The 144,179-nt window shown below is 33.2% G+C and overlaps 1 protein-coding gene across 1 annotated transcript; it reads right to left on the reverse strand.

Annotated features, from left to right (window-relative positions):
- Window positions 1-7,250: 7,250 nt before the first annotated feature.
- LOC118185658 (uncharacterized) lies at window positions 7,251-59,328 on the reverse strand. The gene is made up of 2 exons (XM_035355546.2): window positions 58,981-59,328; window positions 7,251-11,403 (listed from the first exon to the last, which is right to left on the reverse strand). Exons 1-2 carry the CDS (start codon window positions 59,005-59,007, stop codon window positions 9,985-9,987), a joined length of 1,446 nt encoding a protein of 481 aa, XP_035211437.1. The 5' UTR covers window positions 59,008-59,328; the 3' UTR covers window positions 7,251-9,984.
- Window positions 59,329-144,179: the final 84,851 nt, after the last annotated feature.

Raw genomic sequence — 144,179 nt, forward strand, 5'->3', positions numbered from 1 at the left:
GTTACTTTACGTGAATACTTCCACTTAAAGGTTATAACATAAGGCAATGGTCTACAACCGAGGCCCAAGAATATACTTAAGTTATGCATTTGTATAAATACGGTGCTTATAGTTTTAGAGATATAAAGATACGAGCTGAACTTATGCACTCGACTGCTATTCAAGGAAAAAAGAACTGAATAGACTGGCGTTTTACCTGTGTCACTGTACGTTTTCTATGCCAAGTGACGTGACTAGGCTAAGTTGAGAGGATTTTTCACATTGTACAATGAACAACTTTTTTCTGCCAAGACAACAGTTCGTGACGTTTCAGTATTCTGAAATTTTAGATTTTCCGGTTACAAGTCAATTCTTTAATGATTAATTCAACATATTCAAATTACCAGGAATTAATGTCAGTCGAAAATTCCATATTTAGCAATCAATGCGTTTGAATTTCAAAATATGACAAACAGAACTTTCTTGCAGGAGCTTTCAGATACAAAATAAATACGGGGGTTGTAAATTAAATAGTGGCAACTTAACCTTGAAACTCGCAGAAGGGCGGGCATGTGCAAACAGGATATGGGAGCGGTGAGGTGGCGCTGTTGTCGATGTGTAGAGTGTAAAAAACAGTCGATCTGCTTAGAAGGGTAGTTGTTGTGCGGCGTTAAATTGATGAGTTTCGTTTCCATGGCTCTAAAGCATGTATTCAAAAGGTGATCAGCGGTCTTGGCTTAAAATCGAGGTTGCCGTGGAAAAAATGCAACAGAGTGCTATCGAGGATTAGTGGAAGCCTGTGGCACAAATGCTTTACCGTATATGACAGTAGCACGATGGGTTCAAGTATTTCGTTCGGGTCGGAATGAGACTGCGGATTTGCAACGCAAAGGTCGGCCCTCCATTCTTCAAGAGCAGATTGACATCCTGAGCGGTCTCCTTACTATAGACTGCTGATGGACTGTCCGAGAATTATCCTTAGAGGTTGGTCTGAGTCATGAAACGATGTGGCGCATAATGAAGAAATCTCTCAACATGAGGAAAATTGTTTCCCGCTGGGTTCCACATCGACTAACCGAAATGGCACCGGTACGCACTGGCTGGCACCCACTTGAAGAGATACCGCAATGAAGGAGACGCATTTCTGCAGCTTATTGTCGCCATTGATGAGACATGGGCACGAGCCTATGAGCCTGAATTAAAGCGTCAATCAAATGAATGGCGTCACCAAGGTTCGCCACGTCCACAGAAATTTCGACAGGAACCTAGTCGGGTGAAGGTTATGCTGATTATGGCATACGACTGGCACGGTGTGATTCTTACACTGCTGTACCTGAAGGACAAACTGTCAACGCAAATTACTATTGCCGATTCCTACAGCACCATCTGCGTTCGGCTATGCGGCGCAAACGTCCACGTTCATTGCACAACAGTCTCCCTATCGTATTGCATGATAATACTTGTTGCCATGTCGCAAACAATGTCACTCTCCTTTTGCGACGGTGGCAGTGGGGAATCCTGGAACACCCTCCCTACTCACCCGACATGAGTTCTTGTGACTTCGATCTGTTTCCGAAGTTGAAGGAACCCCTCCGAGTTCATCGATTTCATGACGTTTCATCTGTACTCCACGCAGTAGGGCGCTCGGTCGCTCAACATCAACAATCAACACCTTGCCACTGGTCTACAACAGCTTCCCGACATTTGGCAAAAGGTTATAAGCTTTGCTGGTGATAACATAGAAGGAATGTAATGCAGTTGTACTTGTAAGTTCATTAAAAATTGATTTATACCCATGTTGCCATTACTTAATTTACAGCCCTCGTATAAATTTGAATTTCTTTTTCTTTTTATTATTATTATTGTTTATGTATGTTTTGTTGAATGTTCAATAAATGAAATTCAGAGTTAAGTTTACAATTTTTTGCTTTGTTAAAAAATGCTTTTAAATTTTATTTATTCTTTTTATGGCGGGCACTAGCCATTTTTAGACTTTTACCACTACTAAGCCAGAAGTGGTGGTCATTTTATCATGGAGGATTTAATAGGCGCCAACCGTTACCTCATATGAGGGGACAGACAATTTGCCTCCATGCCTTCTCCGGGTTCATATCCAGTCTCTTCAGTGTCGCAATCGGCTATACCCTAGCCACTATATTGTCTGGATGGCTTTTTAAACTCCATTACAAGTGTTTTGTCTCGTCAGCTCTATTTAGATCATGTTTCCGGCTCGTATGCAATCTGAGTTTGAGACTGGCATAAGGTATTACATTTTCATCACAAATCCCGATCTAGCCAGCCATAATATTTTATTTATTATTTGAAATCACATCTTATCGTTATCTTGTCTCTGTTTACCACGTAAGTAAGTTATAACCACCTGCACAGGCATAGAAAACGATGGACAGATTGACAGTTTCAAATCGTAAGCACAAAGCATTCCTTCACACGGCAGCAAAATGGAGACTTTGTTCTACTCAGTTGTTCGGAAAGCGCATGACAAATCCTTTACAAAAGCCATGACAAGAAAGAAAGAAAGAAAAAAAAAAAAAAAAAATAATTTTTATTGCCAAAAAAAAAAAAATTCTCCGTGCAAGGCTTGAGAGGATGTAAACCAATCGGGCAGTCGGTAGAAACCTCAAAAGGGCCCTGCTAAAATAAAATACTTTCATCGCCTGTGACGCGTCGCAGGGCGTTAATGGGAGAAGGGAGGGTGAAGCCAGACATATGTCGATGTCACTCAAGCGTCAGGGCTGCTGTTGACAGAGGCACGCTCTTCCAGTCCCGTTCGGGAGAAGTCCGTCTTCAGCAGCAGTGTGGGATCGATCAAAAAAACATTTGTTAAGTTTTTTTGAGAGTTGGAGGATAAATATTCTTCTCTCTCGATCTTTCCCTTTTGCTTCGTCTACCTGTTAAGAGGAACGAAAATACAGCATTTTGGAAAACTTCCTCAGATCATTTCGAGAACTGCTGCATAGCACTTGATGCTGTATAGCAAAGTCAAATATAGAACTGTAGCCTGAATATCGCTGGGACGAATACGGTTTTTGTGCTATGCGTATATCAGCATATACATTGGTAGAGATCGCCATCATTCTTACAAGCATTTATTTTGCATGTATGTACAACATAATTATACACCAAATATTTCTTTAAAGTTAATAAAAAAGCGCACATTAATATAATGATTATAAAAGGATATATATAATAGTTATAGACTGGTAAAAAATAAAGGTGCCTTCATCATGCTAAGACCTCCAATCACATAGCACAGTCAACAGTAGAACTAAAATGAAAATATCTAAGGTAACAAAAATAAACGTCATTGCTAATAAATTTCCAGATACCTCCTCCTCTCGAATTCTTATATTTTTGGAAAAGCCATATAAGATGGTTAAGAGTTTGAGGCTTGAAAAATAACTGACATTTCTTATCTGTCTTGATCAGACACTTTTAATTTATTACGTAACTTTACCTTCAAAAGTTTACTTGTATATATATTAAACAATATAAACATGATCTTTATCAATAAAATATTTACCATGAACAGTGATATATTATTTATAGTTTGTCAATTACGAAACATTCTGAATTTAGTTCTAAGAAATTACTCTGCGCACTTTTCTTTCTAGTTGGTTATTTTATCAAAACAATGTAACTAATAATAGCTTTTCTAAAACGTTTTCGATATCGTCATTTTATGAAAAAATACGACTAATAACTGGCTTTGTTAAAATTTTGTGAAAGCATCATTGGTTTCGTGAACATTCACGTTTCTAGTTATTTTATCAAAATAAGGTAACTAATAATTGCTTTTGTAAAAACTTTTGCGAAACCATCATTATTTTCGTGAACATTCATATTTCTAATTACTTTATGAAAGTAATATGATTTTTAATTGCTTTTGTAAAAATTCTGTAAAAGCATCATTTATTCCCCGAACACTTAAAATAAATTTTTTTATAATTAAGAAAGCTGACTTTAGTTATGAAGCCAGCTCTTCAAAAGCTAAGAATTTCCATACTTTGACGGAAACAAAGACATTGTTCATCAGTGTTTTTTGTCAATGAAATCTGTTCTTCGTAATTATAAAGTTAACTACTTAAAATACAAGAATTTCTAAACTTTAATTGTGAAGTCAGAATTTCTCCATCGAATTTCTCTATTTTGGAACCGAATGTTACATTTTATTCTATTGTTCCCTGTCAAAATGCAATTTAGCCGTCATTCTGAACTCCAGCATGCACTGCTGCAACAATCTGGTTCAATTATTGGGTTGTTCAATACTGATTTCGGCTAAAACGAGTAAAGTGACAATACATTCTTTAATTGTAAGAATACAAGCATGTCTATCCAGATGGATGTAGCGTTCTTAGTTTAACAGGAAGCTTTTGGGAGGCTGCAGCAAAACATTCTTTAGTACAGTAGATCTATTCATGAACAGCACATCGCAGTTCCTTGTTGCTGGTGAATGACAACCATGCAAGTTCTTTATTTTAAGGATTATCGGAAAGTACATACGATGCAACAATTCCAGGCATGTTATCACACGTCGTTTGTACTCCCTGAAGTCAGTATGCCTCTGGGGCATCCATTGAACAGAAATTTTACACATTTTCAAATCTTCATGTACAGCCGTGTGTATCGTTCCCCTGCCAGTACCTATTTTGCGATGTAGCTCATTGAAGATGCGCTTCAATTTGTCACTATTAAGTTGTATACCTGCTGTGCTGCAGCTCGTGTACGCCTCACTACTGATCTACTATTGCTCATTCGTTTCACTACACTTTCATTCGTCATTCTCGACTTCCTAATATAATTAAACAAAGCTTCGCACAGAAGCTTTTTCACCACTCACAGACACTAGCTGCTCGTAAACTTAAACTGCAGATTGTTTCTCAATAAATAAATAAAATAAAACTAAAATCAAAATTAAAATTACCTAAAAACAAACAAAACAAATAGTTTTGTTATTTTATGCAATTAAAAAAACACACTTGGTTAATGTGAGAATGGAAATTTCTGACACCACGCAGTTCATCAGCATAGACACTATCGTAACATTAATCGCAATCGCAGAACTACACGTGCATATAAATACCCGCCAAACAGGTTTTCTCTCTCTTTGCTGACTACGTCTCGAAAGAGTATGAGGGGCTGCGGCCCTTGCATATCACACACTCATGGAATGATGCCTTTCTTTTTGATGATGAAGAAGGAGCGAAGCAGCATGAGAATTGCACAAATTATCCTGAAAGATTATGTTGAAATTTAATCTAGCTATGAAATAATTATGCTAAAATTTAACCCGTCTTTAAATAACTTGTTAATGTGCGTTTCGCATTAGTAGCATCAAGAAATTGCTACTATTGTCATCGGCTCGTCGCCTCGTGGTCATTACTTGACCTTGTGCTGACCAGAAGAATGTGTGTAAAAAAAGGAATGATCTAAGCGAAGCAACATCTGCAATGTATGTAGATAACGTTGAAATAATTTCAGTACGAAAAGTGAAATAAGATATAAATTTTGCTTTCGACGCTTTTTTTACTAGATGGCGTGGTTCTTGTGTTTTTTGTGTGCTATGTTATCAATTTGATATATTTAATCCAGATGTTTAAGTAATTTAATAAAGTGAGATTGAGAAAAGAAATGTGTCTCCGCAAGTCTCATGCATATGTGTTTGAGGGTAAATGAAGTAATTTTATGATTCTCTATTTTAGGGTTACAACGCACTGTACGACATATCTTTTTACAAGCCAGTAAATATTGGGCACATATAACTTTGGTTTGATACTTGATAGTATTTAGTTAAATAGGGATTTACACACAACACCACAGTTAGTATTTTATTTACATTTTTATAAACTGATGAGAAAATTAATATACCTAAATACATTAAGATGCTAAATTTTAAATTCCTCATTGTGTATGAATTTAAATAAATTTATATTTTTAGTTCCATTAAAAACTTAAAGAAACTTGATTTAAACATTATACCTAGTATTAAAAATATACATTAAAATCATTTATCATTCTTTCCGTTTGTACTCAAAAAATAGTTAATTTAGTTTCATTTCTAGTCGTGATATCCCGCTATCTTCGTAGAATAGTTCGGCTCATTTAAATCAGTCTTGTTTCAAAAGCGAAACGCATTTTCCTTCCTCATTTTGTTAAATATTATTTCAAAAATGCAAAGTCATTTTATATATGAAGCTGTTCTATATTCATTAAATACACATGCCTATCTCATGGTAAATAATTACTTTTTTGTTTCCTTATGTCTAGTTAATTTTATTTATAAATAAAGCATATTCTTTTTTTGGAATGGATTGAAATTCCTTTGCAAGAAGTATTCCTAATCCTAACCAGATTTGTTAATAAGGAGAAAAATACGCATTTCCTCATTGCTATAAATATCAGATTAGAACTGAATATAGTTCTTAATTTTTGTTAGTTACTAGAAATAACTTATTATACAATACATTAAACACTTCACATTATTATTTCATTCGAAATAACTAAGCAGCAAATTTGATTATTAGCCACTTAAATTAATATTTATTTTTAATACAAGAATCTTTGTTCATAATGTTTGCATTTTTAGTTCTGTATATTGTGAAATTATCTTGAATATTATTTGCATACTTATTAACATTCGCATACCCATAACAGTATGACATTTATCTAAATTAAAATTAATTTTACATACCGCAATTTCTCGCATATTTTCTCCCTCTAGCCTTTCAGCGTTTGGATCTGAAAATTCTAAAATATTCGCGCAATTTTCTGCTAGTTTACTTCAAGAAACAACCCACCACAGTGAAGCAAGCAAACACGAACTGACATTCAGGCTACGATTTCGCTTAATCATTTGCCTTCTCTGAGTATTTACGGATGTAGCCTAAGGAAAAGCAGATACAACTATAAGAATAGGCGATATTCATTTTACAAGAAAGCAGAAGTAAAGATATCTGAACATACTTTAATGTTAATGTAACTGTGTATTCTTATTGGAATGCAGGATTCTTTTGAAGAAATAAAGTACTAGGTATCGATAGTTTACCCATGATTACTTTTACATTTGTTATGCCCTCACTCACGATGAGAGGATAAAACTAGTTTTTAAAAAAAATACGTATGCAAATACGGTATTAATCTGCACCAGAATTTCACGCTTTTTGTTCCAACACATTATACACGATTTTCCTATTCATGTGAATATGGTAACGCATTTATAATGTGCTTTAAATAAAATATAAATTGACAAAAAGTTTTTACAAATAAAAGAATTTTTTTATTATTTCTAGAAAAAAAAATATTTACACATAAACTGCAATGCTGCTTACAACGTGACCAGAAAAATTCAATGAAGAGCAATAATTTTCATATTTGTATGTATAATATGTGCAATAAGATTTATATTTACAATTACACACTTCTATGCTATGTTAACAGTGTTCAGGTTATACATCTATAGCAAAATGAACATAACAATGCACGAAGACTGCAATTAACTGATTGAATCATTGAATATACTACCTATCAATAAATAAACAGAAATATCTTTAAACTATTAATGAATGCAAAACAGATGAACGTTCATTTAAAACTGTAAAAAATTTCATAACAGTTCAACAATTCATTATCTTACTGATGAAAAATAAGCCTACCAGCACATGATAATGAAAGTAAAATAAATGATCAAGAGTTGGAAGAATGTAATAATTAGTTAAATTTTTTATCTTTGAAATGCTTTTAAATAAATAAAATGCACATAATTTTATAAAAGTGTTTTCATACATGAGGTAATAAAAATATTCTCATTAAAAACTCATTTCATCTAGTTCCCTTTCTTGGAAAGGAGGGATATAAACAATTTCGTAATTTGACGATTAAATTGATATATTTAGCAGAACTGATTTTTTAGCTAATAAATACATTTTTATTCGGAATTTCACAAAGTGACTAACAAAAACAAAATGTCTTTATACATTTTGCGAATGGTGAAATAAACAAAAACAAAATGTCTTTATACATTTTGCGAATGGTGAAATAAACAATATTATTCTTATAACTAATTTCTTCATACTGCTCTGTAACAGAGAGAAAATTAATTTAAAAAAGAACAGACAGAGAAAGTGAGAGATTATAAGAGGAAGACATGACATTTTTTCCTCGGTTTAGAAAATTTGTATTTAACGGGGCCTCTCAAAATAGAGAGAAAAAAGAAGAAATTATGTTAAGATTCATAATTTAAAAATTATAGAAAAGCCTACTGAAATTTAAAATAATTTACCTGAAATAACTGTAAGCAATTACAAATGGAACAAAAATTTTCAAAACCTGAAAACTTTGAAGCATTTCCTTTGGTGTGTGATAGAAGGGAGAATCATTTGAGTTCAGAGTAGTAATTTTTTCATTGAAAATTATGCTTGAAGTCATGTTCTAACACCATATAACTATTATAGCATGGTTTAAGAACCTTAAAATTTAATATTTATACTCTAATTTCACAAGATTATTCCATAATTTAGATAAAAGTATTGAAAAGAAAAATAGGATGTACATTGATACATACGAGTACTTTTTTGTTCAGTTGAAATGTTTACAGTTTGACTAATGAAATTTTGTTTGAAACAAAAAGGAAATGGTATAAATGTGTGTGCATATTTAGCTGATGATAGTCATATTACTACACCAAGAATTTAGCAAAAGCTCCAATAAATAAAAATTAAAAAATATTTTTCGAAAGAAAATTGCTATACAAATTCTCTTCAAATAAATTAATCTACTAATTATTTAAAATTTAGTCATAGACATTTAACAATACAATAATTTTACGTAGAATACTTAAAATTAATTTTAACAGGAACAACCACATATTTTTTTTTTTTTTTTCTTTCAAATTTTACTTAAAATATTGTAAGCACTAACTGAAACAACAAACATAGACTAACCATGGCATTGCCCTAAACAGGTTAAATTAATAACAAATAAATGTTCTGGCAACAAGATGAAATGAATGACATGAAGAGAAAGAATAATGAAATACATAATATTGTATGTGCAACTATTTCTGATGATTTAACACAAAAAAAAATATGAGTTCTACATGGCACATAAATAAAAGTTAAACAGCAAAGTTATTATCCAGCTGTAAAACAAATGTAATCTCTGTCACACACATTGCTTTAGATTTTTGTAAAGAAGTGTAAAGGAGATATGCAAATGCAATTCTGTACATATTGCTATAGGATACATTTCCTGATCCATGGTTAAATTAGATTCATTTAAGTCTAAATCTAATTTAAGCCTACGTAGAAGGTACTGGATATTTTAATAAGAATTTATAATAACGGCAAAATATTCTTATCCAAGAATTAATCATGTAACTGTTTCAAGTTATAATATCTAATAAAAATATAAAAAATACAATTATTCATTGCTAATCAATATACCAATCCATACCTTTTTGAGCATGGATTATATTAATTTTTTTAATCTGTTCAGTTAGTTAATGAAATTAGTATTGCGATAAGTATCATAAGGCTTTTATTACGTCAAACTCAATGCTCTGTTCCTTTATTATAACTATTAAAAGTAAATGGAGAATTTTTGTGTTTGTAACAATATAATTCTTTCTGCACAACTTGTATCAAAACGACATGTACAAAGAAGCATCATTAGCATAAACAACTAACAGAATGAAGATTAAAAAAAGTAATTTTAGACTGGTCACATTTAACTTTTAAAAATGATAAATAGTTTGAGGCACAACCCTCCATATTATGACATTTGTTAAAAAACAAATACGATGGGTTATTAATAATACTGCTTTTGCATATCTCCAGTCAATAGTTATCACTACATTTTAATTAAACTATTTTTCTATTTATAAACCAACAAAAAAGAATTATATAAGTCTAACCTATAATTTATTACAATTTGATATATTTATATTTATATATAGCATTATATACAAATTTCGGAAAGATGTCTTCTCTATTATCCTTTTCCATACACTCCACTGTATGGGTTATAGAAACCTAATCCTGGATGTCCTAAGGGAGGTAAAGGAGCTGAAGACAAAGGGGATAGTCCAGGAGGTTTATAGGGATGATATCTCCCAGCTGCAGATAATGAGCTGACAGGACTCAGACTGGTTGGGTAGGTCCTTCTAAGGCCAGCCGGAGTTGTGAGAGAAGGGGTGGTGTACAAGCCACAAGCATCCATGGCAAGAGCCGAAGGAAGGCTGACCCCAGAAGAGTAAAGAGGCAAAGCCCCAGTTGTTCCAGAAAGACTGGTGTGAGTCCTCAAATGTTGAAGAAGTTCTTCAGATGATGCAAATCGTTTACCACAGTAAGTGTCACCAACCATCCAACTACAAACGTTAGGCCTCGGGAGAACAGATGATGCAAAAGCAGAAGAAGCAGGGCTAGCAAACCCGGGTACCGGATATCCGGGTAAACCACCAGGGTACAGTCCGGACATGTGAGCAGCTAACCGATCTTGCGCATATGGTAACTGAGCAGCAAGTTGGCAGTTGGTACAATAGGGATCACGGCAAACGGGTACGAACGTCGCGGCGCCCCCAGCCGCGGCACTCTTCATCCGGGCATAGTTCATGTAAGGCGTGAGGGCGGACCCGAAAGAATAGCCGGCGCCCTTTAAAGCTCCGGCAAGTGGATAGGTAGCAGCAGCATCAAGAGGGATGTGACCAGCAACAGGGCTACAACCGGAACAGTTAGCCAGAGCAAGAGGATTCAATCCATTCAAACCAGCTTTATAATTGCCAAGTCCACCAAGAGAACTCGTGGAGCTTCCTTCCTTGCTGCTTAGTAAGCCCCCACTGCTATCCCTCGAAAAGTCAAGTCCAAGCGAGGAGGAACTATAAACAGGGTCACTGGATGAGCCACTTCCAGGAGGTCCAGAAGACGATAACGTCGTCGACTGGTGAGAATCGTGACTAGAAGAGGTTGCTGTGCCTGCTGCTGAGGACGTTGGCGTTTTTTCACCTCCAGATTTCGGTCTGTGGTGCAACCCACTGTCTGGTGAATGCACGCTAGCAGGAGTTGTCCTTCGTTCTACAGAGGACCGTCCCATTAACGGAGATGATCTGCATTCTGAAGGAGTGTTCCTTTTAGAACTGCTTCCAAAAGCGGAGGTCTCTTCGCCTCTAGATGTTCTATTAGAACTAGTCAGAGAGGATGCAGAATGAACACTTGTTGCTGGACTGCAGGACAGCACATCCTTCTCCTTAGTTACTCGGATTTCGTCACTGCTGCTGCTACTGCTACTGTTGCTGTTATTGCTGCCAGCATTACTGTTCTTGTCAGAAGAGGAGGATTTAGTAGTCGGCTTTTCAGCGCCGATGTTACTGCAGATCTGCACCAAAAGAGCCAAAGGACTGGTTTTGCAGTCAGACTGAAAAAAAAAAAAAAAAAAAAAAAAAAAAAATAGTATTTAGAAACCAGAATGCATAGATATTTTTAACAAATTTATTTTTACAAAAAATAATCTATCATTTCATTATCAGCCTCTTTTCAACTTCAAATAGTAAATACTAAATAAACACGGAATTTAAGAACTTAAATAAATGCAGATTTAGGATTACATAACCTATTGCACAGAGGAGTAAACTTTGAAATAATAAACAAAAGGTGACGCTTCCAAGATCCATTTCAGAATTCTACAATTTCGTGATTTGAGAACACCCAAATTTTTGTACCATGTTTTCTGATGCCATTTAATCTGATTAGATATAGAAAGAAAAAAATAAACGACTAGTTTTATTGTGTGATTAAGGTACGTTGCGAATGAAACATAAAAAAAGCATATCAAAAGGCAATAAAAAATTATGATCAGATTTCTTTTATTTTGAAGGTTCATAATTGTCTGTTCCTTTTCTCACTTTTCCTGAGAAAATCGCTTGCATCTTATAACACAGCTAATACTGCTGCAATACAATTTATTATTAATATCCGTTAAAGATTTCAGATTCAGATTTACGCAATGCGTATATAGACGTATAGAATTTACTATCTTTATTCCCTTTCTGCCACCTTCTTAAACCAAACAAATCTTTCATAAAAGTAAACATAACTCCTACTTTTGTTTAGTTAATGTAAAACGAAAGAGAATAAAACTGAGTGTCACTAATTAGAAATTTATGTACCTCGATCTATATAGAAACATTAGTAAACGTATATACACACCCCTAACAGCTTTCCTACAACAATGGAAGGAACTTGCAGCAGCTGTGGCTATTGACAGGCCACAGTAAATCGAACGCAGGGATTTGACTAGCTGCATACTACCATCTCTCGTAATTTCAGAACAGCAAGTCTCCATCCAATACAGCAGAGGATTACAAAAGTAATATTTTATTATAACTACACATAAGCACAAATTCCGCTCTTTTATTTATTTATTTATTATTTTTTTCTTTTGAAAAAGCGTAATCGATAAGAAGTGACCAAAATTATGGCGGATAAGCGTTTTGCTATGAACTCGATTTCTCAACGCTGTCAAATATGTCGAGGGTGTTTCCTTTTTCTTTCTGGTATTGACTTGGGTTTTTTTAGGAGGGAAGGGGGGCAAATAAAGCTACAAAGTTATGGTCTAACAAGAGAGTTATTGGATTTATCTGACAACGATAACAACGGCAGAACGTTTTCCGATGCAGAATCAGCGTAATTTCTGTATGTCGGCCCACAACGGACAGCGTGGTAAATTTTTTAGTTCCAGAAATATCCCACTCCCCTTCGTTTATAAAGCTATGAGTGTCTCAATATTGACTAATACGTGACGGGAATTGAATTCTGGGTGAGTGAGAAACTACGCTGAACTTCTTTTACCATTCTCCAAGAGCAATTTTTTGGTTTTAAACGAGAGTTCAGTTTTGTTGAATGAAACAGTGTGGCAAAATGACTTCTCCAAACTTCAAGTATTAAAATATGATGCAACTTTAAAAGGGGGAGTATATAAGGTATTTCTCCGGGTTTCTTAGCAGGCCTTTGTGGTGTAGTGGTCAGCACACTCGGTGCGTATTCGAGAGGTCCGTGGTTCGAGTCCAGGCGAGAGCATTGCTCATTTTTTACGTCTCTTGCTTCGAACTAACCTAATGTCTCTACAAACATGCGTGCTTCTATAATTAAATTCGATTATATATGCACAATATGTACACACACAAACTATGTTCACGAAATTCGTTGCTGAAGATAGTTCGTCTTAATAAAAATTCATGAACCGAAACAATTTCCTCCACAGGAAATGTAAAAAGAGTTAATACGCTGCCGAATCTTAAATGATTGCTTAGAAAAGAGTATTCTCTACGTAATATCGCAGGAAATCCTTAGTAAAAATATCAAGCAGCTGCTGAATTTCTGAGTTTTTTTTTTTTTTTTCTTTCCTCTTAACACCGTTTCTCTCTACTTGAGAATCGCTTAATGCTTGTCCCATTAAAAATTTGTACACTGCGATTTGTTTCTGTCTTATGTTTTAAAACGTTCCTAACGTAAGGCTACAAATATTGCACCAATTTTGCAGATGTTCCTCGGATCAAATAATTAGGAACATTCTAACTAACATTTTCATTTCCATCTCCTTTTTCTGAAGACATTTCCTCCACTGCATTACCTGCATTCCGGAATATCATTTATTGCCGCCTTACTTGTTCGTATATCGCGTTCTTCATTCAAGGCATTTTTCGATCTGAAATTTTGTTCGTGGATTTGTTCTATTTGTAGTCACACAATTTTAATACAATTTAATAAAGCATTTAAAGTAGGTAGCTATGAAAATTAAATATAGTTACGATATGTAGTTAAAGAATACATTTTTTTATCCATAACAATAAAAACCACATTAAATGGAAGTGCTTAGTGTCTTCAATAATAAATCATTTATATAAAAACAAACTTATCTACCAATAAAATTCCTTCCGTTTATTGATCATAATTATATATTTCCTTTAATTATAATTAGTCAATAATAATTATTTATTATTACTTGTTAAATTATTTAACAAGAAAAATCATACTTTTCATAGGCCATAGAGAAAAAACACTCAATATGCCTTGTAAAGTTTAGAACAAGAAAGAAAAAAGTAACGCCTGAATTGTGACAACTGGCATGACATCGTAACATATAAATAACCATGGAAACAATGTACTAAAGAACACAACCGTTGCTGACAAAATAATATAGCATCGGAAAGCAGACATTTCGCAGTGAACTGACAACCTGCGTAAAAAATGCTTTGATATAAAGCTTTTGCAATCCTTTAAAATAAACTTACATGTCTTTCACTGTGCCAATAGTTTAACAGCCTTTTTTTTAGTAATAATAATAAAACTCTGAAGAAAAACCATTTGATACGAAAATTTTTAGAGATATAAAATAAAATAATAAGAAAAACATATTCAAGGGTTCTGAATTAAAGATTAAGAAATAGAAGAAAGTAAATAAATAAATAAAAAGGAAATACAAAATGATAAAATGATGGACTGCTCTTCTCCGCCTCCCTTCAAGAGGGAATAACATAAACGTTAAATAAAAGTTTTTAATCTTACACAAATTTCTCATACCCAATTAAAAGCAAACACTGAACTGCCTTCGCATCATGAAACACAAAATGAGTTTTTTGATCCAAAAATTCTCGCTTCTAGGTATTTTGCAACAAAAATTTCGTTGCGTAAATTATATTCGAAAATCAACAAAATTTCAAATGAATATTAATTTTTTGTTTGCACTATACTGTTGGTTAAAAAATCAGTTTTATGTTAAAGTGGTATAACAACCATAATTAAATGTACCCAAAATGTTAAAACACACAGCGATACAGATAAAGAATCAGATAATAGAGATAGGCAATGTCATTACTCTGGTACAATGAAGACATCAGAATTGCTGGCATGGTAGCAGCTGGTTTGTACCTCATGGTTATAACAAGCAGGAGGGAATTGTGTCCACAGTGTAAAATCTTTCACTCTGACTTATGATAACAAGAAAGTAAGTCGTATTTATGTTATGATTAGATGACACTCCCTTTGGATTTCATGCAATTTCTATCTTTAAGTTGTATCTCGTACTAGGCATGACATAGCTACATAGCAAGTGTCAAGACTGAGCCCCACCTATACTTTTGTTTCGGCTATTGAGATATATGCCACTAATCAACATGTGTTAATAAGGCATTGTCTAGCACGAGCAGAGATATCAATGTCTCAACCTATACAAGTTGATTAGTTTAACAGGTTACATAGAACAGGGAGATAAAAAAGACACACCCACACACTTTTTCAGCTCTTAACGACTGAAATATGCCATGCAGTAATAATGCATATGCATGATAAGACACTGATTGAAGCAGGAGTGACTACATTACATTACCAAGAACCACTTATAATATCAATGACGGAATAAAGCACTGAGCATCAAACAAATTGTCTAATATTTAATACGCGTTCATTAATTTTGGAAGCTAATATGCTTGGGACTACATACAACTCGGGTGGCAAAAGGATGCTATGATACAAATACTTCAACTGTGATTTAAAACAAATTATTAAGTAATGAATAATAAAGAATAATTCTTTTTAAATGACGGGCACTAGCCGTTTTTAGGCTTTCACCACTAAGAAGGCGAGAAGTGGTGGTCATTTTATTATGGAGGCACCTAAGAGGCGGCCACCTTTACCTCCTACGACAACTCATATCCATGCCCTCTCCGAGATTCGAACAAAAAAAAAACAAAAAAAAAAAAAAAAACCCTTTGGTTTCGCAGTCAAGCTCCCCTAACCACTATAACGTCTGCGAGGCTGTAAATAATGAATAAGAACAACTAATCTTTTAACTAATTTGATGACAACTTTCAAGTTTCAGTAGCGGAGATAATATTTTCGGCGAAAATCATCTGTTTATTTTTCATAATATTATGGTGTTTTCTTTATTCCACTCTGTGGCACCACGAAATTTGGAACTAAGCGTAAATATTCATTTCGCATTTTATCAAATCTGATGCTGAATTTGTTCTACTATTATGTTAATCATGAACAAAATGTAAGCTATTATTTTAGTAGTACAATAGCTCATGCTTAGTGTTAAGATATTTTAACACATATGAAAACAATATTTTGTATGCTGCAGGAAGTTCTATAGTAACTACGCGAAGTGCAAGCTAGATATCAATTAACCATTACCATGCCTTCGAAGAAAACCCACATTTATTCCGTCTTAACGCCCTTGATATTCTGAGTCAAAGATAGCACAAGACGCACAGCAACCAGTTGCGAGCTGTTTGTCATCGTGATAGGATGATGGGTGGCTTGTTGAAAGGACACCAATATGGTAACATCCAATTTCTCTAACACAGTCAGCATAAAAATTCAAGGCACCCCTTGTCAACTTTCTATTTTCAGCTCAAGAAATAGTACATTTTATTTTGGGGACATGGGTAGAGGATGAATTAATTTATGAATACATGAAAAAGTGGATAAGGTGATAAATGGACCAGCACCTGTTCTTCATGCCGTCGCTTTAGGTTGACAGCTGCAATCCTCCCGATTTAAATTATCTGTTTGTGGTTTTGCTTTGCGGCACTCCGGGGGGGGAGGAAAAGATTTACACAAAGCGGCGAAGTTACAGCGTGGTAACCACATAAATATTATGTGCTAACAACTTGACATTTCTTTGGCTTTAAGAAAAGTAACGGAGTTTAAGCAGTGACACCAGCTATCTCTGGATCAACGTGAGGCAATATCTTCTTTAAAGAAGGAAATGGTGCAAAATGTAACTGATGCATCACTTAAGACTCCGAGCCGAGATATTTATTTGTCAACAAAGGAAAGAGCATAGGGAACAGAACCTTACGGTCATGCGTTTACTGGGGTACAAAATGAAGAAAGGGAACAATAAAGCTTTTATTCTCTCAGCAATAACTCAACACATCATCTTTTCCCTCCCCCCAAAAGGGAACTGAAAGATGAAATTCCGCAGAACAGAATTTAGTTAACGTTCTTTACTTGTGCATAACAAACCCACTGACGTCTTATGGACCTATGAATTAACAGAACAACCAAATTCGTTCCACTATATGTACAGGATGTAACTTGAATGCTAAAGATACTAAGTTATATGCATCATCATATCGTACACCTACAATTACTGAATGGATAATAATTAAATAATAACAACATAAAAATAGAAGAAATCCGTTGTTTTAATGTGTTTAGCGTTTCTTAATCTCTTTTGATAAGTGGAACCCTTTCTAATGTTCACTTTTATTGTGGAACCCATGAGTTGCTTATAGTTTGGTTTGAACGCAATATTTTGTTAACAGATTGTTTGCAACAAAATGACAATTATTTCAAATAACATTTAGTAGTTAACGCAGTAACCTGAGCAGTAAATATATTTGTTAGTTTGCCCAAAAGTGCTAATTTAAGTTCACTGATATTATTAAAACTTACTATTAAAGGTGCCAAATTCTATCAAATAATTAAATTTCAATTCGAAATTGTGTTAAAAAAAGCAAGTATTTCGTAGCTTAGCTAAAAAATACAGGTTAGTACCTTACCTCGGAGATAACCGCCTGACTTCATTATTTAAAAGACATATATGTAGACTTCCCATGTCCTCACATAGTATTTTAAATAAACGATTATTTAGTGGCAGAGCTTCTATGAAGTTAATGACTTTGACGACCTCATCATTTTGATCATATATTATTGTTTTTTTTTAATTTACTTATAATCAATGAAGTATAGAATTTAGTATAGAATGAAGTATAGAATTTAGTATAGAATGAAGTATAGAATTTAGTATAGAATATTATGACGTTTGAATGTTATGATAAAAAGGTATGTCAGTTTCGCGGAACCCTTGAGTGATCTCAGCGGAAGGCAAGGGTTAAGTAAAAAGCAATTTAAGAAACGCTGCTATATGCGATTTCGTTGATCTAAACCTCTTCTACCCCCCTCTCCCCCCGAAAAAAAGGAGGAAATATGTTTTGTTATTGTTCCTGAAGGAACTATTTTGTATTACTCTATTTACTTACGTTCGATTATCATTAAGATACGTATACAATAATGTTATCATTTCCAAAAACTTAAAATTCTCATATCTTATACGACTTCTACTGCAATTTATTGTCATCATTGTATTTGTAAAATACTACAACAAACTACTTTTTGCATGTCATTCATTATGAATACTATGCTTTTGTTTTGCCGTTATCGTTCAATGCATTTCAAGAGATAAAAAGACAATTTTTTTCCAGTAATTTTGCGCAACTACTTTAAAATAATATTAAAGCAGATATATAACTGAATAAGATTTAAACTCTTACACCTTACTTTAGTATAGAAGCGACGAACGTTGTAGAGACATTAGGATTTTGAGAAGCAGGCAAGATGAAAAATTAAGCAATCGCCTTCGCGGGAATCGAACAACGGACCTCTGGAATACCGCCCCAGCGTGCAGAACCACTACACCACGAAGGCTCGCTAGGAAAGCGAGAGAATAATCTTATAACGTCACTAAAAAGACAGACTTTTTATGTCAGTCTGGAGATAATGACAAAACTAGCGTCACTGATCAGTAAAATACAAGTACCTAACATTTTTATTAAAATTATGTACTACAAGCTTAATAAAAAATTCAAATAATAAAATTATCAAATAGAAGCATTCAGAATTCAAACCCGAAATAATCGTATTAAATGACCTTTTTCAGACTAGATGCACATGGTGCTTGTCGGAAAATACTGTACGGTCTAATGAATATTAAAAAAAAACTGAATTAATAAGCATTTTTATTATTTTATATACGTTATATTTTAACTAAAATAACTACTTATGCTTATATTAATATAATTCTTGCTTGCGATTGCTCTGCATCCAGAACACTGAAAGCTTTCAGATCATGTTCTTCGCACTTAACCATGAAATTCAATTCAACAGCAATATCACAAAATATTTAAAAGAGCATATCTTTAGAATTTCCGATACACAATTTCGCTCGCTGCAGATAAAAATGTTTCCCTCCCCCCCGTACAATGTTGCCATTGCTCGCTTAAAATCACTGAGTTTCTTAATCAAAAACTCATAAACGCTTTACAAAATATCAAATAGATAATAAAACGAATTCCAAATCTGGGCTTCCAGATACCCATATTCGTAGTTAAAAATTTGATGGCTCTAGGTGCTGTTGTTTTATCACAAGGTGACATGCATATATGCAGATTCTTCTTTATTTAAGTTCTTTAAATATAATACAGGGTTCTAATATTTGGTGGCAACAATATTAAAAGTGATTCGCCGTTTACAGTGAATCAACACAAAATGCCAAAACGAAATTTATAGCCCTTCCGGGCAAATTGCCCTTTTTGAGCCAAAAAAAGAAAAAGACATTTTCCTTCCGCATAACAGAAGTAAATTTTACTAGAAAGAAATCACATTTACACCAATAAATAAAGCTTCACATTCCGATAAAGGCACAGTAATATGAAAAACAGAGCCAGCAGTTAGTTATTACTCTATATTATGATACTATGCCATTTACCATCCAGACAACTTGACAAATGTTGCTATTGAAAAGACAAATTTTTAACTTAACTTCCACCTGTCATTCCAAGCAGCTGGTTTCCGGGTGTAGCCATTTGACGAGACATATGATCTTTAAGACTGTTCCACACTACAATTGCGCTTCTTGACAAATTGAGAGAGTTCAACGCAATAAATCTTCATTTTTTTACAACTTTCCTAATCAATACAATTTACAATGTAGTTAATTTACAAAGATAAATATTTCCTGCATCACAGTAATTAATAAAAGATATTACTAACAACCTATATAATGCGTACTTCGATACATAATCATTTGAGGCAAGAAATGAAAAGAAAGAGTTATCACACAATTTATACTGAAATTGACATTCATATGAATAGACCGACATTTGTAACTCATACAAATTTACTAAGTATGAAATTTATAGGATCTCCATCAGATCCAACTTTTTTACCACTATTAGGTTTTCGGATCTTGTCTAAAATAAATATATATATATATTAATCCCTAACCCATACGTCTTTGGTGCTTGAGTTTTGGACAGGAACTTCCAGAATAACCCACATCAAGATCTTCTATTTCTGACATTCATTACTTTCTATATACAACTTGGCAGTTTTAGTTTAGGTATTTCTCCAACTTTCTCATTTGTGATGATAATGTATCTGCCTATATGTGATGACAGTATGAACGACGATTAGGTTTTAGTATTGGAAAAAATGTATTAAAAAACTATATAACAGTAAGCGATATATGCCACTTACAAAAGGAGGCAAAATGCAACAACACTAGCGTTGACTTCAAACGAAAAGCTAAATAAATACCTTTCAAAACACACGAGGCTAAATCCAACCTTAGTTTGGCGTTGACTTCAAACAAAAATTTCAAAAGACACGAAGCAAAATCCACTAAGACAAAAGCAAAGAAGACACGAAGCAAAATCCAACCTTAATTTGTCGTTGTCTTCAAATCCAAGTGCCTTTGAGAAGATAGGAAGTAAAATTCAATATAGTTTGGTGTTGGCTTCAAACGATAAGTGCCTTTCGAAAGACAGGAGGCAAAATCCAAATTTAATTTGGCGTTAACAAACGAAGAAGTAAGCGCCTTTCACTAGAGAGAAGGTAGTATTCAAGCTCAATTTAGCGTTGACTTGCAGCCTTCAACGCTTTACGAAATATAAGAGACAAAATTAAATCTTAATTTGTCACTAACTTCAATCGAAAAGCTCAGCGCCTCTCAAAAGACAGGAGATAAGATTCAACCCTTAGTTGAGAGCTGATTCTGAACGAAAAGCCCAGTACTTTTCGAAAGACACTTTCGAACGGAACTTTATTCACCAGGAATAATTTGCTTCCATTATAGAAGATTTGTTGATTGGTTGGTCTGGCATATTATTTATTTCATTTGCTTACGCAAAACACGCTAGACTATCTGTCTACGGAAAAAGAGCCTTCGTAATGAATTTGATAAAGGAAAATAGCCCGTATCCACACTACATAGTGGAAAAGCCGCGAAAACGCCCACGAAACTAACCCGTTCACCTGGAATCAAACGCAGGCCGAATTATCAGTGTTCAGCAACTTTTATGAATATCTATTGTGGCTGACGGGGTTCTCTTTATGGCGCTGATCGCTGAGTTGCTTGCTGATGGGCGAAGATTTGTTGCAGACTGCCTTTTGAGATGCACATAATAAACTTTGCTTACTTTTGACAGAAAATATGTAAAAACGTTCTTCCCAGTGTAAGAGAAAATATACTTTTTTGTTGCATATATTCTCATTCTTCTTGTAAATATTCTTGTTCTTCATACGTCGTTGTATATTTGATTTATGATTTTAATACCGCATTTAACAAACTTCCTGCAGTTTGTTCTAGTGGTTTGCTCACTAATTACTATTACTATTCTTAGTTGAATAAAGTTACTGAACACCCAATCCCCCAAAGCGTCACCGAGTCTGCAATGAAATAACAAATCACCAAAAATAAAATCTTAATTTTCAGTTAAATCTACACAATTTTCATGTAAATGTTATAACAGTTTTATCTTCAACCGTTTTAATTTGCTCATCTACAGAGGCAAGAAGTGAAAGAAAATGCTTACAAACAACACCTCAAAAACAATACGTTTGCTGTAAAACTTTTTCTGGTTGTGATGTAAGCCCATCATGTAACATGACAACTCAATAAAAATGATTTAGCATGTGACACAGAAGCTGCAATAAAACAGATCTTTTATCACTGTAAGAAATGAATTAGCGAATTTTAAAATCTGCCAGTATTTACTAATAAAGGTTCTTCCCAGGGCGACGATCTAATGAACAGAACTACTAGTCGTCGTAAGTGCGAGACCTTTTCCCCTGACAACTTGTCATTTGGCGGGGGGTGTGGGAGGGAGGATATGTTCTGCACGAGCGCTTTTTGTCGCAATCGAGTTCTGTCATTCCGATCACGAAGAATGTTTTGTCATATCTGGAATAATTTTTTCTTTTTTTTTTTCCCAGGAGACATATATTCAACCGTATCGCACAGTTATATTTATGTGCAAGGATGTTTGGATTTATTGTCAAGAGCTTTTTATATAATGTGGATTTAGTTGACACCAGAAACGACTCTTTTTTTATGATATTATTAACTTTTTTCCCTTCAGGACATGACCCACAGATTGTGGAAAGATACACTTTGTTATTCTAGTTCCGGAAAAAAGAAGCTATTCCACAGATTTCACCATGGAACAATAAATTTCTGTTATGAATAATAGTGGTGCCACCGGCGTAACAATAAAAACGGATAAATAAACTATACTTACTTTTCACCGGTATGATTATCAGATAATAGTGGAGCTGCTACTCGCATAATGATAAAAACTGCCACATAAACTCTACTTAAATATCACTAGTATGATTTTTAGATATCTGGAAACATCATTCTCTTATGATTTAAGTACAACGTAAAATTTCAGAATTCTAGAAATGGGCATAAATTTAATTCATTTGATGATACTTATTTTTTTGACATTTTGCGACATTTTTGACTTTTTTTTTGTAAACTAGGTACTTTTTTAAACTAGATATCATCAAACATTACCTAAAAATAATTTTAGCATAATATTGAATGCAAATCTACGTTTCGAAATAACGATAAGTATTGCTGTTCCGAAAATATTATTTAAAGTTAAATTAATATATTTCTTAAAATTTTTTTATTGACCACATTGGTTATATTACCTATATTTAGAATTTTGTGCATCGAATGACCTGAACTATGTTTAGCATATCATACGAATATATCTGCACATCGTACATCGCCTGCGGTAATTGTTTATCACTGAAACATATTTGCAAAAATAATTACAAAATCTTTATAAAAAATTAAAGCTTAAATGTTAGTAATAATCATTATCACATATATAACACGACTATATCAAAAATGCAAAAAGAGTGAATTTGCACTTAAAAAAAAAAAAAAAAAAAAAAAAAAAAAAAAAAAAAAAAAAAGACTTCATATACCTTTCTTAAGTGTCAGCTGAATATAGCAAGTGCTCTTATGTGCCTTAAATGTATCTTATAAATATAAATATTGCACGGATTGACACGTTATAGATCACGGTAAATTTTACTTAAGAAGAAACGTAATGAGTAAATTCAAAACAAGCGGGGGGGGGGACCTACTTCCAAAATTTATTTAAATCGACAAAGCATACTTGTGGACGTTTTCATCGTTTTAATTTTATAGGATTAATTATAATGTTGTTCCTTATAATGCAGATGCAAATTTACAAGATACACAGGGGCAAAATGCATTAAAAATCAAGTCTGGTGTATATATGCTATACCTCTTAAGCATCTTTAGAATTACAAATAATATAATTTAGAATTACTAATATATATAATTTAGAATTACTAATATACATAATTTAGAATTACTAATATATATATAATTTATAATTATTAATAATATATAAATAATACATCTTTAGAATTACTAATAGAAAAATGATTAGAGATTTATATTTTTTCCAAAGAAAAAGACACAGTGAAAATTCTCAAGAAAATTTCAACTCGGAGAATCTTGAAGCCGACCTAATATGTGTATGCAGTTTCACAATTAACAATTGTAATAACAAATATAAATCGGTTAATAAGAAAGCATCACCTGTAACTGTTAATTAACCAATTATTATGCTTTGAACCTTTAATGCAACTTTTTCTTTCCGTAATCCTCACCAGAATGCAAATTAGTAGGGTAAGTATTTAATTCGCGGGTTTTCAATGTTTTAGTTGGAGAGCTTTTGGCAGATGCGCTTACAATTACTACTGCCATCTGCTTGAATCTATTCCGGCTTTAGTCACTTATCTAACCGTCGTTAAAAGCGCGCCGTTAAATATTTGAGCCAGATTAAGTAGACCATCTTTTGCAGTCATTCAACAACAGTACTTAAATATGTATGTAGGTGTCTGTAAATATGTATTTTAAATACCCGCAAGTTTTGTTGTAAGCACTAGTATTGCCTTCTATTACATTTAAAGAGTTAATAATATATTTTAACATTCGTAGGATTTTATATCTGAATTCAGACTGGAGCGGTAATTCACTTGTCAGTCTAGTAGGGTTTAAAGGACATTTATTTAAACTTATATACAGTTAAGAGGCCTGCATAACAATGAAACAAACAATGGACCTCAAAATTTAAGGCCAGAACTGCGATAAGTGAATTTATACCATTTACTTATTTATTAATTGCACAAACTAACAATTTACCAATAGTTACAGAGACATACATTATTACTGGTAACCATCAATACGATATAAATTTCTAAGTTCGCACATGACATTGCAATTCCAAAGAAAAACAAGTTAATCTGACATTGCAAATTTAAATTCTGACATTGCAAATTTAAATAAGAAACAAAATTCCTCTACGGCATAAAATAAAATTCAACTGAAATCTGAAACAGAAGGCAAGCGTCATAGATACACTAAACATAACATAATTTGCTACTTGGGAAGATTTTTATACGCTGCAAATTTTTATATATGATATAGTAGTTAATTTTAGTCTTTAACAGAATATATGCGAATTCAGAAACAAGTTTGAAATTTAAAAAATAATAATAATAACACTTAAGATTTTTATTTAAACGACGTCATCCTTTTAACGGTTGAAGACATGAAAAATCAGGTAATTTTTTTTTGGAAACATTACCACATCCAAATTCCATATTTTTTCTTCCACTTTGAAGTTTCAAACGGCGATGACATACAAAGATAAAACATGAGATAGAATATTTTTCTCTTCCTTTGACGTCCAATTTATGCCAAGAGATAAGAGTTGTGAAAAATAGTTCTCCGCAAAATGAAGCAATAAATTTGAAAACCGGGTATTTCACGGAATGCTAAATAATGTTCACGTTTCACAAGTTTTGAAATAACCGTGACTGATGTACCAACTAGAAAAAATGTTGGTTTTCCGAGGTCATGAAATCATAACGAATTCATCATATAACTTACATTATTTTTCTACAGAGATTTATTAGTAGACAGTAAATTAAAATATACATATATTTATGCTTTCTTTGCTGAAGTATGATATTAGCTGGCTCAGGCATTCAAGTACGCACTTTAAATGCAATTTCTGTGAAAAATCATATTCACTAAAAAAGGTTAAGAGCTTCAAAGAGTTATCAATTTCACCCGTGCGTGTTCTCGCGGTGGAATATATTAGCAGGATTCGATAGTAACTAAACGATCCTTGGCTTGAAATGTATACTAGCTTTTATGCAATCTGAACTAATAGGGATAAAAACAAACTGTTAAAAAAATAAGATCTAGCATAATAACCTTTTCATCAATCGATATATATCCCGTCTCACTCGAGGCATTTAATTTCGAACTACAGATATACTCTCTCTCATTCGATAGTTTAAGGAGGTGAGGACACAGAACACGTAAAATACAAAGCAAACGCAGTTTTTCTAAGCTTGAAAATATATTTTATTACACTGTTAAGAAACGCAAATAAAGCGAATCTTAAAAAGCACTTTGTAGAGACATTAGGTACGTTTTGGAAGCAGGCGAGATGAAAAATGAGCAATGCCTTCGCCGGGAATCGAACCGCGCCCAACGTGCAGACCACCACACCACGAAGGTATGCTAAGAAGGTGGGAGAAATATCTTATAACTTTGATGCGTGTAAATTTAGTTTTTTAAAAAAGTAAAATAGACTTAAGTCTGCCTTTATAAAATCACAAAATATGACAATCCAAGTCGAAAGATCTAACTAAATATAAGCATGCCGTTATTAAACGGAAAACAAAAAAACTGGATCGACTATTCCAGTAAGCAGACCACTATATTCTGTAAATCCTTTTCCCGATTTACGTAATGATTATATTTTGTCCAGCACCGCGTAAGTCGAATATTTACGGACATTGAAACTTTCATAAATACAAACTACATAACATAGCATTACTATGTTCGGTGAATATGATTACGGAGGGGGGACAACAGAATACATTTATTCAATCTTTCTTGTTGACAAGTCTAATTCTCCTGATCTTGGATCAGATTCCAGATTAGATCCTTTATGGCGGTAGTGTAGCACAAGTGGAATGGAAAGGGTAGGCAATTCCAAAGCCTTAGGGACGCTATAGATAGATGGCAGTATGAGCTTCCTTAATTGTATTCCAGTTTTTACGCTGACCATCTGGGGATGGGGAATAGAATCAAACGCCCTATACACCTCTTCCTTATCACCAACCTCTCGAAGGGACTTTTGGTTGGACAATATTTTAAGTGCTCCCATACCGCAAAGCTAATATGCACTGGCAAACACCCACAATATCTCCGGGATCTGAACCTGACACAATGATATAAGAGGCACCAACCGCCACATCAATCAAGGCTTTTTACTGCATTTGCAAAAAAGAGGACAAAAATTTGGTACAGTATAGAGCTGAAATTCTATCGAGAAGTTGATAGTAGAGTAGAGCGTGGGAGACGCTTGGACCGCTGCTCCTTCGCGATGTTCTCCATGGAACAGGGGTTCTCAGCCTTTTTTGCCTCATGCACCTCTTTCACCATTGTTAGATCATTCCCCCTCCTTTCCAAAATTCGAAAAATTAATATATGTATTTTGATTTAGAAGATTTTTTTAATGTCTTTTGAGTTAAAATAAAAAGTATAGAAAATATTGATAAATGCAAAAACTTGAATAAAAGTAATTCATAAACTACAAATATAGATAATAAAAAAATCTGATGTGTGCCCCACATGACTTCCTTGTACGGAATATTAAATTATATTAATTTTTTCCTTCATTTCATTTAAACTTATTGGATTGAATTAAATCTACTTCGTCGATAGCGCATAAACCACAATAGAATAAATGCACTCTTTAAAATTCACTATATTTGTTTACCACAGCGACACTCAGGCCCTAGGTTCACTTAAAAGCATTACATTTCATTCATTTTTTTACTATGTCTATGTCGTAACACAATTAAAAGGCAATCGGCCTAGTGCGGCCTTTACCAATATATTATAAGTAGGGTGTCTTTAATGATGAGTTGAATCCAGTAAGATGGAACGTACTTTTTGCACCTAGTGCAGAGTCTCTAGAAGAGAAGTAAACCTGCCCCTACGATGTGAGGATCTGCAACTTGAGGATTTCTGCCGCTCGGTTATACTTGTCTTAAGAGAAGCTGCGAATTAATTTTGATATGCAAAGTTCAAAATAATCTCGATGGCTTGGAAAACTAAACAAAGTTTCTGCATATTTGATTTAGCTGATTTACTTCTCTGAGCTATTGTGGTTATCGATTTCACGAGATAAAGGGTTTTCTGATCTTTGAAAATGTTAATGATTTCTGCTAAATTTTCCTGCGGGTTTTTCTGCTTAACTTTGTCACTGTAAAGGGTTTTGGGCATTTCTTGATTAGTTTGGCCTGAAGCTTGAATGAATTCGGGGAAGTCCTTAGTGGGAATTTCTTGTGGTTTTTCTATCTTCTCTAAATGATTGAATCGTTTTCTGTATACCTTACAACCACGATAAGAAAAAACGTGATTTTCGTGACAGTAAATGCAAGTTGGTTTTTCATCTGGTTTTAATTTACAGGTATTGGATCTGTGATATTGTCCGCACTTACAGCACCTGACCTTTTTAAAGCAGTTATTTTGGGAGTGCCCGAACTCCTGGCAATTGAAACATTGAATTGGGCGTTTTCTGAGCTGATATTTTTCTATTGTGATATTGAATCCGAACATATTGCTTAATTGATGAATTTTCTCTCCTGCGGAATTTCTTTTTAGTTCAAGAAAAAATATAGGTAAACGGATAATTTGGTCTTCTGCTTTCTTCGTGAATTGCTTTACTTTAATTATAGGGAAGCTTCTGCGTACTAAGTCTACGTGAATTGCTTGCTCTGTGTAGGTAGGATCTTGGGATATTATTTAATTGAAGAGGCTGAGGAAATTTGGTACGTGTGAAAACTAATCTGTGCTTTCTGGAATTTATCAACTGTAGCTTTATAATCGGCTTCGGTGGTAGTGTAAAGGAAAATCTGTCTGGCTTTGATTGTAACTTCAAATTCGTTTTTACGTATTTCTCTGAGCATTTTATCTATTTCAGGCCAATCAACATCGTTTTTTGGAATGACTAATGGAGGAATTTTCGTTTTATTTTCTGCGTTATTCTGTGTTGTAGTCGTCTGCGTTTCATCTGTTCATTTTGGTTAACTGTTTCAAATCTATTATTTTGCGGAATATCTGGTGGTGGGATAGCCTCTGAATTTTCTGCTGTTTTCTTTGGAGTTTCCCAATCTTTCTGATTTATTGTTTTATCATCTGTTTTAGAATTTGCGAGCTTCGGGGTGTTCTGAATTCTTGGTAAAATGAATTGATTTTGTTGAAATTCTTCTTGTAACTTTGAACGCATTTCTATCGCTGGTGGGGAGGTTAATGTCTTCACAGACTCAATACAGTTTAATTTATCGGCGATTTCGTTTTCTGATTTGAGTGAGAGATCTTTTGGGTTAGTCGGAAACTGACTATTAAGATATTCTTGCGAGATAGCTTCAGTTAAATTAGGGAAAACTTTTCTGTGTTTGTTAACTATTGCTTCAAAATTTGAAGGGGAGGGTTTGAATTTCTTAGTATTATCGGCTCTTTTCTTAGGACTTCCTGCGGCTTTCTTTTCTTTTCTTTGGGATTTACTTTTCTTAGTAGCAATTCGAGTAACAATCATACTTTGAAGCGCCGGGTCATCTGAAGCAATTAGAGGCATCTCTTTGGATGTACTCGATTTTCTTAAATAATTCGAATAAGTAGAATCATTATCGCTATCATAATCGCTGAAAGTAACATGCCAAGGAATTTTGCCCCTATCAGGTGGTTTGCTATTACTGGCCATATCGAGGAGAACAAGCAAAAATAATATTTACCAAAAATCAAGAAGAGCAGTCGTCGTCGCAAGAGAGAAACTGCATCTCATCAGAGCACACACAGTGCCTATACAGTTTGGTTAAAATTGTTGAGCAATCCAATGTGTTTTGGTTTTTGTACTAAATTCTAGAACTTGCTATTTATATAATTTAAGTGCTAAAGTTTGCGTCTGATATTAATAGCGTCTTTAAAGGATTTTATAATTTTATTATTCCCATTTTTTTAACTCAGAATGCACAAAATTTATATCATTTTAAGAATTATCTAATCGTTGCCACATGTTCTATTCAAATACTATAATAAATCTAAAACGATGTATAAAAGAAATTAAGCAAAGAACAACAACAACAACAACAACAACAACACACACACACACACACACACACAAAAAAAAAAAAAAAAAAAAAAAAAAAAAAAAAAAAAAAAAAAATTTCACAGAACGATTCAGTATTTCTCATTCATTTAATTCTGTTCTCACTTCATGACAAGGCAAAAATACATTAAAACTCAAGATGTCTGTATCGAAAATTATGAAGTAAATCTTAAACACTTCCTCGAATAAATTCCAGAATGGATTAAGCATGATTTAATTCGCAATAATAAAAGGCGTTATTTTTGTTATTGCGAAGCTTAGTTTCTCTAGATTGGCAACAAATCTAGTATTCTGCTGTTTCCAATGGCCGCCATGGAAAAAAATTATCTGGCTTAGCGGCACTTAAACAACTTTTAAATTCTAATTCAGAAGTCAAACAACAAAAATCCGCGTTATATTTTCTAAATTTCCACAGGACTAGTTACCGAACCACCATCCTCAGCTGCAAAACCGCAAATGGTTTGCGGTTTTGCAAATTTGCAGCTGAGGATGGTGGTTCGGTAAAACCATCGAAACTAGTCCTGCGGAAATTTTGAAAATATAACGCTGAGTTTTGTTGTTTGACTTCTGAATTAGTATTTATTCGGCGTGTTATTGTGTCTTAACTTTTAAATTGTTGATAATTCTAAAAATATTGTATAGATTTACTAAAGGCATAAAAACCTTAACCGGAAGATAAGAACAACATAATTCAATCACTTTTAAAGCAAAAAATGCACAATTTACAAATATATAAGAATAAAGAAACTGAGATTGCTGAGCCGAGTAACAGAGTGGATATATATATATACATATATTTATATACTTTTGGTGCGGCCGATTGCAACAAAAATACGAGGTGCTCATCTACGTGTTATAGCAGTCCTATACACAAAATTTCAACGTTCTTAGGCTATCGTTTTTGAGTTATGCGGGATACATACGTATGTACGTACGTACGCACAGACGCCACGAAAAATTCTCTTTAGAATTCATTTTAAATCAGTTTTACGATTTTTCTTTGGGGGGGGAAGTCCTTTATCCTGTCCTTACGTACAGATACACGCAAAAAGATCGTTAAATTGCATTCGATAGCGGTGAAAATGGATATTTGCGTTAAAATATGATGCCTGAAACTTTTCGCGATTACAATACTTCCTTTTCACTTCGTACAAGGAAGTAAAAAAGACTGATCACACTGCCCCCCTGAAGCTATGAAATATTATATACATATATTTATACGCCGATTGAGCCGATATACGCCGATTGAGAACCATTACCCTAGGAATTCAAACTGGGGCGCCAACTAATCACTTAGCTAAGTACAGCAATACCTCAATCTCCTATAATACTATACAGGTATTGGCCTAAATTCTACTTTCTACAGAGGTATTGGTCTGCATTCTATCTATATAAGAAGGTCCCGATAAATATTAATACAAAATGATGCTACAAAGTACAAATAATAATTCAAATAAAAGGAGAAACAAAAACTGGAGAGCAGCAGAGCGTTGACTGAATCACATCACAGGCAAATGGAACGATATCGGCTACCGAAGGTTGTAATTTTGAGTAGTTACGATATATCACTCGTGAAGAACGAATTGGCCTTTCTATCACGTGTATTACAAACAAGCACATGGTTTCCATTAGATATTTCATAAACGATAAATCAAATCAGGAAAGTTTGCTGTTCCAGTAAATACTCATTACAGACCGCAATATAAAAGTTTCATGAATTTTTATTGCGCCATTAAAATTGCTGGAATATTTTTATACAGTAGAATTAATAACTTTCAATATTTATGTGCATGTCTAAAATAGGAATCATAAATCTCATTAAAGCTGACAGAGCCACATTTCTAAGAAATGCATTTTGTTCTAAGCCCAGGACATATATATTATGAAAAATTACACAGCAATTTTTAGAAGTACTTGATTGATGTCTTTGAAAAATGGGCTTTCACTGCTAATAAACTGACATTTAAATATAAAATTTTACTGTTGAAATTGTCAAATTTTGGAGTAAAGAACAGACTAGGCACAACACTCTAAAAAAAATAAGGTGAACAATTAGTTCCAGTACAGTACTTGAAATGCGCAAATTTGCCGAATTCTTATTTAAAATTATTAGGATAAATTAGTGTCAATTTTGTATAATGCAACTCGGCAACATCAAAAACAAACGAGCGCCTGCGAGAGTGGATTCTACCTATGGGTTCAGAAGCCGAAGTCTATGCTAACGTTGCTGTTGTGCTTCATTCTTTTTCAGGCATGCTGTTTTCATTTTCCTTCTATTAAGCTCCTGACCCCGTGCTTCTGGGGGCGCCAAAGATTTATCGCGTTGTACAGTTGCGGATTCCGGACGATACCCGACTAATCCTAGTAAGCCGCCCGAGTGTTCGAATCCGCTCTCACCTGTCACCTGTTTTCATTTTATGGAATATGCTCCTGATAATATTGCCTAACAGGCAAGCTTGAAGATATTTAAAACCTATAATTGAATCTCTTTTTGATATTTAAGACTTATTCTTTTTTTTTTTTCCTACATTTCAATTTAAATGTTTGTGAAGACTGTTAAATTTGATTTGTATTCTAAATAAAGGTTTCACAGTTATTATAAAACTGTGCTAAATTTTAAACGGTTCGTTAAAATAAAAACAGGCACTTCGTTGACTTTCTTTCTTACTTCGTAACATTTTTCAGACATATGTCAATTTTTAAAATTTACTTTGACCTCAAATGGAAAGTTTATTTGGTCAGAAAAATTCCTTTTCTAATATTTTGATCACATTAACCGTTCTGTTGATCTTAATAAGCGGTGTATATTCCATGTTTTCGTATACAAACGCGCAGGACTTCGACAATTCGATAACAGTATCCAAAGGATAACATTATCCGTGATCACGTTAAACGATGTCTACTGTACATCCTAAACAATTTCACAGTGAAGACTAAAGTCGTTTTGTTAGCTTCAAATACTTCCCCCCGTCCCAAAAATGTGAAGCTTGAAAGAACAATCCATCTTTAAAATTGGTTAAGAGAAATAAATAACAGACAAGCAATGTGGTAATTTTTGTATTATATTTCATTCTCTGTCAACAGAAGAAGGCGAGGAATATTAATAAAACTACGCTTTTACATTGACTTGGAGCTGTTTTCATAAAAAGCAAGATAAATTTTTTGAATTCTCCAATGTCATCCGAACTGAATGAATTAAATATAAACAAATATAGACATTCGCGAATAAGTTTTCACAACATATCAACTGTATATGATTTTATGAGCTTTATCTTAAGCGGAAAATTCTTTCCATATAGGATTTTCTGACATAAATTTGTTGGTTTTCATATAGCAAACTACAAACAGACTTGAAAAATAACTCAACAAAATGTACAAGGATAAAACTACCAGTTTTTAGAGGATTTAGTCACACGACAGTAAATAATTTTAAAGCGAGAAGAAATTAAAGGAAAAAACCCCGATTACTTTACTACAAGGCCGGACCTTCACGATTAGAAATCTTGAACGTGTGACGTTATTGACTCATATTCTGTTCTAACACTACTACTCTCTTGCGGAATTAAATGTAAATGGAACTTCGCTTCTCCCACATCTATAAGTCAAATGAAGTCTTTGAACTACAGCGCTAGAAAGAGAATAACCTTGTTTGTCTACTGACATTGGAAAAATGAAGAAGACTCACAAGGCTTGAGATAAATCACAGATTGATATGCTATATCCAGATTGGTATGCTATGTCATGAAGAGTCATTCACAGTCACTGACGTTGAGAGACAGCAATTTGTTTAAAGCCTAGAAAGTATATGGTTGTAATTTGAAGAATATTGTTCTTACAGTAATAATGAATCTGAGACAGTATGAAAGTTGCGCGATTATTAATTTGAAAGCTATTCATTGTTGTATTTTTATATCTATCTTCTTTTGCTAATTCAACTGTAATATTTAAAGATGGTAAACGTCAAGAAAACTTGCACAGAAAGAGCACCAGGAGACGCTTTTTTTGCAGCAACAGCATTTCATAAAATAAGAATCTTTTATAAATGACAAAATTACAAAAATGGATTCCAAATTATGGTTATGTTAACTGCAATTAAGTATTCAAGGATTCGAAAAAGGGACTCTCAGAGAGAAACTGTCTTGCAGCATTTAACGCAACCGGAAAATCACAGTTCCCGCGCAGGCTGGTTTGATGCGCTATGCGTGAACTTAACTCAGTTTCACCATTTCTCCGATAAATTTTACGGCAGAAAATTCTGTTAGAGAATCTCATAAGTCTCGCGATATTAGGGAGTTGAGAACTTCAGAGTTTTTGGTTTTGGTTGTTGCATTATTGACGGATTTGATATGCATATATATAAGTTCCCCCCACCCACCCAAAGTTCAAAGACAGTATTCGTTACTACAGAATTTTCTTTCATTACTTTCTCTTAATATACATTCCTACTTATTTTTACATACCATTTAAATAAGTAACTACTTATAAATGAGCACAATATACGAGGGCCATCCAGGAAGTAGATTACGTTTCCGTCTGTGTCCGCTAGGGGCGGGGCTAGCGCGGCCATCTTGGGGTCAGAGCGTTGCGCAGCTCAGTCTGCATCTAGCCGTGCTAGTGAGAGGTTCGTCCTGTGCTCCGTTCAGATACTGTGACGGTTTGAAATGTCTGCGTTAATTGAAAATCCCGCGAGCTGCGAGGTGCGCTCAGTAATAAGGTTTCTGACTGCAAAAAACTGTAAACCGATAGAAATCTATCGGCAGCTTCGTGAAGTGTATGGGGACAACATTATCACTGAAGGTGGAGTGCGTCAGTGGGTCATAAGATTTCAAAATGGCCGAACCAATGTTCACGACGAAGATCGAAGTGGGAGACCCAGCATAGTGACCGCCGAACTTCTCGAAAAAGTCGATGCTAAAGTCCGTGAAAATCGAAATTTCACAATAACGGAACTTTCTTTGAGTTTTCCACAAATTTCGCGAAGTTTGTTGCACGAAATCATCAGCGAAAAGCTTGGTTACCACAAGTTTTGTGCAAGATGGAAGGCAAGAAGAGGTAACGAAGTGGTTGAAGGCGCAGGCGGCCGAATTTTTCGACGAAGGAATTTCCAAGCTCGTACATCGCTACGATAAATGCCTTAATTTGTATGGTGACTATGTAGAAAAGTAGTATTTGAGTGTGGCTTTCATCTGTATATAATAAAATTTGTTTCCTATACTTTGTTTATTTTTTTATTCCAAAACGTAATCTACTTTCTGGATAGCCCTCGTATACATAAATCCTACAGTTTCTGACAGACAATGGTTACCACAAGACTACACTTAAAACTGCACAACAAAGCTCATAAAAGAATATGACTTCCTATTAGAGCAATTCATTTTTCAAATAAATACGTTAAAAGTTCCAAATAAACAAGCAAGTTATAACAACATAACGCAACAATTCGAATATTTTATAAACTTTTAGTCATATATAGACAATTAGGTCACTGTGGAGAACAAGACAAAGCACTTATCATCATTTGGCTGCAACTGTCGATTAAATGTTCCAAGTACTTGGCAAATCCTGATCTACTATATGTTATCCCGTTATGGCAATATGTTTCCTAATAAAGGATGGAGTTCGGAAAAAATCTGTCTTGTCACAGATATGATTGTATTCATTCATGTTCTTCTATCAAGTCAATCCCCTCATGCCGACGACTTTCGTAACCCGTCACGAGATACAAATGGTCATGACAAGACAAGAAGACCTCCGGTACCATGTGACTGCAATTGTTGGCCGACATTTCAAATACATCACAAAGCGGGCTGTATTTTCCTCATCTCAAATTGACTTTCTTCTAGCATACAACAGCATGGCAAAACAACCAGGTTGGCGGTTCAAGCACCAGATGAGACAAAAACTTCCCAGGTAAAAAAATGTCTGACTTGTCAGACGCAACAGGTGAAAAGTGTGAGTGGCAGTTGCTTTTGTAAGGGTTTGAAGGGGGCACGTGACCACGCCCTGGATCGTGGTGACGTCAACCTCGATGCAACAACTAGTTTCCGCCCAAGAATCGAACGTGAGTGGAAAACGCTACAAGAAATCCTTTTTTCCTCGACGCATTCCGCGATTTAAGTTTCACACCCACATCGAGGCATTTCACGTGGCTCCCGACATCTTTCTTGAACTTCGCCCGTCGGCAAGCATCTAAAGAAGACGGATAGCCTTTACTTATGAAGTTGTCGTAAATAGCGATGAATTGAATTAAAAAGGAAAAGAAGAAGAAGGGAAGGGGGGAAAGAAAGATTCCCATGTAGGAGCGAATCGGTTATTTTAATTAACAAGCTGCCACATCGTGATTAGAAAATGTAAATCTTTCCTCTGCGGCTTGCACGCGAAACCCGAATTTAATTGGAAGTTACCACACAATGTGACCTCGCTTGTATTATGTTAAGCATCCAGGTTTGTTCATTTACTGGGAAGCAAAAGCTATTATTACAAAAACGTTTTTATAAGAAAATGATTTATAACCCGCTTTACTTGCTGTCTAGCTAAAGAAAAAACAAGCGTTGTGAGTTCCTAAACTTTAGAAGAGACAAGTCCCCCTACACCTTTTATTTGATTCTTCTATTATTTAAACTAATTTATAAATATCATAACTTTAGTAAATTTTTTGGCTGGATTTTTCAGAATATTTCAGCAAGAATTTGTGCGGAAGCGCTAAAAACCGCACACTTCATGTTTAAAATGATTAAGATTAGTGTCTGAGAATAATTAATTACATTTGAGTATATAAAAAATTATAAAACAAAAGTAAAGCAGTAAAATAATAAAAATTCAGTAGAGCCGTTTAATAGTATTATCTTTCGTGTATTGTTATCGAATTGAAGTCTTTTTATACGCAAGAATAAGGAGAAAATTAACCGCTTATCAACATCTGCCCCGGACGGGTCAGACTACTCTGGCGACGAGGCCTATTCGACTCGGAGCAATCAATGGGCCTCTGAGACTACGTGGTCCTATCAAAATATTATGGAATAAATTTTTTAAACTTAAGTAAAATCGCTAAGCAAGTTTAAAATGCATTATAAAAATTTCAAGTGATAAACTCTTTATTTTCTCATTTGTGCTTGAATGGGTCGACCTCCTCCCCCGGAAAAAAAAAAACAAGAGAGAAGATGCAGTTACAATGACTGTTGAGCTATACTGATAGATGATAACAAATTTTGGACAAATGTTAACGACACGTAGTTCCTACAATATTGTGCCACTTGTCGCATTGCTAACGCCACAATATAACTGTTAGTTGGCCTCCCGGAAGTTGTGATTTAACGTCTTAAGATTACTTTTTCTGGGTTATTTGAAACCAATGGTCTATAGCAAACCACGAACTCTTGAAGTATTAAGAATAAACATTGAACGCTGCATTCATGACCTTAGGCCCGAGTTACTGCACAGTGTCATCGAAAATTAAGTGTGCATTAAGAGGGTGGAACACTTAAATAACGTTTTATTCAAAACATAGTGTCAAAAATTGTACTGCAAAATAATATAAAAAGTTTGGTGGTGTCTGAAAAAATTTTTATATTATTTCATTTTAAAATCATACCATTTTTATTGGAAGACCCTTTATTAATATCTACGTAACTAACGGAAGTTTACCCAGACCTTTTTAACTAAATGGCATCGTTGTTGGAATATGAGGAAAGACATGAAACTCACTTCACATTAGTGTAATAAGCAGTAGATAGAAGAAAATAATAACCAACAAGAAAAAAAAAAGGGGGGGATCAACTTTCGAAATCCAGATATACTATCCGATAAAGAAAAAAAAAAAAAGAAATTAGCTTCGCAAAATCCAAACAAGCCAGTCAAATAATGACGCAGGAAATGTTCCAGCTACCAAATTCAATACACAAATGAAAAGTTGTGGATTTCCTCGTGGCAAAATGGCAGCTGTTCTAACATGTCTAAAACCAATTTAAGACATTTAGAGTCAATGTGACGAGATAATTTCGGGTCCAGGACAATTTAAGTTGACAGACAGTCATTTCGAATGGAAAATAACATATTCCCCTTCTCCATGACAGCCTTAAGGACATCTTATCTATCTGTCAGGAAAGATATAATGATTTCTACAACCATGATGGAAGAGCGTCAAATTTGTTTTCCGTATAAATTATGTTCAAACATTCCCATATGCTGAAAACTGGACGTGTGGTAAATAGATTTGATTACAGACACTCTGAATGCGATATATAATGTTAATGACGAATGAGCATAAACTATTTTTAATTTCTCTGATGCAAGGATTTGACGCCATTTCAAGGCAATTTACAATATATTTTTTGAAAGGAATTTTGAATGGTTCTTAACTGTCTGCAGTATTTTCTCCGATTTTCGTTTTAAGTATTTGGCAATTAGCTGTAACCAATGATGACTAGTTTTTACAGGAATCAAAAATCAGTGTAGTGCAAAAACGGAATATTACTTCCAGTAAAAATGTCAGCAAACATTTAAAAATTTTGTACATCAGTGAATTTACAATATATGCTTAGAAATATATAAAACTAAAAAAAAAATTTGTCGAAAAATATATTTAATAATGTAAGTTTTTATTCCGAAGTATATCTGTTACACGTTGTTGTACCTAATCGTAAAAAAATGGGTCTGCTTTTGACAGTTACCGAAGTTTTATCGCGGATTAACATGAACTAATTTGTTACAAAAAGGTTCATCTGCTTTTCCTGACTCTAAAGAAAGGTAGTTTTTGGCATTCCTACAAGATGTACCATCATTTCATGTTAATTATCTATAAGAGTAAGCAGTTAGTACTCTCAACTTCTGCGGACAATCAAGAGCCAAACCTCAATTTTCAGCAGGAGTAACTATCACGCAGATCTCTAAAGCAAAAACCTAGTAACTTTTGATTATGAGACTGCTTGAAATCCTTGGATACGCATATATGGATATATCTTCAGCCGCATCATATAATTTGCCAGCATGCAAGTCGGCCGCTGTTTGCCCCGACAGAAATCTTCACAAATGTGCCCGGGAATATAAGTGTTCACAACCTTATTAAGATTTGTTTTTGACTTGGAAAAAGTGATCTCCATAAAGGCATCTCATACTTATGTATGAAACGACGGCAAGTCCAGACAAAAAGTGAACGACTTGCTTTTGTGCTAACAATTTTAGTGCCATTATGGAGTGGTTGCTTCACATATCACTCACGCCATTTAGCCATTTAAAAAAGATGCGACGCATGAAAATTTTTTAAAGAATGCCAGTTCGAAATACGTCTTAAGTGCATAGATAGTTTACAGCAAATCGTTATAATAATGATTGCGATAGCCGCATTCAAAAATTTATTCTGAAGTATTCTGCGATCTTTTACGAGGGGTGTTCTGTCTGGTGAATAAAGCGAATTTAAAACTTGCATAATAAAAACTCCTAAAAATGGAAAACATAATCCTAAAAAGAAACTCATAATTAACATATGTAAAAGTAATTTTTATTTGTATTTTATTCGTCAATTTATTGTTTATTATTTTCCACAAATTTTAATTCCATTTAAAGTACTTAACGCATTAACTCGACTACCTTAGCAGAAGTTCCCCAGTTTTCAGAATGTGTCAAAACTCTGGCAAACATGCGCAAAATTATTTTTCCGGCAACCACCCTCATAACAATCCTTCAATCAAGCAACGCCGCCATTTTCGTATGCTCTCTCTCGCTTTTTTTTTTTTTTTTTTTTTGTTGTTGTTGCATTGAAGGTTCCAAGGGTTTTTACGAAAAATTGTCATAATTTTTGCCTTAAACTTAAGTTTTAAAATACCAGCGTGTAGAATTTGTCAGCAACGAATGAAACTGCGGTAAAATTTCTGGAAGAATACAGAATTTTGCTGAAAATTTTCCAAAGGGAACAAACAACAAGGAAATAAGTTTTCTCGATAGCCGCTGCTGCCGAGATAGCATGAAGCTAAATCTCCGTAATTCTCTGATATTTTTCAATAGAAAAATGATCGCCTTGTTCTTCAGAAGAAGTACAACGGGGGGGGGGGGGGAGTTACAGAAAGATTTGAAGAAGAATGTTAAGTGTTTTTTTAATGTATTTCATAATCCTTATTTAATAATTCAAATTGCTAAAGTATGTTTTCTTTTCATATGTCGATAAAGTTTACTTACTTTAGATAAATATGGGTAGTTTGGGAATCTTTCTTTAAAAAAAGCGCGAAAACCTCCAACTTGCTCCCGATAAATAACGTTTACCTTTTTATCTGTAAAAAATAGCCAAATTACGTCAAGATTGGTTGTGTTAATATGTAAGTAATCTATTTAAATCTACTGATTGATCAGCTGGATATCCGCTTTAGCTTACGGAAGGGTTGGCTTATGTATATCACTTCTAGTTTAAGCTATAAATTTGCATATTTTGAGCTATATATTATATTGACAGACTTTGAAGACAAAAATTTCGTTGACTTCTTGACGCTTTTGTTCACATTCACTTTAAATACTTTTTTAACAAAGAAGATGATCCACTCTATAAATAATTATCTCACATTTCAAACAATCATATATCCTCAAATCACTTGAGATTCTTTATAGCAGAAATTCTCCGAATTTTTGAAATGCTTTCACGTTAAATAGAAAACCATATATGCTAGCAATCTAAAACAGCATCCTTGAATTTTCTGTTAAATACATAATAAGCGTTTTTGCAGATCTACTTTTCTTCTCCCTGACTCGCCGATCAGTGGTTGCGCGATAAAATCCCTGGACTCTGGTAGCTTTGCGCTGAGTTCGATTGCAAACGAATGGGGTAGCTGTACGGACGTTTCAGTGATTTTCCCCTTGTGTAACGTGTATACGAGCCAGTTTCCCTTCGAAAGTCCTCCACGACGGTATCCATCAGACAGTTAGCTCTCAAGTGCTTTGAAATAATTTTAATAAAAAAAAACCAAGTGTTTAATTTTCCGATGTCCAGAACGGGCGTCCACAATGAAAATTCAGTCACAAGCGAAATGTTATGCCAACGTATAATTTCACTTTTGTGGCATTTTAGAAAGGATAACTTCTAATTTAAAGTAATGTTTCGAGCAATAAATTAACTAAAATTAAAAAAAAATAAAAATTAAACAAGTATTAATTAATAACATGACAGATTTTTTTTAAAAATTCATACAAATGGATAGGATAAAATTTTCCTTTAACACATTATAACTTTGTAAAAGTTATTTTCTAAGGATAAACACGATGCAATTTCTCCTCGAATATTCTAAACAAAAGTCACTAATCGAAAGACTATCATTTATTTAATAACTGAAATAATATATAATAGTCCATCTCCGAATAAACTATTCATTTATAAACAATACATTAATAAATAAACTGAATACAATTAGTAGTCTCCCGCCCCTTCAAATAAGAATACATTTCTTCAGACATAAGCTGTAATACTACCAATAATACTAATCTGGAATAATTCCTTATTACTAATTGTATTATACTCGGATCTGAGTTATTTAACTACAGAACAAAGAATGGTAATGCGAGAATCCTCATTTAATCAAGATCACGATCATAAACAACTGAACAGAAACATAATGCAGTAACTACGATAATCAATTAAGACAAGACTATAAACATAAGACTGCAATAAAGCAGTTTTAATCTGTTTTTCTTAACCGCAGTTAATACCGTTACAATAAATAAATAAAAAAGCCCAAACCGTAATCATAAAAGGCAGAATTTTTTACAATTCATTCATTCTGATACTACAAGATAATTATCTTAAAAAGATAAAAATTTGAAAGCTTGATATTCAGTGATTATGTTTTAAATGACATCATAACATATAAACTCAGAACTGTTATACTATGCGATGGATATCCGCATATTAATTAGCTAAAATCCCTCCGACAAATAAAAACAAAAATATGAATAAACAACTGAAAAAAACAAACTTACTAATAAGCTATTCAATACATTAAAGAAAATTATTTTATAAATTATTAATTACACGCACTCATTCAATGAAGAATTAATAAATGAATATGAAATTATTTAACGAATTACTTTACAATGAGAAATCATTAATTGATTTAAATATAGCGCCAAGTATAAAAGTATTTCACGAGGTAAATAATTCTCTCTCTTTTTTTTTTTTTTTTTTTTTTAATATGCCCCGTTTCACTTTGAGAGTTAATCTTCATAAAATTTATATCTGCAAGAATCCCAATTAACGCTAATTATCCGATTATCCTGCCAAAATAAAGTTATCTTTTCTGATTCATACATGGAATGTGAGTAAAGAAGTCTTAACTAACGGACTAATAGTGTGTAGAACATATGTGAACACATTATTATTTAATGCCATTTCCTTATTCCATTCACATCACATACATGCGAAACTTCCACGAGCAATGTTTTATCTCGACATTTAACTCCAATACAATCCATTATAAAAAATTACACAATATTACAACATTCTACGACTATAAAATTAAAAATAAAAATATTAATTCTTGCATAGAAGGAGGAAAAAAAAAAAAAAAAAACTTTATTTCTGTAAGAAATACTAAATCGCTATCTTAGAAGAAAAAAAAAAAAAAAAAAAAATCAGAATTAGCTAATTACGGAAGTTTAATCGGATAGCGTTTAAATATCTCTCATAAACAAGCTTATTATTACCTTAAAACATAAAATACGGAATGTTCATTTACTAGGGAAAATGTGCGAAGTTTTCTATGAGCCGCCGACAACCCGACTACGAGCTGGCGGGAAAAGTAACGAAATCTTCCGGCTACTTTCAGCTGCATCCGCAACGTTAACTTCTTCGATAAGTACATTATTTAAGAAGTAATCACGAACAAGGATGTTTAAACAAGTGCTGCGTAAAGAATAATAATAATAATAATAATAAAACTGAAAGGTTTCCGATTTTAAATTACGTTCAAAGGGGCGCTTTTTTAACGTTTTGTATGTTACCTATTTATTAAACATCATGTTTTACGTACTCAAACTGTAAAATTCAGTTCAACAGCAATATCGCAAATTAATTTTAATATGAGCATATCTTTAGAATTTCCGATACAAAGTCACGAGCGCTGGAGATACAAGTCATTCTAGCTTTGAAATCGTTTAGTTTTTTTAATCAAAAATTCGTTGAAGTGTTTCAAAATCTGAAATCGATAATAAAACAAATTTCAAATTCAAATTAGGGCTTCCACATGCCCATATTTTATGGAAGATTTCGTTATTCAAATTTTGATGGCTCTACGTACCGTTGTTTTATCACCATGCGAGAAACATACACACATTTATGCAGATTCTTCATTATTTAATATCTTTAAATATAACACAGGGCGATAATATATGATGGTAACGATTTAAAAAGTGATACAGCCTTTTAAAGTTTTCGACGCAAAATTCCAAAGCGAAATTAATAGTCCTTCAGGGCAAATTTCCCCTTTGGACTTAATTTTTTTTTTTTTTTTTAAATCTGAAAGGGTTTAGTTTTTGGCAATCGATCAAAAGTGCTCTTTTTTTAGAAAGTTTAATATGGCTTATCAGTAGTGATCACCGCTAGACAGGTCCGTGTCGAAACGTTTTATAGGATTAGAGTTATGATAACCCGCCGAATAACGTATTTAGGAGGAGTTAAAGGGACAAGAATCAACGTATTCATAAATTTGCAGGACTAGTTTCGAAGGTTGAAATATAGAATTTTCTTCTTCAGCTTCGGAGTGTAAAGTGCGCCTTCTTGTTCAGCTGCGCCTATTTATATCTTCGAAACAAGCCCTGAAAATCTATGAATATTACTCTGATTATTCTTGTTTCAACTCCTCCAACACATTCAGACTAACACAGGAACGTTGGGTACCTTCCGTACATTTGAAATGTGAAAAAATATATAACGTCATTCTTTAATAATAATGAATGTTTTTAGTTAGATATATCAAGAACTAAATTCATTTTTATTTAAATGAATCCAATAAAAAAGTACTAAAATAACATTAACTACATCTATTGCTTTTAAATAGCTTAGTTCGTTAATCAATTACAGACAAATTAAATTTGAAAAATAAATATCTCATATTCTGTCGAGTGGCAACAGACTGAAATGAAATGTGAAACAATTCATTGAGAGTGGGTAACAACATTCAAAGCCGAAATAACGCGAAATCGTGCTTCGAGACGAATCTTTTTGGGCTGTTACAAATAAAACAGTTTTATTTCTTCATTTATAACTACAGCTGTAGGAAAATAGAATTCATACCTACAAAGCTTTAAATGCGAATAATATATCAAGAACAGTTCTAGTAAGTTTAAAAGAGATACATAAGCTATGCGGTTCTCCTCGAATAATATTTAGATTTTTTTTTTATTTATGAAGTTTACGTTATTATTTTTACAGTATTATTAAATATACTTATGCCTATGATATATATTTATTTAAGGCACAGAGATTGAAAGGAAATATGGTAACATAAAAATTTCGGAACTGTATAAAATTTTACCGGGAATGAAAAACATTTTCATTCATTACTTTCTCCGAATAATTTACTCGAAACCGCTTCCAAAATTTACGTTTAAACAGTTGCTACTTAGGAGACTATAAACTGCATAATTTTGCTCTCAAAAATTGCTTATTTTTTCCCCAAGGACAAAACAGTTATTCAGAATATAAAATACCGTACTTCCAGATAAAAATGTTAAATTGCAACTAATTTATAAATATTTCATACCATTTATAATCCCAAATGATTGTAGCCACTCCCTTTTGCTTGCTAGGTAGTTAACCATGTCAGTGGACCTAGTTCAGATCCCAAATAAGGTCTAAAAATTTTGTCATGCGCAGACAAAGTGGAGGTGCATGAAATCTGTCGGTCAGATAGCTTCCAAGGTGCCTAATGTCCTCTGAAGATGAGTATGACACTCTCAGATATAAATTTCTTCCAATGTGCTCGCGATCAAAATGAGGATTACGTGATGGCAAGTTACATTGTCGTTTAAAGGATTCCCTGATATCTGCGACAGTGTTAGATGTATCCATCTCTCACCCACACTCTTCCAAGCATTTATCCAATAAATGGATATAAGATGAAGATGATGATAAAAATTTGAGCGGCAAATTGCTATCTAGCCTTCATAAACCAACATTATTGCGGAGCAAATTATCCTCGCCGTAACACAGGATTACTCCAGGACAATGGTGAAAGTTTGGATCCAGATTTTAACCTTTCTAAACGAATCTTCATCCTAATTTATGCTTGTTGCCTTAAAAGAAACATACAGCAATATTATTCGAAATTTACAGTTTGATTTTGTAAATTATTTCAATTTGGTATGAGAACTTCCTTTTGAATATTTGTAACATCTTGCATTTGTAAAATTAATGATTAATCGTTCCGCGCGGTTTCCGCTATATTAAGTTTTTTAAAAACAGCTCGTCTGCGAATCCATGAAGCTTAGAATCACAGCCCACTTTCCATCTCTGCCAAAAAGTGATGGATTATTTATGGTTCTTGACGGCCATGACTAACCAGCTGCAGGCACTCAACATTTCAATCCACAAACCATTTAAGGATTACTTGAGATACGACTATGAATCTTCGTTGCTGACAGACAGTTTTTCACTGAAACTGTTCGGAATAATAAAGAACAGAACGGAAACGACATCAATACTGGCACTAAGGTTCCCAGCAGTCTGCATATTAATCCCCAAAAGAAAAAGCACGATTGTTTACTAATTATTACGGTACAAAAGAATCCAAGAATCATAAGCTGAACGCGAAGTGAACCAGCGATGTGAACCAATTAAGAAGCAGATACAGACAGCTCACAATAATCAGGATATGATGTTCTTTTGGAAGGAAACACACTCGTAAAATATCATTATAACAAAGACATTTAGGGTGTCGCTTTATTTTTCCTAGAAGTCACTTAGAAGTTTTTTCTTTGTGGTTGAAGCAGCCTGCACCTCATAATTCATGGCATGGCGTCTTAAAATTTGTAGAGACATTACGTATTTTTGGAAGCAGGCAAGATGAAAAATTAGCAACGCCTTTCCCGGGAATCGAACCGCGGACCTCTCAATTACGCGCTGAGCGTGCAGACCACTACACCACGAAGGCTCGCTAAGAAGGCGGGAAAAATACCTTATAAACTGAAGGAATATAATAACATAATTTTGTTTCACAAACACGAAGATGATTGAATATGTGCATAATTCATCATCTGCTGCTATGTTCTGTTATTATACCTATCACCAATCGAGGGAAAACTTAGCAAAACTGATATTTCTAGCAGATTAATATAAAGAACAGAATGTTTCAAATTTTAAGAAGTAACCACCACGGAAACAACGGTGGGAACGGAATTCATGGAAATTTCTTCATTATGTAATTTCCTTAAAAATAATACAGGGCGATAATATTTGGTGACAACAATCTGAAAAGTGATTCAGACTTTTATACTGATACAACGCAAAATCCCGTTTTGAGACTCATAGCCCTTCTCAGCAAACTCTCCTTTGAGCTACATAAAAGCGGAAAAAAAAAAATCTTTCAAACTCTCACGTACATGTATAAATAATGTCTTTATAATTGGACGGTTTTAATGAATATTTAAAAAATATTTCAAAGGAACATTACGGCTTATTAGCAGAATGAATTTATTAGTCAATTCCAACAAATTGAAAATGAATCCATGACGAAATTCGAAGATTTTCATGAATACTGAAAATAACGAATAGTTACAAATTGTTAAAAGACACGACAACGTAATATTTAAATCTACGAAAAGAACCAGATTGACCGACGAACATCTGCAATTCGTGATGAAGATAGTTCCTAGTAATTTTTCGTGAAGATTGCAAACTTTATCAAAATCGAAACGCCATCCATTGTTGAAGTAAGAAAAGTTTTGTTCTCAAATTTAGGTTGCTATTGTTTTCAAATTTTGTCCCGCTTGGAAAGTTTCGTATTTTGTTTGTTTTTAGACTAAAAACAAGCTATTTAACGGTTAATTCAACATATCAGAATTACTTGATATAACTAAAAGTCTGAAATTTAATTTACAATATTCATTCAATACATTTGTAATACATGCATTATATTTATATAATGTATGTATTACTTTGTATATGTATTACTGTCAATACATTTGAATTACAAAGTGCAATAAGGTTTCAAGTACAGCACAAATATACGTCGGGATATTTTTATACGCTTCATTTTTATTACTGGTTACATATATGTTGATAAACATTTAGCAAATAAAATTTCAAATTTATTAAAAAATTTTGTTAAAAAAGCTTCTTCAGATAGTACATTTGGCCCGTATGCAGTTCGAAACCACAGTGCTAGTAAAATACGGTGCAAATGTCAGCCTCTCTCTTTCTCCTCCTCATCATACTGATAGTTGAATTTAAGTCTCTTTCAGACGGGGAAAAAAAAAAAAAAAAAAATTCACATGAAGGATTTCTTCATTTCAATAATTGAAAAAGAAAAGATACTTTACGTTTCGACTTCCACCAACCGTGAAGCTATACAAATGCTTACGATACAAGTATCTCCATCGTAATTACAATAATAATATTGATGCAGTTGCTTATGAAAAGAAATGAAATAGAACAAGAAATTAACGCGCATTTTGTTTTCGTTTTATTTACGTCAAATTTACATTATTATTTTATTACCTGCAATTACGTTTATTATTATTATTATTACATATTATAATAAACTAGATCGAAGACTTAAACCCATTCAGCCTGTTGTAACAAGATAGTAATAAATAAACGATTTTTCAAAAAGCACTTATTAATTATTTACATTGGTTTACAGCATTTAATGCTCTTAAATCGCTTAATCTGTTAATCAATAACAGAGAGATTAAATTTGAAAGAAAAATTAAATATCTTTAACTCCGCCAAATGGTAACAGGAAAAGGAGCGGGAAATAAAAATGTTTTACATCGAGCAGCGGCAACACACTTCTTTTAAATCGCTCAGTTCTTTTATTGCCGAGTGGCAACACATTTCTTTAATTTTGGAACACGGAAGTCATTTTTGCCAAGAATTTCGAAAATATTCCAGACGACATTTTAATAGTATTATTTTAATAGAATTGAAGCGGTAGTCTTAGTGATTGTATCTCGGAATTTTTCAAAATAAAGTTGCGTTTCGCGCAAATTCATTGGCGCTCATCCAGTAGATATGACGTAGAATCATGCGAATAGATAGTTCATGAACAAAGTAGCTTAAATTACTACGTACATTTGCTGTCTGTAAATAAAAAACAAGAAATTTCTTATACGTTGTCCTGGTTACTAAACCTGGTCCTGGTACTAGAATTTATACACGAATGTATATGAAAAAATATGTTGTTACAAGTCTATTTTATTATCTGCAACTGATTTCCCTTTACAAGCATACCATTTCTAAAATCAGCAGAAACAGACCGCTGTATATCTAGCAGCAGCTGCTGATAAATACAGATATACAGATTACATATATTATATAGTGCATATACTTTAAGGTATTTCACCCACCTTCTTAGTATGCCTTCGTAGTGTAGTGGTCTGCACGCCGGGCGTGCATTCCAGAGGTCCGTGGTTCGATTCCCGACGAGAGCGTTGTTCATTGTTCACCTCCTGCTTTAAAAATTACCTAATGACTCTACAGTGGCGCCCGAACTAAAAGAGTGGTGGATGACGATTCTCCCCACACCCAGGATTTCGAGATTGAGTTTCCTAAAAACACCAGTAATAAGGTATTTATCCCGCCTTCTTAGCATGCCTCCGTAGTGTAGTGGTCTGCACGCTGGGCGCGTGTTCCAGAGGTCTGTGGTTCGATTCCCGGCAACGGCGTTGCTCATTTTTCATTTCTCTTGCTTTAAAAACAACCTAATGACTCTACAAATATATATATATATATATATATATATATATATATATATTATATATATATATATTGCATTTATAGTAGCTCACACTCGCTTTCGAACGCTTATATATTTGAACTTTATTTGCATTGATCTCAAGCGGTGCATTTAAACATATATTAAGCCTTGATATTGTAAAATATTACTGATATCAAAATATTTCTTGAAATAAAATAATTATTTTCAAAATGTTTTTAAATCAGTAACTCACATAATAATTCAAACACTCCAAATTTTTGCTGAAACGTTTTAGTAGACAATATTTCTTATTATGATGATGTGTTTGAAATGAAAATACATAATAAGAACTATCTATCGTCTGTATTTGGAAATGATTACTTGCTTTAGTAAAATATTAACATTTCCTAATCTGAAGTGAACATGGCAAGATGCTACAAATTAATGTGCAATTCTATTAGAAATTTAAGGATTCGTCTTTTGAAAGATGGTAAAAGTATTCGAATTAAAAAAAAAAAGAGAAAGACGCCAAAGTGAAACATAAAATTAGTAGCAGTTTGACTAAATCTACGGCAAACGCAAAGTTGTCGTTTTGTTAATTTTATATTTAAAATAGCCAAAAACATCTTGACGCAATGCGTTTATGTATTTTTACTGTTGCAAAACGATGAAATTTACGTAGAACTCTAAAACAATGCACTGAACTCTGGACCACATTCTAAGCTAATACCAAGAAATCACAGATTTATTCTATGAAAAATCAAATAAAACCCCAAAATTAGTATTGTAAAAGGTTCATCAGATTTAAAAGAACGGTTTGCAGTAAAGGTTAACCCTGAAGGTTTTAGAAGAGTCATTTAGGGCACATGGAAAACGATGCGCAATCAGCAAGAAGGAAGTTCTTCGTCAACAAGAAAACATGAAAAATACGTCTGACGTTGGCAAAATTTATAGTAAACAAAGTTTTACCATATTGAAGCAATGTTACATTTTGTTGAAATGTCAAAATTTAATATATTTGGGTAGGAGAGAAGAATTAGTACGTGACGACAACCGAATTTAAGAACCTATTACGCAAAGGATTAGTACAGCCATAATGGTTTGGCGACGTTTCTAATAAGAAATTTAGTGCTAATCGAAAATAATGAGGATTAGTATAAGTATATAACTTGGAATGCAAAATACATTCGAGTTCCATCTGGATTACGATCCTAAACTCATAGTCCCAAATGCTTGCTTGTGGTTATACAACTGCTTTGAAGCTATCAAAATTTCTACATATTCTCCCGTCTTAAATCCTATGGAACATGTATGGATTGAGTTGGACAAAAGAATAAGGAAACATGATAGTTCTTCAGAAGCTCTACTAAAAATAATTCTTATAATTCTTAGAGGAATGGAACAATATGGAACATTTTTAAATGAAAGAATAAGTTGAATCCCTGGCAAAACGCATAAAAAGTGTAATGCTAACGGACATCCAACGAAACACTGAATGTCCTATTACTTTCATTAAATATGAAATTTTTATTCAAAATAACCGACTATGTATTTTCAATTGTCAATACCATTTCGAATAATTTTTTCAAAACAAGCACGTTTTAAAAAATTATCTATAGTATATGTGAAAGAAAAAGTTACTTCGCTAATATTTAGCTCTGAAAAACACAAGCGTCCGAAAACAAATGTAAACCACTGTGTAGATAACAAAATACTAAATTCAAGAAACCATTATCATAAGAAAACGCAGGAACTAAAAACTACTCAGCGAACGAAGAAAAATTGTTATTGGAAAAATTTATAATAATTCACACAAATCCTCACCATTAAAGCTATTCCAAGTCATGGAATATTTCATTTAAATGGCAAAAATAGGCATTTTAGCTATAAACAAATCTAATAAAGTTTCTGTCGCTGTTTCCCAAATAAATAAATAAAAATCTAACAAATGGGTGAATCAGAAATAAATAAATGCAATTGTGCTTCGCTAAACTGCGCTCAGGGAGTTGTTGTAAATGGACGATTTAGAACGTTACGGAATATCACTTGCTACCAATTGAAGTATAGCGCTAACATAATAACACATGTACTTGAGCTGAACGAAACAAAGTGGTATAAGTGTCGTCATTTCATTTACAACGGATGTTTTACGCACAGTAAGATGGCAACAGTTAAAAGGTTCTAGAATAAAATCAACTATGGAACATTTTCTAGCAAGCGGATTTTAAGGCAAATTAAATTATGCGTAAAATATTTTTTCTATTTAACTTTTGGAAACTCCTTTATTCTGGAACTATCATGTAAATTTTTACTTTTAAATTCCCAATTCAAAGGCACATTAAATTTCTTAATTAGTTACATGGAATTAGAATACGAAAAGTTTCAATCTAGAACTTATGAATAACAACTTCGTGTTAGGAACCATCAAAAGCGTTAAAATACAGTACCGTTGCCAATTCATGCAGCGTAAAATCTTATTTATTTCTTCATATTATATTATTTGATACATGTGAATTATTCCAAAAATAATCTCGTACTTTTAAATAATATTTGTAGAAATGGGTTTAACGTTTATACGTACTACCAGAATAATTACTAACAGATGTTTCTCGAAACGGAAGGCTCATTCATGCTTTTTAACTGTTATTTTCATACCCCCAAAAATCAGATTTAATCCATAACTTCAATACGAATAAGGCTGAACTTTGCTAACAGAAGTAAATAACACGTATGAATGTTGAGAAAACAAATTACCACAGTTATTACTTTAAATTTGACTTAATATACGTAGTTAATATTTAATAGAGTTCTATTTCTATGTACGGTTTTATTTTTTTTCGCGAAGAAGGAATTCTGACAACGCAAAAACAAGACGCAGATTTCAACACATACAATGGTTAAGATGTTATCATTTTTATATATTTCAGTTTTATTTCATCATATGCGTTTCCGAATGGACTCGGAGAAATAGAACCCTGGACCAAGTTGCATTAGACGTAATTTTAAAATGCGTTTCTATCTTGCCATCAATTTGTTTCTTTATGAAATAGTACAAAATAAATGTAATAATTATTAATACAATACATCTAGATGATAAAAGCATTTTAAAGGTAATTACTATTATTATTACTTTTTTTGGATACGACAGAAAAATAATTCTCTGTTACTGGCAATTTTCTTTGTTTCCAAACATTATGCTATAAGGAAACAATTAAATACGCAAATAAAATAAAAGCTTATCTTCCTCTAAAACACTAATATAATTTTTAACTAAAGGAAAGCTTTTAAAGTGTAGTTTCAGGGCTTTTCCTCTATTACAAATAAGCCCAGATGAAGTAAAAATTGACTGCATTTTATCCTCATAACAATTTGCATAACCGAGGAAGAAATATCAAAATCGTTTAATTTATACGCATTAAAAGTTAATATTCAAAAAATTTATAAAAGTTTTTGGTCGCATATTATAGCAATTTTTCTAGACATCAAACAGAAAATTTTGTAGAAAACTCTATGCTTAATTACATTAATTAACAACAAAAATATCCAGATAGCTTCGGGATTCTATTATTCAAATAAAAACATGATAATCTCGTTTTGCGTTTTTGATGATTTTACAATTATACGTAAGTGAAGTCTAGGATGAAAATAATGTTAAAAACTAAATCCGATATACAAAATTCACCATGCAAGTGAAGCCTATTATTCTATATTCATGCTGGTATACAAGGAGTTGTACGTGTGCAAGAAGAGTATTAAAATCGCTAATACAGCATCACAGAAATCGGTGCATGATTTCCATGTGCGCGCCGTGGTTTAACATGCGTAAAACTGCCAACTTTTTATAAGGGCGACCGAAGATGTGGGGACCCAATCGCCAAATCTTAATGGCGACGAATTATCGTCCATCACCTTTTAGTACGAGAACCATTTATAGAACATTGTAGAGTTTATTTCGATGTCAAGCAACCGAAGAAATTCGCAATGCCCTTGCTGGGATTCGAACTTTGAACTTGCTGGAAACTTCCCAATACGCTTCGAGTGTGCTTCTTATTACACCACAAAGGCACGCGGAAAAGGGAAAGAAAACACTTTAGATCTTAACTAAGATTTACGTACGCTACCGATTAACAAAGCTAAGATTTAATTAAGGTGACGATTTCGTTTAATAAGCTGGAAGATCTTTTCCAGGATCAGATTTTGATACTTTTGCGAGTATTATCTTAAAATATCCCATTACTATTTGATGAAAACATTCCAAACTGACATATATTCAAATTTTAATTAAAATACAACTAACTCTCACCAGTATTTAGGTGCAAATTGATTCGACCGAAAGATGATATGCAATTACGTATGTCAGTTTCTGGTTCATTTCAAATGCGAAGCCTTACGTTGAGGATCATGCTACGTCCTGGCACAGAATATGGACTGCTTAACAGCCAAAATTTAAATAAGACACAGCAAAGGACTCATTTGTCACATACATTCTTTTTGATATATTTAGCGTTCTTCTATTAACCTCTTGCTGACGGTCTTGTTACACATTAGCAAACCCGATAAAAAAGCATTTCGTTACACATGAAACTGTCAGTGGCTTTCTCTGATTTTTTCATTTCAACCAAAAGATTACGATATTATTAAGATTTTTTGCCGCACAAACAACGCTAATAACCTACAATAGCTTAATACTTAACTGACTTCACTGGCAAATGAAAATGTTAAGACTCTCATACGTCGAAGCAAACTTCAAGCGCAGATACAAAACCTCGAATAAATTTTTCTTTTTTGGAAGAAGCACGTACTTGAAAACTCGGAAAAAGAAAACTGAAACGAAGCTTATACTATTTGTTTGTAACTTTAATCATATCCAGTTCTGAAGGCATGGTGATTTTTCCATACACCTTTCAAAGATTGTACGATTTATGGCTAATTCGTGATTTTTGGCGAGAGGGGTTGGATCAGCGAAACATTCTTTTCTGCCAAACACGTTAACTCACATGACGTTCTTGAAATGAATCTCTTCTATCCACTTTTCATTATATTCTTCAACGAAAAATAGAACGGAAGAAACCACTTCCGTCATCATCACTTTCGAACCTCCCTCAGAGCGAGCATTGGCTTCTCCTCCACTTATTCGCAGTCATGGACACGTCAGATGACCTGTCAAGAATTCTCGAGAACGTGGCAGGATCCGGTAAAGGTCACGGAAATCAAATCCGGATCCTTAATTTCCCAGCATTTCCGTTTCTCCTTCGGCATTTAATTCCCATCACTAATTAACTGCCAAAGCGGTCAAAAGCCGTATAAAACTGGCTGCTTGTCTGCAAGCATTATTTCTTCAATTTCATAAATAATTCCGATAACAGTCATCACAAGTAAGTCACAAATCCACACTACTTATACAGAATACTTTTTGTGTTTATGGTAAAATATTAATATAGTAATTTCAAATAAACAATCTAAGGACTGTACAAATTACAGCAATCTACATGAAGAAGGAATTAAAAAACAGTATTACTTTGATAGTTCACTGGTCATTGAACATGCCTGGAGACAAAATGTCTGCGGGTTCAATTCTTACTAGAAGCAAACTTTTAAAGGAAATCGAATTAAAATAGAACAGTTGGAGGCTCACCAGGGACTAAGGGTGAAGTCGCTTCGACCTCGGGTCGATTCCAGGAATGGACTATCTGCATGGGCGTTTTCGTAGTTTTTCCAGATACACAGATACAAGGAGTTTCCCTTACAAAGTCCTCTACGAATGCATCCCCCTTTAGGCAGATAACTCTAGCGTGATTTACCATAATCAAATAAATTAAACAAGAACAAATGGAAGATGTGGCGGCAACTTTATCGCCCGTTCTACATAGAAACGATGAAATGTGAAGTCAGTTTTAGCACAACTTTTCTCTAGGATTATCATATACAGAAAAAGTTGATTTAGCTATTTCTCATGTGGATGAAAGACTGAATACTGAGAGCTGTCCCCATCTACAACTCTTCGTACACGGGAAGAATATACACGCGTATTTCTTCCAGAGGTAAAATTGGTAGAAAAGTTGTTCTATATAGTTGGTTGTTCCTAACATTCTGTGTGATAATCGCTTAAGAAAACTTCAATACTGAGAGCAAGTGCAAATTAGACAGCAGGTACAAACTATGAAAGGATATTTTCAGAAACACAAGGTTGCGTGCGTACTCATCTGTAGATTGAGATTCGTTTCCCAGTCGAAGCCTAGCCACAACGGGTCTCAAGCAAATAATAACAATTAGGAATTTATATTAAAAATATCGGAAAAGTTGAATAAATATTGTTAAAAAGAGATAAATACTATATTTAAAAAAACGAAACGAAAAATACAAGAAATAAAAGTAGAGAACAATCGTATTCAAACAATATAAATATTCTATCACATTTGTTACTGCACATACAAGGATCTAACAGGACCGTTAAACCGCAGGTTCCAGAATGTCGCAGGCGAACTATCGAAAAGAAGCATTAACACATGCAGGCGATAAGATTCTTGCCTCCTAGTTACACCACTATCGTCTTCAATGGATTCGGGATTACTCGAACAGATTCAATTTCTCGTAAACGACATTTCACGATCCGGCGATTTTCGGAGAAGGCAAGGGAGAAGAGACGACGACGAGTTGTACCAAACGATCGATGAAAATCGTCGAATAGCGGAGATAGGATTGGCACGAGAATGTCAGAACGGTATCAGATGAGAGGAAAGCTTTCTTGTTAAACATTTGATTATGGACCAATAATGAAAAAACTATTTTATAGTGTACTATATTCGATTTCATCAAAAAACTGAAACTGAACAGTTTCCTTTTTTACACTGAAAACAATATTTACTCGCAAATAAGCATGATATATAAATATTAAATTGGAACTGTAGTATATATTTTGAATTCTGCGAGCCAAAATTTGCTGAAAAATGTTCATATTAACAGCAAATCATACATACGTTTCGTTTCTCCTTTTAAATAAAATTAATATCCAGTTTTGCCATTTAGTAAAAACAAGATCTCATTAGTTAACATAAAAACAGAAAGAAACACACAGACAATTTTGTAATTGTCCTAAAAACTTCTGTAATTAATATTAAGCTTTTTCATAAAGCAAACGATAATTAGCTAATAAATTTTACATCCAAGGTACAATAATATTAAGAACACTGAAAGATTTTGCTGGGCAAAAGCATTTTGCACCTGGTAGATTTGGCAACAGCACTTCCCCTCTTTGAACTGACAGCCAACTCATGCACTTTTATCAAAATTTTTGTATTATTGCACAGATGATAGCGGACTATTTTATAGAATATTAGATAAAAACGCATTTTAAATTAATATGGGAACGTTATATATCTTCTGCATATTTAAAAAGGGAAAATGTAATTTTATAAAAAGAGTAATATAATGTATATTACATCTTTTTATTACATTAAATATTTTTGCAGAATTACATATACAGTGTAATTCTACAAAAATATTTAATGTTTTTAATTAGCTATATCATGAATTAATGGATTTTTATTGAAATCAATCCTATCAAAACGCAAAAAAGTAATGCTCTTATGAACTGAAGCTAATTCTTTTATATAGTTTAGTTTGTTGATTACAAACAGACAAATAATGTATGAAAGAATAATATTTATGTTTTGCCGAATGGCAACACACTCCAATAAAAAGTGAAACAACGCGAAATCGTGGGGTGTTTCGAGAGTAATGGCTCTTTTGAAATAATAAACTGAAAATGTTGTTTTACCTACGACACTTTAAATTATTTATAAAATCCAGGTCATGATAATTTATATTCAAATATATCAATAATTATGCATAAAAATAATTTATACAGAAACATTCTCTTTACACGAAATGTTAAATCCATTAATAATATAATTACAGTATCTTTTACTTCGGTTTTTATTTCTTTCTCACATCAATCAGTATTTAGAACTACAGATTATTATTACCTAATATTATTTTGTAACTGTTTTTAACTTATCAAAGTATACTGTCACTTCAAACATAATACTTGTATTAAGTATTAAAAGCGTTATCTTATCAAATATATCGGGAAAATAAATTTTAAAAACGTCCAAAGCGGCGGTTTTTTTTTTTTTTTTAAACATTTTGTGTGTTACCTTTATTTATTAAATATCATGTGCTTCGCACTTAAAGCACATAACATTCAAGTCAACAGCAATATCGCAAAACAGCCACGTTTAGAATTTCCGATAGACAATTTTGCGCGCTGGACGTAATTTGTTTTTTTCCGTACAGTGCTGCCATTGCTCGTTTTGAAATCGTTGAATTCGTTAACGAAAAATTCGTTAAAGTTTTACAATATATGAAATAGATAATAAAACAAATTCGAAATTGAAAATTAAGGTGTTCAGGTTCCCATGTTTGGGTGGAGGATTACGTTATTCAAAATTTGACGGCTCTAGGTACCGTCGTTTTTTCGCAGTGCGAGAAAAATACATACAATAATGCAGATGCTTTATTATTTAATTTCTTTAAATATAACACAGGGCTATAACATTTAGTGGCTAAAATTTAAAATGTGATACTCTATTTATAAGCATCCGACGCTGAATGCCATTTCGAGACTAATAACCCAACTAGGTTAATGCTCCTTTGGGCTAAATAAATAAAAATAAAATCGCGTAATTCTGAAATAACAATGGGAGAATGCTAGGATGTCTTGCACTTTTTTCTCTCCATGTAAAAATAAAATAATAAAAAAACTTAATTTTTCGAATTATCTGTCACAACTTTATATACTTGCACATCTTTAACGAATACTTTTTTCCCCTCATTACAATGTCTAATACTATTTATTCATTACTTCCCAAAATAAATCATACGCAATTTCGGGCTTGGTAATTTCTATCATGATTCTTTATTACCATACAAGCCTTACTATTATCTAAATGACAGCTATTTTTAAAGTAACAATTTATGGTATAATTTAAGTCATAGGCTTTCCCAAATCACATTAATTATAGCAAATAAAGTACAATTTTATTAGTAGTTACGCTTGGTGATGAAAAACGAATTTAACGTATATACATACGTCATATACACACATCACATACTCATCACCAAACTTCACAGCATTACTTTATAAATTTTTATATGTGGTGAAACCTTTTAAAACTGCATAATGTTAAATTCAAAGCGATATATCCTAAATTATTAAAAAATTTTCAAACAATCAATAGATATTTTTTGCATTCGCCCCACTACTTCGAATCCAACTACACTACTATATTATAAACATCGAGAATAAAAATGCAACTCTCAATACTTTTCTCTTTTACATTTAAAAATCGTTCATGAACGAAAACTGCTTAAGCGAATTTTAAGGCTGCGTACCGTTATAACAACTACAACTTAATTTTGAAATATAACACCGTCGCTATGCAACGTGAATCGACATTCCAGCAAATCGTTCCCACCAATACAGCTTGCGCCACCTTTTAGCTGCAACCGGCGAATGAAGTTCGCAAGCAGACAAGTTCCACATTCGAAAGCTAAGATAAAAATTTTCATATTTACCCCATCTTATAAGAAATACGAATTTGAGTCAATTAGAAAAACAATAATCCAGTCAAATTATGCTAAAATTCCAGATTTTTATAGCACTAAATATGACTAATTAATTATTTAAACTTGCAGTTTTTTAGTAAATTATAATTAATTGTTCATATATTTGTTACAAAAAATAGTTCAATGTGTTTCCAATACCGAATAATTCATTAATTATTTAAATACAAAAAGTAATTAATTCTTAAATTATAAAAAATAATTACATCGTATGTTTTTGTGTACTATGTAAACAGTATGAAAATAATTAAATAGCTTCGACTACAGTCAAAAGTACGTAAAATAATTAATTGATGGAATATAATTATTTAATTCTGATATTCAGGAAATTGTTAATTTTTTCCCCTTTCTTTAAATTAGCATTATCCTCATGCATGATTTGTAGCCTTAATTTACAAAGTACCCAATGGAATATATAAAAAATAAAAATAATAATAAAAATTAAAGCTTATTTACGTAATATTAATAGACAACAACTCTGAGAATTCTTAGCTCGTAAGGAAATTAATAGTTACTGTTACAGAATACCTCTCAATTTGCATATATTTACAGCCATTTCAGACAAACCTAAGCAGCACTTTCTGAGTTAAAAGTTTCATTCTCAGTCTTTTTAATTTGTATAGGACAAGCAGTTGTTTAATATATACTACAGAGAATTTCTGTTAGTGGTTATTCATAAAGTTTTGACATTTCCGCACTTCTAATATTTATATTCTATAAATATAAAATTCATAAAACTGCTTGATAAAATAAATCATTTTTACGCAATATTAATTCTACTGAAATAATGGCCCAGCCCTCCTGACAAATGACTATTATAAAATTTTAGATTACAATAAACACAACGTTTTTCCCCTCCCAGAAACTTAAAATTACAATTGCACTGCTACACAAGCTAACTTTATTGACTTGTTATAGATTAATATAAGCATTTTTAAAGATACATATTAAAATTAGTTGGAAGAAAATATGCACATGAATGTGAGAACATTATAATGTAAACAGTCACTGGCGTTTACAGATTAGTTTTCATTCTATAAACTAGTATAGAAAAACTTTTATTTTTTTAATGAGCAATGTTAGAGCAAATGAAATAACAAAAATTACCTCTGGAAATTGATGTACAGGCATCATTCGATTATATGGTAGATTTCTGCTGATTTGAAATCGAAAAATTCACAGCACGGAGTCATAGCATATTTGATGACATGTAAATATCGAATAATTCATCGTAATTGTAATTTCATAATCCAAAAATGTGTAGCACGTTCAAAAAACAAATATTATGAATCACTAATGAAAATATTGTCAGTGCAACTAGGAAAAAATAATCCAAAACAAAATCAGTCCCGTAAAAAACAGGTGATTAGTCAGCGCGGAGTACGGGAAAACGAAGAAATTTTCGCTGAACTCTGGCAACAGTCTGCTTTCCCCACTGTCTTCACGTCGTCTGCGTTCGTGACGCTTCTCTTCAGTGTCACGTGCTCATGTAAGCGCTCCTATTGGCTGGAGTGAATGGTCGAGTCTACTGAACGATTCGGGGAAACGCAGCTTGAAATAGGGAATCTCCTTTTACGAGCGTTTTATTTATAGATCCTATTCTGCTCCTTTTTGAATTTTTTTTGTTAATTTCAAGAAGTAAGAAACGATTTATCACTACGTTTTATTTTTTTAAGTAGTGAATACATGTACTACCCCCTTTCTTGTCCGTATTTGTTCTGTTCGAACAATGTACCAGATAAAAACACAAATAGAAAGGTAATTATAAATACTTGATTTTTTTTCAGTTTCTTAATAAAAAGATTTCTTTTATTCTATTTAACAACTAGGAACTTGCAATAAATTAAACACACACACACACACACACACACACAAAAAAAAAAAAAAAAAAAAAAAATGCTAAAATTTTTAGTTTCTAATATTTGCATAGTTTTGTAAAACAAGGCAAAGTTATGAAAAACCAAATCATGAAATTTTAGAAAAAACTTAAGGTATAAAAAATTCACATATCAGTATTCGTAGAACGTTTAAAATAAATGTATTTTTGGTTTCGGAAGAAGCACTGAGCTTTTTTAGATGCCTTATTTAAAAGATTTGTGAGAGTATGCGAGTTTTTCTGCGAATTAATTTCTTTTAAGTAACGGAAAATGACAAACATATCTATATACAAACTCTTTAAATGGCGCAACGCGTTCTGAAACGAACGGAAAACACGAAAACGATACCAGAAACCTTGACTCAAACCGAATTTAACCGTTCTGATAGCCTATGGAATTGTTGCGCCATCTATTGCAGAAAATGTGCGTAATATTTTTTCAGTTGAAATCTACCGCGCAACGGTTCTTTTTCTGACCTCTTCTAGACATAACAAGAGCTTTTGACGTCACAGTGACATCATGTGGCGTAAGTTACTTTAGAAACTAGCTTTAAAGAGTTCTTTTTATCTCTATTGCAAAGAAAACCGACGAACGAACATTTCAATTTCGTAAATAACGATAATAGTTCAGATGATCATAGAAATTTTACATACAGAAAATTGAACAAAACATATGTATTAAGTATAAAAATATATATAAATCATTATGCATTCAGTTATTTGCCCAAAGGAGCGTTAGCCTAGATGGGCTATTAGTGCAAAACGGGATTTTTACGTTGAATCACTGTAAAATTCTGAATCACTTTTCAAATTGTTGCCACCAATATTATCGCCTTGTATTATATTTAAAGAAACTAAACAATGAAAAATCTATGCATGTTTTTCTCATCTTGAAAAAACAACTGTAAGCTAGAGTCATCAAATTCTGAATAACGTAATCCTCCACCTGAATATGGACACCTAAAAGTCCGAATTTTGAATTTGTTTTGTTGTGTATTTCAAATTTTATAAAACTTTAACAAATTTTTGATTAACAGATTCAACGATTTAAAAGAGAGCAATGGCAACATTGTACGGGGAAAAAAAAAAAAAAATTATCTCTAACGCGCGATATTATCTATCGGAAATTCTAAAGATAAGCTGTTTTTAAATATTTTTAGCCCAAAGGAACATTAGCCCAAGCACTCTCGAAACGTGTACGTGTATGCAAATGAAAAAACGCCCCTTTGGACGTAATATAAAATCTAAAAGCTTTAGGATTTTTTTCTATGATTTATACTTTTAATTTAAGTAAGAATATTTTATTAGGGAAATATTTAATTAAAAACATATCAAACATTTTCCCTAATAAAATTCCGTTTAATTTTAATAACAATTAAAATGTTTTTTTCTTTTTTTGAGAGCAGACGGATGATTTTGCTATAATAATATAATTTACATTTTTTTCCTTTTTCACAAGTACCGGAAAGTAAGCTAATTTTTTTTTAAATATGATGATTGAAATACCAGGATAAATTTTACTGGATAAGGAGCCTCTGTAAAGGTCATTCATTACATTCTCTCAAAATTATATATTTTGTGAATTTCTTTTCCATAAAGTAATGAGCTATTTCATAACCAAGATTAAACTTCAAAAATTTACAAGACGACATTCTTATCTTTTTATAATTATGAGAACAATACTCATAAAAATTTAATAATTGATTAAGATACATTACGCTTGCATAATTACAATGCTTTGCTTTTCTTTCTCATTCGGAATGCCCCACTTAGTAGCATGTATCTTATGACAGAATCCACAGTTTTTCTGCTGGACATGGCACAAATTCGACATTGCTAGGATGGACAGCTTCTCTGCTGAACATGACACAGATCCGACACTGATAGGATCGATAGATTCTCTGTTGAACATGACATGAAACCGATATTGATAAGATTGACAACTCATCTGCGGAACATGATCAACGCGGCCACTTAGAAATCGGTTTCGATAATATGTAACTGTCTTTTCTATGTCTATAACGATTCTCGCTGGGAGGGGCTTTTTAAACCATAATAATGTAATTGTGTATCTCTAAGACAGCAGTAGACGGGGGTGTCGGGAATTTGGAAAATTTTCCAAGGCACTAGCGCCTATGATGCTGCTTTGTGACCTGATACGGATGGTTTAAATAAATGAAACATTAATCATAACATTAATTGTAATTCACGCACAGGAAAAAACACTCCCCCCCCCGGATAATAAGTAAATAAACGGGAAGAAAAAAATTTAATGATACTCTTAAAATATCGAAAGATAAGCTACTGGTAATCCTATTATATTGAACATCTTAACCCCACCGTCGTTAGCTCGTCGCAAATTCATAAATGTTGGATCTAATTCTTTACTCCATAAAAGAAAAGATTTTTCATTTCCCGCCAACGGACGATTTTATAAAATGCTAAAAAGATGCCGGTACCACAAAATAAAGACCTGAATGCGCGATCGAGGACGATTGCTTCTTCACGATAAATGAACTTTGCGAGATGGCTGGCTTATCTCTACTTTTATGACAGTGCACCTTTGTGCCTTGGCGATCGATGGTCAGTCTGAAAAGGCGCCGACAGCTTTATGCAATTTTGTGACCTTTCTGCAAGACCCTCACATGGGTATCTAGGCAGCCTTGACGATGACTACGTTCCTCGTGATACTGAGCTTCATAACGACATGCATTTTTCGTGCTTTTGCGCCTTGCCGAAAGGGGAGCACCTGTTTTCAAGGTACCCGCGAGGGTTAGACTAACTCCATCCGTGGATGTCAGTCTTAAAGAAGTACCCTAAGAATAATAATTTAATCAAATTTTTTCTCCTTTGATAATGTGCCACTGCTAATTGTAAACCTTATAAACACCCCCAGCAACAGCACTCCGGCTATATACACGGGATGGCTCACGTATGGAAGACAAAGCTGGCAGCGCACTAATTATTCAGCATGGAGACGAAGCCTAACATGTTTAGAAGCAGCGACTAAATGATAATGACTCCATGTTTTAGGCAGAAACAGTAGCTATTTCCACATTTATCCAGTACATCACTTAGCAAGCAGCATCAGGAAGTTTTCATTATCCTCAACCAGCATTATGGCCACGCTCATACTTGAAGAAGCAACTGAAACGCAAGGCATAAATCAAATGGCAAACAGAGTGGGATGAATGTGAATATTGCATGTCACCAAATAGACGACAAACGCAGTATCAGTTTCCCCGCAGTTAACAAGATTTATTACGGGACATAGTCCGCTTCCTGAATATTTTAATACACAAAGCGTCAGCAACACCTATCTCTGTGTCTGTGGAGAAGTTAGTACCCCAGACCATTATCTTACCATCTGCCCACTTACCAGAGAACACCACCTTAAAATCCCCAGTAAGAATACACAAACATTCATTTGCTTTCATCTCCATTGCAAAATTAAGCAGTTTCTGTGTCTCTTTTAATAATTCATTCAACTTTATCTACTTCATTATCATTGCTTTCAGTGTCTGCTGGTGTTATAAGATCGTCCACTTCTTCATTCGTCATTTCTCGATTAATTCTTTAACTTCTATATCTAAAAACCCTTCGCTGCAATTTGCTTTTATAATACGTACGATTTCTTTGGCTTCATTTCCTTTAACTTTCTGCCTTTAACTTCCGGCTAGAGTTTTTGTCAACAAGTATTCAGTGTTCATGGAAGATGTATAACGGAAGTATAACGGAAATTCTAGGGCTGGACAAATTAAATGGAAACAATTAAGATGACGCATATATGCAAAACTGCGTTCCGAAAATCCGCGTCCGCAAGGGTTTACTGCCTACAAAAGCATGATAAATAATGGGAGATATAATGACATCACATTTTGGGAACTCCAAACGAATCACGTGACACCGAAGAGGAACCCCAGATCAATTTCCTTTTCTGCTTAAAAACCTGCAGCATTAAAAAAAAAAAAAAAAAAAAAAAAAAGGGGGGGGGGGTAAAAAATCGCTCAATAAATAAAATTTATCATTCGTATTATAAAAGAAGGCTAAGAGTTTATTTTATAATCTACGAAACTTTACAGCAAACTTTATACAAAACTTTATAGCAAATACATTTTTGGATATTGAAATTTCAAAAACTGATTAAAAAATTTATCATTCGTATTATAAAAGAAGGCTAAGAGTTTATTTTATAATCTACGAAACTTTACAGCAAACTTTATACAAAACTTTATAGCAAATACATTTTTGGATATTGAAATTTCAAAAACTGATTAAAAAATTTATGATAACGTTTGACCATATCCACAAAAACCGTGAGTGAACTAAATAAAAGCTAATAAAAAAATCTGATGTGGTCAGCGCAAGACCTCCCACCTCACTCTCTGTTTCAACATGGAATTGGTGGAATAGCAACGAGCTTTATATATCACGCTCGAGCTTAAGCTTATCACTTCCGATCGATTGTTCGTAAATGAAATCTGACTTGTTTATAAACTTCATGGCTCAAGGCTAATTATAAATAATGTAACTCATTCTCCCATACAGTGTGCAATAATAACTATATGTGCTTGTGTACACATCTATTCATCTATATGATTTGAAAGTATAGGCATATAGTGTTTCGGAATCACAAATCAATGACTTCACATTATATCTCTTTAAAATTCGCAGTAGGTGTTAAGTATTGCTATGCATTTATTTGAAGGTACTAAATAGCGATAGCATTTGATGGCAGCATCCTTTTATTTCAAAAGTGATTAGACACAAAATTGAAGAGAAAACAAAACCGAGAACTAAGGCTAATACATTTAATTGCTTCATAACCAGAGCTCGTGTTCATAAAGAGCTTATTCTGGTTGCATTTAGTAGCATAATTCCAAGAAAACATTTAATGTTTATAATTGTAATATATTGTTTTCAAGCAGATACCTACTTTAACTAACAAATTTGAAAAGTTCTGGATTATCTTATAATACATTTCTAAAGCTTCAAGTAAAATATCACTTCCAGTTTATCAGTTTTAGCTAAAATTTAATACATTGTTTTAATTTATATATCTTAAATATTAAAATTGAAATGTGATTATATTTTAATTTAGTTTCTCATTTAAGTACATTACTACTTTGCATTTAAGACTGTTATGGGCTTTCTGTAAAGTGCCATTCATTCAGTTTTACTCAACATCTAATCAAGTCTTTATGTAAATGTAGAAAGCTTAAATACGTAAAAATGAAATTTCCATAGAAAAGTTATAGTGGGCGATAAAATCGTCACATACATGCAGACACAAACACATGCATAAGCAGTCAGATATCACTGTAGAAATAGTCAAAACGTGTATTTGAGCCCTAATTCGCATTAATTAACTGAAAATTCACTATTAAATCTTCCGACTGTAAACATTACTTCCCTTAGCCTATGTGTATAGATTGACAGGAGGTAAATATGAAGCAGAAGACTTAGTCTCCCAATGGATCTTTACTCGCTACTTTTGCTGCAATAAACTCTAGAAAACTGCGCCCTCGTCCTAATACATAACACCCCAGTCATTGGACTTGCTTGTTATAGCTAAGTTAGAGCTGGTGACCAGAAAAATCATACAGTAAAAAAGCCCACGGGAAAAATTTTCACAGAAGAATGCTCACAGGTATAAATGCTCACAATAAAAAAGCCAACACAGAAATATGCTCACATAGAAAAAAGCTCACATGGAAAAATGCTCATTTAAAAATATGCTCACACGGAAAAAAGCTCACACAGAAATATGCTCACATGGACAAATGCTCACATTAACCTTATCTGGGGTGGCATATAAAAGAATGAAAACTGTAGTAAAATTTTGCGTGTACTGTAGAGAACTCCTAATGTCTACAGCATGGTGCTTTCTAGGCAAACTTACGACTATACAGCTAGTTATAATAAGCGTAAATTAACTTCAGTGGGTTATTTGTTATAATAAATTTTAGAAAACCGCATGACTGTTTAACCTCAGCCTTTTTAAGAATAAATGAATAGTATTAATTTTTCTCGTCATTAAGCTAAATTGCTTACAATATAAGATTCTTTGATATTTCTTAATGTGTTCCAGAGTTGGCAGTTAACATTCATAATTTATTTTTTAAAATGAAGTATGTGGGAAGAATACTTGTCGACGTCCGATGCTTATTTATCAAATACCCAGCGAGATGTGCGGTGATCTGACGGCAGCGGAGACAACACCCAGATGCAAACGACTACAAGACTTGGTGGGAAACAGACGAGGGTCAAGTTTCGAGTCCAAGCTGACAATGTGTTAATAATAGCTAACCATGGATGAGAGCAGACGTGACCTGTCGAGATTTATATCAAAGGCTGTTAGAGAACTAAGGATTTTAGTTTGACCATTGTGATTAATAGTCCTGTGAGAGACTTACTGTGAGAAAGTACTATTCTTATACAAACCGTTAGTCGACTTAACCTAATTGTTGGGTTACCTTTACTTAAATCGATTTCATATAACACCAGTTATATGTTCATTTTCGGCATTTTATCATACTTTCATTCATATTGGCAATTTCATAACAATGTAGTTCAATTATGTTTAACTCGTACTCTTCATGTATGTGAGTAACCTTACATATATTTGTATCTTACTTTGCCACTTTTAGTTGTTCATCTGAGGCAAGTGAGGCACGTATCCCAGTTCTTATTACAATAACACTAAATTTTTCCTTCAACAGTTTGACAGAGTTCGTTTGCGAATTCATGAGAATTTCTATGATTCAAGTGTAAAATTTCAGTCTGGATTTAGGACTTCTGTAGTTGCCGCGTCAGTATTAAAGAGATATTATTATACCATTAACTCTCTAAATCAATGTAATACATTAAAATAACTTAAATGTAAAAAACATCAATCCCCAAATTCTTACATTTCTGTATTTTTCATCGAAATTCTCTACTACCAATCTAATATTAATTAATTATTAAATAATTCTTCTGCAGCACACAATTTAAAAATATCTGAAAGAAATATATTTTAAAGAGGTAGAAAAGACAGACCAAAAATATTGTCTTTTCCGTTTTCATTTTTCTTTTAAAAATTATTTAATTTATTCTTAGCTTACTTTTAATAACGGCTTTAATTTTTATTTGTTTATTTATGTAATATATTTTTAATTTGCCTTAAGCCTTTTTAAATAGGCTTACCTGAATTTAAAGAAGTCAGCGGTTCCCACATAGTTTAAAGGAGCTAATAGGATCCCGCCTCTTACTCTCTTGGGTGGTAGGAGAGGAAAAAATAAAATAAGAATAAGTAAATAGAAAAGAAAATCTGAAAGGTTGCAGATTTTAAATTACGTCTAAAGGGGCGTTTTTTAACATTTTGTGTGTTACCTTTATTTATTAAGTATCATTTTCTTCGCACTTAAACCATAAAATTCAGTTCAAGAGTAATATCGCAAAATAATTTTAAATTGAGCATATCTTTAGAATTTCCGATACACAGACTCAAGCACAGGAGATAATTTTTTTTTTTTTTTTTTTGAACAGCGTTGCCGTTGCTCGCTTTCAAATCCATGAGTTTTTTAATCAGAAATTCGTTAAAATTTTACAAAATTTGAAATCCATATTAAAACAAATTTCGGCTTCCAGATGCCCATATTCGCAGTAGAATTACGTCATTCAAATTTGGATGGCTTTTTATCACAATGTGAGAAACTTGCATACACTTATGCTTATATTCTTCATTATTTAATTTCTTAAAATATAATACAGGGCGATAGTATTTGGTGGCAACCGTATGAAAAGTGAAACAGCCATTCAGAGTGATTCTAAGAAAAATCGCAAAACGGAAACAATAGTCCCTCAGAAACAAAGTCCCACTGGACTAAAAACAATCAACCCCCCCCCCCCCAAAAAATTAGTCAGAGACAAAGTTTTAAAAGAAGTATACTAAAATCTCTAAAATATTCTGTATTGTAAAATTTACTTTCTTTCAAAATATTAGCTTTCTTACTGCTAGTTTCTACTGCAATCGAGGAATGAGGCATAAACTAAATTTAAGACTTACAGTACCTGAATCTCTTTTCAAATATTAACTTTTCTACTAATTTCTACTCCTACTGCAACAAATCTTTTTCCCAATATTACAGGGTTTAAGTCGTATTTAAAGAATATAGTACCCGAATCTCTTTTAAAGCATCAGCTATTCTGCTAATTTGTACAGCTATCGTAGGAAGTCATTTTCTCAACCTTACACGGTTTAAGTCATATTTAAAGACCGCCCTATTTGAATTTGTTTTAAAACATTTGGCTGTCCTTCTGAATTTTACTTCTATCGCAAAAAATTCTTTTCACCCGTTTTACACAAAATAAGTAGCATTCTGTCTCTTAAATTATTACCTATCCTCTTAAAATCTATTACTTCACAAGCACTTGAGGGTCATTATCTCACTCCTGGCTTCCTTCATAACTATGGTAACGTTACCTGCGGCAAATGGTCCAATTCCATAGTTGTTTCCCTCACTTCATTTCCGTTTAGCGAGTTTCGCTTTGTGAAAAGAAGGAATGAAGGCTGACTTTGAACTATAGTGTCAAATGAGATGGAGAAAATAAGTTTTGCATCGTGACGACGAGATGAGTTACGATCGAAAACGAGTGAAAAAACCTTGAAGTGCCTAATTAAAAGTAATTAACTATAGTTTCTCCTGCTATAACAGGAAGTCATTTTCCTAGCTTTACACAGCTGAAGTAGAATTTAAGGAAATGCACGATCTCAGTGTCGATTAAATAGATTTGCTTTATTATTCAATCATCGGAACGTCTGTATAATTGATGGCGAATACTTTAATAATTTTTAATGTCCCTACGGAATTTGGTTTTTTTTTACAGAATAAAATATTAAATAATATCTAGCAATTAAATAAATAAATAATTTGAAGACAATATATAATTAATTTATTGCATATCAGCACTTCAAAATTTATTTTTCAACGATTTTATTTTTTTAATCTGTTGCGATAGTTTATCAAATGAGATAATTTCACTACTTATCATTAATTTAATGTAATTATTATTAATTTAATTTAATTATATCCAAACCTAAAGTTATTTTTGTAGTTTTTAAAGTGCTTCGATAATATAATCTTTGTGGAGATTGCTCGTTCAAACATTCAAGGTATATAGTAATATATTTTAGTACATTAATTTGCATTAAATATATATTTAAACAAATTTGCTCCGGACTACTTGTCAGCTACTTAAATTCTACAGTTCCTTGTCGTCCTTTTAAAATGTGCCTTTGTATATATCCCTGCTATGTCAAGAAACAAGTGTTTCAATTTATGAAACTAAGTTCTTTTATTTCTTAACATGCATCAATCGCATCAAAACTTCACCCGTCCAATAATTGATTTCAGCATCGTGAAAAGCTTGTAGTTAAATTCCATACCCTCGACCACTTTGCGCCCGATAAGTATTGTTTCGACGAAAGCAAAATTAACTTAAGACCTTATAGGTAAAGTCATTTTGAAACTAGCGTCTCATCGAATATTCATTATTGGAAGTTATTCGTTTTTCAGAGACAGTTGTCAATATTGGCAGCATCGTAAACATCGCTTTCCGTTAACTTTCCGTCGGGGTAAAAGTATGCTCAATAATTTTTCTAACAAATATGTTAATTACGGTCAGTAAAACAGATACAAAAGAAAGATACCAAAAATTCCTCAGAATTCCCAACACGCAAGTGAAATTAAAACTACAATAAAAATGCATGTGCTAATGGTGTTCTAAGCCTTACGACGAAGTTCAGGGAATTAATTTTTAATAGAGGCGTAATTTTGAGGTTAAAATGGTGAAATACTTGGGTTTTTTCTTCCTTCCAACCTAGTTTACTGAATTAAAACCGGCTTCTTTTATTATCACTAAAAGAGGGGAAAATTATTTAACTAGCAGCTGCTTTTAACGCTTTGTGCAAATTAGTTTAAAAGTACTTTGAATGCGTTTATGTGAGAAAGTGATAAATATACTAAAACTCATCTTAATATTATAGTTAATTAATGATGATTCGGAGATGCTTTTTGTGGGGGGGGTTGCTGAGGTTAAAATATTTTTAATTTATAATTATTCATTATATGTAATATTACTACATCCTAAAAAGGTGATAAATTTATTCTATGGTATCGAATTATATTTCTTTGGCACCGAAAATGAACCTCTGGTGTCGGATTATTTACCTCTATTGGCACTTTCATATGATTTTAACCCATTGATGAGTAATAATTGGACGAATGAAAATGTCGCAGAGAAAATAACGTAAGGGAAAACGTCGTCGTACAAAACATCTGGTAAAAAAAGAAACCAAGAAGAAAGCATCGTCATACTAAAAACATCGTGGTAGGCAGTTAAGAATTTCGAAGTTGTAAAATATCGTCGTACAAGATATCGCGCCAAAAATATCGCACCTACATGCATTTTCTGACAGAAAAAAATGCATAAAAAATAAGTGAATTTTCGCGAACATAGAAAGAAACAAGTAATATCTTCGCTTTTATTATCCCTAAACAAGTAATCTATTCTCTATAGCTTTATCCCTAAACAAGTAATATCTTACCTATATTTCGTATTTTTGTATTACAAACGAATTTTTACTGAAAAAGAAGAAAAGGAAATTTAAATATTTAAAGTCTAGAAATTAGTAAAATTTAATGCAACATATAGTAGTTAACAGAGTTTTAACCTAATGTGTCTTTCTCTTTTTAATATTTTCTCTTTCTAATTTTTTCTATATTATTTCTTTATTAAAATTTTGAGCTCATTATTCTATACTGTATTTTTTCAAGAATATCTACTAATGCAATTTTATAAAAGAGGTTAATTAAATAATGACAAAAGTCAGCACTGTAAGTTCAATAGTCTATTAGCCGCTAATTGTGACATTAACTTTTACTAATTTCCAGATTAAAATGCTCAAGCTCATTTCTTGCTTTTTCAGTAAAAACGTATTAGTTAACGGAAAAATGTGCTATATAGTTAAATGTGTTATAATACTTACTTCTTCTTGTGCTCACAAATCATTACACGAAAATTCCCTTAAAAAGTTTATGCTCAGAAAACGTACGTTTACGATGTTATCATCATGCAGTGATTTGTAGTGATTTTATTTTTTACCGGAAATCGTTAATCATTTTCTCGTCATGATTTTCATACGATAAAATTAGTAAAAAAAAAGAGGTAAAATATGCGAGTGAATACTGTAGAGGTTTAGTAAGTTTATTTTATATTAGGAAACGATCAATAAACTGTAGCATTTACATACATTTTATGCATTCATGACACACTCAAATTTCTTAAGTTATTTTATATTAGCAAGCTATGTGGTTTTGTTTGCCAGTATTTTTTCCCATTATAATAAATCTCTAAAATATTTTTCCCATTATTATAAATCTCTAAAATATTTTCTAATAAATTTATAGAAAAAGTTCGTAAATATGCTGAACTTTGGAACTCAACACAGCGTGCATCAAGAGTCAAGAGTAACAATTGTTTGACAAGTGTAATCAATCTTATTCAAGGGTCAAGGGTAATCTATCAAAAACTGGACACCTAATAGCACAGAAAGTCAAAATCTTTGCGAAAGGATTGCTCTATTTCTGTCACTCCTACTTGTTACAGTCTGATTTTGTATATATTATAAATGAAATGAACACTTTTCTAAGAAAATTCCATTTTAAATACTAGAGTTGCGTTTTTAAACAACGGTTTGGAAAATATTTCCTTATGAAACGGATAACTGAAAGCTATTATTTAATGAAGCATACTTGACACTAGTAAGGTTATCAGTTACAAACAGAATAAGTGAGAAAGGAAGTATATACACAGTGTCCCCCAAAATCGATACCCGGCCTTTATTTTCATAACTGTTGGTCTTAGGCCTATACTTTCAATCACAAAAATATTTTAAATGCGCAGATTTTTGTGATTTTGTATTTTAAAAAATTTTAAACTTTATTTTATAAAAATTAGCAAATATAACTTTTTATATTGTCTCCTGGTCTTTACACTTATATTTAGGAAAATTTTGCGCTCATTATAAAAAGAACAATACAAAAAGTTTGACACTGTGTCCTAAAATTTAAAATATTATTTAAAACATATTTAATTTCAAAATTTGCGATATTTGACGTTAGCTTGGTTAAGGGGTCGGTTATTAAATAAGTTCAAATAATTTTCAAGGTTGATTTTTTCCCTCCTTATTGCCATTCAGTAATATTCTTTTGTGATTTACTAGTGTGTAACATCGTTAAATTTATAATTTTGTTACATTCGGTATGCTAAGTTTTCACCCAAGTGTTTTATGAGTTTTGGAATGTTAGAAATTAATATTCTCTCGCAATTTTATTACCTTACAATCCTAAAAAAAATCACACAACTAATTCCTAAAATTAAAATTTTTTAAAATTTTAATTTATGTAAATAGCAATGCGAGTCGACAGTATGAGAGTCTGAAATCTGCCAATGTTATCTAGAACAAAGTTGTGTGAAAAAGGCCCTATTTTGGGGGAAAAAAAAATTAAATTGATCAGTGATAATAAGAAAAAAAAATTTCGTTTTCTAAAGTGATATTTTATTGTTAGTTAAATGCAAATGCAAAAACTTGCCTCTTAAATTTGTGTGCGGTCCCCGAATATATTACCCAACTTTAAACTAAATATCTCGATCAATTTTTGTTGTACGGAAGTTAGACTTTTTGTATTGAGCTTTTTTTAATTGGAATAACTATAAGTTTAAGGACTGGCGGAAAAGTTACGTTATGTAACTTTCACAAAATTAAATCTTTATTACTTTAAAATGCTAGAACATAAATATTTCCATCTTCTAAAACCTTTTTGTAACTGGAATTATATAGCTGCCACCAACAGTTTAAAAAATAAAGACTTCTGTGGACTCGATATATATAAAGTGTATGTCGGTGATAATTTTGAAAGTGTCGGTGATCTGTCAAGAAAGATTAACGAAAATTTCAGTAGCTTAAATTGAGTAATACATTCGTATGAAAGCTCTACGCGATACCTCAAGAAATACTGCACGCTGCTCCGTGGATGGTCACGGCAGGGATAATTGCAACGCTGTGCCATTTTGTGTCAACTGAAAAGGGGAGCACACAGTATTTTCTCGTTCATTTCCGAATTGGAAAGACGAAAAGATCACTATTGTGTACAGTCACTGAAAGTTACTAGAAACATCACGTATGCAGAGGCTAGGAGAATTATAGCTAGTACACAGCCACGTTTAAATATCTCTCCCCCTGCGATTGCTGCAAAATCTATTAAATCCACTGGAATGTAAACCAGTCTCATTTTTCAATGCAGAAAAGGAAATAATAAATAAGAAAATGCTAATAAAAATAAATCAACACAAGCTACTGCAACTAATAATAAATCAACAAATATTATTCCATTTAATAGCATAACAACACAAAATAATTCAACGAAGGAAAATCAATCTAGCATCAGAAAGTTTAAACCCAGGAGTCAAAGGTCACAGCTTTCTCTAAAGTATAAATTGAGATAGGATGGAAGTTGATGGGGGATTGGAACTTCCAGAAAGTTTCCTTCCATGCCTGACAAAAAAAGCAACAAAAAGCGCGAAATAAACATTCATAATTGTCACCTTTATATCATGGAACTGTCGTGGTTTCTCAATATTACGAACATGTCATATATCCTGGAACTGTCGAGTCTTCTCAATATCAAGAATATTTCCATCAACCAATAGGTTTCCACTGTACAGGAAACATTTTTCAAAGTTGATAGCCAAGCTAGGTTTAGAAGACATTGTTCTAAGAGAAAATACAGTGTTGTTAGTGAACGTATCTGCGAGGATGATGGCCTTCTCACCTCACATGTCTATCCATCAACCGTCCTTTCGTTAGAGACATCTCTTCAAGTCGCTGCTATACAGACCAGTATAAGAAGATCAGTTTCCGTTTGTTCCATATATCCGCCTCCGAATAAAGCTATCGATCAGAAGCATTTGGTTGATTTGATAGAGCAGCTTCCTGAGCCTTTCATTTTTGTTGGAGACTTTAACGGACATAGTCCGTTTTGAGAAAGTAAAGATACAAACCCTCGAGATAAACAAATTGAGAAAATGATCGAAAATCATTGCCTTTGTCTCCTCAATAATGGGCAGGATATTTACTTCCATGAATCTATAAGCACATTTCACGCTCTTCATCTTGCCATCTGTTCACCAACTCTGTTGTCTTTTGTACACTTAGTGATCCTCAAAATAGTGATCTTTTTTTTTACATTTGCAAGTTTTACAAGAGAAGGAACGTATCCCATCTTAAGGCCTAGAATTTTGTATTTGAAAGGGTGAACTGGGAACTTTTCTCTTCTCTTGAGGAACTTACATTATCATCCAAGCAGCTACAACTTCCATTATTTTGTCTTTACCAAAGCCTTAAAGTTATTCAAAATCATGATGAAACCATAAAAGCCAAGAAACACTGAGACAGAAGAGACATGGGGACGGTTTCGAAGATTTTCCATTCTATCAAACTTTACTGCTCTTAAGGAAGCCAAAGCAAACGTACGAAAAGTAAGACTTCAGAGTAAATGGGATTGTTGTATATCCTATATATCTGGAATACTAATTTCGACGTCCAGTAAACGAGAAGGGGAAATAGTTAGAAAAAGACCAAGACCAATCCTAGAAAAAGATGGCTGCACGATCAGCACAAAGGAACAAATTATGAATACTCTTGGTGAAACATTTGCTGCTATTCTAGTGGTCGCAGTTATTCTCCTTCAGTTCCTTCAGAAAAATTACGTGCCGAAAATATTCCCATTAAATTCAACTCTACCAACTCGGAGCCTTACAATAAGTAATTTTCCCCGCTTGAATTAAGGAGAGCTCTGCTTCAGATCCAGCGCCGGTCCAGATGACATAAGTTACGAAATGCTGAGGCATCTCGCCTGTAAGTTATTGACTGCCCTTCTCACTTTGTACAATCGAGTGTGGAAGGAACGTAACTTTCTAGTGCATGCAAGAAGGCTTTTATCATTTCTGTACCTAAGCCAGAGAAAGTTCGAAGAATTCCTCCAAATATTGGCCAGTTGTTCTTAGACTATTTTACTTTTGAAAGCTAACAACATAATTTCCCCACATCAGAGTGGTTTCTGCAAAGATAGAATAACTACTGATAATATGCTCCTTTTGGAAACCTCCGTCCGTAAAGACTTTGGAAACCATCTAGTCTGTGTGAATTTTGATGTAGAACAGGCATGGAGATGCGAGAGTTTGCGTGATCACGCTATTGGCTTGTAGGGTTTATATTTATTTTAACTAACATTTATTTTAAGTTTAAACTATCTTTCCTGTCAAGACTTACTTTCCCCTGGAATTGCCAATGCCAGAGTACGTAAATTTTAGTAGAAAGCGCAAGGATTCAAATTATCAGCGGAAATATTCTGAGTTAAATAGAAGGGAAACGAGTTCGAAGGTGTGCTTTCTTATTTCACGAGCGTGGAGATGGCTAGTTAGAAATTGAAGAACCACGCGTTTCGGCCTGTGTGCTTGCCTCGGCAGTTTGTTAAGCTTTCAACGTAATATTCAGAGTTTGCTGAATTATCAGCGGTATTTTAGAACGCGGTGAGGTTAGTTACGTTTAGAGAGCCTTGTAGTTAGTCACTTGTTACTATTCTTTTCTTAGTTTCTTATTTTTAGTTTACCGCCGGGTCGGCGTAGTTTGTGAGCGTCAAGAGCACGCATTTGTAATTTCTAAAGTTGAATAAAAAGGGATTTAAACCCTTCTCAAGATTTTGGTCTCCTTTCCAGTTCTCAGCAGTCACCACTATTGTTGCGTGCAGATTGGAAGCGCGCAACTTTACAGGCTTATGTGGCAATTTGCCGATTTTTATATCTTGAAGATTAGGATGTTTCAAGTAAGGGTTGCCTCTGTACTATCAGATGTATTCTCTCAAGAAGAGGGTATGCCTCATGTGGGTACTAAGCCGGGTAGCTTACTTTGTTCAGCTTAAATATCGATTATGTTGTAAACGAATTTCCTCCAATTGTTTCGGGATCTTTGTATGTTTATGGCCTCTAGACATGTTGTCAAGGTGCAGATATGAGCTATGTGGCTTAGCAGAATCCAGAAATGAAGCTCAGTTTGGAAAACGCTGTTGTTGTTTCTTAGGTGTTCTTTCCGTTCTGCTGTTTCTTATTCTGAGAGGAGTGCTAATAACGCACCTTCTACTTCTTCATTTATCTTTGATCCATCTGTGTACCACTACTGGAAATGTAGGTACACTGAGGGTTTCTTTTTTTGTAAATATTCTAAATTTGGCATGTACTGCAGGGTGTCTTAGGTAAGGGTTTCGAGGCTGATTGAAATTAAGGGGGTACACGTCTTGATCTTCTACATCTATGCTTTTCTTGAGGCGAAATAACGTGGCTAAGTCTGCATCTTCTTCTGGGTGGGATTCCTGTTAATATACAGAGTGCTGCCAGTGAGGTAGTCCTGCATGCTTTTGATATTTGTAAGAAGAACGGGCGTTGAATTGAAACTAGGAGTCTTTTCTTTCTCACTGTCATGAGATCAGCCTATGTTGATGCCCCGTAAAGGATTATATATTTTCGATCACAGTTTTATAAAGGTTGTTTTGCATCATCGACTGGAGGCCCCATTTTGTGCTTTGCATCCTTGAAATAACCTGGGTCTTCTTCTAAATGTCCATGAGGTGTGGGATCTAAGAAAACTTTTGGTCATTTTTCAATACAAGAAATTTTATTTCTTTTGAGATCTTGATTCTTCTGTTATTGATTTTAATGCAAATGAGTCTTTGTAGCGATTTGCCCAGTTTTGGAAATAAGATAATATGTGATTTGGGCTCTGAAATTATTAGTTTTTGATTGATGCAGAGAGAATTGAATATGAAGAGGGTCTTATTGCTACTCTTTTCTAGTATGTCTCTTCAGTGTCCATTTTTTACAAATACCACATCATTGGCAAAGGCTTTGTATGGTCCGCCCCTTGTAGGAGGTGATATAATTGAAGGTGATGTTCCACAGGTCTGCACTTAGACAAGAGCCCTGTGGACACCCTCTTCTTATTCTTTTTTCTACTATGCAGTTGTTGCTGATGATCACCGTTGCTATATTTGTTAGGAAACTATTCATTAACTTGAATATATTCTGAGGACATTTAATGTTACACAAGGCTTCAAGGATACTAGGCCACCACACGGAGCGAAACGTATTTTTGAGATCTATGCAGAGTACTGCTGTTTGGAGGGCTGAAGATTTATTCCTGTGGACCTGCTCTTGAAGTTCTGCTATTGCATGTGATGTAGATTTGAGAGGCTTGAAGCCGTATTGGCTGGGATTTATGGTATCGTTTTTCTCTAAGTGGTGGCGTATTCTGCCCGCGATTGCACGTTCCAGTAGTTTACCTTTTGCAGATAAGAGGTTGATTTGTCTGAAGGCTCCCGGATACGTTGGATCTTTATTATTTTTCTTGAACAGTATTGTTTGTCCCTGTTTGAGACAATTCGAGAAGACAAAATTTGAGGCAGAGATTTAATAATTTGTCGAACAGAAAAGGAATTGCGTGGTAAATTATTTTAATAATCCTGTTGTCTAAGCCGTCAGGTCCTGGGCTTTATTATTCGGAAGATACTTAATAATTTTTGAAATTTCTTGTTATTAAATTTCCTATCATCTGGAGTATCTGGAGCGGTATTATCGTATTTAATATTGGAATGTGAATGACCCTAGTCTTCTGCATTACCATTCAGGAAGACAGCATCTAAAATATTGCTGAGGATCTTTTCAGTGACATTACCAAGCTGGATATTATGTGAGAGTTGATCTTTTGGAAGAGGGATATGTTTGCGGGAGTGAAAACTTTATTTGTAGCTATTTTATACAGTTGGCCGTATGTTTCTTTATTATTACAGCGGTATTTCTTCCAGCTGCGTAGTTTTACCTCGGTTATTTTCTTTTTGTAATTTGCTAATTGTTGCTTATATTTTATCCATATTTCCATATTCAACCCGTCCGGAGAACTTTTCATTTTTATACGAAGAGCTTTTGTATGTTGTTTTTCTCATCTTAATTCCTTTGTCCACCAGTTAGTCTTTGTATTCTTGTTGTTATTACGGAGTTTAAAGGTGTTGGTCGCTGTCTCCTGTATTGTTTTAATAATTCTTTCCGTTATATAATGTACTTAATCGGGTGATGTGCTTTATCTATAAGTTTCTCCATACTGAAGACAGGATTCTTGGAAATTGCCTTGCTTTCTGCTTTGAAAACCTTCTTAATTTGAGGTCGGGGATTTCTTCTGAAAATTGAAAGAGATGTAGTTGTAATCTGAAATGCATATACAGATTGTGTGTAGCAATAAAATCTGCAAGTGTAATTCCTCTGTTATCTGTATTATTGTAATGCCACATTTGATGGTGGCCATTGAAGTCACCTGTACTCATGTGATGCGATCTTCTGAGAAAACTAAGGATATTTTCTAATATCTGGAGATTTCTAATTCTCTGGAGATAAGAAGTCAGCCGAAATTACTACGGCCTCATATCCTCTTGTGGTGAACAGGAAGTGAAAGTTATTAGTAGCTGTTCATATTAATCACATTTGATGATGTGCACACTTGAAATGTAAATATTGTAGCAGGCTAGATTCCACTATCTGAAGTGCCTGCTAAAAATCTTGGTGCTCATTTCTGTTACGGTCCGATCATTTTGGGTTTGTAGCCAGGCAAGGTTATGCCCTTCTGAACGCTGGAGTTCAGTGATGTCATTTGACTTACAGAAGTGGGAGAAACAACTCTATTTAATTCTCCAAGGGAGCAGTTGCGTTGGAACAGATTATAAGCCAGCCATGTCTCAGGTTCAAAGATTTCTGTTGGGAAGAGCAAACTTTGGCATCATTGTTCAGATAACTCAGGTGCTGTAATAATCGATAACCTTGTTTTCTCTTTCTGTCTTCGTCTTAATTTGACTGCTGCCTCTAAAAACTGAACTCGGCCATTTTCGACACATTCTTCCCAGTGTCGTATAATCTCTTCATCATTTCAACCTAAATGTCAAGCGATTCTATAGTTTTCCCTATCCAGGCTCTTTGAGTCCCATGGCGTGGCCGAACTATGGTATATGATGGTATTGAGAGAGAAGTCAGCCGAAAATTACTACGATCGAGGCGAATAGAAGTAATCAAAATCTAATGGATAGATTCAGTATAATCAGTTTATAACATCCCTTCTGGTTGTAATCTATGGTTATAATCTAATCTCATCTGGTTCTAATCTCCTAATCCTGGATCAATACATCTTCAAGATGTTCAATGCGTTGGAGTTCCAGCTAAGAGTAGCTTTGGTATTTCGGAGCTCTGGCACTGTTAAATTCATTCATTCTAAAATTTGGGTACTTCTGTATTATCTAAACCACCTTAGTAGAAATCCCAAAATTTTCCGAATGTGCCAAATTCTTGCAACTCTGCACATAAACATTCCTCAGCCAACCCTACTCATAATCCTTCAGTAAAGCAACGCTGTCATTTTCATATGCCTTCTTCTATCGTATTCCAAGTTCTAACGGTTTTTATAGGCAAATTATGATATTTCTAGCCTTTAATTCAATTTTAAAATACCCTTATGGAATTTGCTAACAATGGAAAATTTGCGATAAAAATTCTGCAGGAATACAATATTTCGCCGCTAATTTACTAAAGGGGACAATGATGAGTTGAGATTGGTAGATAGATAGCCAGTGTGAAATGCTGAGTGTCTGGAATTCCATTATTTTTTACGCTGAAACAGATCGCTGTGCACATGAGTAATAGAAGTGCTAAAATAGAGAAGGATTTTCTGAAGAATGTGTTTTATTTTTTAATAGTCATTATTATTTTAGTAGTCAATTACAGTCATTATTTAGCAATTCAAATTTATATTTAAAAATATTTTTTCTTTTTACATGTTGATAATGTCTACCGACTTAATAAATATTTAAAGCCTGAGATTTTTTTTTTTTTTTTTTTAGTCCAAAGGGGCGATTTTCCCTGAAGGACTATTATTTTCGTTTTGGCATTTGCAAAAATACTAAACGATTTCAAAGGGAGCAATGGCAGCACTCTGTACGGGAAAAAAAAAAAAAAAAAAAAAAAAAAAAAAACACCTTTATCCTCTAACACGCGAGACTCTGTATCGGTAATTCTAAAGATACGCTCATTTTAAAATTAGAGGTTCGAATCCCGCGAACGGGCTGGCTGCATGGGCGTTTTCGTGGTTTTTCCCATGTGTAACATGTATACGAGCCAGTTTCCCTTAGAAAGTCCTCCACGAAGGCATCCCTCCCCATAGGCAGATAGCCCTCGAGGCTTTGCCATAATCACACACACACACACACACATTTTAAAATTAATTTGCGATATTGCTGTTGAATTCAATTTTATAGTTTAAGTGCGAAGAACATGATAGTTAATAAATAAAGTTAACACGCAAAACGTTAAAAAAATGCCCTTTAGACGTAATTTAAAATCTGAAACCTTTCAGATTTTTAGTCCAAAGGGGCTCTGTCCCTGAAAGACTACTGTTTTCGTTTTGCGATTTTGCGTCGATTCACTACAAACGGCAAATCAATTTTCAAACTGTTGCTACAAAGTATTATCGGCCTGTGTTTAAAGAAATTTAAAAAACGGAAAATCTGCATGTATGTATGTATATTTCTCGCATTGTGATAGAACAACGGTACATAAAGCCATCGAATTTTGAATGACGTACTCCTCCTACGAATATGGGCATGTGGAAGACCAAATCTGAAATTTGAAATTTCTTTTATTACGATTTCTTATTGTGTAAAACCCTAACGAATTTTTGATTAACAAACTCAAGGATTTCAAAGCGAGGAATGGCAACGTTGTACGAAAAAAACATTTTTATCTCCAGCGCGCGGAACTGTGTATCGGAAATTTTAAAGATATGCATTTTAAAACTATTTTGGTAAAATAACTAACTATAATAAAATAAATAATTTTATTAGAAAAACAATTTTTCATTATAAAAATAAAAGAAATGAGAACTATTTTAATTTCGATAGAGGTATCAAAAGATAAACGAGGTAACTGCAATTTTCAGTTTCTAACCGACGAAAAATTAATGTAATTGGACTTGAGCATTTTGAAAATGAGCAGCTTAGCAATTAAACATCCAAATGATGAAAATGCGTAAGATATTCCATTAGAAATATAATATTATTTGTTATTTATGAAAAAAGTAATTTTTAATGTTTTCATTTAAAAATTCTAAATTGTTATATATCAATACTTTCTGAATACTTAATAACTTTTCTGAATATATAATATTAAAATATTATAAAAGTTATGATATGATTTTGTACAGTAACCTCTATTAAATATAGATGAGTACAAATATAATTAATCAGGTTGTATATAGAGGCTTGCATTTACTTCCTTGCCTCATGTGAAAAAACATTTAGGCACCAGTACTTCAAAATGAGTAGATGCATAGAATTGGTTTTACTTGCAATATATGAAAATATTTTTTTTTTAAAACATAGCAGTTTTTCCTTCTTTAGAACCGCATTTTTAAAAATTTTTCTTAATTTAAAATATTCAGATTTTAATTAATTGGATAGGGATTAATTAATTTCTGAATGACGAGATATCACAAAACAAAGTTTCTATAATTTCTTTTTTAATTTAAAAGATTTAATTCTTCGCAATTTTATTTACATATCCGTAAGATGACAGACGGAACAAGAAGACCACAGTGGTGAAATTGCTCTTACAAAAATTAATTGACAGCACTTTAAAAAATGTGGCATTTTTTTGCATTAAAAAAAGTCCGTTTGCCGTTTCAGCCACTACTACCCCATCTTCCAGTTTTTAATATTCATAGCTTCAGCTATTCGTGACATTTGGTCCCAGCAGTTCGTTTTCTTCGCTTTGTCAGTTTGCCATTTTTATTTCGAAACGCCGAACGGACAGCTTTGTCATCCGAAATGTTGAATTTTCTTCCATTTCTCTTCGAATTCATTTTTTTATATCTCATTTCTTCCTTTGCTTTGTTTACTTCCTTATTATTTTTTTCTGGTCTGCTTGCATGAGGAAGTAATGATCTTTTTTTTTTATTTGTTTATTTTCCCCTTCCCTCCATTTCCCTTTTTTTTAGGATTTTTTTCTTCGCTTCGTTCTCATTTTGGGTTCCATTGTGTCGCTTTAAAATGTCTGTGCCACCTGCGCGCCATCTATAATATACTTCAGCAGACGACAACAGAATTAAATGATCCGAACGAATAATAAAAGAGCGGGAAAAAATAGCGAAATGAAAAGTTATATTTTGATTCTTTTTTCTTACTTTTATATTTTTCTGCTTTTCGACTAATACTTGAATAATAATAATAGTGTTTAATAAAGGTTTTTGTATTTCTTGTTATAAGGAGAGACAATAAATTGATAGTTAAAAATAACGAGCCGTTTGATACGTTCTCTGTCATCAGAGCAGGACTACACAAAGTGCTTAAATTCGGACATTAAATCTTTCGTCGTAAAGAGATAATCAAAAAAGTAATAATTTTTTATTTCTTTAAAAACTGCAAAACTGAAGGAAAAAAATAAATTCTGATATATAATTTATTCAATTAGTTTTTAATGATTAAGTAGATAATAATATAAATATACAGGGTATTTCAGGAAACCGGTTACAAACTTTCAGGAGAGATAGAGTACACCTAGACGATGGAAAATTTGCATGGTTGGAAACGCTTGTCTAGAAAGGTAGTGACGGCACAAATCGCAAGAAAGGAAGGACACGAAAAGGTTGAGAATGCATGTTTATTATGGTTGGAGCACCCTCACATTACAGTTTTGATGTGCATCTCCACTTGAATGCAATGCATCCTCAACACTGGATCGGCAGGGGTGTTCTGGGACATTGGCCAGCAAGATCGCCAGACCTCACTTGCATTGACTACTTCCTCTGGAAGTACGTCAAGACATTGGTGTACGAAACCCCCAATAACAGTGCATAGGAATTTGTTGCATGCATTCTGGCAGCTACTGGGGAAGTCCGGGACGCGCGCGATATTTTCCAGATAGTCAGATCTACCATGCGCCGGAGATGTGAGACTTGCATCACGCATAATATTGAACACCTTCTTTGATGACAATTGTTGTCTGTTTCTGTTCTTATTTTTTGTTTTTTTCTGTAATAAGCATAATAATAACTGGGCTAGGCATGAATATGTAGGTGTTTTCAATTATCGTAATGTATTTATGAATGTATTTTGTGTATTTTTAATGGCAATGTGTTTTGATTTAGCCCTTATGAGGCCATGTGCAATCTTTATCTTTACTGCAATAAATTCCCAATGCAATCCTTGCGAGACACCGGGAAGATGATCCTCTGGACAGTTGTGGGTACCGGATGACACCCGATTAGTCATATAAAGCCGTCCACATTTACCTGTCGCCATCACTTGTATTAAGCATAATAAACATGTTTTCTCACGCTGTTCGTGCTCTTTTTCTCTTGTGTTTTATGTTGTTACTACTGCGCCAGGAAAGCGTTTCCGACCGTGCATTGCTATGGGATTTTCCATCGTCTAGATGTATACTTTATCTCTCCTGAAAGTTTAATGTGAAATAACCGATTTGCTGAAACACGTTGTATTTGCTGTATTGATTGCAATTGATTACATTAGGTATACTCTCATCGAAGAAGTTTGATAACCACATACACTTAAAAATTTCAGTTCAATGTTTCACCATTCAATGGTTCAAAGTAAGAAGTAGCACCAAAACATGGTTCACTTCGTCTGGTCAAACATCCGCAGTTATTCACTTTTTATAGGTAGTATGTTGCAGCTAATCAAAAGCAAAGCTTTCAGAGAATGTCTGATTTTCACATGTTTTGAAAGTTTAATGGCGGCCGTTTGCAATGTGTTCGCGGATAATCGAAAGTAATTATAAGATATGTATATTTTTTGTTTATTCTTCATAACTATGTTTTGTTTTATGTACGTGTATTAATGAAATGTGACATACAAAATGGCTGTTAAAACTCAATCGCAGTAAGGTTTAATGATTTTTTTGGTGTGAATCGTGCCAAGGCTAAAGCACATTTTCACCATTTTGGTCTTACTTCTATATTTAACGTAACTGAATATAACTCTAAAAAACGTTTCGGCATATTCCTTGGTAAAAATATTGTTTATACCATAATGTGGATTTGTGTAAATATAAATTATATATTGTATGCATTCGATAGGAAAGATTTTAGTATGCTTTTTCTACATGGATACAATGTCCCTAGGATAAAATATGCGTCCAGCATATTTATATAAATTTCTATATTCAGATACAACGAACATAGACTATACTGTAATTTAACGAGCTGTGGATGTAAACACTGATGGAATAGTATACCCAGTATTGTGAACCCAAGTAAGTAATGCCTTGACACATTTATTAAATAATTTTTGTCAAATCAGAAAATTATATGTGTGTGTATGTGTATGTATATTTTATGTATATAATCATCGATTAGAGGTAGAAAATAAAGTGGGAAAATTTACAAGCTTCAAAAAATTTTAACCCAAATAATACTTTAATTTTTATAATGTGTATTGTAAAGTAATACATTATGTAATACATTATTGTAAAGTAATACATTATGTATTGTAAAGTAAATAAAACTTTATTTTTGTTAATTTAATTTTTATAAAGTGTCCAAAAAATAAAGAGAAGCAACAGTAGATAATTCATACACGTGAAAGTTCTGTCAACATCAATATTGGAACATAAGTTGTTGTTCCAGATTTTGTAAACATTAGAATTAAGCCAATCAGTCATAATTCATCTAAAACGTCTAAAAACATTTCTGGTATGAAAATATAAATATTTTCGTGTAAAACTATATTTATGGTTTAATTTTACTTCATATGAAAATCTTGGTATAGTACCAATCATCATTTAAAGTAACAAAAATTTCAGATTATTATCAGTGTACTCTTATTAAATACGCTTAATATTCAACTTTTCTTTTTATGAAAAAATAAATAAATAAATAAATAAAATGTAATGGTGATTTCAAAGAATATATTCATTTTGAAAAGTTTCCCTGAGAATGAAAGCAAAATTAAAGTGATCGGTTACTTTTAAAAATGCATTTGGAATATTTAGTTTAAGTAGCAAGATTTTTTATTGTTTGTTTAGCCTTTTTTGAGATACAGAATTATCTAAGATATTATTTGAGATATTTCCTTTTTAGAAGAAGTATTTTTTATAAAGACGCATTGAATCTCGTGGTTAATATATATTAGTTAGAGATGAAAGAGTTATTTTTTTATAAAAAAATAGCTACGCAATTTCACATTTTATAGAATAAATGTTTCCTTGTAATCATAAAAGTTTCTGCTTATTCCCAATTTGCTTATTATTTGTAACACTTTTCCAAACAATGAATGTGATCTCAATACCGGATGTACATTACACGCATTTTGTCAAGTTTTGAATGTCGCAGGTTTGAAATCTGCAGGGCTATAATAAAGCTGTTTCATCATAAGAGGAAAGAAACTTTCGTGACTTATATTAAGTCACGAAAGAACTTAATTTGGACCTGGCATGTTTTTTTGAGAAAAAATAATTTACTCAGTAAGCATGCAGACTACCACAATAAATTCCATATAAAGTCATTCGTCGCGTTTTGGATTGCATGACATTATATATTAAATATAAATTCTAAAAAAAAATAGGTTTTGAATTCAGCTGCAGTCAATAAAAAGCTCTGCTTATGTTTTTCTCAATTTCTGGATGAAATTGTTGTAACTGGAACCCCAAATGAGATGAGATATATCATTTTATCATTTAACTATCCTATTTATTCACGCATCTTTACCTTTTTAGCGCAAGATTCTAAACGTTTGTTTAAGTATACATGTGATTTTTTCCTTCCGCATAAGGTTTAGAAAGGGAGCTCCGCTAAATTTTAAAATGGATTCTTCCATGTAGTTATTGTTTTCTTCTTACCCATTGATTTTATCATCTTACCATAGATTTTGAGTGCACGGGCTCTGATTGAGGAAGCAGTAATAAGGAAAAACTTAAGAAGAAATGGAGATCTAATGCTTACGATGGTTTTGAAGATCGTTGCAATTGGTAAGATACACTATGGTGACAAACATGATGACACTAGTAACGATGGTGACGGTTTTAGAAACTGGGGAGAAAAAACACAGACATCAGTTTCAGCAGCTTTACATTGCAGTATCGTGTGGCCCCAATTTGTCAGCAATTGTCGTAGTGACTGCTACGAAGTTTGAATTTACACAGACGCGTAAGAAGGGTTTAAAGCCCTTTTTATTCAACTTTTAAAATAACAGCTGTGTCCACTTGACGCTCACAAACTACGCCAACCCGGCGGTTTAACTGAAACAGAATGTAAAACTGAAAAATAATGACTAGATGAATAAATAACGAGATCACTATCCACGAGGCTCTGAGATCTTAAACTAACCTAACCGCGTTCTACAATACCGCTGAGCTTCAGCGAGCTTACTAATTAAGCAGTTGAAAGATTCAGCAAAAACTGCCGATATAGGCACACAGGCCGAAACGCGCGGTTCTTAAATTTCTACCTAGCAACTTTCCCGTTCGCGATTCAGGAAGCACACCTACAATCTCGTTTTCCTTCTATTTAAACTCAACTTACTTCTGCTAAATTTGAATATACTGCGCGCTCTACTACAATTTACATACTCTAGCATTGGCAATTCTAGGGGAAAGTAAAGGCTTGACAGGAAAGATAGCTTAAAATAAATGTTAGTTAAAATAAATATAAACCCTACAACATGATTTGAGGCGTAAGGAGTAGCGGTGAAAAACAATAAGAGAGTGCGAGATTCAAGATATAGGATATTGAAATTAATATTAATATTAAAAATGATCTAAAATAAATATTATTTGTTGCGTGCGTATGGGTTCGTAATAGATTGAATGTACAAGGCCGATAAAAAGTTAATAAAATTTATTCTTATCACAAGAAATATAACAAAACGATGGATTTTTTCTCAAAGATATTCGCACAGTATCACAATCACACAATATCACGCAGTAGTTATATTTTAAACTACTAAGACATTAAATAGAATGCAAAACCAAAGCGCAGAGGAAGCTAATCCGATCTCATCGCGAATTCGCTACAATCAGCAAGAACAGTTATCTAAACAACTGATGATGAGTTCAGATGTCTCTCTTCGGCTTTTATAGCTTTTTAAATCGGCCGCGCGAGACAGTTCTAGCAATTTCTGGAAAGCAAAAAGAGTAGAATTACGGTTACAGCTAACATAGTTGGTAATTACATTTATTCAAATTAAATATCAATTGCAGAGTGTTCAATGTTAAATGCATGTGCTCTTGTATCTTTACTTTTCCGGCGTAGCTTAAAATATGTCACGCGCTGCATTGCACGGGGGAATAAAACAATTTTAATTATAATTCTACTAAAAATTTTTAACTAAATATGATATTCATAACATTATGCAATCTTACTGGAGTATCGCTTTTTAGTAACAGTCATAAGGTATTTCTCCTGATTTCCTAGCTTGCCTTAGTGGTGTAGTGGTCAGCACACTGAGCCGGTATTTCAGAGGTCCGTGGTTCGATCCCCGACGAAGGCGATTGCTAATTTCCCATCTCTCTGGCTTCCAAAAAGTTCTAATGCCTCTACAATGGCGCTCGATATAAAAAAATGGTGTTGGATGAGGATTCACCGCACCCAGGAAATTTCCTACCTATGGGTTCCCTCTTTTTAGATACTTCTACTAAAATTAATATTAGGAGATAATATAATTAATATTTCTTTAGTAAATAAATTTTTATTATCTTACTCTGCAGCTATTGCGCAAGTATTAGAATAACTTGTTTTCGAACTAAGTGAATTTAAGATCATACAGCATTATATATATATGTATATCAATCTAGTCGTGCCTTTCCACAGAAGATTTACATTTTTTATATTGTTGAGATACAAAGCAAGACAGCGAAATGACATCTTAGCGAAGTAGAGAGCAAAGCTGAAGTGCCTAGTTATGCAAGATGGAAGCACGCGAAGAGAAAAGTTTTGGTTTGGCAATTTGGTGATTGGTCAAGAGGTATCTGCATTAAGGGTTAGGTAAGATCGTATGATTAATTTGAATGACGCAGTTTAGACTTAAGCGCTATTTTTAGGGCAGATAGATGAAGTTCCTAAATGAAGTAGAAAATAAAAGAGGTTATAATGAATTAAATTTAGAAGTTTGCTTTTATATTTTTTTATCTTACATATATATATATATATATTATAAATAAGAGTTACAAATTTCATTTAAGTCTTGCAGTACGCTGCGAAATCAATTCAGTAATCAGACAATAATAATTAAATAAAAAATGGAGGCGAACTAGTTAACAAGAAGAATAAAACCGAAGTTGAAGCAAAAACAAGACTACATATAAAATAACATTAAAAAATAGTATAATGTAACAGATCGTCCAGATAAAATTCAGAAATGTGGCTATGTTAAAACGTTTTGAGCAGCTCCTTGAAAAGACGAAAAACTTTTTAACTATTTTTATATTATTAGCCCAAAAGGGTGATTAGCCCAAATGGGTTATTAGTTTCGAAACGGAATTTTAGCATTGAATAATTATAAACGACGTATAACTTTTAACTTGCTGCTATCAAATGCCATCGCCTTGTATTATTTTTAAACAAATTAAAAAATGAAGAATTTGCATGAATGCATGAATGTTTTTCGCAGTGTGAAAAAAAACGACGGTACCTAGAGCCATCAAATTTTGAATATCGTAGTCCTCTATCCGAATATATGAACTTGGAAGCCCCAATTATGTATTTCAAATTTGTTTTATTATCTATTTCATACTTTACAAAACTTTAATGAATTTTTGATTAAAACACTCAACAATTTGAAAGTGAGCAGTAGCAACATTGTACGGAATAACACGTTTTTATCTCTAGCGGACGAGACTGTATATATAAAATTCTAAAGATATGCTGTTTAAATACCTGGGGAATTTGCTGTTGAATTGAATTTTATATGATGTAAGTGTGAAAATCGTGATATTTATAACGTTCAGCAAAAGAGTAAAAGAAATTGACAAACCGTCTTGGGCGACGGTTAAAATCTGAAACCTTTCAGATATTTTTTATATTATTATTTTTGATGTTATTATGCTGTTTGTTTTTGTTTTAATTCTGATTTTTATTCTTCCTGTTAGCTAGCTGGCGCCATTTTTTGATTCAATTTATCTCTTGATTGTATGTATCCGTAAATCGCGCATATCAAACTTTCAGAACTTGTGTAAAAAGTTCCAGAATGGATGTTAATGGCAAATTACTTCAAAGGATGACAGACACCCACACACTATTACGCGTAATATATCACTTGAAATTTCATTTGCAATTTATGATGTTAGCTTTAGAAATCATTTGTTTGGTTCAATATAGAGAAGAGTTTTTTCTAAAGTAAAACAACGTTTCATGACTGAGGATTACTTCACAACGCATTCTTACAGAGAAGCTACTAGTTGTAAATTTTAAAAAGATGCTTTTAAAATGCAGCTTTTAAAAAGATGTTTCCAAATGTGAGGAAACTTAACAAGACAATAATTTTACGTTTGGTAACCCAGTTTTCACCATAAGGAATGAAATGGTCGTTCATCTCTTCTGGGCTTGGAAAGAGTGTTAGAAAGAAGGCACTGTAACCAAACTTATGCGTAGCGAAGTAATGCTCAATCATAAACATTCGTTCTGTCTACGAAACATTCAATACCATCTTGCACCAAACAAACCAAATTTTAAGGCATATATTTTCCCAAGCTTTTTTCAGGTTTTCTATCAATATCCACTCACTATTGACAGTTTTTGGGGAAAATTGCTAAATGCCCGTTTTCATGGATGTTTTCAAACAAGCAATGCTGTTCCTCACTTCACTAGAGATACTCACGTTTGGCTTGGTGAAATGTTTCAGTAGGGATGGACAGGGAGAAAAAGTCTGTTTGTCTTACCTCACACTATTGATTTTTAATTGTGGGGAATGAAAAAAACTGTGTTTATACAACGAAGTCAAGTAATATCGATGGGGATTTGCGTGGAAGAATTAAAGCTATCATAGGTGCTACAGCACTAGACATGTACACCCGTGGTGCCTTTAAAAAGATGTGTTCTCAATGATGGCAAACACATGCAGAGTACGTAAAAATATCGTCATAAGATGTTTTGTTCAGTCAAAGAAGTAAACATGGACGGTGAATAGTTTATTTTCTATTACCAATATAATGTTAATATGCTTTTAAAAATTAGCATGTATTATAATGCATCTCCCAGTCCAGACAACATAATAAAACATGAAATGTTTTACATTTAGCTTTCCATCAATGTTGTCATTTCATGCATGCTTAAAGTTATTTATATTCTGCAGGACAGTGAAACGTAGATAATGCAAACACTAAGTCGTCTTTATCCGTGTAAGAAACTGCAACATCTTTCAGAGTTCCAAGCATTTAAAGGACATTTTAATTTAATACCTACAGCTTATTAGAATGCAGCAGATTAGTTTTTTTTATCTCTTCCGAAAAGTTGCAGTGTCAATTTAGAGTGATCTTCTCTGCCTTCAATTACTGTCTCGCCAGTTTAAATGTGCCTCTTCCATCAACGTCAGTCGCATTCATTGTCTTCGGTAGTTTAAGGCTCACGAAAACATTTCTCATAAATTGATCATACTCAGAAAAGCATGTCAGTTTAAAAAAAAAGACAATACATGCAATGAAAGGGAGTAAAAGACTGTAAAATACAAAGAATGCGAATTCATTCATAGAAAATGAGTAGATAACGGAAACAAAGAACCGGGAAAGAGAGGGGAAGAAAAATCTGAAAGGTTTCAGATTTTAACGGTCGCCGAAAAGGGTTTGTAAAAGTTACCAAATTTCTCTTGCACTCACACCTTTTTTGTCTTTTTACCTTTATTATTAAGCATCGTTTTCTTCGCACTTACGCCAAGTATAATTCAACAACTAAGTCCCACATTTTTTTAAGCTACGTAGCCGCACATGTTTAGAATTCCAGATGCAGTGTTAAGTGTTGCTATACATTTTTTTATTTTTTTTTCAGTGCTTTCTCAGTTTACGATATCGATATGCACTTTTGTTAGTAAGGCAGCCAACAATTTTTTTTGCTTTATTATTACTAACTTTTAATGTGTTAACTTCATTAAATATCTCGTTCTTCACACGTACGTCACATAGAATTCAATTCAGCAGCAAAATCACAAAATATAATACGTATAGTTAGAATTTCCGATAGACAATCTCGCGTGCTGGAAGATAAAAATTTTTATTTAGTACAGTGTTGCCGCTGCTGTTGTTAAATTTTTAATTAAAAACTCATTAAAGTTTTTCAAAATATATTAAATAAATAATAATGAATATATAACGGCATCCGATGAAAATATTGACAATTTTAATTACATAAATCATGAATTAACTGCATTTTTATTTTTTATAATATCAAGTTTTACCAGGAATTTCCTGTCTATTAAAATAATCTGTTTTACTAAATGATTAGCATCTCAAAATTAGAATATACAATATCAACTCATAATAAATAATTGGAAAACAAAATGAAGAGACAGGTATAATAGAAAGTAAATATAAAATTAATCACATAAATATAATAAATTTTATGCGAAGTTATGCATCCCTTCTGTTTAAATAGAGCACTGTTCGTACTTCTAATTAAAATTTTAACCAAATTATCTTTCAGCTTTTATTATTTTTGCTCAAGAAACTTATACCTCGTGGTGTTCATACAACTACATGGAACGAAAATATAGATTTACGATGCATTGTTTCGATTGTAAAAATTTCTTTGTATAGACATCGTGCAACAGATTTTATATGCAAGAAGTCAAAGCTCGTTTAAAAGTTTTAAAATTTCCAGTTTCGGAAATTGAGATTACAATGAAATATATTGAGAAGATTGCCATTAAAGTTTCATAGAGGTATTAAAAAAGGGAGGAGGGAAGAAAAAAGAAAAAAAAATATATCAAGTTAAAAAAAGTCATAAGATTAAAATAAAATTGCAAGCCAAGACTGCAAATTTCGGTTTAACTCTTGAAACGCTTTTAAATAAGCAGTCTGTTAATTTAGTATAATAGGTCTATTAGTTTAAAAATTACATTTCCAGATATTAAATGTACATGGACATAAATTATTATATAAAAATGAGCTGTTTAAAATCGCAAAGCGAAACGGCATATAAAAATGTATGTTATCACTCTAAATTAACGCCATGTGAAGGTTTGTGCACTTATTTAATGAAAAAAAAAAAGATTTAATTGTTCAATACATGTGCCTTTATTTTACTGGATCGCTTGCGCACGAACCTTACAACAAATATCTCCAAGTGACAGGTCAGGTACAGGTAGAAGTTAGGCCAGCACCTCTGTAGTACCACAGTAATTGAGGTATTGCTGAACCTAGCTAATTGTTAAACTTTCCACCCCAATTTTGAGGGAGAACACCCCGGGGGGTGGTCCGAGGTTCTCCCGCTCATCTTTTTTTTACCATCAACCACTTGAGAGGACTTTCTGAGATAACTGAGTTCTGGTATTAATAGTGTACACAAATCATATTGAGAAAAGTCTGTCCTTGAAAATTTCAACAACTGATGCTTCCAAAAGCATAGATGTAAGAATAAATGTCTTTTCTAAGGTGGAAGGTGTAATAAGCAAGTCTTTGAAGCTCCCATCCATCAGCATTGCGTAGATAAATGAAACTGTTGGAACAATAAAATAAAATAAAAAAATAATAAATAAAAAATAAAATAAATAATAAAAAATAAAAATAAATAAAATAAAATAAAATAAAAAAAGACAAATATGGTATAGTAACATATGGAGATGAATAAGCATTAAATATGACAAATATCCAGTCCGAGTCTTTAGATATGTATAAGAACGTCTCTGATTTTGGCCCTAAGGTGTCTGTTCTTTATTGCATACTTCTTAAATGGTATTAGATTATTGTTAGGCTTAATCAGATGTTTGCCGTCTGTTAGATTACAGTAAAAAATGTAATGATCAGGGTTACCCCTTTCGTCACATATGCAGAGATCCGTGGGGCACATGCCTCTGTCATGGAAGTAGGTGGGGAAAGGACCGTGCCCTGTGATATACTGATTCAGAACATGGTCATAGTGTAGTGCCTCTTTGTCAGTCTTTGAGAAAAAAATTGTGGACTCTTCTGCCTTGCAATGCAGAATCCCACTCTTCTTGCCACTTTGAGTCGACATTGCATTCAGTGTAAATTTTAAATGGGACTTGGGCCATGGGACATGAATTACCTCACTGTTGATGTTAGTCGTTGCATTCTTTGCAAGGAGGTCAGCTGCTTCGTTGCCGTAGTCTATGTTTCAAGAGGTAGTTTAAAGGTTAATTAAAACAAGTGTTTGTTAGTTAGTTTACGCAGTCACTCTTGAATCTAATGCAGGTATCTAGATTAGTGTTCCGCGATAGGTAATGTGATATACAGAAATAAATAATTCTTCCGAGCTTACTCTAGAGAAGTTAAACCCAAGGTAACTAAAATATAAAATTTACTTCAGATTAAAAATTTTTTTAAGAGTATAGAACGTTGATTAAGTAATAAGAGTTAAATTAAACTTTAATAAGGTTTCTTCTCTAAATTATTTTTATCCTTTAAAGAGAAACCATATTCTTGCACATTCCGTATCTATGATAAAAAGTTTTCAATACAGTAAGAAACGAAACAGAATTAGAAAATCAAAACTAAAGCTTACCGTACCTAAACTGATAAAGTGATTAGGCATTCTTCGAATTTATTTTTAGTTACACGTAACCAAAAAAAAAAAAAAAAAAAAAAAAAAAAAAAAAAAAAAAAAGATCTAAAAATTGATTTTTACATTATGGTTAATTTAATTAAAATAGTTCTGGGTATTTTATTTTACATTTTTTAGTCTACAGAATGTTGATAAACAATAACAATCACTCCCCCCCCATGAACGTAGGAAAATCACTCCATCTAATAAGCATAAAAGAAGTACGCGATACGTCACCATTTTCTTAAGGTCTTCCGATTTATTCGATTGAGTAAATTTATGTTTAATTCTTTTGCATTATGATTTTCAGTGCTGATAAGATCGGATTTCTAAATCATCACTGAAATACAATCACGCGGTTACTAAATATAAAGAAGTGAATGTTTTGATTTCGAAATTCATCATAGTTACTGGTATCTAAAAGAAAAATCGAACCGTATTTAGGAAACCGCCCTAATTCAAACTGTTTTAGAAATTCCGAAAAACCTAGATAGATCTTAATCTTGAATATCAATTTTTACCAAAAAACAGAAGTACGAGTATTATAAAGGTGAAAAATTTCCGATATCATATTTTAACGAAAATATACATTTTGACCGCTATCGAATCCATATGAATGATGTTTTTTTCATGACATCCGTACGCACATCTGTAATGGAATCTGTAAGTTATTTTTTTCGTGACATCTTGCATATCTCAAAAACGATTATCCGTAGAACGTTGAAATTTTACACATGGTGCTATTATTCTATATTATTCTTCTATGTTGGCTAATTGTGCATTTTTTTATTTAAAAATGATTGAATTATGTAGTTCTTACGTCCCGGTTAAAGTTTTTATGCTTTTACTTAATCTGCATGCAACAGTTGTAGAATTATCAACAATTTAAAAGTGCAAGTGACACAAGGCCTAACGTTCAGCCAATTTGTTTGCATTTGAAACTCTTAGTAGTACAGTGAACTAAGTCTGTTGATGTACCAACTTCAGTGTCTTTTTGCACAGTGGGCCAAGAGGTAACGATAAATTTTTGTGCACTGAAACTTTGTCTTTCTTCCCGTTAGCCGAATTGCTTATTTTCGCGTAGAATCTCTAACTTTAATTGAAAAAAAAATTTGTAACTATTTTAACTGTACTTAGTTTTTTAGGTTTTCTGTATTTTTCAATATTTATTGAAGACGTTTTGAGTTTTTATGTATTTTTCCCTTGCCACGAAGTGAGAACTGAATAGATTGAATGAGAATTATATCTCTAAGGAAATTGGAGGAAATAATTTTAAATGAAATGCAGCAAGAAATATGTATAATTTAACATTCCGTACAAGAAAGCTATGGAGTGTTTACATCAGGTTTTTTATATATTAGATGAAATAAAAATTGAAATTCTGCGGTGATTAGTTTGAAACAAGGATATCTCAGAAAAATTCATTGTAAATAAAAGAAGCCTATATCGAAATTTGAACAAAATCCCGTGAACATTTCTAATTTCATTGAAAATCAAGAAATTCGGGTTGGTGGAAGGGGATTATAATTTAATTTTAAAATTTGATTAAAGTACACAAACAAAATAACCAGGTTAAATAGTATCATGTAAAAACAAAACTTACGATCTGATTCTTCCTAAATACGAATAATATCCCTTGCTGTTATATGATAAAGCTACATCTTTACCATTATATAAAACTAAAACTCAGTTAAAATAATTACCTTGTATAAAAGCTCGATCTTCTGCTAGTGTTTTTCTTCCGCTGTATATTTTTTTTGCATGTGAGGGGATATAAATAGAAAAGTATTAACATATAGTTAAATAAAAAGTATTAAAAAAAGGTTTTTTAAAAAATATGCTTTGAAATCGCAAAATAATTAATGAATTAAAAAGAGAAATATAATTTAATATGCAGTTTAATGGGAAAAATATATTAAAAAAATTATCTTTACAGAATTCATCTACAACTATATATTAACGAATAACAAAAGCGTGAGAGCCTAAGTAAAAAAAAAAAAAAAAAAAAAAAAAACTAAACGGCATTTAAAAAAAAAAATCGCTTCATCACACTACATTGTCATCCACAAACAATGCGTGCAGAAAATTTGAAGCCGATAGCTTATCAGAAAATAGGTTACAAATCAATGATAATATTTTGACCATGCGACAAACATCATGAGTGAATTAAACAAAAGCATATACAATGATAGTTTCAATAAATTAAAAAAAGGTTTATGTATTTTAGAATTTTATCATAACAATTAAAATTAATTTTTATTGTAGGGAAAGTTTTATAATCGTGGTATTGTTATAAGCACAAGTAACAAAATGTCTTATAGGTATAATTAACGTTAATAACAGTGAGCTGAGTATTATAACATGTATTCTCAAGTTTTTTACCACCCGTTAACCTATATACATAGGTAAGGCAGATAATGTTTTCTGTCAAGAATTCGATGGTGAGTTTATAAGGTATTTCTCTCCGCCTTCCTAGCGTACCTTCGTGGTGTAGTGGTCAGTACACCGGGCCGGTATTCCAGAGGTCCGTGGTTCGATTTCTGGCGAAGGCATTGCTAATTTTTCATCTCTCTTGCTTATAAAAAAAAATAATGTCTCTACAGTGGCTCCCGAACTAAAAAGGCGTTGGATGATGATTCTCCTCACCCAGGATTTGGCGATTGGGTCACCTAAAAACCCCAGTTGTCCTTTAGAAGGGGGAGTGTATAGGGTATTTATTCCGCCTCCCTAGCGTACCTTCGTGGTGTAGTGGTCAGCACACTGGGCCGGTATTCTAGAGGTCCGTGGTTCGATTTCCGGCGAAGGCATTGCTAAATTTTCATCTCTCTTGCTTAAAAAAATACCTAATGTCTCTACAGTGGCTCCCAAACTAAAAGGGCTTTCTTTGGATGATGATTCTCCTCACCCAGGATTTGGCGATTGGGTCACCTAAAAACCCCAGTCGTCCTTTAGAAGGGGGAGTGTATAGGGTATTTATTCCGCCTCCCTAGCGTACCTTTGTGGTGTAGTGGTCAGCACATAGTTAAATAAAAGTTTAGTAAATAATAATAAGTTTTTAATAGTTAAATAGTTAATGGGCCGGTATTCCAGAGGTCCGTGGTCGATTTCCGGCGAGGACGTTTGCTCATTTTTCATCTCTCTGGCCTCAAAATTACCTAATGTCTATACAAGTGTTTAGAGAATATCAACGAATTAGATTCCCCACAACACGTTTTTACGATATTTAGAATAGTGTCTATCTGTGGGTATGTGTGTGACGATTCTTTCGTTCCCTATAACTCTTATATGAAACTTTCAAAAATTTCCATTTTCAGTATGTAAGCTTTCTATATTGATATAAAGAGTTAATTAAATTTTGAGCAAAATTGGACAACCGGAAGTGGTATTTTACATGAAGCCCATAGCTGTTTTTAAAGGACCATTTAAAATGATATTTTTTGGAACCCTGTAACTTTTAATGAAAAACTATGTTAGAATATAACTGGCAAACTTTTCCAATTTTAGTGTTTAAGACTTTTATATCAATGGAGAAAAGATATTAGGTTTTGACTTAAACTGATAAACCGGAAGTGATATTTTATTTATAAATTATGCAACTGACAGCAACGTCTTACATTTTTAAGCATTAAATGCATTCTTAAAATTATACCAAAATGCTAACAGAATAAACTCATTTTGACGATGAACAATCAAAGGTATTAACTTCAATCCTCAGTTTTGTGTCCACTTCATTTCTCTATTAAATTCTTTAAATAAATTTCTCTCCATTCCATCGCTTTTCAAGTAAAACGATGCTGCCGCCAAATCATATCGCTATGTATTATTTTGAAAGAAATAATGTATCAAATGCAAATTATATAGCGAATATCAAAGAAATTAATGGCAACATTAATTAACACTTTATAGAGAATTCTAAGGATATGCTGCTTTTTTTTTTTTTTTTTTTTTTTGTGACACTATGTGGTTAAATTTTGTGTGGCGTAAGAGCGAAGAAAGCGATGCTTAATAAATAAAGGACAAATAAAAAGCCGTCATCCTAGAACAAAAACCGAATACTGATATCATGCACTGAGAAAAGATTGGAAAAAAATGTATGGCAAAACTTAAAACTTTATCGGGAATTCTAAAGAAATGCTGCTTTTAATAATTTTGTGGTTAGACTAGAAGAGAAACACGCTAATGTAACAATCAAAATCGTAAAAACAATCTTGTATTTAGCATAGGTATAATGAAACACTCAATCGATTTCGAGGGCAGCTAAAGGTCCCTCCTCATCAGGAGAAAGAACCTTTGAGCGTAAGGTGCATTTGCCCCTCGCTTCCTATTTTAACTCCGCTAATTTTTCTTGTCCTTTATGCTTGATCAGATAGCCTGGCTCAGTAAAAGTAGGCGGCCAGTGCAATTCTGATTAAAAATCTAGTTATAACCACGTGCAGTGCTGATAAGGACCACGTGTTTCTGTGACTCCTTCTCCTTTATTTTTTTCTTTCTAGGTATTTCTTTCTCCTGACGAGGAGGGACCTTTAGCTGCCCTCGAAATCGCTTGAGTGTTTCCTTATACCTACGCTAAATACAAGGTTGTTTTTACGATTTTAATTTTGTGGTTGTTAAGCCATCGATTTGTAAATCCGAAACATTATACGACCAAAGAATATATTACTGTTGATGCGGTATTTTCAAATAAAAGCATGAGAAATTCTCATGAAGAAAACAAGTATGAGTTTTACATTTTGAATAGCAGCGAGCTTTAAGTAAAGTATTATTTGATAGCTCTTGTTGTTTAAAGAATGGAATTAGCGAGAGGTCATGTGTTGACCACATCAGATTTTGTCCGTACGCTTCCTGTGCAGTTGGGCGCACATCTAACTATCGCTATGTATCCACACAGCAGCAGACATAGAATAGAATTATTAATGTAACAGCTACGGAAAAACTTAGAGTAAGAAAGCAAATAAAAAAAGTAATTTGCTATAAAACTGGGACATGAAAAATATTCCCAACGTAGGTGGACAAAGCTTTAACCTCTCGTTATTAAGTCAACTTAGAGCTTTTGGTCTCACATAACTTATCACGTTGTCTTACTCTTTTTTAAATTTCTTCATGCAAATGCTATCACGAAACTGTAGTAGTAGGACAGAGGGCAGTGACGGCTGTGACGTGTAGATGGATGAAGCTTTCGCACTTCATATATCAACAGAGAAAACTCGCCTTCATGCACGATATCGCCTTTCCTCTACGGCGATGCTTTTGATATCCTGGCTATCGAGCTGCTGCAGCGTCCGTGAGGTTTCGATGGCAGGATATCGGACTCTGAGGCTTGATGACAGTCCATCCGTCTATGTGCAGCCGGCGTGAACATTTCTTAGCATACGCCGTCGACTCGCATTGGCACAGAGATCCAGTGGCAGTTCATTTTTCTTTTTCCTTCTTCTTTTTTCGACACTTGTGTCTTTTTGACCGCTGGAGTTTTGTTGCTCTGACTGTCGTTGCTACCGAAAATGCAATGGAAAATAAACTTTTCCTTCATACACGATAATTCGAGATGAACATTAGCTCCGTGTATAATGCGTTTCCGTTGTTATAGAAAAATTAAAGTATAAATGAAGTAAGTATTTCATTCTGCATTAAATTCCATTAAAAAAACGTAGGAAAAGCATGGAAATTTCAGATAAGGTAATATGCATAAAATAGATAATATACGATTTAAAACCGCTTAACCTTTACACATATAAAAATATTAAGTAAAGTAAAGCAACTAAATAACTCAAATACCTTTCTTAACGTCTTCTGATTAAATTCAGGTAAAAAAGGTAATTACAAAACGTATAGTGTTTTATTAGTTGATCGCAAAATATACTGGATCATATAAAAAGTTTCCACGCCTTTTTGGTCCATTTTAGATTAAAAATTTTCTTTATTGAAAATCAATTTTAATCAAGTACATATTGATGATTATTATCCATTATCTTTTGCCATTTTTCGAGTAGCTTCATAATTCCATCGGTGTGGAACTTCTGTGGTTTAGCGTCGAAAAACTTGGGCGAGTGATTTTCAGTGGCTCTTCGGTCGGCCAGTTTTTTACCATCAAGAGAGTTTTGCGGAGACCGAAGAAAATGATAGTCAGACGGTGCAAGGTTCGGGCTATATGTTGGATGCATCAAAACTTCCCAACCAAGTTCCTTTAATTTGTTCTAAGCCATCAAAGATGTGTGTGGCCGCCCATTGTCATGATTAAACATAACTCCCTTTCTTTTGGCCAATTCTGGTAGCTCTTTCTGTATTGCTTCGTTTAAACGGTCGAGCTGTGGACAGTACAGGGTCGAGTTGATAGTTTCGCCAGGTTGCAATTTATGTGGCACCCAAACATTTAGCTTTTTTTTTGTAACCTGCTCTTTTCAAATGATTACAAACTGTCATGTGGTTGATGTTTAGTGCCTGTGCTATTTCCTGACAGCTTGCTACCGGTCTTGATCCACCAGTTGTAAAATTTCATCGAATTTTTCAGTGACTGGCCGACCAGAGAGAGAAGCATCTTTGATATCGAAATTTCCGGAGGAATCGAGCAAACCACTCCTGGGTCCTTCATTCATTCACAGCATTCTCACCATACACTTCACAAATTTTTCGGCATGTTTTTCCAGCCTTTTTAAATTTTTATAGCAAAAATGCATCACATAATGTATTTCTTCAGATATTTTACTCATTTTCAAATCAATATAACTTTTTACACAAGCAGCGGATTAGAAAACCATTTTAACAAACAGTGGAAGCTGAATGTCACCTTTTGGGAATATGTTCGTTTGAGACAATCAGGAGAGTGTTGCCGGATACATAGGCATCAATATCATCTAGTTCCAAAAAAACGCGGAGACTTTTTATATGACTATAACAAACTCACTCGATTGCCAGGATAGCCGATGAAGGCTATACCCATGACAAAAAAGGCCAGTCTTAGAAAACATAAAAATGCACAGATATTTGTTATTGTAGTGCATTTGTGAAATAGGGCACTTAACACTGGTATATTAGAAAATCTTTGTGAGAGATAAGTGGTTGCGAAAGACAGGTACAGGATTTGAGAACTTCAGTCTACAGGATCTTTATCAAAATATACATCTAATATGATTATTTGTAAAATCTCTTTGTTACCTAACGCTAGCCCTAGAAAGGAGAAGAAGTAGTAGAATATATAAAATTATTAATATCATGCAGAGCACCTAGTAATGAACACTTTCGTCGTAGCTGATAAGAAGCCGACAGAATTAAGTGCTCATGTTTCTAAATACACAGCCATATAAAATGCAGCACCGTGAAGAGCAAAAAATATTAAAGACGTGTTTATTGGAAAAATAATATGAGTACAAGGAAGAAATGATTGAAATTATAGCCCCTATTGACTTGCGAAATACGAAGAAATCATTATTACGAGTAGTATAAGTATTTTGTGGCAGTATAAGTATTTTGTGTTTATTCTCTCGGCACTGAAAGAAAGAGACCTTGAATGTGGACGCGAAGTATGTTAGCCCATATGCCGGCAAAGTTCATCTGACTTAAACGCAAATGGTTTATGTTGGGCCCGCTTGTTTACCAATCATCGACCAGAGTGGACAACATGTGGAAAGGTGCGTGGACTAGGCAGCAATATGAACTGGTGGGTAATGAAAAAATTTTGAACGCTGTATGCCATGAGTGTTATCGCATGGTCATCTTGAACTACGACCGAAGGTAAAGAAAAACCCAAACTTCAGGGATGTAGCAGTTGAGTGTAAGCAGTGGGGAATGAGATGAATAACGGAGTAAAATGCAACTGCACCCATAATCATAATTCAAAGTAGCAGACCGGTATGGCGATTCATGACCGGTATGGCAGTCAAGATGTTTATCGCTGCGGTGCTATTTGAGTCAGAGATGACCAACATGGTGTTGCAGGCCATCAATATTTGTCTGAAAGGACAATTTCGTACCATTTTTATCCATCTGCGGTGTTCAATGCATTATAGCATGCGCATACATCAGCTGTAAGAGCAGCAGTGTAATCTTGCGAAAAGATAACAATAATCTTGCAAAGGAAAGTGCAATCTTGCAAAAATTACACTTCTCTGCAGACAACTCGAATGATACAACTCGAACAACTCATACACATCGAATGCTGAAACGCATTATTATGAACAATTCGTTTTTGACTCTAATTCTTTTTCTTGAAGCTGCTATGCGATCTGTGACTGCCATGCACGCAACACGTCTTTCCTCTCGTTCGGTGGAGAGTAAAGGATGGTGCATTCGTTCCTGTAGATCGGTCACTCTCTCCTCCACCCATCAATATCATATTCGCCTCATTGTCGCTTGATTTAGTCCATCATGAATACCAATTTCTCGGAAGAATAATCTACAGTGTTTATAAGCTGATGCTGTTCCTCTGACAAACTGACAAACTTATTGGAATGCTTGTCGGTTTTTCCACCTGACATTGCAAAGAACAGCGGGAAAATATACAACTCCAGGACTTAAAATAAACCACTACTGTTTTCCCCTTTTTTGATGGTGTTACTGGCACACGTGATTTAAATATGAGGTCCATTGCTAATCACTTGCATATCTTATTGAGATCTGTGTAGTTTAAAGTTTTACTCAAATCTGCGCCTAACTAAGGTTGATTTTTTGCCAAATTTTGAATTCTACACTGGCCTATTTCTCTTCCAGTACGAAAATTAAAAGAACATTATTAGATAGTGTTAACAACATACAACTTTTGAGGTTCAAACTCTTGCCTGAAAGAGCTTCCAAAGCTTTTCCTTTTTCCTTTCTTATCTTACTGGTTCTCTTAATCCTTTTTAAGGACATTTCTATTCCCTGCAGAACATATTATTCAAAGAATGCATTATTCTTATGAGAAAACTGCATAATAGCTGAAATCTTGGTATAGCGAGCTGCGCTATAATAGGGGAGTAATATATTCAAGAACTTAGAAACTGTACACCTTTGCATACCCGTGGGTCTGAGTTCGGATCCCGGAGAAGGTATGGATATTTGTAAGTGTATAGTGTTTCCGTGGCATGAGGGCACTTAAAATACACTGGCTAGTCGAAAATCCTCTTGAGTGATTTGGCGGAAGGAGAAGAGGGATGGAGATATGGGGCAGAAATGCACAGTTAGAGAGGTTAGACTACATTTGTACGACCTATGACGAAATTCTGGCATTCCTCCCCCTTGTATTTGCACCTGTATACAAGTCCTGCGGTTGGCATGAAGATTTGAAAATTCGTGTGTGTTCGCCACACAGTTTGCAGTCTTAAGGACAGCACCAAACTGTGGAGCCATCAAGATATATTTTGACTTAGCAAAAGTAATAACTCCCTCAGAAACATCTCTGCTTGATATTTCAAAAGTCCTAACTTCATGACCAGTGTCAAAAGGTCTCGGCATAATGAAACATATCTGTCACTCAAACCACCCCTTTTCAATCGGATCATTATGGACATCGTCTTACAGTGTAACGAATCAGGAGATTGAAAATACAGTTGAAAAATTAAACGGGAATTAAAAATTTCAGTCTCCAGAATCTTTGAGAAGTTAGTAATAGTATTGCTGCCTTCTGTCTTTTCATCAAGAATAAATGTAGTGTTTCATCTTCTTCTGATATACTTCAAAACGAAGAGGAAACAAAGAAAAAAGGAGAACCATTCGTGCCACTACTACATTCTTGCAACTGCGCTTTTTGAATTCTTCCTTCCATCTTCATTGGCCTTAGCCCTTAGGTTTCAATTTTTCCCTAGATTTTTTGAAATTTTACTATCGGTTGTTCCTATGTTAATATTCATTAAATGGTCAAAACATGCATGCAGAAATCTATTTTCCTGCCTGTTATAGATTAACCCTCTCATTATTTTAAATAGATTGTACTGGAAAAAAAAAAAACATTTACCCAGTCGGGAGCCATACTTCAGAAGAAAGACTAGTGGGGTCAAAGGATGAAACATCTGACAAGCAACATAGTTACGGTTTAGTTAATCAGAATATATTTCTGATCAAGAAACCCAAGCTGCTTTGCTTAAACGATTTTTGCTCAAAATATGACATTATGCCAAACAAGCGAAAGATGTTTTAACTCTTTTTCCTCTACAACATGAACTTGGCTGTTCCAGATAATGTCACTTCATATATGTCTACAGTGTAGAATAAGCTAAATCATTTTTTAACAACCAAAATCATGTTCTGCAATTTTCATGCGCGTAATATATAACTTTTCCTCCGACCGTTTGAGCAGAGAGTTGGTAGAATAAGGTAGAATTATCTTTTATCATAATAAATTCTATTATTTCACAAGATCCTCTGTCAAATATGAAAATTCGGAATAGAGAAAGGTGTGGTATAGAAAAAATGTTTTTCGAATATTAATTAGTTACGTTAGTAATTAAGTGTAATATTAATTAGTGTATTAGTAAAATACACTTAACTTTCTAGTTTTTAATTTTACACTAAAAGCTGTGAAACTACTCATGCGACCAACTTACAGAAGATGTTTACACATTCTTAGAACGATTCGGGAACTTTGAATTAATATTTAAAATATGTTTTTTAAATGCTCGATCTGATATCCCTTTCTGCTATAAGTCTGCTTTGTGATTTGCATGATAGAAGAGCCTCTCGTTAAATGTCCAGGTGCATTTATTTCCATTCCTCTTCCACTATTTTTTAGAGTTCATCAATCTTGGTGAGCTTTCACTTAAAAAGAGCTCTTTCCAAGAGACTGTGCTTATTAGCTTTTTATTGATGCGGGAGATGTGAAAAATGTGCAATGCCATCGCCTGGACTCGAGCCAGAGCCTATCGAATACGCGCCGAGTGTGCTACCGTTACATCACGAAGGCATGCTGGAAGGAGATAGGAAATATCTTATAACTGAAGGCACAATAGTCCATAGGTGAAACGGCAGGAGACTTCGCAAAAAATACATTGAAAATCTATACATGCAATACCTGTATCAGTCTTCATTTTTTAAGGAATGCAGAAGTACCTTTCGAAATATGACTTCTTGCTTTGCCTTGATGAAGTTTCACTCTTTGAAAACCATTGGGATAAAGAATGGAAATTCTTCTGTAAATATCGGCCGTAAAACTTTCTTTTAAGAGTACGTTGAATTGATTTTAACATTTTTTCTCAGTCTTTTTATTTTTTAATATCTCACTGTAAGAAAATCTTGCGACAGTCATAAACCGCATACTGAAACTTTCTTTGCCTGGATGGAAACAAGTTTAGACCCATTATTCTATTCGTTTTCGATAATAAATAGTCTTTTTGTTTTCTGTTGCAGTCATTTAGATAAACTCACGCTTAGTTGTCGCGCGGAGTTCTACATCTGCGTTGAGCAATATGCCTCGGCGAAAGCTGGTCAACATTACGTTTTTTAGCATTTTTAAGTTGTAAATCTTGGTTTATTTATTATCTTGGTTTATTTTATTTATTATTGTTACAGATATATTTAAAGACACTTCAATTGATTTCTGTGTCGGAGGAGTTTTTCTCTTTACCAATAATTTAACTTTAAAGACATTAGAAACAGTACGTACCTTTTTCGGGTATTCGTTCCGAGTCTCTTTTCCATGTAGAAGTAATGACTGAAGGTTTTTTTTTCCTTTGCGATTAATAATGCCGTCATTCCGCACATAAAATTTTGAAAGCCATGCATTTCACAATGTTATGAAATAGATATATTTCTCTTCGGAAAGCACAAAAAACTCAGTCTGCAATCCACAGCTTGTGAATACCACAGATAAGTAACTAAATTACATGTGACATTTTGAAAGAATAAATTTAAAAATTGCAGACAATATTTCTCGTTTCAACTAATAAGCTGTTGCCAAACATTTTTTCCAGGGCATTTACTTTTTAAAAATTCTTTATGAAATTGTTCCAAAATATGTAAATACCCTTTGTAATTAAAGTATCAGATGATATTATTACTCAAAAAAGGCATAAGATAAAGAAAATCGCCCGTTTTTGAATTAAAGCGCTATTTAATAGAAAACGATAAATCTCTCCTCCTAAAAATATACAAGTATTACGCAGTGATCAAGGAGGGGAAAGATCTTCCATTGCTTAAAATCTTTACAAACGTTTTTTAAAACCCATTTTATTAAAACCTTAACTATCATGCGACCTACTACAACAGCAATTACAGTACTCGAAAGAAACTTGACAGATCATCTGGCAAACGTTGGTTGAGAATATTTGTCGACTGTTCAAATTAACGAGATATGACACACAGTATTTGATTAAAATATTTTCTCAAGCCTCTCAACCTTATTTTGCTCCAAAGGTTTATCTGTTACTTAACTTGTGTATGACATACATTTGCATGCCCCACTAGTATGATACACAGCCTGGATTTGATCATTTAGAATGACAAGGCAATCTTAGACACCAGTCCTCTTTTATAGTAAATAAAAATATCCATGTGTCATACTAAAGCAATGGGATTAAAACTGGAATAAAATTTTCATTCGGCATGTTTAGTAAACGGATTTCTTTTAACTCGCTAATTAGTGATTTCGTTGGACACTTAAATTTAAAGCAGTGTATAGATAAGAAGATTATAGTTGTACTGATGAGGATAGAAGATATTGACACTAACTTCGATAATAATGACCTACTGATAATAACATAATCTCCATTAAAACTGAGGGAGACATTTCTTTTATTTTGGCAGAAAAAAAAAAGAAACCTGGAAAAATATAATAACTAAACCTGAGAGAACTTTTTTTAATTGGTCGGGCGCTTTATTTAGTACTCATTAGCACTGCGCTACTACAAGAACCGGAAATGGTGGCCATTTCATTATGAAAGCACATAATAAGTGACCATTGTTGCCTCTTATGAAGGAACGGACAGTTACAGCCATGCTTCCTCCGGGATTCAAGCCCGAGCCCGGGCCCATCGCTACAGGGTCACAAGCCACTATACCACCTGGGCGACAATTTGGGAGAACTCTGAAACTAATTGCAAATTTGAGAAAACTAGTCTGAAGAAACTACACCCCCCCCCAAAAAAAAGTGCAGGACATAGGAAATGTAAAGCTTTTTTTTCATCCTATCATTGCTATTGTATGTTACTTTAGAATAGACACTTCAAGTTCATTTATTTCACTCCAATCTATAACTCATAACCATCACAACATCTACTGCGGAAAAAAAGGTCAAATCTTCTAATTTACTAAAACTCTCCGATTCCCACTGCACGGTGTTAACAACACATGCTACGATGGTAACTGAAGGAAGGGTGTTTGTAACCTTAAAGTGATTATTTTAAAGTAATAGATTATAGCGCTGTTATTAATTATATACAGTGAGAATATTACTGTTTTAAAATTTAAACTTTAAAATAGCGGAAATACCGTCACTTTTAGAATGAACTTGATTTTATACAAAAATCAAGGCATTTCGAAGAGCAGAGTCGAAGGGTCCTTTTTTGTTAACGAATGATCACGTTCCAAAGCAAAATCATTCCACAACCAAGAAAATACGCTATTTTTCAAAAAAAATGCAAGCTTGAGGATTCTAAAAGAAAACCCCCATAATTGAGATTTCCCAGTCTAGACCATTGAACAACGTCATTTATGTGAAATGTTATAGCTTCAAAGATCGACTGTCATCCGTCCTTTTGCTTGCTATAAGTAGCATCTAAATGTCGAATATCGTGCAAGTTATCCGGAACCCTATGTATCCTAAATGTAAATTTATATCCTTCCTGAACTGCGAAAGTTGGTCTTTTATCATCATTGTTACGCGAACGAAAGAGAGAGATTTGGCCTAAAATGTCGCTCACATTCTTTTAGCTGAGTACATCTACCGTACTGATCGGCTGTTTCAGAGAATGCCCATTTCGTAGAATTCCCCTTTTCAAAAGAGAAAGATATAAAGCTGAGCTAATAATAATAAAGATATTTCTCCCCATCTCCGAGTAAGAAATCCCTACGTAGCCAAATGAAGCTCTGCGAAGCTGATGTCTCCTCATTATGATGCCTAACCAGGAAATTTCCAGGGTTCGGATGATGGCGCGAAAACGCATTTTTCTCAGTCAAGTTCCTGAGATCATGAGAGGGTACAGGGTTGGTGGCTTGAAGGGGAAGAGGTATCATACAGCTCGTCTTTATAAAGTATATATGAAAAATAAAATGGAAGAGATATATTTTAGGAGGATGACGGTGCCAGTTAATGCCGCATGTTGCTATAGAGCTGTAGATGAATGTTTGTTTGCCCCTGCTCTCATAAGGCGAAGAAAAATCATCGCCAAGGGTTGCAGTTTTTGTTTTGTTTTGTTTAGAAATTACTTGGCGTTGTTTTTATTTAAGGTTTGTCGCCAAGTCGTACAGAAGAAAGAATTTTTTAACATTCCATAGCTGCAGATAGAATTCTTATGTTCTTAGTATTATTTAAGCAATATTTATATTAAAGCACCTAACCTAAAACAATTTTTGAAGGTAATAATAGGCTTTGTTTCGGTACCTTTGTATATGGCGAAGATTCATAACTACTTCTTAGAAATGCTGTTTTGCCCCTAAAGATGAGTGTTAATTAAAAAATGTCATGCTTAAAAATTTGTAAATTTGAAATAATTTTACCTTAATTTTATGCATTTGTTAAATTTTAGTTGAAAATGATTATCAGGAATACAACATTGTATTGACAGCTACTCAAATTATTTAATATACTGTTTATTCGCCAAACAGAGAAAACGTTTTCATAAGCTTAGTATTAATTTCTCCAGGCTAATTTATGAAATAACTCTTACCATTTCTGTTCTAATTATAGAGCTTCTTCATTGAGCGAGGCTATCTTGAAAGGTATTTCTTAAAAGTTTTTTAATTTAAAAGCAAATGTTTCATTTACTGTGTGTCAGAAAAAGCTTATCATGATGGTAGACCAATTTATAGCATTTTCGAAATTCAGGGAGTGTTCATAAAAACGCTTTATATACTTTAAGTAATACTTCAAAAGATAATTGTCCACTAGGAACCGAGCGATAAGATCGTTCAATACTGGTAGTTCGATCCGGGTTCAAATCTCGGCGAACTGGCTGGTTTCATGGGAGTTTCTCAGATATCAACATATTTAGCATGAATAAAAAATACTTTACAAAGGCATCATTTTCCATAAGCAGACATCAGTTGCTTTGCCTTAATCAACAATCAAAAGATGGTCAGAAAATGTCTAAAGCTTGTTCTTCAAAGTAAACAAAAGCTATATGAATCTGTAAACGAACCGGCAAGAAAGATTTGATGGTTTAGTTCAGTAGTAACTTTGATTTTGCCGATAAATATATATTATACCGTGCATCGAAATCTTCTGAACACTGAGCTGCCTGGTAGCATGTCATTCCAAGCATCCAAGCCACAATCATAATTGAACATTGAATTGAAACGCTGACTTAAAATTACAATAAATGACGGTTTTTCGAGGTGCTAAGGCAATAGAATAAAAACAATTCACAAATTTGCAAGACTAGTTTCGAAGGTTTAAATACAAACCTTTTCTTCAGCAGCAGAAGTGCAAATGAAACTGCAGCTGAAGATGAAGGATGTATGTTTAAATCTTAGAAACTATTCTTCCAAATTTATGAATATTACTTTGATTCGTGATGTCTTAGCACTTTCAATAATTACTGTGCTATATTCCACTGACATTTCACAGGGATATACTCCAATGTATCTGAAGATATGGCAGGAAAGTATATTGAATTTAAATTTATGTTGAGCATCAATTTTTATCCAAGAATCAAGCAAAAATACACAAAAACAGTTCATTTGTATAGTTTATCAATGGCCGACCTGAGATATTTTCGAAGTTTCGATTGAAATACATTGACATAATTTCGATGATATTTACATGATGACAATTGCAGAAGAGCAATTTTTCTGCACTAGTCATTCCTTTTTATATGAAAAGGAAGAATAATTTTTTGCAAAAATAACCTAGCTCTTTAAAAACGGATTTGGAATCGGCCCAGAAATAAAACGCCGCTTAAGTCAATGAAAAGTTCCACTTCACATCACATATTTTTGATTTTTTTACTGCAACTGATATGAAAATAATACACATTTCGTTACTTAGTATAAGATGGAGTATTACTCTTGCTATTTCTCAAGCAATTACTCAAGTTATTTTAATGTTTTTCTCTTATAAACGCTTCATATAATTAAGGAAAAAGGATGCAAAACGTTAAATACGTGCTTAGTAGAAATTGTTATTTTAATATTTTATTATTAATAATGTAAAAATAATAACAACAGTTGTTTTTATAAATTCAGTAACTGATAGTGCCTCTCCTTAGTAGACAGTTTCATTTTTGGGATTAGCTGTTTGTTATCTTAATTCAAGTTGCTATCCTCAGCGCTAGAGGTAAAAGGTTCTAGGTGAATTTTCGCCTTTTCTGCTTCTGTCCTTCTATTAAAGAAAACTAAATTGATTACTAAATGCATGTTTGGCTGTAAAATTAAAATATTTATAGAATATTCATATTTTGTGGATTACAAGCTAAAATTACAAATTCTAGTCTACTATTACGGGGAAGGGAGGAATGAAGCCATCGTAGAACCGTTTTTGCACCTATTCATTGTTAGCAAACTGTTGTCCACGTAAGATACCAAGACCTGTATAATTTCTAAGAATATCATTTTGTGATTTGCCAAAATCATTTCATCCATCTGCAGCTCAATGCCATTCTACTGTAATCAATGTTAATGACTTTTCTTGCCAAGTTTGGTCAGGTCTGCGCAGTCGATTTCGAATTGCTTGCACTACTATTTGTCTACGACTAGGCGTCACATTGCATTAAGAGCCGTAATTTCATAACCCTGCTAAAAATGCCCCGTAGAAACCCATAAAATTTTTTTACGGGGAATTGGCCTACGGGTACCCGTACAGCTCTGCGGGTACCCGTAGGCCAAATCCCCGTAAAAACCCATAGAGAGAAACCCGTACAACTGTACGGGTACCCGTAGGCCAAATCCCCGTAAAAACCCATAGAAAGAAACCCGTACGGTTGTACGGGTACCCGTAGGCCAAATCCCCGTAAAAACCCATAGAAAGAAACCCGTACAATTGTACGGGTACCCGTAGGCCAAATACCCGTAAAAACCCATAGAAAGAAACCTGTACGTTTGTACGGGTACCCGTAGGCCAAATTCCCGTCAAAACCCATAAAAAGAAACCCGTACGATTGTACGGGTACCCATAGGCCGAATACCCGTAAAAACCCATAGAAAGAAACCTGCACGGCTGTATAGGTACCTGTAGGCCAAATACCCGTAAAAAAACCTGTAAACAGAAACCCGTACGACTGTACGGATACGAGTAGGCCAAATCTCTGTAGAACTGTAGGCACTATAAACAAAATCCCAGTAAAAACCCATAGCCAAAAATCAAAACTTTATACGCATATCCATTGGCCAAATTTCCATAAAAAAGTGGATATTCCGTAGGTCTATGCCTTGTAAAAACCAGTAAACAAAAGCATGTACACCTATACAGGCATCCATATGCCAAATCCTGTAAAAACCACTACACAAAAATCCACAGACCAATAAAGGTACCTCTTGGAAAAATCGCTGCACAAAACTCATAAACAGAACCAATAGCATTATACTATAGTGGAGTATCCATACATAGAATCGTACATAGAACGGGTATCCATATACAGAATCCCTATAAAAAACAATACACAAAAATAGAACTGTAAATCAAATTTCCATAAAAACATAAACCAGCAGAAGTACATAATTAGCACTGAACAGAACTAAATTGCGGAGAAAGCATGTAAAGTAATTTTAAATAAAACTCAATGCGAATAAATAAAAATTTTAAAATATCTAGAAGCCTACGAGCCTGTCCTTAATGCACGTCAATATCTATAAACATATTACAAAATTTTAAACTACCTTTATATAATTCTGAAAATAAAATGAATTGAAAGATAATAACCAAAGTCATGATTCACAACCATCGAATGATATATGTAGATGTATATATGTAAGAAAAATAAGGAATATGCAAAAGATTAAATTAGCAGCGTAAAATTAATTTTCCTTCTCTATTCTAAAAACAGTTTCTTTCTGCACTGCATCATTTCGAGATTAATTCATGTCATATGACTCTTACATAATTTGATGTAAAAGAAACTAAAACTCAAACAGCCAATTGTAATTTTATAGCAGTATTAACTATCAAATACGAGTAAAAATGCATCGAAAACCAAAATTAACTCGGTCTTAATTAAGATTTCACCCTTAACACAACGCATTTGCTTTTTACGCTTTGTATTAGCTGGATTGCAGTCTGTCTGCTCCTTGTTTCTTACTACACATTTATCAAAAATGTTAATTTTTGGAATAGGCATAAATAATGTGCCAACTTGTTTGTGGCTGCAACATATTTGCTGAAAGAAAAGTTGAATTAAATCTACCTCAACTGCCAAATTTCTTATTCATTGTGGATTAGAGTTTCAACATCTCTAAGCCATCAAAATTCTTGCTGTTCATTACGGATTCAGCTGCTTGTATTCGACTACAGAATCCATTACATATATATATATAATATCATTTCATTTGATGGTTGCGAATCATTACTTTGACTGTATATATATTATTCATTTCATTATAAATATATACATATAGTACTGTACCTCACTGCATATATTTGTATTTCAGTTCTTTAATTGGGAAATTAAACAATTGTATTTAATCACATCAGCTTGTTTAACAATTTGATACCTAATGAGAAATGTATTGCCAAAGGATGGTACTTTCTAGCATCTGCTTAAATTTTAAGTTACCTACAATGCACTAAACCAAATTAAAAAACAAAACTAGAAGAAACCCAAATTTTCAGGAAGAGAAACATTATTAACAAGCAAGCAAAAAGAATACGGGACTTGCAAATTAGAAACTTAACATAGAGTTCAAATTTAGCATACTTGCTATCCCCTTAAAGCTCGCTTACCAATGATCGTAACACCCTGCAGCTTATTATGACATGCATACACATAGATGTTTTGCGTGGAAGAAAGGATGAATCCAAGAATATAATGTAGTGAAGAACTAATAATATACAAACACTGTGTCGACCCCTTATTACAATACTTTGAATGTTACCTGTATCTCTCAAAAAATAAATGAAACATGAAGATAACATATAATAAACTTAATAGTACCCAAAATACAATAAATTATATTGTAACAAAATGAATTTTAAAAAATTTACAAGTTTCAACAAATACCAATTCTTAACGCACAGTTCGGGAATTAAGAAAATATCTCATAGCGTATAATGTTTTATTCCGTATCTCACTTTTAGTGCTATATAATCTTCCACAGATTTTATATAAATAAAATCTATAACATAATGGGTATTTATAGTATATATAGTTCTTGATGTAAAAAAGATCAACTTTCGTACTGTAAAAATTCCATCTATGCGAATAAGTATGAATATACTCATATACACATAATTATACTAAATAACTAATTTAATGAAACTAAATTCCTATAGAAAAATGGGGAAAGTGTAGAATCGCCCACTGCTTGGAGTGTTTTTAAGAATTGCACATACTCGATATACATGTACACATCGACATATTTTCACTTAAAAAAACATCCCAGAATTGCACAAAAATGCCATTGTGCACTCCTTTGACTTTATTCATGTACACATCGACCTATTTTCACTTAAAAAGTCAAAAGAAAATTGACAAAAATCCAATTCCTTTTACTTTTGTACAAAGTGCCAAATAAATAAGTGGGCGATTCTGCATTTTACCCAAAAAAATATATAAAAATACCATTTACCTATATATATTAATAATTTATTATTACACAAGGTTTTTCATATATCATCTCAAAGGAACATAAATTTAATTAAAGCGATGCATTATTGGAATAAATTTGAGTCAGTGTTTTAGGTGCAAGTTATTTAGATTTCTATTGTAGAAAGAATACTTGAAATAATGTATAGAAATATTATTTTGAACCATAAAAATTCTCAATAGTAAAATTTAAAGTACTGAAAAGGTAGCTATTGTTTTTGACAGTAGATTATATAATATAAAAATACCTCATGCTGAGCATTTTCTGAAATTACAATGCCAAATGAAATTGATATAGTGCAGTATTTAGCAATAACTTTTTGTAAACAAATGTAGCTATATTCGCTCAATTGTAATGAAAGTAATTTTAACTGCATTTGTATAAGGCTGTACAGAAGATTTATTTATATGGGTTTTTCATACACAGAGAACAACCGGATTCCCTGTGGAAGTGCTTCCGAAAAAATGTTTAAACATTACTCTAACTATATTTGAAAGCAATGCTATAACAGCACCCTTATAAGACTCATGATCCGAAAAGCTTTGGTTTTAAATGTCTCGTAAAAACGTTCAATTACTTCTGCAAAATTCATACCCACGTAAAAATTACTACACCGAAGTCAATTGATTATACAGCAAAACGTTCCTAAAACAATCAACTCCACAATTCGAGATAATGCCAGTTTCCTGTAGCCTGACAAAACTATGAATGATTTTTTAAGTTCTGTTATTTAATTATTGTCCTGACAAATGTGCCATTATCAGAGGTGGTCATTTAAGAAAATAACCACTATATGAGGTTTCAACTTAATGTAATTTTTTTCAAATAAATAATTCACTTTTTATACTCCCAAGACTAGTACATTTAATATTACATAAATCTTATTCACAAATCTATTTCTATTTCAAAAGCAATTTATGAAAAACACATTTGAAATTTTCTTCATCAAACTAATAATAATGAAAATTAAAGTATGCATAAAAATGATTATATGTGTTTTAACAAAATAGCACAAAATATTTAATGTAAAAATGTGGTTCTAGTCTCATACTTGTAAAGAAAAAGAGACCAAAAAGAAAAAACAATGTAAGCTACTATGATCATCTAAATTTTCACATAATTTTAGTAGTGGAAAAAAGATTCCTTAAGCTTGTATGTCTTGTCTACCCCATTCAGTAAGTAATAAACACATTAAATATTTCAATGTTTATTTCATTAATAAAACTTACCTTTTTTGCAGCGAAATATAATTAGTACATTTTTTAAAACATAAAAAAAACATTCTTTTTGCTTGGCCACATCACATTAGTTGAAAAATTGAATCATGCAAGATCATTTTTAAGTAAGGTATGCTCAAATTTATTAGTACATAATATTCAAATGATAAAACATCTACATGAACAAGCTTTAAAAAAGTATTTCTAAACTGTAATAAAAAAAAAAAATTTTCCAAAATACAGTTTTAGTAGGATGCAAAAACTATATTTCTGCATCTGCACACTGAACCAAATTATCAAGTCTGAAATTATCACTTTTCAGTCTTTAAGCACATTGTTTTTCAGGTTAAAACTAAAGATGGAAAATCAATTTCACGCACAGAATCTCCATTTCACAACTAGTCAGTTATCAGCAACGTTCTCTCAAACATTAGACACGATTACACGTGCATGGCTTTAGTTGTATATTCATAGTCAGTGCTGGTATTTTATTATTTATTACTAATTTCTAAACAGTAAAACATAGTAAAATTTGTAATACAGTAAATCCTAGTAAATAATATACTGCATTACTACAACCACGAAGAAAATAACACCACCATCGCACAACAATAACTAGAGCGGCGCCATATTGCTTGTTTGGGAAACTTCTGAGAGTGGGGGAGGGAGGGCGAATTTTTTTTTCACGTCAGCGTTAACAGGGAGAAAAGTTTTGCGATTCTGAATGAACTTGTTCGCGTTAAAGAGATGTTGATTGATACCGGTGTTTATTTGTAATATCAGAAATGTAAGTGCTTATGTGTGTGTATTCAGAGAACCAACTCGTAGCAAAAACCACCTCCCTAAGACGACCGCCTCTGAAAGAGACCAGTATTTCTGAAAACATAAGTATACTTTGGTATTGAATATTCCCTCTCTAAGGCGACCATTCACAAAGAAAATTCTGCAAGAGTGTCTGGTCGCCTTAGAGAGATTCATTCCGTAGATGCAATCTCCCTAAGACGACCACCTCTAAAAGATAAACGTATCTCTGAGAACGTGAGTATCTATTGGTATTGAGCATCACCTCTCTAAGGCGACCACTTGCAAAGATGAATTTTTATTTGCGGCTGGTAGCCTTGGAGAGACCTTGTTGTGTGTGGTGTATATGATTACTGTTATTGTTTCCGAAAAAAATTTTTAATCAAATAAATAAGCATATTTAGTAAAAACCCTCTCTAAAACGACCACCTGCGTTTCCAGGTTACTCTGGTGGTCTTAAAGAGATCATATTTTCATTCTGTTAATTTTATTGTTTACAAGTATATTAACGTCAGATAAAAAAATAGCATAAATCCATATAAACCAACAGAAGATTTATTATTATATTGATACCAGTAAGAAAACCAGTAAAAGTCAATATAAACCTATACAAACCAGTACAAAGTTCTGCCATTGAATGTTGGTTGTATGGGTGTCAATTGATACCAGTAAGAAAAACCCACAGAGATCAATAGAAACCAGTAAAAGTCAATAGAGACCATCAAAAATTCTATAGGTACCAGTAGAAAGTTTTACTGGTTTCTATGGGTCATTTTGAAACCAGTAAAAAAAACCCACAAAGACCAACAGAAACCAGTAAAAGTCAATAAAAACCCATAAAATCTTATGGGTACCCATAAAAAGTTTTACTGGTTTCTATGGGGCATTTTTAGTAGGGAATCTTGGCGCAAATGAGACATTTTGCTCCCCATATTAAAAGGATGTTTTTGTACTTCAATCTAGGTATTAGTTTCCAGTTAATATACCATTTTGCTGTCATGTTACGATGTATTTCTTGCAACAACTACGATTTTTTTTTCTTGCAAGAAGACGTGCACATGAGTAACAACTCGCAGTAAAGAGACGTGTGTGCAGTCTGCCAACATTCTACACACTTGTCGGCCGGACCTCAGCTGTAGTAACACGTTTTTCTCTCTTCTTAGCGAGTGTTTTCTTGGTATAACTGGAAAACCCATCCATCTAGCAATCGGAAATTTTGGAGTTCGAAGGAAAGGGGATGACTTCGAGGAGGACATTCTAAGGGGAATTGGCTCGTATACGAAATGCCCATGCATGAAAACCCCTACCACAAAAACGTCCTTGCAGCCAGTCCGTTCGCGAGATCCGAACCTCGGACTGAACTATCAGTGTTCAACGACTTTACCGCTCGACCGCTGGTGGGCTCCCTCTAATTTTTGACTACTAATGTATACCTTTATTTTATTCCTCGCAACTTTTTTAAATATAAAAATTTTTTGTGCGGTTTTATTTTTTATTCTTACTTTTATATATAAATTAATTATATTTTTAAAATATTCCTTATTTTCAAAAACACATATATTTAAAAACTATTTATTAATTATAAAAATTAATACAATAATATACATGTTAGCATAACAAAATTATCTACTAAATATAGCTTATCTCTAATAATAATAATATTAGTAATGTTCAAGTGTATCAAAAAGTAAATAAATGCTATGTAGTATATATTAAATCTTTTCTCTTCTGTCTTTAAAATTGAACCATTTAGTACGTATGCGATCCAAATTAATACTGTTTCCATTATATAAATACGATATTACTCGCATTAACATGTCTAAATGCTCATCTTTCAAATGATTTCTTTAATTATTTTTTACTTAATTCATTAAATTGAAATCTCGTTTACAGTCAACACTTGATGCCAAAAATTTTTCGCCAATATCCATCAAGTTTGAAAGTTCGGAAAGTTATTTATTCTGTAATGAAAATATTACCATATCCGAAAATTTTATTATCAATTTACAGTTAATGTTTTCACAGAGGGCAAATTTAAATTCATTACATTGCTGTAGCACAGCTGTTTTATCTGTTAACATGTTACTAGGCTTTATACATAATTTTTTACAAGTTCTATACCACAGTTGAAATCCCATGCAATTAATGCTGCCAAATCAAACGTTTCTCATTCCTGTATTTAATTTTCAGGAAGTATTTCTTCTGAGTGAGAGCAAAGTAAATTTATAAAATGTTAACATAGAATTGGTGTAAATTTCAATATTTTTTTCTTCGGCTTTAAGCAGAAGAATTTTCACTGAATGACTCCAAGTAACGCTGTTGTAGTTAATATATTGTTGCGTGCGTACGGTTTCGTAATGGACTCAATGCAGAAGTCGGTAAAAGATTAATAAAACTTATTCTTATCCCAAGAAATAAAACAAAATGCTGAAATTTCTGAGAGATATTCGTACAATATCACAATATCTCATAGTAGTTATATTTTAAACTACTAAAACGTTTAGTAGCACACAATTCAAAGTAAAGAAAGCTAATCCGGCCTCACCGCGAATTCTCTACAATCAACAACAAGAACTAAGTAAACAACTGAATTGAGATGTTTTGATCCGGCTTTTATAAGCTTTTTTAATCATGCACAAGAACATTTTGGTATTTTCTCAATTTTTCTGGATAACCAAAGAGAACAATTACGAGATTTCTATTTATTAAATGTTAAATGCGCGTGATCCTGTATTTTTACTTTTTTCGGCATAGCTTTCTCTTAAAACTCGTCGCGCGCAGCACTGCACAGGGAAATGAAACACTTTAACTGCAATTCTACTAAAAATAGAAAACTAAATACAAAAGCCGTAACAATATTATTATTTAAGTTTGTTTATCTTATCACGAATAAAGTGAAATGCATCAAGCAATATTAAATGGCCCTGCTGAGAAATTTTACACAATGGGGCAAGTTTCTTAAAACCTGCATTCATAACACGTAAACTTATATTAAATTTAATATTTTCCAGTTTTCGTAAACAGTAGTTTGAAATAGGATTACTTGCTTCATCTTCTTTAAAATGTTTAATTAAAGGTTGACAATTTTTAATTATTGCTTTCAGTAAAATGCATAATCACCCAACTTCATTTAGAGGTTTAAAAATAATAGCTTCATTTTCTAAATCAGTAACAATATCTTGAAATTTATTTCGTTCTCTCTCAGATCTTTAAAATACGCTGTATATTATTCTAATCAAAGTTTCAATATTGCTCATTAATTTAACTTCTTCTGTAGCATCGCAGATATCCAAATCTTCACGATGTGCAAAATATTGCTATTAAGACAAATATGGTATATTCTCTTTTAGTTTTCCTATAATCCATTTACCTTACCTAAAAAAACAGCTGCTCCATCAGAAGTAAACATAAACACTCGTTTTAAATCAATATTTTATCTAAAAAATTCCTTTATTGCAAAAACATTTGAAAAAAATACCACTGAATTATTCTAACTGAATTATTCTTCCAAAATAGTTTTATAATGGTTATTCTGTTGATTTCTAAATTTTTAGTATACTAATAGCCTATAGAAGCCTATACATCTGCCTATAGAAATGTCAGTACTTTTATTGACAGTTAAAATGTGAAAATTAGATGCATCGAGTCCTTATTATATGTTTATCAATTTTTTTATCGCGAAATGAACGATTTCTGAAACTTGAAAGCGTAACTCTAACTTGTCAATTTTCTGAAATATTAACATATTTAACCATATGATCTTTCACATCCTGGACAAATTGCAACGAAATGTTAATTTAAGTTGCTAGTAACACACAATGAATTAATATTTTCACTTTTTCACGAATGTTTTTTTTTTCTTTTGACATTCATCCGGGTTCTCATTTAATAAGCGTACTAATCCTGTTGCCGGCAGAAAGGGATTTTAGCTCCTTAATTTTGTTACGCTGTCCTCATGAGATTTACTATTTAACTGTTGTTTTAAAAATATTCTTCAGTTATTTTTCTATTTTTTCCACTACCAAAACCCTTGGATCTATGTCTATCATGACAGTAAATACAAACACCTCTATTTTTTTCGTTGTATAAAAATATTTCCCATGATGGAATTCGTAATTTATTTTTATTGTTTGATGTTTCCGTTTTAGCTGTTTCACTAAGCTATTCGATTTTAAAATCACTTGCTATTTTTCTCCTTTTTACAAAGTGACACTCTGACATTACTTTTTTTTTTACCGCGATTAGCTAGCTGTGTTCCGGCTCGGTTTGAGTAACTGAGCCTTAATGGAGATGAAAGTAAAACAGTCATGACATAAAATAGAATAATCATGACATACAATAGAACATCATACATTAGAGCAATTTAAAAAACACCAGTCATAAGTTAATTCCAGTCATCATACAATACGCTGAAATTTAAAAGTCCAGCTGTTCGATTAAGTCAAGAAACTGCAGAGCAAGCTGAAGTTTTTCCTTCTGGGTATTCAGGCTTTTTAGGGCCTTATCAAATTTAAGGATTTTTACAAAGAAGTTAGCAAAATGGCAAAAGGCTTTTGACAGGAGATTCAGTCTTGGGAATGGAATCAGTAGTCTTAGAAATAGGAGTTAGTAGGCTTTTAGTAGGCTTTCACAGGATCAAAGACATCAGTGTATTTCTTTCCCTGGGCTTCGAAAACTTCTTGTTGATATTAGAAGGCAGCTCAAGGAGCAATCTTGTCAGCATTCTTTTGAATACGAATTTTGGGGTAAAGTTCGCAACTTTTGAATGAAGCAATGTGAGATTTTTCACATCTCAAACAGGTAGGCTTATCCTCTTTTGGTAAAGTGCAAGTGTAGGTGAGATGATCTAATCCACACTTGAGACATCTCAGAGCGTTGTTACAATAAAGTTGACCGTGTCCGAAGCGTTGACATCGGAAACACATCATATTACTTCCATTTGATATGAATCGGCGAACAGTCACTTGGAGATCCAGAATCGTTTTCTTTTCATATATGCATCTGCCAATATCGTTTCTCGTCATCGACACAAAAAGTATTGGCAGTTTCTTTTTAAGTCTATTTGTTTTCTGAATAAACTGAGTCACCTTAATAATCGGAAAACCGTTATTACAAAGTTCATTCTAAATGTTTTGAACATTCGAGTCTTCCGGTAAGCCGCGAATGACTATCTTAAGTGGGGAGTCTTTTTTTAAGTCTGAAGGTGGTAAACTGGATCTCATTTTCAAGAAATACTGCTAGTGCAAGCTCGCGGCTAGCAGCATAATCGAAGACAATGGTAATTTTATCATTAGCCAGGATACCAGTAGATCCTTTTACACCATGCTTTTGAGAAAGGCTCCTTATGCCTTTCCATGAAACCTTCGGTCAAGAAGGTACGATCGGTGACACTCTTTCTTTATATTTTTCTACTGCGGATTTGGTAACTTTGGATTGGTTAGCAGCGTAGGCTGAACTAAATTCTTATTAATTCTCCTCGGTGGTAGGAGGATCCTCATTACAGTCCATGGTAGTTTCAGAAACAGTATCTGCTTCTAAGACTTCGAAAGTACTTTTTGTAGAAATTACATTCGGAGAGGTAATATTCTTGACAGGAATTTAAGCACGCACAGGCGGAGGATTCTGTACTGGTAACTTCTTGGCGACTTTGGAAGGTGTAACCCAACGAGCTTCATCAGATTTAGTGGTAGCAACACTGACATCTGTATCACTCTCAGCTTCAGAATGCTTAAATTTTCTATTTTTCCGAGTCGAGGAAAAACAGGCCTCATCAGATGAAAAACCAGAGCGGTTTAGTTGTTCAGGATTCTTAAATGGTGTAAAGTCAATTTTCAAATTCTTAATGAGAAAAAATAAAGTTCTCTTCCTCACGATGTAGACGAATATCTAACGGGAGTCCCGCTAAAACGTTGCTTTGAAGTCGAGCAATGTCAGAAAGTCTATCAGAAAGCACATGCTCTTGAGATGTGCCTAAGTATTTAAGCAATCTCCTCGCATGAGGTACATCGATGTTAAAATGCTGCATCGTACTATTACACGACAGAGACGTAGCTGATCAAAGCGTGGTTAAAACCAAAACAAGCATCGAAAAGTACAACCTTCACTCAGCATAAATCTGAAATCAACCTTTTCACAAACTTTTCCATGATTTATATATGAATATGTGAACATTCATTGCTAAACATAAACACATATATTTGTTAGCTATGCATGTATACAACGTACTACGTCCTAGTCGCTATTTAACAACGTGCACTTTACTTATTACATTAGATGACAGCACTAGTACCATTTGCTACAGTTCTATGGCCAAAGTCAAGAACATGTATTAAACGTCTACGAATATATAACAAACATATTTAATCTGATTTATCCTAAAAGTAAATTTAAAAATGTAATTATTATTATTGCGATTATTTTGATTTAGTGACGCTTGTTAGTTTCTTTAATGCGGTTGTTAGTTTCCTATGTGCGCTAAATTTTTTAAAGGCTTGCGCGCGCACACGCGCATAGTTTAAAAGGAACTTTGCCTATGGGCCTATGAGCAAATATTGTCAAATCTACTGAACAGATCAGCCCCACTCGGACATCAGCAGCGATATCATTATAGCAAGACAAAATGGATTTACACAAATTCCAAAACAGGACCAGAATGCACATTCTGTCACATCGTGAATGGTTATTCATGCAAGACTGGAAAAAAAATCAGAAAGTGTAATTCAGCCTCCCAACATCACTGAAAATCGCCATAAGCTAGTTGAATCGCTTCCCACCAAAATAATATATACACACTTTGAACTGTCACAGAAAATTTATTTTATAACCAACAAGGTTAAGTTTCTAGGAAAAGTAAGGCTATAGTTCAGTTGGAAAAAATAAATGTTCTTTCTGGTCAAAGTGAATGTTACAAATAGTATTTAAAGTAAATGTTCAAAATGGTGGCCTTCTACATTTCTGAGTACGAGTCACAACTGATTCTATACTCTGCACCCAAGTATCTAATGGGATTTCTGCGCACACCGCTTGATTCTCATCCCATCAAATCATCTATTTTTCACGCGGATGCGAGCAGTGAGAATGTTGGTGTTGTTTTTCTCCCAAGTAGCAAACGGTCAAGAACATGTCGTATCATACTGGAGCAAGTTTCTAACATGGAGAGGAATTACTGTGTTACAGGAAAAAGTTTCTGGCTATAGTTAAGGCCATAGAATAGTTCAACCATTACCTATACGACAGAAAATTTCTGCTCAGCTTAGGTCTCGCATCATTGACCTGGCTATTAAATTTTAAAAATCCCAAAGGCCACATAGTCAGACGGATATGAGGATTTCGTGAATATAACATAACTATCTGTCATAGGAAAGGATCATCACATGGAAACACCGACGCTCCGTCTAGAAGACACTGGCCAGAAAGCTGCCCATATTGCTCTACGGTCGAAGCAAAATACGAGCTGGTTAATTCAATCACTCGTCAAGTTACAGTTTCAACATCGGTTGATCGAGACCTACGTGAATGAATATAACAAAAATGTTAGGAATGTGACGAAGAAGCCAGGAAAGACCAGTTGAACAATAAACCCATTAATGTATTGTGGAGGCTTCAAACAGGAAATCTTCCTGGTAGGACATTTCAATCTGTAGTCCTACGACAAAACAATATTCCGCTCTTTGGAACTTACTCCATATTCGAAACGGTGCCTTGTATCGGAAATCCGAATCGGATGATGGAAAAGCATTCTGATTTTAGCTGATACATTCAAGATCCCGGATCCAAGACTCCTTAAAGAACTACATAGCAGCCCGACAGGAAGCCAAATCGGAATAATAATGACTGCAAAATCTAGCTCGAGAGCGCTTCTACTGGACTAACGCAATAGCTGACGTGTGAAAGTGGTGCCAATTATTCGATACTTGTGCTGGTTAGAAAGAACAGAAGAAATGCAACAGAGGGAAGCTGCAACATTACAATGTAGGAGCTCCTTTTGAGCGCAATACCTTTGACATCTGGAGAAGTGCTGAACCTGATTAAATGCATCCTCATTGTCATTGATTACTTCTATTTCTCATCCCAGATGCTCTTCGGTCACGACCTTCGTCTGCCTTGTGATCTTTTGTTTGGTAGCTCTTCGGATGCTTGTTCATCATGTAAGGAGTGCATTCAAGATCTCCAGGTATGGTTTGAAGTGATGCATAATTTTGCGCTAGAGGAAGTCGACTTAGCAACGGAGAAGGTGAAGACCCGATAAGACTCGAGAACAACAGGACATCGATTCAACGAAGGCAAGAAGGTGTAATTATGGAATTCGATTCGATGGAATCGGCTTACTCCTAAACAACAATCATCCTCGGATGGTCCGTACACAGTCCTAAACAGGTTGAGCGGCGTCGTAATTTGCATCTGTAAATCATCAAATTCTAAGCCGTTCGTCACGCAGAATAGCTGCTTAGTATCGCTATGTTACGCAATCTCCATAGTGTATATAATGTAAATAGCATACTAAGACCATGGTCTTATTTTTATATAAAATTTGTAAATTGACGATTTTTTTGATTTAGTACTTGATTTGTTGCATGTTATTTATTGAAATTTTTGTCTCAGTATTGTATTGATTTTCTTTAACTGTAAGTATGATTCCCTGTGCAGGGTTTGTATTGCTCGGGATGTGAAGTCTTTGGGAAAGGGGCTTTTTGAATTTGTATAATGTAACATGAACAGCTCAAGAAAACGAAGCACTGTCGGAAAAATAAGATTACAGAGGCAAGTATATTTAACATTGAGGCAAATGGCTATTTCATTAAACTGGCGAGATATATCTAAGCTGGTTATGATTTTGGTTATGATTATGGACTAATTTTTGATGCCAAATTTAGTGACAAATAGCCAGATATGGCGACCATTGGGCGACATTTGGGTCCCGTCCTTGTTTAACTGAAATTGATCTCCATATGTCACTGTAACCGTATCTGGCCCTTATGGGTAACTTTGACCGTATATGTTTTCCAGTAATTTTGAGAAATGGAAGGTACTAGAGATTTCTCGGCGGCTGGGGGGAAAACTATGTGACACCGGAGAGAGCATCAGTTTCCGATTTTTAGCTCAGAATCGACTTCGGAGTACTGAGAGATCTCCGTGCGAGCTTCGCTCTTGAGATACGCTTTGCACCGAGTTGAGTTTAACGTTCGTAGTAGCCCAAATGGGTAACTACTGATTGCGCTGTGTCATACTGAGAAGAACTGTACGAGTAGTTTTTAGAAAATTCCAGAACTGTAAAGTGCTTCTCCTGGTAAAATTAATTTTATCAAGCTATCATCGGTTCTGTGTGCATTCAATCCATTATGAACCTGTACGCACGTAACAATATCTAATGCTTAATTAAAATCATAAAATATTGGCAGTTTCGCCCTAAATCAGATTCTTGCAGCAAAATTAGGTGTTCTCCCACAAAGGCATACATTATCATGCAGAAATGACTCGTGGCTTTGCATTACATATTATCTACCTATCTGTATAGTATTCTTGTGCTTGTGAAGCTATCTCAGAAGCATAAACGTTTTTCTTTGCATATTTTTAAAATTTTTATGATCACTTCCTTTTAAGCTATGCAGTCAGGCACGACTGGTATTTAGTTGTCAAGCAAGTATGATAAATGTTCTCTATAAAATTCAATATCTTAATCTTTCTTAAATTATAGCATTTGATCTATGTGGATTTATTTATTTTTTGATTTTTCTCGGCGTTAGCAAAGACTTCTATTCTAGATTGAATGCGTAAGAACATAAAAGATAAGTAAAAGATATTTGATATCTATGACTTAATAAAAGCGAGACCATTACGAAATTTGCTTGAGAGTTTCTAGGGGTTTGGATATTTTAATTCTCAGTCTGTATCTCCAAGTTTTATTTGCGACTAAAAATTAAAGATAAATTATAAAGCAAACACATTTTTGAATCTCATTTATAATTTTACAAAATTAAAATCAAATAAAAGCTTTATGGTGTAGAGTGAGAAATTGTCTCTTTTATTCCTACTAAACCAATGCTGTTGGAGAGTATATGTTAAATTTACAGTGTTAATGACTTAAATCCTTAAAGGATAAGACTACATAGACTGTAGATTTTAAAGAAAAATCTCTCAATTTCGAGGGCGATAAGATATAGGTTCCTTTCCTTCAGGAGCAAAAACATTTTGTTAAATTTGCATTAGCTGCAGAATTTTGTTCTTCTGTAGAAGACAGACTTGTGTCTGTTCGCCCTCGATATACACAGAATTTTATATAAGATCTAGGAAAAAATAATGTTGCTGTTTTGCCTAAATTTAAGTTTTCAGAAGCTGTTATGACTTTTATCGACATTTAGTCATAAACCGTAATTAATATCATTTTAACATGTCCAGGTACATAGAACAGATTATGTTCAGTCCAGGTACATAGAACAGATTATGTTCAGTCCAGGTACATAGAACAGATTATGTTCAGTACAGGTACATAGAACAGATTATGTTCAGTCCAGGTACATAGAACAGATTATTCGAGATCGTATTGAAAGTTTCTTGCATAAACTTCAAGAACTAGGTTCATTAATGATTGGGAAACTTTGGAAAAGTCCGGTCAGGACAAAGAGATGTAATTAAGGGAATACATTTTAATAATAAATTGAGTTCATCAGTGGCAAATAAAAATTCGTGGATAGAAAAGACTAATCTTAAAATAGTTTCTTACTTTCTTTTTCAATGTTATGCCTTCAAATATAAGCATATTTATCTGGGGCTTATCAATAAGAAGTTATAAAAGTATCAGCAAATTGATCATCAAGATTAATTCTGTCCAGTTAAAAAAAATGGACCTTTATAATGGGAGGAATTCTTTCTAGGATTGAATTTATCAATGTACCTATGAGTTCTAAGTCGATCTTGAAGTTTATTGATGAGATATTGCTTTTTTTCAATGGTAGGCTCTAGCCGTTTTTAGGCTTCGGTCACTACCGGTAGCGTGGCCTCTTTATTATGGAGGTACCTAGCTCGTGGGCCACCGTTGCCCCCTATTAAGGGGCGGACAAATTGCAGCCATGTCTTTTCTGGGATTCGAATCAGGGCCCTACCGTATATAATAGCCAGAGTCACTAACCGCTTTCCCGTAAGGGAAGCATGATGAGATAATTTAGTCAAGGCATATCATAGCTTACAGGATTTTTTCTTGAGAACAGGGCAGTTCCATATCCATTTTCTTACAATCGGTGAACCTGCAGACTGCTGTGGCTGCTGTCAATAACTATCACGGATTTCCTTTAAATTCTGTAAGTTAAGAGGTTTAGAAACTGCTAAATTTCTTAGAGTTTCATAGAGTTCTTCGAAGATCTTATTCAGATTGCTTTAAATAAAGCAATTAGTTTATCGATGGAGAATCATATGTTCACCGCAGAGAAGGCAAGGATACTTACCAGTACCGAAGTGTACTGCAAAGAATCAGTCAGCCTTTTTGAAGTTCTAGGAATATTTACAAAGGCCAGAATGAGCATCTCATTCTGTAAGAGACAATTTATGCCCAAATCCCTAAATTGAAAGTAAATGAGTTTTATATATTTGGGTTGTTAATCTAATGAACTGGAGAGATTTACATTTGCATATTAGGGTGAACTTTTGTTTCTTTAAAAATTTATGAGTAAGTATATTTTCACATTTCCTGAGATATGCGAACTGTTTGGAATCAGATTGCAGTTTCATCTAAGTTGTGAGAGCAAACCGATTCCGTAGAGCGAACCGATTCCGTATCTTTTTATTTGTCATCTTGCTGTTAGGTAGAATTGCAAGAGTTTTGCAATAAAGCAGCCCAAAGCGAACATCCCATACAATAAAGATCCCGTTCTCACCATTTTTTATAGCTTCAGTATGAATGCTTCTTTGAATTTTCATTACAATTGTAGAAATATGATACTATAGTGGAGCTATTAAATCAGAATATTAAGCATATTTTCATTTCTGTGGATATGGCTTTCCAAATTTTTGCCGAAAATATTTGGTTCCACTGTAAAAGGCCATTAATGCGTTTTCTAATTTACGGCTTGCCAGAATTTATTACAGTTTTTTTATTTATTCATTGCATTTTATGACATACGCCAAATTTAATCCATACTTCAAGGCAGTTATGATATAATATATTTTATATACAAATAGTTATTAAATAACAATATAGAGAAATTTAGTATTTTCAGGTGGTTAATCAAGCATACAGTCCCAAAACTTAACATGCATGCTTTTTTTAAGAAACGTTTTTATAATTTAAAATGGTTTTGTTAGTTATGCCAACTATTAATGATAACTATTGCATTATTTTTAGATCAAAATATTATTATTAATTACGCTCAAATGCAAATACTAAATTAATGAATTAATATAGTTTTCCATTTTTTATTTCTTAAGAGGTATCTAATGATGTCATGCTTATTGATTAGTAAATCTATTTTATTTTAATAATTTTCGCAATTGTTTCTGTGACTGTTTAAAAATTTAAACTGCGTATGTTATATTTTTATGCTAACTATTTTCTGGGAATTATTACTTCATATAAACTTACGTGTTATCGTATGTAGGTTTTTTTAAAATAGAAAATAGGGTATTTTTGTGAAAACTTTCATAAATCGAAAGGAGGTGGAGTGAGAAAATGACTACATTAATTAATATGGTAAAACATACTGATGCATACTAGTACTCCGTGCATGATCTCTATGTGAAAGTGGTTGGCACGTCTAGCATGTCTAATGGTTAGTGCATTTAAGTTATTCGTCTTTACTTACACATATTGTAAAAAAAAAAAAAAAAAAAAAAAAAAAAAAAAACTACGACAGCTGTAAAAATAAAATGTACGATTACCAAAGAGATAATTTGTTAAGAAAGTTTTAGGTTTTTTGAAGCAGAAGCTTTAGTAAATCAATTATTTTGTTTCCGGGATTCAAACTACGGATCTTTCATCTGCTAACCATTTACACCACGAAAACATGCGCGACAGAATGCAATAACTCGTAATGCATTTAAATATTGTAATTAATTATCTATTTAGTTTATTACTTCAAATTAATAAATTAAGATAATAATGCATTCTATTTACTCCTCAATGTTGTTTTACAAATGCTGCATATTCCACCAAACAATTACTTTTACAAGATCTTAAAAAGAGGATTATCAGTTTACATTAGATAAGAGATCCCACCGGTAATGCCAAAAATGAATTGGCTGATACGTTTGCAAACAGGGCTACTGAAAGGAATGAAATTTATATTGTAATTTCTACTTCTTATAATAGTTTAAAAGCTATAATTATGAAAAAAAATTCTTATTGAAAGAACAGTTGAGTGAATGGTAATAAAGGAAAATATACCTATCAATTCATTTGAAACATAGTTAGAAGATGTTTTGGGAAGAAATACATAATTTAAATCTATATAAATCAAAGTCACTTTCACAGCCGCTGTAGGATTAAAAAATGTGTGTGCCCTTGTGGAATGACTGAAGCTGATACTAAGCAGGTTGCCACTTTTTCCAGTCTGGATAATATTTGTTAATTTACTTGCATGCGTTGCGAAGAACAAAGGGTTTTCAAAGATTACTTTCCAACGACAAAACCAGGAGAGAACTTAACAAAATTAAAAGAAATATAACAATAAATTGTAGAGGCAGTACGTTATTTTGAAGCAGGAGGCGTAAGAAATGAGCCATGACCTCACCGGGACCTTTCGAATACGCGCCGAGTGTGCTACCGTTAATCCAAGAGGGCATGCGGGCAGGAGAGAGAAAATACATTATAAAATAAAAATAAATATTAAATTATTTAAATTGCATAATATTATAAACTGCAAATTTTGTTTGATTTATCTTGCATGCATGTGTAAATGCCTTGATTATTCTAAGTTTATTTCTGTAGAGCTTACAGTTTCTTTATTTAACGTTATTTTTGTTAAGCACCTATCTAAATGCTTAAGGAGTTTTTCATTTTGTTTAATTTCATTGTAATGCTTTGTAAAGTCTGCAGTTATTTTGTCTTGCTATTGCTAAGAAGCAAACTGCATCTAATGCTTTTCATGTCAAGTTGCACATGTATGGATTAAGTTAATTATTAATGCAGATTTTTGTTGACGGTGCCAGCTCAGTTTTTCAGTCAATGACTAACGATACGAGATAGGGAAGATTAGCATAAGATTGTCCTCTTAGTTCCTACATATGTCTTTAGGCAAAGCATGTTTAATAAAAATACAAATATGCAGTATTTTATGTTAATTAACCAACTACTATTATTTGAACCTTTACTTTAACTTCTTCTTTCCGCAGCCCTCACCAGAATGCAAATTAGTTGTGTGTGAAATAGAGGGTTTGAACGTTTTAGAGTCGGGGCTTCCGGCAACCTCCCTTGGCAGTTACGTACTATCGCCAGCTCTGCCAAAGTTATTCCGGCTTTAGCACCTTGCTAGCCGACGTTTAAAATACTCATTGTTGATTATCTTGGGGCACCTTAAGTAGTCTATTTTGTGTGTTAATTTACGACTGCCTTATCTACATTGAAATTAATATTCCTTGCGGGCATTTAACATACTGGCGATAGTATGTTAAATGCCCGCAAGTTGCAGAGATCTGTGTGTAGCACAAGTAATGCCTTCTGTTTATTTAAAAGTAAAAAGGTTATTTTAACCTTATTGGTCATTCGCCTCAGATTAACCCACTTTGGAGTCTAGTACGGTTTGTAGGACAATGAGATATGCTTCTAGACATAGTAGAAACTTATATATTAACTGCAATTCGCCAAACCTCATTTCTTGTATTCATGCCAGCAATGACTTTCAAAAATGGAAAAAAAAAAAAAAAAAAAGCTCTCGGCTGATTCCTTAAAATTAATTCTGAAAAATAAGAAATTAGATATCATTTTAAAATCTCATTCTTAATGCTTGAGAATATAAAGAACATTCTCACTTTCTCGACTTTCGCAAACACTTCAGGTAACCCAACTATGCAGTCTTTGACAAATAATACAGAAAAGTTAAGATGTAGACAAATGGATACTTTAGTTTTGTTTGAGAAAAGAGCAATTAATCGCCAAAAGTTGGCGTCCTTGTTGGAAAGCTGATGCGCGGTGGCGGCGGTAGCGGCGGTGGCAAAGAGGCTAATGGTGCGGCTGAAGAGCCTTTTCACCATTAGGCCCTGATGGCGCAGATTTTTCATTCTCCAAAAACTCTCCAGTCCGTCTGTTGCCGAGCCCGATCTCTGTCTATTTGACAGATGCTTCATTTCCTCTGGCCCCGGCTCGGATGAAAAAGGGGTCCCGCCACAATTGCGGAGAGCGCTGTGAGATAGATGAAAAAATATTCTTAAACAGCGGCAAAAAATAATTTTTTCTTTAAAATAAATAGCCCATTCTTTATTACACTCTTCTACTCCATCTAAGCTGAGGATAAAAGTAGTGGGCTTGTGTAACTATTCTCGTTCTGTAACCACACTAATATTTCTGAAGATGAGATTTGGAACATAAATGTACAAAAGATTTACAGAAATTAAAAACAATTCCATGTATTTTTTAAATGCTAAAATATTATTAATATGGATAAATTCTAAAAAATATATGAAGAATTAAGAAAGGGAATAGAAATCTTACCATCAAACGTCAAGATAACTCACTTCTATAATCGTGAGTGTACAGATCTTTTAACGTATAAAGAAAAACATTTTAATTGCATTTGAAATTATGTGAAAATTCAAGAATCCATGGGCCAACTTTCATAACCCTTTAAAAACTGCTTGTACCTAGACAATTTTTTTCAAAGGAAATACTTTACGTTTTGGTACTAATAATATAAAGAGATAAAATTTAATTTAAAATGCGTGATTTATTCGTTCAAGCAAACAGTACGAGTTTCCAACCCATTTAAAAAGCATTCGAGGTGCGAAAAATACAAATGAGAAACTTTTACCATTTATTGTATAATGACAAAAAACATTGTAAATCTTTTTCACGTAAATTATTGAGATTACACGTTTTTCACAGTATGCATCACATGAAGTATTTTAAATTCTTCTTAAACTTGTATTGATTCAGTGCACTCCTTATTTACTGATTTCTTACGCCATTTGCAAATGCATGGCATATAGTTATTTTAAAGAAAATTACTTGCATTAAAACTACCATTTTTGCACTGTTTATTATGTCACAAATTTCACTGTCTTCGCTTGATTAGTGTTTTTAAAAAACATCAGATTGTATGGCAACGTGAAAAGAGAAACCACTTAGTAAACTGATTTTCACTTTTTTTTTTCCTACGGAGTATTGTATTCGCGCAAAAATTTCGGGTGTCATAGTTCAACGAAAATATCCGTTCGAAGCCATTTGAACGATGTTTTTGCGTGACATTTCTACGTACCGACAGAATAGAAGTCTCGTTTATCCGAAACGGATTGTAAAATAGATATAAAATGGATTCAAAATAGATTTTCTTCGTTACGTCTATACGTACATATGTATCTCGTATAACTCAAAAATAATTACAATTAAGCGTTGAAATTTTGTATATGGGACTGATATAACATGTAGTTGCGCACCTCTCTTTTACCTTGCAGTCGGCCTCACGAAAGATGTTACCCGGTTCAGTAAGTTCAGGTTTTTTATTTTTATATGTTGGTAAATTGTACATTGTTTGCTTTCAAAAAAGTTGAATTATGTTTTTCTTATGTTCCAGTTAAGGTTTTTATGCTTTAGTTAATCTGCCTACAATAGTTATAAAAATACCAATAATTTAATAGCTTAAGTGTCTTAAGCCTAAGGAGGCCGCTGTTTGTTTACATCTGAAACTTTTAGTAGAATAGTGAATTAAACCAGTTGATGCTCCAACTTCAGTACCTTTTTGCCAAGTGGGACCAAAAGTTAACTTTCGCGAGGGGACTCGAGTGGGACAGTTTTGCGTTTCGAAAATTTTGCCTTGTTGCCCGCTTGTCGAATTTTTTGTTTTTGCATAATTTTAATTGTAAAGTAGGTTTTTTAAACTGTTTTAACTGTATCGAGTGTTTTAGGATTTTCTGTATTTTAAAATTTTTAATTGAAGTTTGAGATTTTATGTATTTTTGACTTGTCGCGAAGTAAGAACTAAATTGATTGAATTAGAAATATATCTGTAATGTAATTCGAGGAAATAAATTTAAAATGAAGTGCAGAAAAAAATGTGCATAATTTAATAGGCCGTACAAGGAAGTAAGTCATATGGTGTCCACATCAACTATTTTTCCTGTAGTTAACCTATAATTGTTTAAGCATTTCGCAGCAAAATATGTAGGATAATACAGAAACTGGAGGAATTGGGAACAGATTTGTGCAGTGTGGAATAGTTCCCGGTCAATCTGTCTTCTCTCTCTCTCTGATTTTTTCTTTTTTTAATTGTATATATTAAGAAACATGTATGTATTATAGCCAAAGAAAATTATTATGAACCGTGTATGTATTATGCAACAGGCTCAATATTAAGACACAATAACACGCCGAACAAATACTAATTCAGAAGTCAAACAACAAAAATCAGCGTTATATTTTCAAAAATTTTCACAGGTCTAGTTTCGATGGTTTTACCGAACCACCATCCTCAGCTGCAAAACCGCAAATGAAAAACTGTGAAAATTTTGAAAATATAACGCTGATTTTTGTTGTTTGACTTCTGAATTAGGCTCAATATATTATGAACTATGTATGCAAGTATGAACTATGTATGCAAGTATGAACTATGTAAGCATGTATATGTATGAACTATGTAAGCGTGTATATGTATGAACTATGTAAGCATGTATATGTATGAACTATGTAAGCGTGTATATGTATGAACTATGTAAGCATGTATATGTATGAACTATGTAAGCGTGTATATGTATGAACTATGTAAGCATGTATATGTATGAACTATGTAAGCACGTATTATGAAAAATCTATATATTATGAACTACTCGTATATAAGCATGTACTATGAACTATGTAACTATGTAAGCATATATTATGAACTATAACTATGTAAGCATATGTGGCGTTCCGACAGATACTTCAACTTCTATTCATGAGATGGCGCCACGTGTAAAATCCAGTTCTTAATCGGAGCAGCAAAGCGACATCTTTACTCACTCAGACTTCTCGTCACACAACTGTACGCGAAGGTAGCATGAACTGTGTTCCGAGCTCTGTGTTGATCTCTTCAATGTAATTTAAATTGTAATTTAGTACTTAATATATTCTTTTGTTATAGGAGATTGTCTACTCTTATTTTCTTCAATTATATCATGCATTAAGCACACACGACCACCAAACATATATTATGAACTATGTAACTATGTAAGCATATATTATGAATTATGTACGCATGTATACAGGATCAATGTATGCCCTTATAGGGCCCATGAGGTGTTGCCCCGGATAGTTGCGGAACCTGGACTAGACCCAAATAGTTTAAGTAAGCCGCACGGGTGTTCAGATTCTGCTCTCAAATGTCAACTGTCAACTGCAGTAGTTGCTTCAAGTCTTAATAAATTTTCACACTTTTGTCAATATATTTACTGAAAGCAATTCGTCCATTAGCAGAATCGGCCAATTTAACATCACTAATTGTTTAAGGGTCACTTGCATTAGACAGTCTGTAGATAATCGCTATCGAGAACCGAACAATAACTTAGTCTTTTTTCTAGGATTAAATGTGTGCAAAATCTGATCTCTCCAAACGCATGTCACTTGCAAATGAATAAAAAAGCTAAAACAAATTATAACAAAATATTGTATTAAAATTAATAAATATTTTAAAATATCTTGAAACGACTGATATGGCGATATAGGCTAAACATTTACTTTTCATTTAGATTAGAAACTACTTCATCCTTAAGTTGCAAATAGTGATTATAAATTTGGAACATTTTTAATAACAACAAAATCTATTTTTAGAAATATAACAGTTGGTGACGCAGTGCCATCATTTTAGATGCATTATATAGTCACGAGGGGCTTGCAGAGAGTAAAGAAAAAATTACCGAACGAAAAAATAATATACGAGGTATGTTTTTAAGTAGGTACCGCCTGGCGTCTTAAGTAAGTATCAGGAAGCAGATTTTTATGAAGATGGAATTTAGAAGCTGATAGTACGATGGCATAAATCCCTTAATGTAGATAAAAATTATGTTGTAAAGTAGATTAAGGTCCAGACATTTATACAAAAATAAAACTGTTAAAATTATTCTTCTGTTTACGCAATATCAAAACGGTATTTTACTTGAGATTTACTTTTTATATTAAATTTATAAACTTTCAGGAGGATTCGGTACTCTTTGAATGAGTTATTTATTTAAGAGCTAGCATCCATTTTTCTTCCTTGTATAAGTAAAGGAAGTACTGTGATAGCGAAAATTTTCGGGTATCATATTTCAACGGAAATACCCGTTTCCAAATCCATCTAGATTATTATTATTATTATTTTGCTTGACAAGTGTACCTATGCACGGAACAAAAGACCACTTTTTTCCAAAACGGATTGTTAAAGGGATTCAAACTTGTTTCAAAAGACATTTTTTTCGTACCGTCTGTACGTACATACGTATGTATGTAGATATGTATGTATCTCTCATAACGCAAAAACGATTAGCCATAGAACACTGAAATGTTGCATAGTGGACTCCTATAACATCTAGTTGGGCACCTCTCTTTTCATTGCGATCGACAGTACCAAAAGTATGTACATATATATATATATTGAATTTAAGATCATACAACATTTGATATGAGCCCACCAGCGGCCGAGCGGTAAAGTCGCTGAACACTGGTAGTTCGGTCTGACGTTCGAATCCCGCGAACGGGCTGGCTGCATGGGTGTTTTCGTGGTTTTCCCCATGTGTAACGTGTATACGAGCCAGTTTCCCTTAGAAAGTCCTCCACGAAGGCATCCCTCCCCTTAGGCAGATAGCCCTAGTGTGCTTTGCCATAATAAAATACACCACGTACATTTGATATGTATATATATACAGTGGTGGCCAAAATTGTGGACACTTTTGGAAATTTTTATGTTTTTGAACTTTGTATGCTTATAGAAAATGTTACATTTCGCAAAATGCAAACTTGTATATATCATTTTAAAGAGAATTTATTACTGAATTCAATAAAAAACACAAAATTCAGTTATTTGCAATACAAAAAAGTTATATGTACTTTAATATAAATAAAAAAACACAGTTATGAAGTGGTTTGTAATGTCCATGGAGGTAGGAAGTAAGATGGAGTCGCCCTAAACAAGTTTCTCCGCACCCTGCTCTGAAGCACCGGCGATCCCTACGTGGTGACCAAAACATTGGGTCATTTACCATTGAGTTCTATGGGATTTGACGCGTTCGGGTGTAAATATTTTGTAATTACGTCGCAAATATACATATAAATGTATATATTTTCTTTTTCTACAACACTTCAGAGTCCTAAGTATGTGAAAACAACATATTTTTAAACAACATTTCATTCTGAACGGAATTAAATGCTATACTTTTCACAGGACAGTTTTCTCAGAATGGTTTAATTTGAATGAAATATTTTCACAAGTTCTCGTTAATTACATTAGAAAAAAAAATTAAGGTAATTCGATTGTATTCGGTTAAGGTACAAAAATTAAGATCAAAGTTTATTGTATTATTAATATTAAAATTATGCATTATTTCTTTTCTATTTATAGAGCTTCTTCCTAAAATACTTTCTTAAATATGACATGATTTTTTGGCTTCTTTTAAATCGAAAAATGTAAGTCAATTTATAATTAATGCTCTATTCGGTTCATTTTAAATTAGAGAATTATTAGGAATTAGCGAAATATTTTAAATAAATATTTCGCTAATTCCTAATAATTAAATAGGTATTAAATATTATTTGACTTTCTCTGAACATTAAGTATTATTTAAAACTTGTAACTGAGTTATTATAAAATGTAAAGGGAATAATTCTTTTAATTATACTTATCAGATTTTTTTTTACCCTTCATTTCAACAATACATATTCCAAAACTCTTTATTACGTTCTTAAGTGCGCATCTCATAGCATTTGCTTTACAATACCTTTTAACAGATTGCTTTCCAATACGAACAATTCTTGCTTAAATAGTTTTATAACGTATTTGTCAACAGGATTTAAATTTATGTTTACAATTCAATATTAAGGTTATTACATATTTAGATAACATTTATAATCATTATAAATTAGATACATTTAATAATTAGATTTCTTCACAGTACTTTCACAGTTGTTTGTTTATAAATGAATAAATTCTTCATTTCAAATACATTTATAAATAATTTAATCAATATTTATGTATTTTGTTAAAGGCAGATATATGCCTTTTGCAAGCACATGCATAAATACCCATACATATTTCCTATTTTTCATTTCCGGCATGTGCAAATCTTTAATTTCTGTGCATTCACTATATTTTTCGAGTAAAGTAATTTACACTAATTTAGCATACACCCGAAAGTTTTACATAAAAAATATATATGAATATAATTTGAATGAAAATTATAAGTATTATTTTTAATACCCACTCAAAGGTCAGTTTTTCTTCAAAATTCCTCCACGATGGCATCTCTCTCTTTAGGCAGATAGCCCTTGCATGCGTTACTCTATTTAATAAAAACTTAATCTGACCTATGTGCCTAATTACAAATATTTTAACATACATAATTTTATATTTACATTTAGCCATCAAGTTTCAAACTTTTCAAATCTTCTAGAAAATAAATTTTGGCAGATCTCTTTTAGCAATTTTCTTAAAATCTATATTTTTGTAGTACAACAGCTTAGAATTTTATAAAACAAATTCATAATCAAAATCGCTGTTGTTAGTTATCGAAAAATAACCAAGATGTGATTTTTTCGTAAATGTCAGTAAACTATACAAATTGCTATTATCCATCACACTATGAATGTTTCTTTCATGCGAGAGTGTCCCTTTTTCGATTTCTATGGAACTGTCGTGTGTCGAAATACTATCAGAATCTTGTCAAGCGAGCTTCTGAATGTAAACAAAGAACACTCCGTCTGGTGACCCAAGCTTCAAAGCAGTGCTTCACTTCTAGCGCGGAATGGCCCCTCCTCCCTTTCCTACCTCCATGATAATGTCTAGCTTTCCTGGCCAATCACTGTTCTTGTTCTGAGAACCAATCAAATGTTAGTAACTGCCAGTAGAAGCTGACATCATGTTTACACTTGAAACAATTCATTATTTTGCTTTGTTCTGTAGGAGGAGGACCTGTTTCTTATACACTGCAATTACAAGTAGGAATTTTTGTAAAAATTTTTAATATTTAGTCAAGAAGCAATGACATCAACTAAAAGAGTAGATTGGACACCTAGAAAGAGATGTAATATTATTGTGTTATGAGAAAGTGGTCTTTCCTATGCTGAAATTGCAAGACAGGAGGGTGGTTCAGTGACTACATCTGGAGTCCGAAAATTTTGTTTACGATATCAGGAGACAAATTCAATAAAAAACAAAGAAGGAAAAGGCCGAAAAAGGTGCACCACATCTATTGATGACAGAAGAATAAAAAGACTATGTCTCCAAGATAGAAAAATGTCATCAGCGGCCATCAGAAGTGATCTGAACGATGCTGGTGTTTCTGTCAGTTCAAGAACAATTAGTTCAGATTAACAGATGTTGGACTGAGAGGTAGAATTCCACGAAAAAAGCCTTATCTTAATTTTCAGCAACGAAAAAAAAGACTACAGACTACAGTGGGCAAAGGAACACATTAATTGGACAGATGATGAGTGGTCACAAGTTATATGGAGTGATGAAACTAAGATATCGTTATTCGGTAGTGATGGGCGAAAATATGTAAGATTTAGAATAGGAGAAGAGCTACATCCTGACTGCATTCAAGCAACTGTGAAGAACCCAGTTAGCGTTATGATTTGGTCATGCATGTCAGCAGATGGTATTGGTCGCCTTCATGTCATCGATGGGAGACTGAATGCCAGAAAATACACTGTTCTAAAACCAAAACTTCTACCTTCCATCAGAGATCTCTTTCCCAAAAATGCTTCGTTTATTTTTCAGCAGGATTATGCTCCTTGCCACACGGCCAAAATATCGAAAGAGTGGTTTCGTACAAAGAGCATTAAATTGTTGTCATGGCCAGGAAACAGTCCTGACCTCAATCCTATCGAAAATTTGTGGCACCGTTTGAAAACTCTTGTCGGAATGAGGCGCCCATCAAATAAAAGGGAAGTAATTGAGGCTATAATTGTTTCCTGGCATCATGTAATAACGAAAGAAGAGATTAAAACTCTTGTCAGCTCAATGAAACGTCGTTGTGAAGCTGTAATCAAAAATAAAGGGTACCCTACTATGTAGATAACTCACTGCAATCATCATTATATAATGTATATCGATAACTATTATCGTTTAACTTTTTTGTATTGCAAATAATTGAATTTTTTGTTTTGTATTGAATCAGTAATAAATTCTCTTTAAAATGATATATACAAGTTTGCATTTTGTAAAACTTAACGTTTTCTATAAGCATACAAAGTTCAAAAACATAAAAATTTCCTGAAGTGTCCACAAATTTGGCCACCACTGTATATGTCTTAATTACCTATTAAAGAATCTTTGTGAAAAATTTTTCGTTTACTTGGCATTAAAATTTAGTTTAGCATAATCGGGGACCATCCAGAGTGTTCTTTAAATGCCAATTTGGTTTAAAGTGTACTTGTTAAACTCTTTACATTTATTTGCTTCCGAATTTCGGATTTGCATATAATGATTTTACACCAATTTGATTTTTAATGGTCTTTTTACGTAATGTTTTGTGGGTTTTTTTATGAGCTGTCAATTAGCAAACGTTTTATTCGTTTCAAGTGTTTGGAAGGCATGTAGGTTACCTACATTCCTGGTATATTTGAGATTCGATTTTTCGGTTTTATATGAATTTTAGTGTCTTAAAATGAAAATTTAATAGATTCTCTTTTCGGTTTTTCATTCCAAATAAACCAGGAGAACGAAACATGTTTTCGAAACATATCAATCGACTTTTAAGAAGCTTTAATTCGTTTTTCCCTGATAAGTTCTGAATTAGAGTTTCAGTATTAAAAGGAGATTAATTTTTATTTTTATTTTCATTATTAGTCCAAAGGGCCAATTTGCCCTGAAGGATTATTAATTTCGTTTTGGCATTTTGCGTCGAAAACTTTAAAAGGCTATATTACTTTTCAAATCGTTGCCACCATATATTATCGCCCTGTCTTATATTAAAAAATTAAATAATGAAGAGTCTGCATAAATGTATGCATGTTTCTCGCATTGTGATAAAACAATAGTACCTAGAGCCATCAAAATTTGAATAACGTAATCTTCCATAGAATATGGGCATGTGGGAGCATTAATTTGAATTTGTTTTATTATCGTTTTCAGATTTAACACTTCAACGAATTTTTATTACTAAACTAAACGATTTCAAAGCAAGCAATGGCAACACTGTACGAAAAAAAAAACTATCTTCAGCGCGTGAGACTCTGTATCGGAAATTCTAATGCTATTTGCTCATTTTAAAATTAATTTGCGATATTGCTTTTGAGCTAAAGTTTGTAACTTGAGTACATAGAACATGGTATTTAATAAATAAAGGTAACACCCGAAACGTTAAAAAAACGCCTTTATAGACGTAATTTAAAATCTGAAACCTTACAGACTTTTTAATATCTTGCGCCATTGCTGCAAGGAATGAAATTTGAATTTAACAAATATTCTCTATTCGTAAAAAGCTAAAATGAATTCAAAATTTAATTAAGAAATTTTAGTTGCAAAAATAAAACAAAAGATTAATTATTGCTGCGAACTAATTTACAATATGATTTAAATTCTAAGAGCATATATCAATTAAGTGCACATATCTAAAACCATGAAAAAATATAATATTCCAAAAAATTAATCTAAAATTTTTTTAAATAAATTTTTAAGTCCAAATTAATTTGCATAAGTGAAGAATTGTTGAGCAGGCAGGAGACAGACTTATCAAGGGTAAGTTGCCTTCAAACCTAACTCTTCAATTACTCAATTATTGTTTCATCATCCATTCAGGCAAAGGTATAGTAAAATTCAAAACTAAAATTAAAACCAATTGTTGTGAATTATTAAAAAAGAAATTTAAACAGTAGGAATTTTGAGAAGTTTAGCAAGTAAATGACTAGGAATTAAAATATGAATTAATAGTCAAAATAATTAAGAGAGAAAACTAAAGTAATTTAGAAACTATTGCCTATTGAAAACTTCTACACAAATTATGCATGTAAATTTAAATTAAACTATATACAATCTATCAAAATATAAAAATAATACTAAAAAGACTAGAAAATAGCAAGTTTTAATTTAACTGACCTAGAACTACAAATTTGAATTCCTGAGAGTGGCTTAGCATTTTCTAAACTTAAATATATTTTAACTTTTTACGTATAGAGAATATTTTTATATACGTATATATATATATGTGTGTGTGTGTGTGTGATGGTAAGATTTAGTAAGTAAAATCCAGTAAATTGATGAAAGATAAATGCTTTACCAGGGAAGACATTATTTTGCAGTCTCGAATGGATTGACGATTAGAAGATCAATGAAAATATCAATTATGTAGCAGAAGATGCAGGGAACTTTTGAAGACTCACAAAATCACTTAATATTCCAAATATACCTTTATTACTTGTAGCAATTCACAATGGGGGCCAATCTGCACCCCACAATTTTGATGATGGCGCATTACATTTTTAACAGAAGCTGCCAAACAAGAGACGTCCTTTAGCGAGCAAGCATAGGCACAGAAAAAAGAAGAGCAGTAGGATTGCAACAATATTTATAGCAAAATATTTCGTTAATCTGATTGGCTAAAACCTATAGCCAATGCAGAAGTTTTCAAGATGACATAATGCGGAATACATTTTCAGATATGACGCAGTTTAGAGAAAGTTATTATTAGAGAAAAAATATTCAAATTAAAAATGAGCAATTAAGAGGCATTTTAAATTATAATTTAAAATTTTTAAAAATTTTTATAAAACACCAATAAAATTCAGATTTATTGCCAGTTATTCACACCAAAAATTATAAAAAAGAACATAGATTTCATTTTTTAAAAAAATTTTAAAAAAGGTTCGGTTTAACATAGCCCATGATTTCAATTTGCCAATGTTGGATTATTAGAAAAAATGAAAAAAAATATCCAAACTTTTAAAAATCATTACATTTATGACATTAATGGTTATTATTTAAAAAAAAAAACCTTTACACCTTTCTTTCCTTAAAATAAATTTTTAAGTCTTATCCAACTTTTCAAATTATTTACAGCACTAAATAGCATATAGTACAACTCCAATAACCCGAACTCCGACTATCCCAATCGCTTTTAGAATTTCACGGTTTTTCCGAATCAACTGAAGAAGAGAAGGAAAAAAAGGAAAAAGAATCTCAAGGAAAGGTAAGAGACATGAGAAGATGAGGATGACGTGTCACTTGAATTAAGAAACATTCTTTTGAAAATTCCTGGATAGTCAGAAGTTAGTGCTGAGGAGACAGCAGAATGGATGATGTGTGATTCGTCAGGTTTCAAATTCTAAATGATGATAAACTCATTGAAAGTGTGAGAAAAGAAAGTGCCGAAGAAGAAGATAACCTTATGTCGAAATTGAAGCAGCCACGGGACCATCAGCTAGTGAAGAATTTGTCGGTTTTGAAACTGCGTCAGCCCGAGTATGACCACATGCAACTTCTCATTGTCTTAAGCGGATGCACGACTTCGCTGCCCGAAAACGGATAAGACAGTCAAACAGCTTACTTTGACCGAGATGTTCAGCTAGCAATGACTTTCAGCACTTCTAAGTACTATACAGTACGCTATATAACATGCACGTAAAAACGTTGCCTTTTCATTTTAATTAATTAAAACCTCTTTTTCCTTAAAAAATAATTCTTTTCCCTCCCATTTTCAATATGCAGTACATACAGTAATTACCGTATATGCCGGCGTATAGGACGGACGTTTTTTCTTTGAAAATAGGTCTCAAAAACGGGGTGCGTCTTATACGTGAGTATTTCATTTTTGGAAATTTTCTCTATTTGGAGTTATGTGATTTTTTTCTTGTTTCCTTGCGGAGTGTGGGAATATTACATTTACGTAGAGTTCAGTGAATGCGCATGCGCTGTCATCGACGATCACAGGTGGGTTCGTTTAAACTTTCCAATTTTTGTGAACGATTTTTAAGTGTGTGAAATTTATACTGTTCAGTTTTCTTAAATTTGTTGCCAAGTAATGGCTGAAAAATAACGACAGTATTGGTATAACATAGCATAAAAGCTACGTGTGATTGCGTATGCTAAAGAATATGGAAACAGTGGATGGTACAGAGAACAATTTGCTGTATGAGACAAAATTAGAAGAGGTTTCAAGTGACTCTTCATTTAGCTCTGAAGATGAGTGTCTCGTTTTTTCCCCAGATTGATTGGGTATTTACAGAAGATATTACTTTACATTCAAAATACTGTAAATTCGTTATAATGATCAGTAATAAAGTTTTACGCTTCAAAATCGTGTATAAAAGGGGTGTATTTTATACGCCAACAAATACGGTAATTAAAATGTACGTAGACCTTTTCTTCGGAAAAATTTCAATTATCCGAATTTTTGATTATCCGAATGGGGTCCGGTCCGAATTGATTCGGATAATTGGAGTTCTACTGTACTTAATTTAGATACCACATAGATTACCGATCTTAAATGTTCATTTTTTTCATAATTTTATTAAATTTAAAATAAAATTTTCCAGAAAATTAACGGCATTCCTGTGAGCAAGAGTTCTCAACTTGCATTTGCAATCATGTTCTTTTTATGCAAGAATTTAAACTTATAAAAAATTGTGATCAAATTGATAAATGTATAAGGTATTTTCTCTCTCCCCGTGACTTTGTGGTGTAAGTGGAAACACGTTTGACGCGTAATTGGAAGTCCAGAGTTCGAATTCCGGCTAGAGGATTTCGCATTTTTCACCTCTCCTGCAACGGGAAACCTAAAAGCCTATAAATTTAATCTTACTTTTAGATACATTGATGACTTTATCACGTTCAGTAATTCTGGGTTAATTGAAACAGCTAATAGTTATCCTAAATGTTTAAAACTTAATAAAACCAATTTCGATAATTGTGAAATTGCCTGGATCTTTAAATTCTCAATGGTAAAGCAATTAAACTTTTGATAAAAAAAAATTTTTTTAACTTTCTTACCATTAAGCTTATACATTGGCATTGTAATATTTCGAAAACCGCTGTCACAAATTTTGGCTGTGCTGTTGTACATTTGTTTATTTATTTTGTTAATGCTATAGCTTACTTTTTAAGCCTCATAATATACTTTGTGGAGCACCAGGAGTTGATATTAGAGTTAACAAAAAACAAAAAACACCACAATCAACCCGATATTAAGAACAAAAAAATATTTACACTTCAATTGATAACATTAATCAAGAAATTCAATATCCAAATATCACACTCATTGATAATATTATTCTACTGAGTTTTATTAATTCTACAAAAATTGCACGTTAGGTTGTTTTAATTTTAATTTATTGTTACTTAAAACAGGGTTTACT

Source organism: Stegodyphus dumicola, chromosome 7 (genome assembly GCF_044657685.1).
Source record: "Stegodyphus dumicola isolate Sdum_Otavi_A_Nest chromosome 7, ASM4465768v1".
NCBI classification, from domain to species: Eukaryota; Metazoa; Arthropoda; class Arachnida; order Araneae; family Eresidae; genus Stegodyphus; species Stegodyphus dumicola.

Coding starts and splice junctions, on each gene's coding strand:
- LOC118185658 (XM_035355546.2), bottom strand. CDS start 59,007: ATGATGCCTGTACATCAATTTCCAGAG. Junction 11,404..58,980: donor CTGTACATCAATTTCCAGAG/GTAATTTTTGTT, acceptor TTTTTTTTTCAG/TCTGACTGCAAAACCAGTCC.